The sequence below is a fragment of the Cynocephalus volans genome, chromosome 10, assembly GCF_027409185.1.
Source record: "Cynocephalus volans isolate mCynVol1 chromosome 10, mCynVol1.pri, whole genome shotgun sequence".
In the NCBI taxonomy this organism is placed as follows: Eukaryota; Metazoa; Chordata; class Mammalia; order Dermoptera; family Cynocephalidae; genus Cynocephalus; species Cynocephalus volans.
In genome coordinates this window covers 73,777,922-73,890,746 of record NC_084469.1, presented here as the reverse complement: position 1 = coordinate 73,890,746, position 112,825 = coordinate 73,777,922, and the positions used below count along the sequence as shown (strand labels likewise).

Below are 112,825 nucleotides of genomic sequence, written 5' to 3'. Positions count from 1 at the left end.
TGTGTGTATCAAATTATGATACATCCAATAATGGATTATTATAGAACCATTAAAAAGAAAGAAGCAAATCTATTTGAACTAACACAATATTTACATGCTCTGGAGTTGTCATGAGCCGATCAGTTAAGCTCTCTGTGACTCAGTTTGCTTGTCTGTAAAATGGGGATATTGATAGTACCTACCTCATGGGTTGACTGTGAGGATTAAATGAGTTGAAAAGGGCAACATACTCAGAACAGTGACTGGCACATGCTGAGGACTTAATAAATGTTGGCTATCACTATTATGTGGTGTCAAGTGGAAAACTAATTAAAGAATATTATGTACTACATAATTCTATTATTACAAATTTTAAAATATACATTACGAGTAACATATCAATGGAAAATCTGTTTTACTCAAGATAAAATTAACCTACATTTATGACTTTTTAATTTTTTAGATAAAATGCCAATGAAGTGATATTTCAATCCTATCTTATACAGGTTCAGTTTCTAGCTCATTTATCATTGGGGAATGAGGAGCCCCAGCCCCTGTGACAATCCCTGCAGGATGGCCTGGCCCAGAAGGCACCTTACAGGTCAGTGTGTACAAAATCCCAACCCTGACCGGGCCCTTCTGAGGCAATGTCCAACACAGGTGTGCCCCACCTGTCCCCAGACATGGGCAACCAAGGCGCTGATGTCTCTATGCCCCTCCCTGCCAGGGACCCTGGCCCCAGGCTCTAAAGGGCAGGCCCAGGGCCCAAGATCCCTTCCCAGCTCCCCAGAGCCCTGGCTATCCTGCCTGCCCTTCTACTCACAGCCCTGACCTCTGTCTCTGCTCTGGCCTCAGCTGCGCAGCTCCTCCCATGAGAGGCTGTGGTGGGGGCAGAGCTCAGGCCGGGAGTCAGATTCCCAACTCAGCCTCCAAAAAAGTGAACTTGGGCTAGACATGACCCCTCTAGTCTTCCATTTCCTGGGGGAGGAACGGGGTAGACATCGTGACTGTACATGTTGAGACAGCCCAAGTTCATATGTGTGAGATGGCAGATTCCACTGACCCCAGCCAGTCACAGGTAGCCCCGAGAGCCAGCACTGAGCTTAGTGTCCTCCACCCACGATCACACTCGATCTCCTCACCACCATGCCATCCCCCCAACCCCCGCCCCAGTAAAATAAGCATTTTCATCATGGAGCACAGAAAGGTCAACAGACTTGCCCAAGGTGACACAGCCAGCAAGTGGCCCTGCTGAGTTTACACTCAGGGCTGCCCAATTCCAGCTGCGCTGCATCCACCCGTGGGTGGTACTGATATTGGCTGAGTACTGGCCTCTTCTCAGGCCAGACCTATAGACCCTTTTCCAGCGGGCAGCAATTCTGGCTTGCTGAACCTTCTGGAAATGACTAGGGAAACCTCCCCCACCCCCAATTTCCTTCTTCCTTCAGACTCAGGCATTTGCTCCTGGATGAGAATTTATGTAGGTCCCTCCCATCTTTCTACCATGTCTCTGCTGACTTGTCTTTGATAAAGGAGGGTCAGGTGGGAAGTGGACCTGGGAGTGTCAGCCCAGGGAACTTTGGTGTTGAACCCCCAGCATTTTCAGAATCTTATACAGATTCCTAGGCCCCCAAGCCCTCTGGGGTAACTGGAACCTGCATTTCACAAGCTGCCCTGAGGATTCTGATGCATAATAAAGTTTGAGACCCACAGGGGGAAAGGGAAGCTGCAGGTGCTCCGCCTTGTCTGTTTCGTCAGTTTCGCCCTGCTCAAGGGAGAACATGGGGATCCCACCAGGGATCCCATCCAACCCCCACCTCATCCTGAGTTACCTGCTCAGATGCCAACCACCAGCCAGGAACTGCCTTCTCACTGCCACTCGCAGCTGGACTCTCAGGCACAGGGGAGATTAATTGGCAGCAGCCAGGCCGTGTGCAAAGGATTAGCAGGTGCCAAATGGGGGCAGGGGAGAAAAGAGGCGGGCAATGCCCAGGGAACCAGCAGCAGCCTCCCAGTGGCCAGCAGGGACCTGGGCCCTGGGGAAGAGGCTTCACGTGGGGCACCATGGGTTGCAGGGGATCCTGCCCATGTACCAATATCCCGGCTCCCCACACACCTTGGTCATACCACAGAATGCGCGGTGGGAGAATAACAGCTTGGAGTCCCCATGTCATTCTGGGAGATTCCTCAAGGTGGCAGAGGCTTGTCAGCTGTCAGTCAGCAGTGGCAGGAGATACACCTCAGCTCTCCAGACCCAATGCCAGGACTCAGGCAGGTTTTCTCTGGACCAGTCTTCTGTAGCTTGGGCAGGGCCTTAGCACTACTGCCTTGAGCTCTGCCAGAGTGGGCATGGTCCCAGGGCTGAGCCTTTAGGATGGATCCAAGGACTGACAGATGACTGACTCCATCTGACCTGCCCCATGAACTGAGGTTGGAACCTGGAAGGGAGACAGAGATCTAAGAGGAGGGGGTACAAGGGACAAAAGCCTAGAGAAGAGGGGTTCAGTGGTGACAGAACCCAGGTTGGGGTGGGATACAGGGAGGCTCTGCAAAGGGGCAGTGACTTGACTTGATCATCTGCAACATTTCCAGAGCTTTTCCTACATGCCCAGCAGCATGCCAGCCTTGGCACATTGGACAAGACAGACATAGAACCTGCCCTCAGAGAGCTGACATTCCAATGGAGGTGACAAGAACAAAAAATTAATGACAAATAAAGAAATAGTACAAATTATGCTAAATTCCATGAAAGAAACAAACAGGGCAGACACACACATGTTGTTGTGGGAGATGGGTAGACAGACCTCTATGACGAAGAAGGTATATATTTGAGTTGAGACATGAAAAGCAATAAATGTTCAGCTCTAAAAAGATCTGGGTGAACAGTGCTCCAGGCAGAAGACACCGCAAGGGTAAAGGTCCTGAGGCTGGAATGAGCCTTGAAGAACAGTAAGGGGGAATGGGGGGCCTGGAGCTTAGTGGATGTAGGGGAGAGTGGTGGGAGATGAGGTCGAGAGGTAGGCAGGGCCAGATCACCTCTAGGCCACAGTAAAGAGTTTGGATTTCAGTTGATGCACCATGAAAGCCCACTGTCTTGGTCTGTTTGGGCTGCTATAACAAAATACCTTAGACTGGGTAATTTACAAACAACAGAAATTTATTGCTCATAGTTCTGGAGGCTGGGGAGTCCAAGATCAAAGTGTCAACAGATTTATAAGGGCGCAGTCCTCATAGATGGTGCCTTCTATGTGTCCTCACATGATGGAAGGGACAAACAGGCTTCCTCGAGCCTCTTTTATAAGGGCACTAATCCCGTCCCAAAGACCCCACCTCTTAACACTACTGTATTGCACTGGAGATTGGGTTTCAACATAAGAATTTGAGGGAGATACAAGCATTCAGACTCTAGCACCCACGATAGTTTTGAACAGGGCTGGACGTGATCTGTGTGGCTGTTGTGTGGTGGGAAGGTGTGGAAGCAGGAAACTGGTCAGGAGGCTGGGAGGGACAAGCCACGCTGTAACTGGGTGTTCCCTCCAGTGCTGGTCTTCGGATCTCTGATATGCAGCCCCTGCCCCCAAGGCAAGTGGCATGGAAGAATGTTCTCTCTTCCAGCAAGGCCAAACCCCAATGGCAAAGCTCAAGGTGGTCCCAGCCCCTTCTCTGTAAGTATGCCAGACCATGGGTGGTCAGAGCTCCTCCCCATGGCACCTCTGGCCAGACCCCTGGGGGGAACAGTGGGATCTTCTGCTATGCCTAGGTCTGTAAGTGATTGTCTGTGTCATTGGTCATATTCACCCTGGCCTGACAGGGACAGATGAGAGGGCTTGGACTAGACTAGTGACAGTAGAGACAGGAGAAAGAGGAGGGAAAACAGAGGCCCTGAGGATGCTCCACTTGGGTAACTGGGTGGCAGGTGGTACATTTACTGAAAAGAGGAAGCCTGGGGCTAGAGGTTAGGAGGAAGAGTTTTGGGGGGAAAATTATAAACTCAACTTTGTTGAGATGTCTGAGCAACATCCAATTGGAAATGTGCAGTAGGTGGTGAGGGGTGTGCATGTGTGTGTGTGTGTGTGTAGCTTAGGGAGTGGTGAACTGTAGACAAATTTTGGAGGCATCAGCTTGTAGATGATGTTTAAAGCCACAGGACTGATTGAAATCACCTGGGGAATCCAGTGTAAACAAAGAGAACCAACATGGCGGCTGGACCACTCAGAGGCTGGGAAAAGGAGGAGGAGATAGGAAAGAAGACAGAAGAAGCTGTTGGGGAGAGGAGGAGAACCAGGAACGTGGGGTGTGGTGAAAGCCAAGAGTGACTGTGTCGTGAGGGGTAGTGATCAGAGGAGACCGCTGTCTGTGCTGAGCCTTGACATGTGCCCCTGGGTTGAGCAACCTGGAGGCAGTTGGAGCCCCTGTGGAGTTGGGGAGGAGGGCAAAGGTAGACAGGTGAAGAGTAATGGGCTCTAGGGAGAGGAAAATAGACAAACCACAGCCATGCACCACAGTTTGGATGAATGTCACGTGCACATATGCAGAGGGAAAGAAGCCAGATTCAAAAGACCCCAATAGTCCATGTATGTAAAGTTCCAAAAGGGCAAAATTAACCCGTCTTGTCTATGGCTGCAAATGGATAGTAAAACCAGAAAGGAAATCAGTTCATACTGTGAGGCAGGAGAGTCGTTACCTTCTGTGGGGTTGGGAATTGTGATTGGGAAGGGGTATGTGGAGGCTTCTAGGGACTGGCAGGACCCCATTTCTTGCTTTCTTTTATTAATTTAGCTGCCATCTATTTTTAAAAACAACTTTATTGAGGTTTAGTTTATATGCTGTAAAATTCACCCATTTTAAGTGTACAACTCAAGGATTTTCAGTAAATTGACTGAACTATGTATGTGTCTATCAGCACCATCTAGTTTTAGGACATTTCTATCTCCCCAGTAAGATCTCTCATGCTAAATTACAATTGCTCTCCATCCCAACCCCTCAGCTCCAGGCAACCACTAATCTGCTTTCTGTGTCTATGGACATGCCTTTTCTGGGCATTTTATATAAACAGGTCATACAATAGGTGGTTTTTTGGTGTATCTGGATTCTTTTATGTAGTACAATGTTTTTGAGATTCTTTTATGTAGTACAATGTTTTTGAGATTCATCCACCCTGTAGCATGTATCAGTACTTCATTTCTTATTACCGCAAAGTATTCCACAGCATAGACATACCATGGCTGTTTATCTCCACTCACTAGTCAATGCACACTTAGGTTGTTTCCAGTTTTGGGCTATAAATAATGTTGCTATGAACCTTTGCGTACAAGTCTTTGTGTGAACACGTGTTTTCATTTCTCTTGGGAGGATTTCTAGGGGTAGAATCTTTTATATGACCCAATCGAATGGTAAATTTATGTTTCACATTTTAAGAAACTGCTAAACTGTTTTGCAAAGTAGTACCCCATGTCTTGACCTGGGTGGTAGTTATACAGGGTCTTCCTTTACAAATTACTAGTGACATTATATGTTTATGCACTTTCTGTATTTTTTCCTATTTTATAACTTTAAAAGAGTTATAAAATAAATTGGGGGTAGGCGCAGTGAGTGAAGTCAACTCTGGGAAGGTTTTTGTGAGGGGTAAGACTTGGGGATGCTGCTCTGGGGGCTGCATGAAATGCTGGAAGAGCAACAATTGGGGAACCAAATCCTATACTGATTTCTCAATAGGGGACCCAGGCCGCAACAGGCTCAGCACCTGGGCAGGTGTTTGCAAAGCATATGCCAATATATGCAAGTAAGTTTGACCTTCTCAGGGTTTCCTCATCTTAGGGGTCCATCTCTAATGGTTGTGACCAGGGTATGGGCAGGCCCCAGAGCTTCAGGGTGCTGGGCTCAGGCATTCACAGCTTGGCTTTCGTGGGAGGGAAGAAGCCTGCAGTCCTGCAGGGGCTGGGGGTGGAGTATCACCTGCTAATCCCTGGCCTGCTGAGGCCACCACTCTCCCTGATCCCCTCACGCTAACCCTGGATATTGACCACAGCTAATCTCTACCCCTGGAGCCCCAAGGGCTGGCAGACAGCACAGTGCTCTCTTCTCTGAGGTTTGCAGGGAAGAGAGAGCCCTCCCAGCTCCCAGACACCGTAATGGCAGTACCTAGGGTCGTTGCCTGACACCGACCACAGTCTTGAGGCCCAGAGAGAAACCGTCACTAGTCCAGGGTCACACAAACTGGGGTGGGCTCAACAGCCAACCCTGGCCTGCCCTGATCTGGCCACTTCCAGGGAGCCTTAGCTCCCTACCTGACATTTTCCAAGATGCCTGGCCTGTTCTGAGGCCCAGGAGACTGCAGCCTTCAGGAAAGCTGAAAGGGAGTGGCCAGTGCACAGAAACTCTGGCAGCAGGCTCTTCTCCGAGCCTGCGGTTGCCAGGGTTGCCAAGGAGCAGGTGACCTCACAATCAGGTGCCCTCACAATCAGGCTGCAATGGGCATTGTCTCTACACAAAGTTCCTTTAGTCTCCTGCTGTCCATAGGGCACTGGGTTCCAGCCCACCTCCTGTCTTCTTCTGCCTATTGAGCAGTCAGAAGAGAAGAAAGTCCTTATAAGCCTGTGCCCTGTGGATGAGGTAGCCGCTGTCAGTGGGTCAGAAGCAGTAAACCCTCTCTTCCCTCCTTGCAGTACTCTATTCCCTACCCCTCCCCATGCAGTCCCATTCCGAGGCAGCTTCCCCATGCCTTGTCACTATGCCCTCTGCCTGCTCCTCCGTAGCCCAAGGTCCTCTCTCCTCCTGCCCACCTATCTCCCACCTCCATCTCTAACTCAGGGTCAGAAAGTAAGCAAGCTGAGTGAACAAATTCTCACTAAGGTGTAAATGACTGAAAGTCTCCTGGGAATGTCTGCTCTTTAAAGGGAGGCATTGGGTAACCAGCAAGGCTTTTCTAGTTCAAATCTATCATCTCTGTCTCTTTCTTTAAAACTTTTCTCTGTCTCTTTGTAAAATTTGGGATAAACGCCATATACCTTAGCTAAGGCAAGTCCATAATCAGTCACCCAGAGGCATACAGCACACTGAGCTACATTCTAAACCCACTTACTGCTGCCTTTTCCTGCTCATTATTTAAGAACAGACTCAAACGCCACCTCTTTTAGACTGTTCCTTGAATGCTCCAACCCATTCTCCCCAGACACTCATGCTGTACTGACCTTCCTCACAGCCCTTAATGCATTTTATGTGTGAGGAGGGTGGAGGTGATGGGTGTCTCTCCGTTGTCTGAGTGTTCCGGCTGCCATAAGCAGAGCTCCTGAAAAAACAGCCTGGCACAAAGTAGGTGCTCAGTAAATGTTTGACAAGTAGACAAACCAGCACTGGCCAAGACTGGGTTTCTGCGCAGAAGGGTGTCTGGCTGGCATGAGCCAGGCTGAGCCCCTTTGTACCTCTGCTCCCCAGCTATGGCCCGCATCATCGACCTGGTGCCCTTGGACGATGGCTCCACCCACGTGTACGCCTCTCCAGCCATCCTGCTCCCGATGGAGCGACAGTGCAACCAGTTGGCTGGAGTGAAGCGGCAGCTCTACCACCCGGCCCTGCCCACCCTGCGCCGCATGGACATGGACACTGTCAAGGCCTGCCTTTCCGACGAGCACTGCCGGTCCACCACCTACTGCCGCAAAGGTCAGACCACCTCGCCTCCGCCAGCACCGGATCCCCCTTGGGCCTCTGGGGAAGAGATGGGTGGTTTTGAAGAGAGAGAGCTTGGAGAGAAAAGCCATGAGTGAGTGGCAGATGATAGGATTAAAGGGGCTGGTCCCAATTCTGCTACTCCCTGCCCAGGAAACCTAGGCAACGTCTGAGCCTCTTTTTCCTTTTCAGTAAAATGGCATGATGACAGGGCCTGCTTCACTCGGCTATTGCGAGGGTAAATGAGATAAGGCATGAAAAGCACTTAGAGCAGTGCATGGCACGTAACATGTGCTCAACAAATGCTGCTGCCCGTGTTGTTGCTGTTGTTATTGCTATTGGTATTTTTAATAGGGAGAAAACTGTGCAGAGGTCAGTAGTTGCAGTAGTAGGAGGAGTAATAATAGCAGCAATAACAGCTTCTGCCCAACCATCTCTCCATCCAGAAAAGGGAGAGAAAGACCCTTTCTTATATCTCCCATGAATGAGGAAAACGTGAGCCTTTGGGGTAAAAGGCCCTCATGGACCTACAGAATAACCCTGCATGGATCAAGAAGCTTGGGTGCAGAGGTAGGATGGATTTGGAAGGCATTTAGGAGATAAAGTCAACAGGATTCTGTGGCAGGGTGGGTAGGGTGGTGCAGGGGAGTCCCAGCGATACCTAAGTTCCGGCTTGGGTGACAGGCAGGTGAAGATGGCAGGGCCACGATGGGAAACACAAATGAGGGGCGTGGGTGGGGAAGCAGTGTCAGGGAAGGGCCTGCAGTGAGGGGGGCACCCACACCTGCCCCGTCTAAAGAGGGGCAGCTACCGGCTCCCACTGACTGCTGAGTGGGAAGGGTCAGCGAGGTCGTCAGTTCTTCCAATTTTCTGCTCCCAAGAGAAGCCAAGAATTTATACATGTTTAGGTAAAGCTCTGATTTAGATGTGTATTTTATTGTAAGCATATGCTTTTAATAAAAGAAATAAAGTCATGTGGAGTATACTAACATTTATAAAGCAAATGTATTTCACAGGGCCTAGTTTCCAAATCCCTGTGGTTTTGTGTATAACTTAACTTTTTAAAATTACGTATGGAAATGTTAAGCTTGCAAAAGACGGGAAACTCTCCCCAGGCTAAAGTCTCTGTTGTGGATATAGAATTGTAACACAGCAAAATTGCTGACTCTCAAGGACAGACCTACCAATTGATATGTTAAGAAAGTTGCTTTATTGTTACGTAAAAAAGTACTCAGGAAAACACAGAGTTTGCTAAGAACAAGCTTTTGTTGGTGGATCGGCTTAACCTTTTGCAAATTGCATTATGAATGTCACTTTGTTATTTCACTGATGTTACCAGCTTCTATTGTTAAACTATACTTAGCTATAACTCCATTTATGTTCCTTTTATGTAACTTCCTGGTCTGGAGAACAAATACAGGGAGAGAACCCCAGTTTGTGGTTAATTTCCCAAGGAGGAATGCCTCTCTCTTGAGGGTTCTGGGAAGTTAACCCCTTCGTGGTATCTCACTGCTCAGAAGAGATGGGCTTTGAGTAATCCTTTTTGCATCTCCACCACCCTGTGTGAGGCAAAGCAACAAAGTCATGATTTCAAAACTCAAAATGCCATAACAATGACAAGTCTCACTCCCATCCCCATTACAGGTAACCATTCTTAGTTTCTAATGTATCTTTTTCTGTTGTTTACTAATGTAAATACAAACATATATTCTTATGCTCCCTGACTTTTTATGATGAACATTTTCAAATAGAAAAAAGTTGAAATAGTACTATGAGCACCCCTTACCTTCCACCTGCTCTGACTGATATTTTGCATATATTTGCACTCTCTCTCTCTCTCTCTCACACACACACACACACTTTAGCACCTATGAAAGTTAACAATAATTTCATAATATCTAATATCCAGTCCATATTAAAATTTCCCCAATGACCAAAATGTGTCTCTTATAGCTCTAAAAAAATTGGGGGGGGGGGGGTGGAGAGAAAACCAGGATTCAATCTAGGATTGTGCGTTGCAATTGGTTATGTCTTTAGTCTTAGTCTAAAACTGTCCATCCATTTTCCATTTTCCCCCCATAGTACCGACTTTTTAATGAGTCCTAAACAGTTGTGTTGTAGACAGTCCCACATGGTGAACTTTTCCTCGTGGCTTTCTTTACCTTGTTAGTCTAGTTTCCATAAACTAGAAACTAGGTGTAGAGGCTTGATTAGCCGGGTTAAACACTGCTGGCCAGAATCTTTCACAGGTAATAAATGCCATTATGCTGCAGCAGGAGGTACATAATATCATTATCCAGCTATTCCTGCTGCTAAGTTTGATGATTTGGTTAAGATAGTGACCTGAATGAATATTCTTCTCTGCCTCCAATAGTCTAAGTTTTAGGCTCTAAAACAAACGGTAGCATGTGGTATACACTCTTCTGCACCTTGGAGATCTTGTATAGGGAACTTCCTCAATTTATTTTTAATCGCTGCATAATGAGGATGCACTATAGTTTATGTAACGAGTCATTTAATGACAGATACTTGAGTTATTTCTAATCATTTGCTATTACAAACGACACTGAAATGGGTACCCTTCTACATGCATCATTACTTATGCAGATGCAAAGTGGGATGAATTCCCAGAATTAGGACTGTGGGGTCAAAAGGCATGCATATTTATAATTTTGATAGATAATGCCAATTGCTCTCCATAGGCTCCAGTCAATTTATACCCCTTCTGGCAGTGTAGGACAAAGGGCCTGTTTCTGATAACTGCACTAACTTTTGGATAGTTTCCAATCTGACAGGTAAAAATTGGTATCTTAATATACTGTGGTTTGAATATACACATTTATCTTATTATTAATGAGGTTGAGTATCTTTTTATATGTTTAGGGTCCATTTGTATTTCCTGTATTCTCTTGTATTTGTGTGTGAACTACCTATGCATGTTGTTTACCCACTTTTCTTTTTCCTCTTTCTCTTTTGGTTTTTTTGGGGGGTTTTTTTTGGTCTTGATTTTGTAGCAGCTCTTTCAATATTAGGAAAATTGCCTCTCATCTGTAAATAAGTGGAAACTTTTTTCCATTTGTCTTTTGACACATTTTTGCCATGCAGAAGTTTATTTTTATGTAGTCAAAGTTATCGATCTTTTCTTTAAAGCTTCTGGATTTTGAATCAGAGTTAGTAAGGGCTTCCTCACTCCAAGGTTACAAAGGAATTTGCCCATGTTTTCTTTTAGTACTTCTATGGTTTCCTTTTTTACATTGAAATCTTTGATCTATTTGGAGTTTATTTTGTTGTAAGAGGTAAGATATGGATATCATTTTATCTTAAATTTTTAAAAGTCATCAAATATACATATTTCAAAACAATTTTAAAGCACAGTGTGAGCCAAACCTTTCTTCTGTGGGCCTGTAACCACTACTGCAGGAGACACCTCTCTTTCCTTCTTTCAACAGATGAGTTTGACAATGCCCACTTCACACTCCTCGGGATCCCCAATAAACCCTTGCAGTGCTTGGTGAGTGTCCTTTCCCCTGGCCCTGGGTTTGCTCAACCAGCCCCAAGCTCCTCTGGTTCTGGGCTCTGCTCCCAGAGCTCCTCCTCAGCTGCCTGCTTGGGACCCTCCACCCCAACTCCACCCCAGTCTCCTGCTCCAGACATCCTCTCCGTCAGATGGGCCATATGTCAGCTCAGGCCTATGGAGTGTTCTGGGATGGCCTCTCAGGCTCCCGCACATACCGCCGCAACCCTGACCCCCATCTCCCTGGCAGGACATCACAGCCACCGGCCGGAAGCTCGGAGACAGGTACCGCGAGGGAAAGCTGGCGCCCATTGCACCAGGCATCAACCGGGTGGACTGGCCCTGCTTCACGCGCGCCATCGAAGACTGGTCCCACTTCGTGTCCTCGGCCGGGGAGTTCAAGCTGCCCTGCGCAAGCAAGAGGGGTCAGTCTACGGGCCGCGGAAAATGCCCTGGGACGGGGGAGTTTGCCGGGCTGCGGGGCTAGAGCAGGGAGTATGGACTGCTGACTGCGGGCGGGGGTTGGGGGCGGCGGCGGGATCTGGCACAGACAGGGCGGGTAGCTGGACATCAGCTGGGGCACCTACGGCAGGCGGGACTGACACCGACTGAGGGACTTGGGGCTCTTCTTGGGGGGAGGAGGGAACAAATCTGGCCAGTGGGAGCCAGCGGGGCGGGGTGGTGGGAGAGGCTAGTTCTGGGACTGAAGGAGCAGGGTCTGGAGGTGGGTCTCTGTCCTGGGCGGGGTCTAGGTGGGGAACGGGCGGGGCTTGTTCTAGGATCCGGGGCGGGGCTCGGTCTGGGGGCGGGGTCTAAGTGGGGCGGGGCGGGGCTTGTTCTGGGACTGGCTGAGCTCAGGAGATGGGCTCTCTCCGCAGTCGAGGGTTTTAGCGGCTACGCGGTGCGGTACTTGAAGCCGGATGTGACCCAGAGCTGGCGAGTAAGGAAGGCCGCTCGCTGACCGGTTCCCGGGGCCCTGGTGGGGAGTGGCTAGCACGGGGTGGGGTGGGGGGTGGCGGAGAGGAGACCGAGGGCTCCAGTGCCCAGTTGCCCAGTGCCCAGGACAAAGGTCTCCGGCAGGGAGTGCGGTGTGGGGCGTGGGCAGGGAGTCCGTGCTCCCCCGGCTCACCAGCCCCCATCCCTGTGGCCCGTCCCAGTTCTGCCTCAACCAGAACCCCAGCCTGGACCGCTACGGACAGAAGCCCTTGCCTTTCGACTCCCTGTAAGTGATGCCACATGTTCCGGGACCCCATGCCCGGAGGAGGGAGGGGTGAGTCTTGGCCTGCTTTCCTAGCGCGCACCTAACGGCCCTTGAAAATGAGAGACCTGAGAAAAATTGACTGGCTCCAATACACCACGAGAAAACTGCAATTTCAAAATGAATAAATGTTTAATTCCTACCAAACAAAGCACCTCGCCATCCAGTCCCCGGCAATTCCACCCTTTCTGGAGTGGCGGCGTTAAGGTGGGGCTAGGTGCAGTGCAATCCTGGTGGGATGGCGGCGAGTAGGGGCGGCTCCTGAGTGGGAGTGAGGCGCCGGGAGAGGGTCGCCTGTCCCCACCTCCGCCTCATCCTCCTCGTTCTTTCCCAGGAACGCTTTCCGACGCTTCGGCTCCCTCTACAGGTAGGAGAATGATTCTCAGACTCCTCCACCCGCGGGGCCTGGCGAGGGAGGAGGTACCCTAGAACTAGGTCGTGTCGCGGGGCGTGAGCTGCTTTGCTCCGGAGAGATCGGCACCTGGCAAGAGCGCGGCCCCAGTGGGTGTGGGGGCAGGAGTGGAAGGGGGTGCGTATCCCACCAGGTTTGGCCCAGAGGAGGCCAAAAGGGGGCGGGGGGCGTTACCTGGGAGAGTAAACAGACACTAAGAAACGTAATGGAAATAGCCAGGAATCTGCCTCCTAGGATGTGGACAGGTCTTAAGGAAGGGGTCTGGTGTTCCCACCACTGCCACTCCATAAGCGAAGGCTTGGAGATGGGAATGAGCATGGGGAGTGGTACACGATATTCAGACATCGCCCTAATTTAGCCATCTTCCACCTCTCCCCATTTTGTGCACTTAGCAACGTCAGACTCCTTGATACGACCCAAACCCACCAACACAACCAAGCACTCTTCCACACCTTTGCATGTGCTGTTTCAGTGCCTAAATGGCCCTTCCTCCTCTGCCTGGAAAACTCCTCCTCACCCTTTAAAGTCCAGCCCAGATGTCCCATCATCTTGACATCTTCCCCGACCCTCTGCCTCTCCACACCAGCGCACACTTCCTCCGATTGGTCACCTTCTGTGATCCCTACCTTACAGCAGCCAGACTATTGCATTCTCATTACTGGTGGAAAGTTGCCTCCCTCTCCCTGTGCACACAGGAAAAAGCTTTCTGATTTTTACTACTGTATGATGCCTGACAGAGTAGGTTTACTAAATAATTGAAAAATGGGTGAAGCAGTTCATGGTTGGGGATCAGTGGGAGATAAGGTTGAGGCAAACTGAAGGCGGGGCAGGTTGAAAACCAAGGAGAACAGGCCAAAATATACAAAAAGAAATAGGGAGCCAATGAAGGCTCTTGAACCTCACAGAGGCTGGATGGAAGCTGCATTTTCAGAGCCTTGAGGTCAGGAAGGGGGATCTTGGAGGAAGGCCTAAAGAAGGACAGAGTGATTTTTCCTCAGGACACCCTGGAGGCCCCCATCTCACCCCTATTTCTTTCTACAGTCGTGTCAACTACCTGACCCCCTGGCATTAATCCGTGAAAAGGAGGCCGCCCCCCAAGCTGCTGGACTGTGCCATCTCAGGTCCCCCAGCAGCACAGAGGGCATGTGGTAGTACCACCCATCTCCCCAGGAGTTAAGCATGACTAAAAGTAAACCTAATGCTCCCTCAGGAAGGCGTGTGTGTGGCGTGCATGTGTGCCTGTGTATGTGTGTGGTTGCAGAGGCTGGGAGAGGGTCAGGACCACGGGATGACCCTTGCCTGTCCGTGTCAACTCCTGGAGGACTGGTAGGAGGCTGGAAAAAAGATGTTTGGTGACCCTGGGGGGAGAGTCACAGGCTAAGCCCCAAGGCCCAGTCAGGGTTGAGGTGCAAGGGTATGCCCGGGAGGTAGGTGTTCCTTGTGCTCCTGTCCCCTGCTTGCAGCCCCAACCCCAAACCCCCTCCACCTCACATCCTGAACTTAAGCCCTAAGGAGAAAGGGAGGGGGTTAGAAAGGGATTTTTAGGTGCCTCTTTCTGAAGTCCTCACCATCTTAGTGTGCTCTAGGGGTTTTCCCTATGCCCGGGTCCCCCTGAAGGGGTAGAAGCAGGTTCTGGGGGGCTGGTCAGGCCTATGGCTTCTATGCCTGGCAAAGCAGCAGAATGCAGAACATAAACCTGGATGAGGTGCTTGAGAGCCACTCACAGAAGAAAGTTCCCTGCTTCCCAAGTCACCGCCAATAAACATATCATCTAAGCAAAAAATTGTCTGCTCTATCACATGACTTCAGGTCTAGCCCTCCTCTGCCCACCAACCTACCTAAGCCCTTCCTGTGAAAGGAAGGCATGATGTCCTGGGGACAGCCATGGGGACTCCAGAATAATCCCACTCAAAGGGGCTAAGGAAAAGTGTCTAAACATGGTTAGGAGTTAGGGCAGCTAGCATTTGTACTTAGCTCCAGGACCTTCCAGATACCCCACACTCACCCCACCTGTGGCCAGCCTGCAAGCACAGGCCCGGATCAGGATAAATAGCCACCAAGCTAAAGAACTGTCTGTACAGGATTTCTGGGATCCCTAGACCTCTTGAAATTGTGTGCAAAATCATGAGCCCACCTGCATGTGCATTTTCCATAGAAAGGCTCCTTGTTTTCATGATTCTCAGGAAAGTCAGTGCCCATAAAGGTTAGGAAATCCTGGTTTACACCCTCTCCATCCTCATCTGCTAACACTTACTGGGCACCTATTGCATGCAAGGCCAGGGTCTCAGGTAGGAGGAATTTAGAGAAAAATACCACCTGCTCACTTTTGGACCATGTTACTGTTCAGAACACATTATCATCTGATCTATTATTTCCTCTAGGCCTTACAAGCACTCTAGAAAGTGAGCAGAACCAATGCTACCCTATTTCACAGATGAGAAAACTGAGGCCCAGATCAGGGAAGTAGTTAGCCTTAGGCCAAACTCAGAACCCAGGACTCAAAGCAAGTCTCAGCACTTAGCATAGTATCCACATATAGTTTGTGTTCAATTTTTGTAGAATAAATTATTTCTCAGAAATCTGGTCTTTCTGCTCAACCTTGGGTAATAAACAAAAAGATGGGTTGCATTGTTTGATATGCAGACAGAGCCTGCCTTACCGACTTGGGGCTGGTTTTAATTTCTTTTAGGGGCAGAGATGACGATCATTGGCCTTATACCGAGGTGAGGGACAATGGTGTCTGTCTCTGTCCTCAAGTATAAGGCTCTGCTGAAAACAGAGCATGAGACAGGAGCCTGGGGAGGAGTAGATGGGAAGTAGTAAGCAGACCACAGAGTCCATTTCTCCTCAGGGGCCTGGTGAGGACATATCTAGCCTCTGCCATTTCATGCAGGAAGAATCCCTTTCCGCTAAGTCCAGCAGGCAGTCCAGGCTGCCTTGAACCTTGGGAAGCCATTAGCAGAGCTCCCCACGATATCAGAGCCACATTCCACAGCCCCAAGTGTCCCCTCCAAATGACAGCTCAGAGAAGAGATGGATTTGCCCAAGGCTCACAGTGAAGATGCCAGAGTCCTGGCCTGGGTGAGAAGGGACAGCCAGAGAGCTCCGGTGAGCGTGCTGAAGATGAAGCATGCAGGAGGGAATTAGTGACTGGGGTGCTTTCCTGGTCCTGCTTCTTTGACACTGTATGACTGGGCAAGTGCCTTCTGGAATGTGGCCCAGCAGACATTTGAGGCCTGTGCCTGGGCCATGCCCTGTGCTGAGTACTGGGGGGACACAGACAAGATGCCATCCCTGCATGTAAGGTGCTTCCATTCCAGTGGGAGAGAAAGGCAGGCCCAGACAATCCAAACCTCAAAGCAGAAGGTGACAGTGTGAGCTGCCTAGGCTCCTTGGGCTGTGTTGCTCCAGCCCAAGATGCTGCGAATGGAAACCTACACCAGCAATTTAATTAAAGGTTTTTGCCCACTGATTGTACATTTTATCCTAATTTCTTGTTATAAAAAAATGTGTGCCTAAGAATAAAGGAAACACAGAGTAGATAAGCCTAAACAAGCCTGATTTAGCATGGACTTTCTATTTTTCAGTGGAAGGCAATGCATTAAGCACTTTGCAGGCCCCATGAGGTAGATAATTTTAGACCCATTTTAGAGATGATGAGATAGACTTGGGGAGGTTAAGTGACTGGCCCAGGATCACACAGCTGATGGTTGGCAGAGATGGGGATTAGAGTCAGCCTGCCTGACTCCCCGCCTGTGGCTGCCACACTCCACCCCGCCTGTGGCTGCCTTCCTGCTATGAGAGAGATGCAAGCCAAGAGTAAGGAGGAAGCCAGAGAGGGCTTCCTGGGGATGGGGGTATCTGACCAGGGCTTAGAGGAAGGATAGGATATTCCATCAGAAAGCTCTTTTGGGGTTGCTTGGAGTGGCAGAGTCTGCAGGTTGAGAATCCCACCTGGAGGCCAGCGGCCAAGAGATGGAAAGAAGCCCCACCTGCAACCAGCCTGGGCCACTGTCACCTGTCACCTGTCGTGACCTCCTCTCGGCCTCCAGGGGCTCTTATTATAAGTAGATCACATCAGAAATCCTCCCTGCAACCATGGCCTTGGGGACAACCCAGCCTCTGTGGCCTCACCTCTAGGCCTTCCATGCCTGACCCCAATCCACTACCCTGGCCTTTTACCCCAACACAAACCGCAGTCTCCAAACCTTTGTGCAAAGCCTTCCTTCCACCAGAAATGCTTTCCCCACATCTTCCTATGCAAATCCCACTCATTCTTCCAGGCAGGCATCTCTCAAATCCTCCCTTCTCCCCCTACTCTTCCCTAAGACCACGAAGACAGGGACCACAGCTGTTTCAGGGGACCAATTCATGCCCTCTGGCCCACAGTGGGCTCACTTGCCATCTTCTCTTATTTCTCCAAATGGATCTGGGGCTCAGGAATGCGTCCTGGAGTCTCCCAGAACCAACATCCGGATCTGGACTAAATGACAAAACTACTACAAAGTAATTGTGGTGTTTATTACAAAGTAGCATGTAAAACACACATCCTAACCCAGGGCCTAGGGCTGACAGTAGGGAGGTGCAGGGATGGAGTGAGGGTCCAAGCCGAGGGCAGGGAGGGGTGGGGGCCAGGGAGGACTCTTGCATGTATTTTGTGCTAGATATCAGCAGTTTTGACATTTTTTGAACCTACCTTTTGATACACAAAAACCTGAAAACTCTCTCTGAAGACTTCTTCTGAAGTCTTTCTCTCAAAAACTTCATCTGAAGTTCTTGCTCCATGCCTTGTAGCATTAGTTCAGTGTCTGTAGACAGCGGGTGCTCAGTGATGCTTGCAGATGAACAAAGGCAGGAATGCAGACCCCAGATGGGGTTGGTCCCCTCCCACCCCATCCCTCTTCTTGACCTCCTTTTCAGGACCCCTAGGAGGACTGAGCATTCCTGCGGGATCTTTGTAGATTTCAGAAAATTAATAGCAGCCAAGGCTTTTGCTGGAAGCATGACCTTCAAGGAACAAGAAACCACCTGCTGGAGGATGGGATGTGGAGCTTGCCATGGAAGAGCCTGGCCCAGGCTGGGAGACCTTGGGCAAATTTTCTTGACCTGAGCAGCCCATGGTCCCATCTGAGGCCTGGTTTGGAGGTGGGAAGGAGGACTGGGGGGCTGTGGGGTCAGGATGGAGGACTGGAGACCAGGAGAAGATTCTCCACAGTGACACCCAGAGAAGCCTAGGCCCTTTATGGAGCTGCCTTTCCACATATGGGAAGATGGAGCACAATGGCTTGAATCCTTCAAGGAGCTGAGAGCAGGTGGAGGGGCTGCCCACCCTGCTGCCGGATGGTAAGGAGCTTTCCTGCTGTCCTGGCTAGACCCGACTCCGGGAGCATTCCTGGCCGTTGTTCCTGGTTTCCTGGCCAGCAAAGGGTGCGTTAGAGCCAGAGCCCCAGGCTGCAGTGGCTGGAGCTAGAAGCCTGCATGGTTCAGACCACAGGGCTGTCCTGGCCCTCCTGCCTGTCCTTTACCTGTGTGCAGGTACCAGGCTCACCTGGCGAGCCCCCATGATTCCAGGACACTTTCATCACTATCCATGTGGCTTTGGACAATGCTTGGATCTCTTACAAAGCTACACAAAGGGAACACTCATGTCCTCTCTGCCCACCCTCCAGGGACTGCCTAAGGCTCAAGCCGCCTGGTAGATGGGAAAGGTCTTGTGAATGGTGTGTGCTGGGGCGGAGGGAGCCCTGAATTTCAGATAAGAGGGCGGGTCTGGCTCCATCTTGCCTCTTACCTCCCAGTGCTCTGCTTTCCTGAGTGGCCACTATGTGCCAAACACGTCACACAGGTCATTTCACTGTGCCCTCACCCTAAGCCTCAGAAGACAGCATTACTGCCTCCATTTCACAGATGAAGAAACTGAGGCTCAGAGAGGTTCAACACCCTGCCCAAAGCCTTGAGCCAATGTGTAGCAGAGGCAGGACTCTAGCCAAGTCTGCCTGTGGTGCTCTGAACCAAGACCCTACGCCACTGCCACCAAGGTTCATGAGCACAGGCTCCACCCCCAGAGCAGGGTCCTCTCCCCGTGTCCCCCTGCAGAGCCAAGCACAGAGCCATCCACATGGTGGGACATTGAAAAAGCTGTCGAGATAATGGGCTCCCTAGGAACATCCCCAGCCTGCACTGGCACCGAAGTCTAGGACCCAGGAGAATATCCTCCCCATCCCCCACCTTGGTAGTGCCTCTTGTCAGGGGGAAGGAGTGAGTAACTCCCAAATGTGTGGCTTTTGTCGGTCTCTCCCTACTTCCTCCTCCTTCCTCCCAGCTCCAGCCCTCATCCAGGTGTCAACCCTCACCCCAAGGCACCACCCTCTTCCCATCCTATCAGTGGCTGGTAAAGGGAATTGTTACCCAGAGACTAAAGAATATAGTACTAGTTTATACTCCTAGTCACAATGTCTGAAGTTTCCCTCTTAAAATGCCATGCACTAAAAGAGAAAGACTTTCATCAGATATGGGACACTGGAACCTGTGGCTGTCCTGTAGATTGGGGTTCCTGGGTGGGTCAGTGGAAGAGATACCTGGTGTATGGCCAGATGCTGTGAGCAGCTACTTAAGCCAGTTTATGCTGTTTCTGTCACTTATAACTGAGAGAGACCAGGCTGGAACACTGAAGGCGAGCAGGCTGGAGGCCAGGAGGGGCAGGAAGGGAAAAGGGGGACACAGTTGATCCTGTCACCTTTCCAGAATCAGAGCAGTGGGTCTATAATGACCCTCAGAGACCCCTGTTTTAAATGGGGAACAAGGCCCCAAGAGGGCCAGAGACCGGCCTCAGCCACTTGTTACCAAAGGGCCAGGACTCAAACCAGAGCATCTGGGATTCTGGGCGAGGGCTCCTCTCACTGCCCTGGTTATAGTCTAGGCTGTAGCCCAGAGGCTAAGGGCCCATAGGGAGCTATAGGAACCCCACTGCTTTGTGAGAGGGGAGTGAGGGTGGAGACACAGGAGGAAAAAACCATCGCAGGCTCCATGTGAGCTTAGCCATGCCAGCCAGGGCTCCTTCTGCCCTGGCACACACAGATTGTCATCCATTCAAGAAGGACAACCTGAAACTATAGTTATAAAGTACCAAGCACATGCTGGTGCTTTCCAGGAGCCTCTAGGAGGTAGATGGGTTTTGCCCGAGGTCACACAGCTAGAAAGCAAGCCGGGACTTGAGCCTGCCACAGACACAAGGGGACCTGGGCATCCTCTTGTTAAGAGGTAGAAGACTGCAGGAAGGAACCACACGGCTACTCAAGGGTGGGGTCCTCCCGGGACTACACACAGAAGAAAACAGAGGAGCATGGGTCTGGGTTACATCTGGGGTTCCCCTGCCTTTCACTAAGCCTTCTGCACCCAGTTTTTGGGCCTCCTGCAGTGTTGACACCTCCTTGTCCTTTTAACTTTCTACCCTCACTCCTCTCCACTCTGGGCAGGGTGTCCCTGCTGACCACTCTCCACTGGCTCTCAGGCGCCCAGACCTGGGGGGCTGTTTCTCCCTCTCTCCCCTCCCCACCCTCACTTTTGAGCAATGGAAAGATCCTGAGTTGCAATTGGCCACTGGGATAGGGTGGGGTACGGGAGAAAAGGTGTGTAGGAGGGGCTGAGGTGGGAGGTGCTGGGCTGGGTATGCAGAAGGGCCACCGTGAGACAGGGTGAGTGGCAGTGGGGTGACAGAAGGACTGGCTGGGTTCCCTTCTGCTCCAGACAGGCCCCTTCCATGAGCTGCTAGTCCTTCATTCAGGGGCTGCTGTTAAACCCCAAAGAGGTCAAGAGGCTGTGGACCCATTCCGGACGGCCCCAGGTGGCCTGCGGTTGGTACTGCCAGGATCTTCACAGCTGGGACCCTGAGACTCTATTTAATTCTCACAACCAAGCAAGGCAAGGATTACTCTCCCCATTTTATAGATGAAGCGACTTAGTCCCAAAGAGGTTAAGCGACTTGCCCAAGGCCACACAACCAGAACTTTCAAAGCTCAGGACTCAAATCCAGCCCCAAGTTCCAGTCCCCAACCTGCCACCCTGGCCTGCATACATCTCTCTGCCTCTCCACGTCCCATCATTCCCCTGGGGAAGAAGGACCAGAACAAGCCATGGTTGGGTCTGTGATGGTCAATGTCTTTACTTCTAAAGCATACATTGGACTCACTATATATTAACATCAAAAGTGGCTACCTAAAATGAAGTCATTCTTTTTAAAAATCCAAATTCTCACATTTTTATATAAGATCCAAAATGACATGAAATTAAACTATACAGTGTTATGAATAGTATAACAAACTGCTTTTAGAAAGCAAAATGAAAAGAAAAAATTAGCAGTCAAGACTGTTATAAGCCTGGGTTCCATGTCTTTTGAGGCATCGTGACTGAGAGCCAGCACCGAGGGGAAGGACCAGTCCCTCTCTGCAGGCACAGGAGGGAACCCAGTCAGTAGAGGCTGACGTGGCTGTTCAGACTTAAGGTGAGAGAGAGGCAAGGTAGCATCCCCCTGCCTCTCTGGGCCCCTGGTGTGTGCACTGGTTCATCTTCTTTTAAGACACACAACCAGGGACTCAGTCTGGCTAGAAGAGGTCAGGGGGCTGAGCTGGGTTCAAAATGATTATTTTGATAATAAAGTCTTTCTCAGCTTCCCAAGGAGAGCCCTGGCTGTCCAGCGATGTTGACCGACTCCTTTCACCTGCCAGGCATGCTGCCTGCTGTTTTCCTTAACCCACTTCCTCTTCCCATTCCCTAAGCCCTGGATACCCTCTGTTCCACGAGCCCCATGGGCAGCCTGAGACCTAGGGGGACTCCAGGAGGACCCAAAGGAGAACGCTCTTCCCTTTGAAGTATCTGGATGTTGTCCAGGACATCTTGGTGGCATGAGACTCCTGGGGTACAGACCAGCAGCCAGACTGATGGGAAGCGGAGGGTATTCCCATGGGCTGGGAGGGCACTGTGGGGTCAGAGACCATTCTCCCACCTTGGGTAGCCAGGCCTGGTCTTGGCCCTGAGGCAGGGCTCGGGTGAGCTGATTGGGGTCTTGCCCCTGACACTTTGGTTCACGCAATTCGGGGGGAGGACACTTGTTTGCATCTGCTAGGGAGATCACAGGCTTGGCTCTGCTCCCTCCCAGCCATGTGTGGTCTAACACCAACAGTTCTGTCTGGCTGAGAGTACATTCCCCACCACAGGTCAGAACCACACTGCAAAGGTGGGAGGGATGCTTCCAAAGCATGGGATTAACCATCAGCACAAACAGGCTGCCTTTCTTCCTTTGTCCAAGGACAGCACTGTCCCTGGCTGGGGGTGTCACAAAGACTTCTCTGATTCACCCCTTCTGGCTGGGTCGACTGGTCTGCAGGCAGACTCAGCCCTAAGACTCCCATCCTATACATTTCACCTGTCAGAAACCTGGGGGACACATGGCCCCTGGCTGGAGCACACAGAGAGGACTGCGGCTAACCATCTGCCTCTCTGGTTCTTAGGGCTACATCACAAAGCTGCCTTCTTCCCCAAACAGCAACTTGAGGGGGATGTCCTATGCCCAGCCCACCTCCGGGGTCCAGGCCTTTCTCCCAGGCTCTACCATGACCATCCTCTTTCCTAACCTACTAGTTTCTAATTAGGTTGAAAGATTGGGAAGATTGGGCTGGCAGCCCCCATCCTTGTGGCAGGCTATTTGATTTCCAGCCTGGTTCCAGTTCCCCAAGGGTGAGGGAGGCTGATGGCTCTCAAGAAAGTGAATCCTGTGATAGCAAAGGTTTATGGAATCATGACCGGCCACAGCAATCTAGTTCCCCCCACTGCTGAGCGCCCACACCACCACCTGCCCAGTACCCCTTTTATCCTCACTCTCAGGGCCTCAGAACACTGAGCTGGGCGGGGAGCTTGGCACAATGCAGCTGTGTGGAGGCTAGGCTGGCCTGGGCCTGCTGGGGGCCATGGTGTGGACACAGGGAAGGGTGGTAGGGACCGTGGCGTGGACTCAGGGCAGGCAGGCAGCTACCTGGTAGGCGCCCTCTGCCGCAGCGGCGGCGGCACTATGCTGTGCACTGTGTTCCTGCAGCAGGGCCACGTCCAGGAAGCGCTCACCACACCACACGCACTTGAACTGCTGCTCGCGGGCATGCACGCCCTGGTGCTTGTTGAGATGCTCACGCTGCTTGAAGGCCTTGTCGCAGTTGGGGCACTTGTAGGGCTTCTCGCCCGTGTGCACCCGCCGGTGCCGCTGCAGGTCCGATGCGTACTTGAAGCGCTTCTCGCAGTCCGGGCACTTGAGTGGTTTCTCACGGGCCGGGTCGCAGCGGTGCTGCACAAACTCCGAGGAGGAGAAGAAGCGGCGCTCGCACAGTGTGCAGCGCAGGGGCTTCTCGGCCGCTGCGCAGTGGGCCAGCTGGTGCTTTTGCAGGGCCGAGGCCCGCTTGTAGGCCTTGTTGCACACAGGGCATTTGAAGGGCCGCTCAGCCGTGCCCGGCAGGCACTTGTGCCGCAGCAACTCAGCCGACTGGTCGAAGCCCTTCTGGCACACAGGGCACTTAAAGAGAGTCTCGAGGGTGTGCACGTGCTGGTGGTAGAGCAGGTGGCTGGGCTGCCCGAAGCCCTTCTCGCACAGGCCGCACTTGAAGGGCTCCTCAGTCTTGTGCGTACGCCGGTGCCGCATCAGTGCATACTGCTGCTTAAAGCCCATGGGGCACAGGTCACACTTGAAGGGTCGCTCGGCGCTGTGTGTGCGCTCATGCTGCCGCAGGTCTGACGGCCGCTTGAAGGCCTTCTGGCACTCCCCACAGCGGAAGGGCCGCTCACCGCTTGGCGTGCATGGGTGCTGCAGCAGCTCCGACGACTCCTTGAAGTGCAACTCGCACACATTGCAGCGGAACAGGTGGTGCTCACCTGAGTGCGCATACATGTGGCGCACCAGGTGGGAGCGGTGCTTGAAGGTCTTCTCACAGACTGCGCATTTGTAGGGCCGCTCCGAGCTGTGCGTGCGCTTGTGATGCACCAGGTGGGACGACTGGCTGAAGCTCTTGTCACACAGCGTGCACTTGTAGGGCTTTTCACCTGTGTGGATCCGCTCATGCCGAGAGAGCTCTGACAGGTGCTTGAAGGGTTTCTGGCAGATGGGGCAGCTATAGGGCTTGTCAGCCTGTTCAGCAGGGGTGACAGCAGCTGGTGGAGGGGCTGAGGGTAGTGATGGGGCAGCCGTGGTGGCCGGCTCAGCTGCCTCAGCTGGCTTATAGGTCTTCTCACAGATGGAGCATTTCACAAGGCCACTGTGCGCACTGTGGTGCTGCGCCAGTGAGGTAAGAAGTGAGAAGCCCATTTTGCAGACGCCGCAGACAAAGGGCTTCTGTTCAGCCTGTACACACTGGTGCTCCAGCAGGTCAGTAGCCTGATGGAAGATCTTGAGACACTGTGTGCACTGGAACGAGCGGTCATGGCCCGCCAGGCACTGGTGCTCATGTGGGCTGGACAGGTGTGTCAGGTCATGACCACACACACCGCATTTAGGGCCCGGCTCACCTGCTGCCTGTAGAGGTGCATGTTGTGGGGGCTGCAGGCCTGGGTCGGGCTGCAGGAGGATGCCATAGACAGCACAGCCCAGGGGGTTCTCAGCTGTGCCCGGGGGTAGCGTGTGCTCGGCCAGGGCCGGTGGTGGCTCTGCATGGTGCTGAGGTTGTGGTGGCTGTGGCTGCTGCGGCTGCGTCTGTGGTGGCTGCTGCCAGCTTTCCGACATGCTTGGGAAGATGAAACAGGGTTTGGAGAGTAATGGCTTCAGTTTCCCGCTTAAGGTAACCCAACCCAGAGAGAGAAGCTGCCCAATCTCAGGGATGGACAAGGACCTCAGACAAGGCACAGAAGAGGGACTGGTCAGACAGCCCAAGTCATTGACCAAGAAGACAGACTACAGGGCTCTGTCTACTGGACAGGGGGGCTCTTCAAGGCAGGGTCCCAGCAATGCCAGGGAGGCTCTGCCTTCCCCAATGATCGATTCTGTAGGGAAGAGAGAAATCATGAGCTTCAGGCAGGAACAAGCAGCCATTCCCTGGGCCCTGTCCCCTGTTCTGCCTGCACTCACCACATAGACCTAAACCACACCAGGGAAGGGAGAGATGCTCAGCAGTGGGAGACCTGCTCCCTTCATACATGACAAAGAAGTGTGCTGGCAGCTCAGCTCCTCCAGGCAAAGGAGATGATGGCTGTCTCCACTCCCGCCCACCTCAGTTCCCCATCCTTGGGCTAGGGCATCCCAGCTTCCATGAGTCCCTTCCAGCTCTTTAATCAGGTGTCTCATAGGTGAGAGTCTGGGTGATTGTCCATAATACAGAGGCCTCTCTGAGGCCTGCCAGCACCTCTCCCATTGCCACCTTGAGTCTCAACCCAGGACAACACGGCTCAGAGAAACAGCCTGCTGGGCTGAAGAGGCCAGACCTCCCAGTCTGAGAACCCATGGGCAAACGGCCTCTGGCAGTCAATATTTAGGACAAGTACATGGAACCAAGGACCATCTCAAAACCCTCTCCTGTGAGGGCTGGCCCTCAGCTATCCCCCAGGGCCCTCTACCCTGGCCACATGCTTGTTCTCTTTCCACATGACAGGACAGATGGCTGTACAGGGACCTGAGCCAATGGATGATGGGAGTTAGGGTCCATAGACCCACCCAGCCTCGATGTCCACACCACAGAACTTCCTCTCTCTAAGTCATCTCCCAGAGGCCCCCCCCAAAAAAAAACCCACACAAAAAAGTCCTAAATCCTCTGAATCTCTAACAGTATGAAGGCCTGCAGGAAAATGTACGAAATTGCACTGGTCTGCCTCAGCAATGCAGGATGTGGCATGCTAACCACAGAACATTTCTCTTCATCACCTTTGTGGAGACAACCCCGGTCCCTTGCTCCAAGTCTATAATATTCTCGGTAATCAATGGAAAGTAAAGCCCATCCAACAGGCAAATCTCTAACTCACCACTTTGTGGCAGCATAAGGTAATGCCAGGAAGAGGGAGAAACTTTGAGTCAAATGCAACCCACTTCCAGGTTCCCAGCTCATCTCCCTCTTACATATAAAAGTTTATAAGTTGTCTCCTGAGCAGAGGAAGAAGGAAGGGGATGCCTTTACAAGCCAGCCTGGCCTCTAACTGTTCCACCAAAGAAACTTAAGAGTCAGGCTAAAGGCTGTCACCCTCAGCATCTTCTGGGAAGAAAAGGAAAGGAACCGCTGCTCTGGGTGGAGGCAGCAGGTTGCTTGAGAAAGCAGGTGCAGCTTGGTAATCTAAGTCTTCCCAGGACAGGGAGGGAGAAGGTGGGCTGCTCTAAGCATCGCCTAGGTCCCACTGTGCAAAACCAACTGGTTTTTTTTTTTTTTTTTCTTCTTCTTCTTCTTCTTTTCTGGCTTGAATGGCTGCCAGACCCAGGGTCCCCAAACCTTAGCCCACAACCCCACTCCTACCCCGGCCCTCCACCAGGAAGGTGCAGCCAGATAGCCTCTCTGATCACCCCGCAAAGGGGAGGAGAGGTGAGGGAAGGGGAGGTAAAGGGGAGCCCCCCCCACCCCGCGCTCCACCCCAGCCCTTCCTCCTCCCTGGGAAACCGAATGAAAGCCGATCACCTTCGCCCAGCCCTGCCCGCCGGCCCAGCTGGGCTGCGTCCTGTCAGCCCTCGCCCGGGATGGCCGGCCGCTGCGACCCGAGCGCGGGCCCCGCGGGCGGCCGGACCCGCGTAAGGCCCCAGGGCCGCAGGCCGGGCCCGGGAAGACGCTGCGCGTCGAGGCCTGGCCTGGGCCGCCCAGAAGCTCAGGAGGCCGCCGGGTCGGGCGGGAGAGGAGGGGGGCGGCCGAGCCGGCTGCGGATGGGGTGCGGCGGGCGCGGGAGTGGCCCCGAGACGCGGCCCCGGGCGCCCCGCCGCTCACCTGCTCCAGGCCTCCCGCCGGGCCAGGCGCGGGGCGAGCGGCGACCGGCTGCTCTCTCGGCCGCCCCTTTATTCCGGCTCCATCAGCAGCGGCGCGGCCTACGCGCGGTGCCAATCCCCGGCCTTGCGTAGCGGCTGCGGCCGGCCCGGGGGCGGGGAATGGGCTAGCGGCGGCCGAAACGGAGGAAGCGACGCGCGCGGCCGGGGTAGCGGGGCCGGGGCGGAGGAGCGCCGGGAGGGCGGGCGAGCGGACCGACGGACGGACGGCCTTGCTGAGACGGGCGGACTGGCGGGCGGCGCGGGGCCAGGGAGGCGGGGCCGGGGGGAGGAGCAGCAGCCCGGGCGGCAGTGGCGACGGCCGCTGCGGTAGGAGCCGGCGGCGCGGAGCGAGTCCGCCCCCTGCCGGGGACCCCGCGGCCAGCCGGATCGGACACGCAGGGTGCACGGGGCGGGTCTCGAGTCGCCAGGCCGGCGAGCCTCGGCCGACAGAGGGAGGGCGCTCCGTTCGTGACCACCCAGCTCGGCCCTAGGGGAGGGGCTCTGGGGCCCGCCCCCGGCCCGACTCTGCACCAGAGAGGAGGGGTCTCCTATATCCTCTGGTCCTCTGGAATTGATCTGCCTTTAACCGCTCAGGTTGGCTCTTACGGGGGCGGCCCCGGGGATCGAACTCTGGGCCAGTTTCAGGAGAGAGATCTGGGACCTCTGATCCTGGCCGGGCGGAGAGGGCAGGGATCTCCACTAGATCTACTGCGCTGACCCAAGGACCGTGGTGTCTGGGATGTCTGGTCCCTGGTGGCTGCAGACAGAGCAGCGGACAGAGGTGAAGGCCCAGAGCGACCTGTAAAATGGGCACACGAAAGCTGGGGGGATTCCAGAAGGCTCCAGGCAGCCCTCCACGCGCAGCGAGCCGGCCGGCAGCATGGAGCAGGTGGGCAGAGTCTGCTACGCCCTGCCGGGTACCGCCATCCGGGCCCCGCCCTTCAGGCCCCGCCCCAAGGCGGTGCTACCTCGTGTTCCGCCCCCTAGAGGGTACTTCCGGCTCCGCGGAACTCAGGGAGCAGGGTGCGGTTGCCAGCCGACTGTCCGGTCTTGTAGTCTTGGACGAGGCTCCATGAGTGCGGATCCTCTGGTGGGCTACAGCAGCAGCGGTTCCGAGGATGAGGCCGAGGCCGGGGCGCGGACCAAGCCGGGGTCTGGGGGCCGCCGTCGGTGAGGAGCGAGGAAGTCTCTCTGGAGCGCGCGGAATTGCACGAGACCACTACCAGACCCGAGCGTCGCGGGAGAGGGTGGCGGGCGGCGGGGAGGAGGATCCAGAGGACACCCCTGGACAAAGCCCCAGATAGTCCCCACTGGGCTAGGGCAGAGTTGAGAGGCAGGAAGCGGGTTCGGGTCCAGCTTCCGCCGCTGGCCCCCGCTATCTTCTGGCGTGCTTCACTGTACCATCCTAGGGCCGTTTCCACATTTGAACACAGTTGCAGTAATAATAACTAACATTTATGGAGAGCTTTTTCATTCATCCAGTAAATATTTATTGATCACTCACTCCACGCCAGGCTCGGGACTGGGAACTCAATACTGAACAAAACCACTGAAGTCTCTTACTTCGTGGGGCTTAGGTTCTTAAAAGCCAGGCCTTATGCATGATGAGTGCTTTACAAGAAATATCTCTATTGATCTCACAGTAGCTCTATCAGGTAGAAGTATTCTTTACAGATGAGGAAACTGAGGCCCAGAAAGGGGACATGACTTGACCCCCTTCCTGATTGTAGAGCCAGGAAATGCTAGTCCAGCTAAGGCCTGTCCAGCTAGGGAATGTGCCTCAGAACCACACATCGCTGCTTGCCCAGCTGTTTCCCGTGAGGACCAGGTGCCTTGCGAAGATCTGCCTCCCAGAGTTGTTAGGAGATCCCCATTGAGGCAATACTGGGGATAGACCTTTGTGGCTGTCCAGAGCTGCTTCCAGCACCTGCCTGAAAATACACACTCAGAGTCACCGTGTATAAGGGGTTATAACTTTTGTTGTATGTACAAAGGTAGGGAATGCTAGGAAGATAGATGTGCTTATTTTCTGTTTTCTCTTGCAGTGGCCAGAGCCCCCTTCCCAGTCAGAGGTTTCCAGTACCTGACAGTGTGCTGAACATGTTTCCAGGCTCAGACGATCGCCCTGAGGAAGATAGTGCAAAACATGGGGGACGGATGCGTACTTTCCCCCATGAGCGGGGCAACTGGGCCACCCACGTGTATGTACCATGTAAGTAATGTGTGAAAGGCAAGTGACTGAGACCAGTGGATACCTCTTGAAGGGAAGAATCTGGCCCCAGCTAGGAGGAAGAAATCAGAAACATTTAACATTGTGGTGGGAAAGAAATTGACTCATAAAGGAGAGAACAAATTTCAAGAACTAGGGAATTTTTCTGTAAACTTGACTTCAATTTTTAATTTATTGCTTGAAATAGTTTTTTATTAGGCCTGGGTATAATGTTCTCCCTGTTTATGCAAATGTGACCAAAGGAGGTTCTGGGGCAGGGTGTCAAGGCCATCCCAGGATACAGCTGGCACTTTATTTCAAAAGGGCCTTGAGTGTGCTGGGTGTGCTGGGCTCAAGTCCCACCGCAGTCCTGATGAGCAAGTGGAGGCAGAAATGCCCAGGCTTCAAAGTCAGACCTTACTCCACTACCCACTACTTTGGGTGCCCTTTAATAAGTTAATGGATTCTCAAAATCTCAGTTTCCTCCCCTCTGAAATGGGGATAATAGTCATCCCCTATCTCCTAGGAAGATTAAATCAGGTAATCTGTGTCAAGTTCTTAGCACAGTACATAGAGTAAATGGTGGCTTTTATTACTTTGTGTTAGGTCAGCCAAACTCTTGGAACCTTCATTTCCACATCTGCAGAGTTTAAGATGGTTCTCTATACTGCCTATTCACTAGGGCATTTGGGCAAATTGAATAAGATACTGGACATGAGAAGACTCTGTTAACCATGCAGCTTTAGTCACATGTTTAGTAAAAAACAAATATGCAAACATACAAGGGTGGTCATTGTAGTGTTCTTTGTCTTTGTGAAAAGTTGGAATCATGCTAAGTTTATCAGTGGGAGACTGATTAAAGATATGTGTTTCTGACTACTGGATTATATGGAGCTGTAATAATGAGCTTGACCTCTCTTTACTGAGAGGAAGGATGTCCAACATGTGGTGTTATTTATGGAAAACTAGTTGCAGAACAGTTTGAATGGTGTACCTCTCATGTTTCTGAACAAATAAAATATGTACACTAGTATATGCACTGAGAAGAAACTGGGGAAATAGGCACCAAAGTTTATCAGTCTTACCTCTTGGGTAATGGTCTTGAAAGTGGAGTATATGTCCCATGGGAAAGGAGATAAGATGATACGTCACAGTGTCAGAAGAAAAGCTTTAGAACTCTTTTATGTATTTCTTAATATCTCATCTTTCAAAATTTTTGTTTTTGAGAGTGCACATTTTATAAGGCACATAATTTTACAGAGTAGCACTCATTTGTAATTTATAAGTAAATATACATTTATTGGAGGTATGTGGGCAAACTCATTTTACTAATGGGCTATGGGATCGCAATAGTTTGGAGACCACTGCTGTAGGTGATAGGATTTCAGGGACCCCTCTTTCTCCTTTGCATTTTTTTTTTTTTTTTTTTTTTTTAAAGATGACTGGTAAGAGGATCTTAACCCTTGACTTGGTGTTGTCAGCACCATCTTCTCCCAAGGGAGCTAACTGGCCATCCATATATAGGGATCCAAACCCGTGGCCTTGGTGTTATCAGCATTACACTCTCCCAAGTGAGACACAGGCCGGCCCTTTTGCATATTTTTTAATGTTTTTTTGTTTTAATAGACTTTATTTTTTAAAGCAGTTTTAGGATCACAGCAAAATTGAGCAGAAGATAAAGAGGTTTTCTATACACTCCCTGCTTCCACACATGTATAGCTTCTCCCATTATCAACATCCCCCACCAGAATGGTACATTTGTCAGAATTGATGAGCCTACATTGACACATCATCATCGTTCAGAACCCATACTTTACATTAGGATTCACTCTTGGTATTGTACTTTTTATGGATTTGGACAAATTTATAAAGATATGATACCATTACAGTAACATACAGGGTAGATTAGTTGCCCTAAGAATCCTCTGTGCTCTGCCTATTTGTTCCTCCCTCTTCCCAATTCTTGGCAACCACTGATTTTTTTAACAAATCCATAGAGGTTTGCCTTTTCCAGAAGATCATACAGTTGGAACCATACATGATGTAATATCTTCAGATTGGCCTCTTTCACTTAGTAATATGCATTTAAGTTTCCTCCATGTTTTATTATGGTTTGATAGCTCATTTCTCTTTAGCACTAAATAACATTCCACTGTCTGCATGTGCCACAGTTTATTTACCCATTCACCTACTAAAGGACATCTTGGTTGCTTCCAAGTTTTGGCAATTATGAGTGGAGCTGCTATAGACACCCACGTGCAGGTTATTGTGTGGACGTAAGTTTTCGCCTCCTTTGGGTAAATATCAAGGGGTTCAATTGCTGGATTGTATGGTAACAGTATGTTTAGTTTTATAAGAAACTGCCAGACTTTCACAGTGTACCATTTTGCATTCCCACCAGCAATGAGTGAGAGTTCCTATTGCTCCACTTCCTTGTCAGCATTTGGTGTTGTCAGTGTTCTGGAGTTTAGCCATTCTAATAGGTGTAGTAGTATCTCATTGTTGTCTCTTAATTTGCATTTCCCTGATAACATGATGTGGAACATCTCTTCATATGCTTTTTGCCATCTGTATATCTTTGATAAGGTGTCTTTTAAAGTCTTCAGCCCATTTTTAAATCGAGTTGTTTGTTTTCTTATTGTTTAGTTTTTAAGAGTCCTTTGTATATTTTGAAAAACAGTTCTTTATCAGGTATGTCTTTTGCAAAAATATTTTCTTCTATTGTGTGACTTGTCTTTTCATTCTTTTGACAGTATCTTTCACAGAGCAGAGGTTTTTAATTTTAACGAAGTCCACCTTACCAATTCTTTCTTTCATGGGTTGTGCCTTTGGTGTTGTATCTAAAAAGTCACTGCCAAACCCAAGGTCATCTAGGTTTTTCTCCTGTGTTATCTTCTAGGAGTTTTATAGTTTTGCATTTTGCATTTAAGTCTGTGATCCGTTTTGAGTTAGTTTTTGTGAAGGGTATAAGGTCTGTGTCTAGATTCATTTTCTTGTGTGTGGATGTCTACTTGTTCCAACACCATTTGTTGAAAAGACTGTCTTTTTCACATTGTATTATTACCTTTGCTTCTTTGTCAAAGATCAGTTGACTGTATTTTTATAGGTCTATTTCTGGGCTTTCTGTTCTGTTCCACTGATCTATTTGTTTATTCTTTGGCCAATACCACATTGTCTTTACTGCTGTAGCTTTATAATAATTCTTAAAGTTAGGTAGCATTAGTCTTCTGACTTTTTTCTTCTGCTTCAATATTGTGCTGGCCTTTCTGAGTTTTTTCCCTCTCTGTGTAAACCTTAGAATCAGTTTGTTGATATCACAAAATAACTTACTGAGACTTTGATTGGGATTGCATTGAATCTACAGATCAAGTTGGGAAGAACTGGTATCTTGACAATATTGAGTCTTCCTATTCATTAACATGGAATATCTCTTCATTTATTTAATTCTTTGATATCTTTCATCAGAATTTTGTAGTTTTCCTCATATCCATATTGTACACATTTTTTTAGATTTACACCTAAGTATTTCATTTTGGGGGATGCTAGCGTAAATGGTGTTATGTTTTAATTTCAAATTCCACTTGTTCATTGCTGGTACATAGAAAAACAATTGACTTTTGTATATTAACCTTGTATCCTGCAATCTTGCTATATCATTTATTGGCCCAAGAATTTTTTTGTTGCTTCTTTTGGATTTTCTACATAGACAGTGTAGAAAACAATCTGCAAACAATCTTATTTCTTCCTTCCCAATCTGTATATCTTTTATTTCCTTTTCTTGACTTATCGCATTAGGTAGGACTTCCAGTATGAGTTGAAAAAGTAGTGGTGAGAGGGGACATTCTTGCTTGTTCCTGATCTCAAGTGGGAAAGTTTTGAGTTTCTCACTGTTAAGTATGATGTTATCTGGAGGTTTTTTGTAGACATTTGTTATCAAGTTGATGAAGTGCCTTGATATTCTGATATTCTAATTTATTGAGAGTTTTTATCATGAATGGGTATTCGATTTTGTCAAGTGCTTTTTCTGCATCTATTGATATGATCATGTGATTTTTCTTCTTTAGCCTATTGTTGTGATGGATTATATTAATTGATTTTTTAATGTTAAACCAACCTTGTATGCCTGGGATAGATTCTACTTGGTCACGGTGTACATTGTTGGATTCGATTTGCAAATATTTTGTTGAGGATTGTGCATCTATGTCCATGGGAAATATTGTTCTGTAGTTTTCTTTTCTTGTAATGTCTTTTGTCTGGGAATAAGGGTAATAGTGCTGGCCTCATAGAATGAGTCAGAAAGTATTCTGTCCACTTCTGTCTTCTGAAAGAGATCGTAGCGAATTGGTTTAATTTCTTAAATGTTTGGTGGCATTCCCAAGTGAACACACCTGGGCCTAATGCTTTCTGTTTGGGAAGATAATTAATTAGTTCAATTTCTTCAGTAGATATAGGTCTGTATTAGTCTATTTTCTGTTGCTTATAATGGAATACCTGAAACTGGGTAATTTATAAAGAAATGAAATGTATTTCTTGTAGTTTCAGAGGCTGGGAAGTCCAGGGGGCACATCTGGTGAGGGTCTTCTGGGCAGGAACTCTCTACAGGGTCCCATGGCGATGCAGGCAGTTATATGGTGAGCATGGCATGAGCAAGAGCTCTTTCATATGCTCTTCTTATAAAGCCACCAGTCCATGTCCATAACAACCCATTAAACCATCAACCCATTACTCCATGAACGATCAGTCCATTCGCAAGGACACAGTCCTCACAATCTGACTCTTAAAGACCTCACCTTCCACCACCATATTGGAGGTTAAGTTCTAACATGAGTTTGGGGGAAACATTCAAACCACAGCAAGGTCTATTTAGATTGTCTGTGTCTTTTGTGAGTTTTGGCAGATTGTCTTTGAAGGAATTAGTCCAATTCATCTAGGTTATCAAATCTGAGTACATAAGAATTGTTCATAATATTTTTGATTAACCTGTTAAACTGTCCATGGAATCTGTGGTGATGTTCCCTCTTTCATTTCTGATATTAGTAATTTGTGTCTTCTCTTTTTTTTTTAGTTAACCTGGCTAGAGGCTTATTGATTTTTTCAAAGAACCAGCTTTTGATTTTGTTGATTTTTCTCTATTGATTTCCTATTTTCAATTTCTTTGGTTTCTGCTGTAATTTTTATTATTTCTTTTCTTCTGCTTACTTTGGATTGAATTTGCTCTTTTTCCAGTTTCCTAAGGTGGAAGCTTAGATGATTGATTTTAGATCTTCTTTTCCAATACTCACAGCCACATATACCCTTAGAAGCACCTCTTTTGCTGCATCCTACAAGTTTTGATAAGTTGTGTTTTCATTTTCAAATTTTTCTTGAGATTTCTTCTTTGATACATTGTTATTTAGAAGTATGTTGTTTAATCTCCAAGTATTTTGGGATTTCCTGAATATCTTTCTGTTATAGATTTTCTAGTTTATTTAATTCCATTGTGGCCTGAGATCATACATTGTATAATTTCTAGTTTTTTAAAGTTAAGAGGCTCTCGTGCTGGCTCTTTCTCTTCTAACTGGGTTTTTTTTCTTTAGAATGCCTTGTAATTTTTTCCTGATGGCTGGGCATGATGTACAGGGTAGAAGGAACTGCTGTAAATAGGCTTTTTGAAATACAGTAGTGAGGTGTGGGGAGAGAAGCCTACTATAGTTCTGTGATTAGTTTTTGGTCTTTTGGTGAACCTGTGTCCCTGGACTCTGAACTTCATTCACATGTGCTTTTCAGTTTTTTCACCCCTTAGATGGGACAGGATGGCTAGAGTGGGCTGGAGTTGGGTATTTCACTTTCTCGAGATCAGTTGGGCCCTGATAAAACCCCAGCAAGTTAGGCTGTGGTTAACTAGTTTCTTCTGAGGGCAGACCTTGTTTAGAAAAACAGAGTGCTCTGGTGTATTTCAAAATGGTTTTCCCCTGCCAGAGGCATGAGGGGATTTTTCTGCAATATTCTGTGAGAATCTAGCAAAGCTTTAGGAGGTGAACCTACCAGAAGTGTGAGACCCCTCATGATTGGGTCCCCTTGGAGTTTTTAACTATCAGATTTGTACACACAGTCTCCTGCAATATGTCCATTACATGCAGGTTTCCCTATCCTGGCCCTGGTTCCCTCAGAGGTTTGAGCCCATGCGTTTCCAGTCTGGTAATCTGTGAGTCTCTGTATCTGCCTGTTGGTCTTGCCAATTTGAGAGCAGCAGTTTGCCCTTGACTCACTTCTCTTACAGAGCTAATAAGAGGTGTTGCTTTTTTCAGATAGTTCAGGATTTCACTTGTTGTTAGGAAGGGGTGGCAGTTTCCAAGCTTCTTACATGCTGGGCCGGAAACCAGAAGTCCCCTGCATATTTCTTGTTTACTTGAATTCATTACAGTCAGCTTGTGTTACTTCAATAACCAGAAATACGTACTGAAATATTATTACAATACATAGATATAAGCTGCTGTCAAAGTAATTTTCTCCCAAAACCCAGAGGAATAAGGTTCTCTCTCAGCTTTCTAGGCTTCTCCATTCAGTCATGATATCTTGGCTAAGAAAACAGCCCACCCTGTCCCCCGTTCTTCTCCAGATGAAGCCAGGGAGGAGTTCCTGGATCTGCTTGACATGTTGCTGCCCCATGCCCAGACATACGTCCCCCGGCTGGTAAGGATGGAGGCGTTCCACCTCAGCCTGTCCCAGAGCGTGGTTCTGCGCCACCACTGGATCCTGCCCTTCGTGCAGGCTCTGAAAGACCGTGTGGCCTCCTTCCAGAGGTGAGTGCTTTCTTCTGCCTCTCAGCTACCTCCCCACAAGGCTCTTCCTCCTTTCCTGAGCTACTGTGGGTATGTATACATAGGGTGTATTGCCCTAGTGTCGGACTAGGGCCCACAGACCCTTCATACCTGTTGTACAGACTGGGTCACAGATCCCTCACATGTCAGGCTGGGTCACCAGACCCCTCACATGCAGGTCATGAGCTAGGTAATTGGGAAAGAACTGAGGAGCCATTGGCAGAGTTGACAGGTTTATTCTAAAGTGAGCTCAGTCCCCAGCTTCCTTAGCAGCAGCAGCAGCAGTGATGGCCTCCGGGGGCACTGGCAGCAACAGCTTGTAGCAACAGCCTCCAGCAGCAGTAGCAGCCTCCCTGTGGCCCACCCCCCAAGGCATCCCAGGGGTGGGGGGCCCTATGTATCAGAGCCATTAGTCCTTTATACTCAAGTTCGATAACCCAGGACACCTGGATGCAAGTCAGACGACCAAAAAACACCTGGGTGCATGTGCACAGTTATGTTTACATCAAATGCTTCACAAGATTCTGAACATCTGAGGGACTCTGACCATTTACTTTCACTTTCCCTATACCCATCAAGCAAGCCAAACCTAAAGGATAGAACACGGAGCATCTCCTGGAGCTGCCTGATGTACATATCCTGTGTGACCTTGGGTACACCGAGTAAGCTCTTGACACCTTTGATTCCTTATCTGCTATTGAGGAAACACCTGCTGTTTTTCTGTATACTCTCACTCACTATTTCCAACACTTCTGTGACCAGATGTGTGGGGTTTTTCTCATACCAGCCAATTCTCTAACTCTCCGAACACCAACTGGGTGTCCGACAATTTAATTTGATTCTGACACTAATGACTCAGAGTTAGCACAGACCTCACAGGTTAAGGGATCAGTCCCACAAGACTGTCCTCCACTCCAGACGCCAACTGCAAGTGTTGGGCTTCAGGTTACCCATAACTTCTGTCTGATTTCACTACAAATAGGAGATTCCTATTAACCCCCTCTTTAGGTTCAATCATTTGCTGGAATGGCTCACATAACTCAAGAAAACAGTTCACTTATTCAGTTACAGATTTATTACAAAGGATTTATTAAAGGATACGGATGAACAGCCAGATGAAGAGACACACAGGGCGGAGCTTCTGTCCTCGTGGAGTTTTGGGCATACCACCCTCCTAGCACATGTTCCTGTTCACTGACAGAAGCTCTTCAAACCCTCTACTTAGGGATTTTATGGCAGCTTCATTGTGCAGGCGTGATGTATTAACTGAATCTCTAGCCCCTCTCCCCGCTCAGAGGATGGGGGTTGGGGCTGAAAGTTCTGGGCTTCTAATCATGGCTTGCTCTTTCTGGTGATCAGCACCCATCCAGGAGCCTCCCAAGAGTTGCCTTGTTAGAACAAAAGATGCTTCTGTCACCCAGAAAATTCCAAAAGATTTAGGTGTTCTGTGTCAGGAACCAGGGTCAAAGACCAAATATTAGAACAAAAGATTCTCCTAAGCACCCTTATGGCTTAGGAAATTTTAGGGCAGAAACCAACATAGATATTTCTTATTATTTCACATCTGCATAGAGGTCACGGTAATGGTGGTGACTTTCTCAGAGGGGTCATGTGGGGGTGAAACAAGATCGTGTGTGCCCTCCACATGGAACTTGGTGAAGGCTCAGAATTTTTTATTTTTTCTGCCAGGCTTTTTTTCCCACTTAACTATTTTATACCTCTTCTCCTGCCAGAAATGTCTTTCCTGCTAGACTTGACCAGATCAAAACTCTGCTCTTTCACTGAGGCTCTCCCAATTGGCATCTCCGCCAGAATCCCTCAGTGCTAGGGATCATCCAGTCCTGCAGTTTACTCCCCTAGTGCTCAGTTCAGTCATCCTTATATCCTGTCCTTCCCATGTTTAGCTCCCCTTCTGGAGCCCAAGTTCCTCCAAGCCAGAACTGTAGCTTCTCTCTGAATTACCCCACAGCTTTTTTCCAGGATCTCTCTTACTGTAGGCATTAAATAGATGCTTGTTGAGTGATTGAGCAGGAATGAAGGAGGCCAGACAACATCTCTCTTAGAGTCCTCTAGATCCTCTGCATGTTCATACTAGAAGGGGCCTAAGAAGCCATCCAGGTGATGGTTTTCTCTTTTTTTTTTGGTGGCTGGCTGGGAATCTGAACTCTTGACCTTGGTGTTACAACACTGTGCTCTAACCAACTAGGTTAACTGGCCAGCCGCAGGTGGTGGTTTTCTGAGTCTGCTTTTATCTGCAGAGCCTTTCTTCTAATGAGGTGTTACACAGAAGCCTGATGTGTAGATGTATAAGACAGATAAAAACAGAAGTCTTCTAGCCAGACCTCCACCCCTGCAGTTCACGAGGCCTTAGGCCCAGGAATTCCAGAGAACATCTCTGCCCAACTGGAAAACTGCCCCTTTCTGAGGGCCAAAGAAGGAAAGGATTTGTTCCAATACAGTCAGTTAGCCGGAGAATCAGGACTAAAACTCATCTCTCTGCCTAATCCAGTCCTCCCCCTTTTTTTGATTGCCACTATCAAATTTATTGAGCCATATGTATATTTTCAGGACTCTCTTGATCACAGATGCCAGAAACTCAAACCAAAGTGACTTAAACCTAAGGGGAATTTATAGGCTGGTATAACTAAAAAGTTCAGAGGTAGCATAGGATGCATTAATGAGTGGATCAGGGTGACCAGAAGATGTCAGATGGTACCTGGCTTTTACCAGCACAGCTCTGTCCCCCTCTGAGATGACTTCATTCTTACAATGACAAGGGAGGCCACCAGCATCTCCAGGCTGATGGTCTTCTGGTATGAAAAGACAGCCCAGCTTCAGCAGAAGTCCCAGGAATGACTTTGTTCTGGCGAGATTTACATGCTCTCCCTTTGTAAGAGTTAACAAAACACTTTCCCTTTCTACATAAGAATGCTTCCCTTATCCTGCTCAAGATCTGTTCCCTGGATAAAGTTGGAACACCGGCTGTATTAGCAGCAACGTCACTTATGGTGGAAATGACTGACTGGCACATTGCATCTGGGTTGGGAAGACTATGAGTGAACCAGGCCCCTGTGAGGAGGACTCGGCTTTGGGCTTCCCTTCACGTAGTGGTTCTTTAACTGGGAAGTACCTTGCTGGGACCTCTGGAAACTTTGCCCAAGGGCCATTACAAGAGATTCTGATCCCCTTGGGGTATGTACGTGGCTTGTTCTCTTGCTCACTTGGAGACCATAGAACATTACTTGGCCCATTGGTTGGCTTCCTCTGAGGAAATGGATCTGATGCTGTCCTGCTGGTATATAGTGTTTCCTGCCTGGTGTCTGAGTAAAGCCAGGCCAGGTATGGCCTTTTGAGTTTGATTGCCTGGTTGAACATAAGTGCCTGAGTGGGCAGCGCACCCCTGATTCTATTGCTGCAACTGAGGAAATACTATTCTGTGACTGGTCAGGCCTGGGCCAGGTGTGTGCTTCTAGAGTGGACAGCAGTTCTCGAACACAAGGTTAGCAGGAAAAGGGGTGTTGGTTGGGCACATACATTCAATATTCCCTCCAGGATGATTGTCAGACACCTTGCAGAACTCTTTCTAAAATATCTACACTTAACCATGCTGCTGGTGGTTCTGTCATCCTTTACCTTTTCCCAAAAGGGACGTATGAGGAGGTCGAAGCCTGGATGGGGAAGCAGAAAGTTGACTAACTGATTTTGTGCCCTTGGACAAGTTGTGAGACTCTATCGAGCATGCTGGTGTAGCGTGTTTCTTCAGGTGGGGGTGAGACCCCTGGCCTGGAGGCTATAAAGTGATCTTTTCCTATGGTAAGACTTGCCAGGTTGGTCCATGAGCAGCAGGAAGCCATTGACCCTTCTGAGACCTTTCCAGAGAACACAGACAGCACCTACTGACAGAACCTGACTGGTGCCCAAGAACTGATCTGAGGGGTGAGTGAGTGGGTGTTTCTGCACTTATTTCACAGCAACAGAGACCCACTTACCATCACTAAAGCGTCATAGGTGAGAGCAAGGGCTTTGGAATCAGGCAGATGGAGGTTCAAATCCCGGCTCACCAGGCTTCAGTTGCTTTGTCTGTAAAACGGACATAAGCATAATGCCTGCCTCACAGGGTAGTGTGGGGATCCACATGCTGATGTGCACAAAGCCCTTAACTCAACCCTCAGCTCATGAGAAATGTTCTTCTTGTTGCTTAGACTAAATCAGAGTTGTCTTATTTTAAGCTGCAAGGAACAAATTGGCCCCTTAACTAATCTGTTATCACCCATTTGGTGAATAAGACTTTCTCAGTTCCCATCAGTATAGTTGAGATAGTTTCAAGTTGTTTATTGCAATGAACTGCTATTAACAAAATAAAATTTTTGCTAGCATCTTAACGACACTGTGTGTTATTCGAACAGGGTGATTTTAAGGTCTTGTCCAGCTCTAATTGAGGGTTTAACTTACCACCTGTATAATGGGGTGACAATATTAAGTGTAAAATGAGTTAACTATATTTTCAAAGTGCCATTATTTAACATAAACTATTTTTTTCTGATTATTTTTCCTGAAATATGGTCTGTCTTCTTCTAAATTTCAGATTCTTCTTTACTGCCAACCGGGTAAAAATTTACACCAATCAAGAGAAAACCAGGTAGGTCCCCACTCCCTCAGTTACTGCCAGAAGAAGATACTTTGGTGCAAAGATTGAGGGGGTGCTTTTCTTCTGGACTTGTTTTTCCCCAGTTTTTTATTTGTTTTTAACCAACTTTGTGTCCCCAAATCTGAATGTTTCATTAAGAAAAATAGTGGGAGGAGCATGGGGGTGGGGGACCAGAGGTAGAGAAAGCCATCTTGATATGGGCAAAAAGCCTTGGAAAGTCAGAAATCCTGGGCCAGCCCGTGGCTCACTTGGGAGAGTGTGGTGCTGATAACACCACGGCCACGGGTTCAGATCCCTATATAGGGATGGCTGGTTAGCTCACTTACCGGTCTTCTTTTAAAAAAAACAAAGTCAGAAATCCTGTTCCTACTCAGCTCCATCCCCAGTTGTAACATTTGGCTCATATCTCACCTCTGTGACCTTATGTTTCCACACCATTATCACATGCCTTCCCTTGATTCATCCATTGTTGGGTACTTGTGAGGCTTAAATGAGCCCAGTGGGTTTTGAAAAGTTGAAAGTATTGAAGTGTTAGATGAACATAAGAAGAAATTATTACTATCAAGGCTTCAAAGTGAGCCTCTCTGTCTGATCTGCTCACTGAGCTACTGTCTTCTCTCAGCAGCTTTGAAAGGAAGTCTCATTCATTCATTCATTCATTCATTCATTCATTCATTCATTCATTCTGTGCTGCACGAATTTGTCAGGCACCTGCTTGTGCCCAACACTTGCTGGATGGTAGAGATTCAGCAGTGAAAAAGTGGACACAGCCCCTGCTCTTCGAGATGTTACCTTTTGCAGGGGAGACAGACAGTAAACAAATATATTAGAGTGTTAATTATAGTGTGCTGTGATGGAGAGTCAGGAGTGGGTGGCTGAGGAAGGTACCAGGAAAGTGGCCAAGGAAACAGCATTTTGTGGCGCCCTGAGGATGAGCAGGAGCCAGCCTTGGGAAGAGGTGCTTCAAGAGCCTTCAAGTGGAGGACACGGCAAACAAAGGGACTCCAAGGCAGGAGAGTTGGGCGTATTTTTGAGGCCACTGAGGTGGAACCCGGAGGACATGAGGGAGAGCAGTGGGAGATGAGTTGGGTGGGGCTAGCTTATGCAGGGCCTTCGAGGTCAAGTAAGGAGTTTGGATTCTCAGTGTAATGGAAGCCGTTGAGGGGATTTGAACAGAGGAAGAAGCATGATCTGATGTTTGTAAATGTCATCCTGGCTATATTATGTCTGTGTCTGTAGCTACTGAGTCTTGAGAAAAATTATAAGGGAGCAAGGGTGTATGCAGGGAGACCAGAGAGGAGGCAAGTGTCATTGTCCAGCTGAGGGACATTGGTGGCCTAGATTGGGGTAATGGAAGTGGACACATTTGAGATACACTGGAGGCAGAATCAACCAGAATTACCAGTGGGTTGGATTTGTGCAAAGTAAGGGTAAGAAACAAAGTTGATTCCTGGGCTTGGGGTGTGGACAGCTGGCCCCATTTTCTGTGATGGGAAACACCAGTGGGATAAAAATCAAAAGTTCTGCTTTGTACCTGTTTATTCCTGTTAGGTTTTGTTGCTATTAGACCCCCAGATGGAAATGTCACATATGCTCTTGGGTGTACAGGACAGATGCCAGCTGGACATAGAAAATTGGGTGTCATTGGCTTGTGAGGTAACAGCTGGGTGAGATGAGCTTGCTGGGGAGTGCAGATGGTGAACATAAGAGGGCTGAGGATTGAGCTCTGCAGCCCTTCGCCATTTAGAAGTTGGATAGAAGAGAGAATGGCAAAGGAGACTGAACCAGGAGAACAGAGATAGGATCAAACCAAGACTCTGCAGCATATGGTGCCTTGGAAACCAAGAAAGAAAAGGGTTTCAAGGAGGGAAGAGTTAACTGTGTCAGATATGCTGAGCAGTTAAGATGAGGATAGAGAAGTGTCCACTGGATTTGGCGACATGGAGGTCATTGGCAACTTTGTCAAGAGCACTTCCAGAGAAGAGGGTGAAAGATGGAAGGTGAGGAAGTAGAGACAGTGAAGGGAGACAAATTATCTTCTTAAGTTTTACTGAGAACAGGATGGGGCTGGCTGAAGATGTGGGTTCAGGGGAGGGCTTTTAAAGATAAGGGAGAGCACGTCTGAGTGCCGGGGGGGGGGGGGGTAGTGAATGCCAGAGAGCAAAGCCCTTGAGAAGGCTCCACAGTCCAGGAGTCACTTGCAAGAGGAGTGATGATGGAGAACAGGGGTGCAGAAACTTTTGGGTTTACAGACTTGATGGGCATATGAAGGCGTTCCTGCTAGGGTTATTAGAGCCAGGGGAGAGAGGAGAAACGTGTGGGTTAGAACAGGGGAAGGAAGGTTTAAGACAGAGGAGGACTGAGCGAGTCAGCTTACAGCGCAGGGATGTGAATGTACAAGGGAGATGGGAGGACTCATGGCCTGGGCCTCTAGGCTTTCTGTCTGGTGCATCCTCTGCCCCTGCTCGGATGATTTGTGTTCTCAGCGGCCGTGTCTCCTGTCCATTTTGTCTCCACTTCTGCCTCTCCCCAGGACCTTTGTTGGGCTTGAGGTCACCTCAGGGCATGCCCAGCTCCTGGACCTGGTTTCAGAAGTGGACAGAGTCATGGAGGAATTTGACCTCACCACTTTCTACCAGGTAATGAACAGGGCTTATTCTCCTTTGTCCCATCTATAACCAGAATAAAACCGTCCTTAAAGAAGCCCCCATGAAGGCCGGCCCGTGGCTCACTCGGTAGAGTGCGGTGCTGATAACACCAAGGCCACAGGTTCGGATCCTATATAGGGATGGCCGGTTTGCTCACTGGCTGAGCGTGGTGCTGACAACACCAAGCCAAGGGTTGAGATCCCCTTACCGGTCATCTTTTTAAAAAAGAAAAAATAAAAAGAAGCCCCCATGAGAAATAAAGCAAAGAGCCCTCTAGAACTTTCTGTGTGGACTGTCCTGAATGCCAGACTTAAGAGGACACACACTCATGGGAGGTAAGAGGTCAGATGCAGTTCCTCCAGAGTCCAATATTTCTTAGAAATCTTGTGTTATATCTTAAATATGCTCGATTTGTGCCTTCTACTTTGCCGGAGACCAGCTCCAGTCGAGTTGTGGGTACCCGAAAAGGGAGAGGGAGGGTCGGCGAAAATAACAAACACAGACGGAGACCTCAATGCATCAGTATGCTTGTTCTCTCTCTGCGGGCTGTCAGCCTGTTGCAGCTGGAGCACAGTAGAGCATGAGACAATGCCTTTTATTTAGATTTTTCTCTGCAGGGGGGTTTTGGGTATTATTTTTATTATATCAGCAAGCTTAAATCAATAGTCCAAAAAGCAGGGAGGAAACTTTTTTAGAGGTCAGCACGTCTTAGGTGATAAACTCATGCTTCTATTTCCTGGAATCAGGTTGTCAGATCGGCCATCCCTTCATTATCTTGAAGTTATCTTGTGACCTTTTACTGTTAGGAAGCTGTGGTTAATATCCACCCTGTTAACAGGGCGGGAGCCAAATGTAAAAAGAACAGTGGATTTTTGAACAGCATTACCATGTACATTTTAAGATTATGCATTTGCTGTGGCCCTGTAATCTTGATCTAAATGTTAAAGTGTCCTTGTGCACAGCACCATCCCTCACAAAACCAGTTACACTCTCTTATTTTTCTAAGATCTAATTTTGCAGGTTTAATAATTTTACAGCATATATTTTTATCCCAACACCTGATTCTTAATGATTTATTTAAAACTGGACACCACCAAGTAAAGGGGGTTCTACAGTTTCGTTCTCATATACTTAATTTGTTCCAATCATATAATTTCCCATTAATACCAACCATTCTCTTGCCATTAATATAATCTCCAGTAAATGATGTTTGCCAACTTACATTAGGCTACAGCTCATATTTAGTCATGAGCGGTGCTTTTGGAACATATATTGGTGTGGTCAATTTATCATAAAGGGATAATTTTAAATTGTCCAATTTACTCTGTGGGAATGTTTAGTTCAATGACCGCATAATTATTTGTGTTATTTTTATAATCTTTTGGGAATTCAGAGAACTGCCACGCTAACCAAAATATCAAAAGAGAAGGCAAAAGCCACGAAGCCGAGGCAGGAACCCTTATGGTTGTAGCAAGTGCTCATAGCTGTGGCCTTGCCAGCAGCTCTCCCTCCAGCGGCCTTGCCAACTCGGAGAGGGCAGCCCATGCTGACTCCTTTAGGATCCTGCCATGGCGTGGACCGTGCCACTACTTCATAATGTGTCCATGTTTGCCTTTAAAATTTTTAAGAAGTAGTTGTCTGCAGTAGTTTTAGTAAAATTGACACTCCAGGAAGAGGTGTAGCTTCATATACTGCACCTTGCCCAGTGCCCTCCGGGGTACTGGGACTCCAAGCTGAGTGTCAAGACTTTAAAGGGCCATTGGTTTTATTTGATGTATTATTTAAAACTATGCTGAGGTAAATAAGTATGAATTTGAATGCAGATAATTATTGTTCAGATTTTAGACATTTTGGGTTTTGTTGATTTCATCCTGAAAAGTATGGCATCTGCTGGAACATTCTAGATCAGAAAATAGAAGCAGAGCCTGGGTTCTCTTCCACATCCCCAGATTTAATGACTCTCTCTGATATATAAAGGAAAACCTCTGAGAACAGGATTATCTTAGTCACTCAGGCTGCCATAACAAAATACCATAAAGTGGGTGGCTTAAACAGAAATTTATTTTCACACAGTACTGGAGGCTTAAAAGTCCAAGATCCAGGTGCCAGCAAGGTTGGTTTCTAGTGAGGGCTCTTCCTGGCTTGTCAATAGCTGCCTTCTTGCTGTAGCTTCACATGGCAGAGGGGGAGAGGGGAAGAGAGAGAGAGAGAGAGAGAGCAAGAGAGAAGGGGAGAAGGGGAGGGAAGGGAAAAGAGGGAGAGTGGGGGAGAGAGAGAAAGAGAAGCACAAAAGCTCTCCACTGTCTCTTTTCATAAGGACACTAATGCCATCATGGAGGCCCCACCCTCATTACGTCCTCTAACCCCAATTACCTCCCAAAGGCCCCATCTCCAAATACCATCCCACTGGGGGCAGGGGGAGATAGGGCTTCAATATATAAATTTAGGGGAGGGAGCACGATTCAGTCCATAGCAAGGACCAACCTCGGGCTATTTTGTCTGTCCATGGAGGGTGCTTGGGATCAACAGTGAGGATCTAGTCTCCCACAGGGCAGCCAGGGATTCAGCAGGGATACCATGAGAGCTCTGTTGCAGACCTGCTGTGATGGTTGGGCCTGCTGTGGCTGCTGTGACATCCAGGTAACCGCCTACTTCACTGCTTTTCCTCTCCAGGACCCTTCATTCCACATCAGTCTGGCCTGGTGTGTGGGTGATGCACGTCTCCAGCTGGAAGGACAGTGCCTGAGGGAACTACAGGTGAATTCCCAGGGCAGGAGCACAGAGGGCACTGAACTGCAGAATGATGGGGTGGGGGGAGATTAGGCATCCAAACCTGAATTCCTGGGAAGCAAATGACATGAAGCTAGTGCCTTACCCTGTGTATTAGTCCATTTCTGCTGCTTATGGCAGAAGTACCTGAAACTGTAATTTGTAAACAAACAATATTTATTGCTTACAATTTCAGAGACTGGGAAGTCCAAATTCCAGGGAACACATCTGGTGAGGGCCTTGTTGGTGGGTGGTGACTCTTCACAGCAATGTAGGATGTCACATGGCAGATGCCTTGAGAGAGAGAAAGAGAGAGAGAGAGCTTCTCACGTGCTCTCCTTTTAAAGACATCAGAACCATGCCCATGACAACTATTAAACCATCAGTGGATGAATCCATTCACTAGGGCATTGCATCATAATCTAATCACCTCTTCAAGGCTCCACCTTTTAATTACCGTAATAGGACTTCTCACTTCTTAACACTGTCACAGTGGGGGTTAAGTTTATAATGCATGGAACTTTAGGGGACACAGTTCAGTACATAGCACCTTGCTACTCAAAAGTGTAGTCCCCAGACAAGCAGCATCAGCATCACCTGGGAACTTATCAGCAAAAGACTCTTTGGTCCCACATCAGATCTAAGTAATCAGAATTGCATTTTAATAAGATCTTTAGGGATGTGTGTGCACATTAAAATTTGAGAAGCACTGCCCTAGGTCACTGAGGGGGCTGTGGCTTCCCCTAAAGTCTGAGCTTCTCACCCAAAGGTCAAAGGCTGGGGCCTGGCAGGTATTGAAAATGAGTGGAATGTGCCACACATAAGGAACATGCAGCCTTTGGAGGCTGTTGTATTTTGATAAGCAGGTGAAATAATTCACCTTCCCGTCAGTGCCCTTGGAGGAGAATCAACAGGGTACATGCGGTAGTGAGTGGCAGCCGATGCTCCACCTCTGGTAGAGGACACAGTGGGGAGTGTGGCTGTGCAGAAATGTGGGCCTCGTGTTGCTAGCACTTCTGATTTTCAAAAGAAGCCAGAAATCCAGATTTTTGTGGGTAATCTCCCAATTTTCAAATATTGGCAACTAATTTAGATTTTTAAAAACATTTTGTAAGCCTAACTAAATGTGTGCAGGCTGGATATAGCCCCTGACCTATCCTCAGGTAGCTACCTTGCCCTTGGCCTGATCATGCTGGAGATGGAGAGCTCTGGTTTCCAACTCCAGCAGACCTGAGTCCCAATCCTGGTTTTATTGGTTTCTGTAACCCAGGGCTCTGAGCACCTGTGTCCTTACCTGTGAAGCTGAGGTGATAGGACCGACCTCACATGATTGAAGAGGTGAATAGACAAGAGAAGTTATGCAGAACCTGCATGGCCCTTGGTCTCCCTTAGCGTTTACCCAGCCTCTGAAGGAGTTTGGTAGACTGGTTTTGTTTGCGGTGCCCTCAGGGTCCCAGATTCCCCTAATGTGACTGTCTTCTCCCGGCTGCTGGCTTAGGAAATGGTGGAGGAGTTTGAAGACTCAGAGATGCTGCTGCGTGTGCACGCTGAGCAGGTCCGCTGCAAGTCTGGGAACAAGTTCTTCTCGATGCCTTTGAACTGAGCACCAGAGGCCTCCTTGTCCTAGGCCTGGCTCTGCAGCCATGCAGAGATGAAGGAGCCTGCTAAAATCAACAGGGGTGCTCCCAGCTTCCTGCCAGGAGGCCGCAGTCATGCATTCAGTCTGGCAGGAGGTGTGTCTAGTCCTTTTCATTCCTGGGGGCTGGTGGTCTCTCTCCAGGAGTTTTTTGAGTTGCAGGTTCAGTGCTGTTGTGTGTGTGGTCATTCCCAGAAATTGCCAGTAGAGGGCAACCTGGGGGTGTCCTAATTCTTGCTCTGTGGATGTTAGGCAGAAAAAAAAATATTGGAGTCACCTGGTGATCCCACCCACACTCAGCTAAAATCCCCACTGTAGTCCCTCTGACAAGTAGCCCCTCCCTACCTCCCCCACTTTCCCACCTCAGCAGTTTACTTCGATGCCACTGTCCATAGTCCAGTGTCTCAAAGTCATCATGCCCTGCTTCATCCCTCTTCATGCCAGGACATGGGGTGCTTCAGTGGGTCTGTCACGCTCCCTCCTTGAAGCGTGTCACTTTTATTTATTCACTCTTAATCTCACCCCCTCCTGTGTCAGCAGAGGCCATTTCAGGGCCAAGGTACAGGGTGCTAATTCATGGTCAGCATGGGTTTTCTCCATTCCTTCCTCCTACTCGCCCCAGCCAGGTGCCTGGGGAGACTTGAGCAGATGTTTCATATTGGCCTGGCTGGTGGCTGAAAGCCAGGCCTCCAACGCTCTGTGACCTCTGGCCTCCCCATCAGCTTTCCCAAAGAAGCAGGCGCCTTCTCCGCTCACAGTTCTCCTGCTGCTGCCTCCTCCTGCCTGCTGTGGCCTGCAGGCATTCTGAGGACAAACATGGAGGGAGGGCCGGCTGCACAGGATTTGTATTTTTCATCAAGCTCTCAGGAGGGTGAAGGACCAGCCCTCTCTAGTTGTCATCTGGATTTCTGGTAATGGATGAAGAAAAAAATTTTTTTTGATGGCTGGCTGGTGCAGGTGCGGGGATCCAAACCCTTGACTTTAGTGTTATGTAACATCTTGCTCGAACCAACTGAACTAACCAGCCAACCTGAGAAATATTTTTATGTCATAATTTTAAATTATGTTCAGCAAATAAAAATTGCATTTTCTATCTTGTTTTGGACTGCTTCCATTCAACAAGGTAAAAAGATGACTTTCCTCTGCCCCCACCCTCTCCAGCTGTGTTTCACAGTTTAGGGGGACTCTTGGGCATCTCTGCTGTGACTTCTAAGGTGGCCTTGAGAGGCACTAATGATGCCTCAGTAAAATGAGGGTGAGTTCACCTGGCCTGCCAGGCCTGCACACAGAGAGGTAGCACATATCACATCTAGCCCAGGGCTTGGCAAGTGGTAGTACAAGCACAGACATTTAGACCTTATACTGCTGTAACACTCAACCAAGTACTTTTTAGGACCTTCTCATCTATTCCTCCCAGTAACCTCCCTGAAAAGTAAATAGGATAGGGATGATCATTCTGCTTTTAGGGAAGAATGGGTTAAGTGACTTGCCTGTGGTAGCAAAAAATCAGAGGTAAGGCCCTGACTCAGCCTTCACCTCAACTCCTGCTCTGATGCGGCCCTGGAGCAGCTCTGCATACCACCTCCTGGTCAGGCCTGGTCTCTAGTCTCACCAGGGCCTGAGGAGAAGGTGTGAAGAGAAGGGGCCTGTCACTCTGGCTTCCACTGTGCCCCTTGCAAGTCTGCCTTTCCTGGACAGGCTCCTAGCCACTGCACTGAAAGACGCAGGAAATCATTCTGCTCCTTGTTCCCCACCCCCACCACATTGATCTGCTGCTTCCTGGCTTGCAGAATGACATGGTAGCTCTGGCTGTGCAGCCCACACATAACTGCCACCTGCTCTGTGCCAGGCCCTGAACTGGGCACTTGGGTGAATCAGGCTAGGTCTGGCCTTCTGGATGCTCACAATGGGGGAGGGGAGCAGTAGGCAGAGTGTACAGAGAAGAATCCTCATCCTCAACTTTGCACTTCCCAAAACTTGGGCGCTTGCTCTTGGAAGAGGGACCAGGTGTGATGGAGGACCTGCATTAAGCCCAGGAAGACAGACTGGGCCATTCCCCTAGGAGAGGATGTGGCTAGGGGAGTCCGTCTGTGCTGGATGGAATTGGAGTGCAATAACTTTGAGAAATGGGCCAAGATCAATAACTGGCTCTTCAATGGAGAATGGAAGGTGGTGGAGGAGGAAGGAAGTAGATTCACTGAGCGGGGAGAGTCGACAGGCTGGGCCTATAGAGACTGAGCGAGCAGCAGGGGCTTGGCGGGCACCCAGACATGGAGAGCGCCTCTGGAGCAGGGCGCGTTCAGCAAGCACTCCCGCTGACAGTGCAGAAGCAGCTGGGGCTCTTCCATAAGAGGAGATGTGCTCCAGAGACAGAAGGGAAGACCAGAGCAGGCTGAGGTCCTCCCCTAGGCAGGCTGGTGTGCAAGGAAGAAATGCTCTTGGTGGGGATTTTATCACACCAGGGAGAGAGTATAAAATCAACACATCTGGCCTCGGTGTTCTCAGATGTTCCCTGTAGGGCAGGGAAATGATCATCTCACGGCCTGTTTGGCCAATTTCCACCTGGCACTTTCAGCTCTCTCCAACGCCTCTCCAGACCACCCTAGCTTTGTTTCCAAGGGAGAGAGAAATTACCTTAGCTTGTTTGTTTATTTCTTGTCTTGACACCAGGAGTCCCAAGGACTGCCACACCTTTGATGGTATGTTTGTTGTACCCCCTGAGGGGTCCCGGGGTTGGGGGAATAGGGGGAGGAGGTGTTCTGGCCTGGTTCCAGCAACTTTCCTTCACTGACCAAGGAACCTCAGCTGCTACCTGAGTCAGAAGCCTCCTTTTACAAATGAGGAGACAAACCCAAAGAGGAGAATAACTTGCTTAAGATTGCCCAGTAAATTAGTGTGGGGACAGGAACCCAGTGACCTAGCTTCTCATTCAGAGCTTTTTGTACAATCCCTCACACCACATCAGGGTCTCATAATGAAACTGCTATGAAACAGCATGTCTGGGCTTTAATTCAAAAGACTCCAAGACAAAAAGATGGAGTGGGAGTGGGGGTGTCAGGGTATAGATGAAAGGGAATAGGCAAAATGTGAATAATGTTTAAAGCCAGTTGATAGAAGGGCTGGAGTTCACACATCTGAGTCTGACTCTTCCGACCAGGGAGAAACTGTTAGATACCTTCTGATGGATGGATATACAAACCCACCCTGGAACCCCAAGGCACCTGTAAGAGCTGGAACTAATAACAGGGAGCTTTCGGATCTGGTCACAGGAGATGCCATTTCCTTATGGCAGGATTGACCCCAAGAGAGAGGAAGCTCCAAAAGAGAGAAAACAATCACCAGACTTGTCTGACCACAGGCCTCTAAGGACAGTGCTCACGTTCCTGGGCTCTACTCTTTACTGGGTAGCCCCATAAACTCAACTTTTAAAAAATGGATGAAGGAGAATAAGTATTGTGAAAGAGTGCAATGTCTTCAGTTAATCAGGGACAACCTGTGTCCATTTCTGAAGACCACAGTACATTTCCCAAAAGCAAATTTCAAAGAAGAGAATTTAGAAACCCGCTTCCCAGATTGAGCACCTCCACAGAAAAGTTAGATTATAGAAATGCATGAAATTGCCCAGATCTTTTCTCCAGACTCTGACTTTTTTTCTCAGACAAAGCTTTCCCAACCACCAGGTAATGTCCACTTTTGGAGCTCTTTTTCATCACCTGGCAGGTTGGTTCAAACAGGCCATCTATAAGGTGCTCTGCCAGATCTCCGATTTCTGGGAGGTGAGGCCTGCAGGTGGAGGCCCTTGAGGGACTACTCTAAAGAAAACGCCCTCAGGTAAGGAAAGCTTGCATTTCTGGGTTGGAAGAGGAGGTAAGGTCTCTGTCGTCCTTGTTAGGTTTAGCGAGATGGAGAAAAGGGAGAGAGACTCAAGCCAGGCACGATTTCAGCCAAGCAGCTTTATTTCCACCAATGTGGAGGGGAGACTGAGTCAGATCAGTTCCCCAGAGCAAAGGAAAGCAGGGGTTTATAGCCTTTTAGGGTTCTGGCAGAGTAATGGGCAATTTCGAAATCAGTGGTATGCCAGGTGACACAGCCTTTGTAGTTGCTGACACCTGGTTGGTTAGGGCATAGGCTTCTAACTAGTGTCGCTACTACATCAGTGCAGAGTGCTCCAGCCCAAGGCTGGCTACTGCAGCCCACAAGACGTTCCTTTGATGATAAGGGTCATGTTTACCCCTTCCCAGGGGAGAGGAATTTCACTGCTCAGTTCCCAGGGCAGGAAAGGGGAGGGGGAGAAGGGGGGAAAGCTGCTTAACCTGGCTATGCTGATGTTAAGCTAGCCATGAGGCCTAATATTCCTCCTTTTATATGTATATAAGAAGGAAGGGAGGGGGAGTTCAGATGGAGGTCTCTTTCTTCTATATTTTTTTTTTAGCAGATTAAGGATGCTGAACATTAGGGGGCTTTGAGGGCCTGATGGTAATTGTTGGTATTGGATGGCTTGAAGTGTGAGGACTATCTTGACCTGCTGGGCAGTGAAGGATTCGATGGTCTGTTTGATGAACGTGATGAACTTTTGGAATAAAAAATCCAATTGTTAAGCCTAGAACTAGAAGCACAAGAGGAGTTAGAAAAGGGGTTAGAAAGGAGGCCCACTAGGGCCATCGGGACCAGGGTATGTCTGTTGTTTGTTGAATTTGAGATGTCCTGTCACATAGTTTTTTTGCTGCATCTCAGACTCTTCCGGACTGGTTAACATAACAAACAACATTCTTCCTCTAGGAAGAGATAGGTACCTCCTTTTTTCAGCAGTTAGGATATTCAAAGCCCATCTATTTTGAAGAATCATTTCTATCAATGAATTTATTTGATTTTGAATAGTGGTAATGGTAGAGGACATTTCATCTAGAGTGTCAGAGAGGGCTTTTGACAGTTGGAAATAGGTTGTGGCAGTGCTAACACCAGCTACTCCTGTCCCTAGAGCTGTGGAAATTCCCAGGGTAGCCAGTAAGGGAATGAGGAGTGGAGCAGCCTGGTTATGACAGGTCGTAGAAGAGAGAACTATAGCAGGAAGGGGAACCTGAATAGTTTGATTGTTTGGCAGTAGGGAAATACTGAGGAGCTGGAACACTAAGGGGCAGGTGCCAGGCCAGTGAGAGGGAAGGCAGAGGTAGGAGGAGGAGCTGCAGAGGAAGAAGACGTTGGGGTAGTCAGACAGAAGCTATAGGAGAAAGTGCCAGCCATGGGACTTGTTAATTTTCTAGGTCCCACACTGAGTAGGATCTGGAGAGGGTGGCACCAGTTAGGGGCTGGCAGGGAATGCTGGTGGGGGAAGAGACAAAACCTTTTTGGTTTGTGAGTGAGAGGAAGAAGTGGGTGCTGTCTGTGATGAGCTGTAGTTGGGAAGATGTGTTGAGAGAGAAAAAAGCAAGGCAGGAAGACTGGTCGGAGCATTTCTGCCAAGGCATTCCTTTCTGTAAGACACGTGGTGACCTCAGTCTGCAGAGAGGGTGTGTGGTTGTTAGTTTGGAGGTGGTGGTAGGAGGAGGTTTATTCTAGGAGATGAATGGGGGGCCTGAGAAGCAGATGTTTTCTCAAACTAGGGTGGATCCTATTCTGTGAGTGAGTTTGTTGAGTCTGGTTAGAAAGACAGATCCAGCAATTAGTTGACAGGGGAGAATGACTGGATTAGGAGTTTTTGTGTAAGTTTTATGAAAGGGATCCAGCTATTGATTTGACAGCTGGACTGAGGAGTGGAAATATTTGTGGTGAGGCTAAGTAGAAAAGGAGTGGCCCGAGCATTATGGAATATATTTAGCAAATAGGAGGATGCAGGTAATAAAAGTAAACCACTGTAACTGATCTAAATCTAAGTTGCTGAAATCTCCCTGGAAGTATATATAACTCAATTATGGCTGCCCAAAGTCCATCTTCTGAGGTGGGAGGGTGTTGAAAAGGGTACCAAGAGAGACTGAGGTGTAGGATATGAAGGAAGGTTTCTAGATCCTTTAGCATAGAATCAATGGGAAGTAAGGATGTCTGGAGTAGTAATCGGGTTCGTAATCAGGTTTAAAAGACATATCAGTTATAGCTGAGTAGTATTCCATTCCTTGAGAGAATTATATTAAGTGAAACAAGTCAGGCATAGAAAGAGAAATACCACATGTTCTCACTTATTGGTGGGAGCTAAAAATTAATATATAAATTCACACACACACACACACACACACACACCAAAAAAAAAAAAAAAAAAAAACCGGGGGGGGGGGGAAGAAGATATAACAACCACAATTACTTGAAGTTGATACGACAAGCAAACAGAAAGGACATTGTTGGGGTTGTTGGGGGGGAGGGGGGGAGGGAGGGAGGTTTTGGTGATGGGGAAACAATAAGCAATCACAATGTATATCGACAAAATAAAATTTTTTTAAAAAAAGACATATCAGTTAGAGCAATACAGGGTATGTAAGGTGGGCAGCGGGACAGAGGTAAGAAGAGAGTCAGCAGGCCCAGCAGCAAGAGGAGGCTGAGGACTGAGGCATCTGTGCTGTTACTTATCTGTAGTAGCCTGTTCCTCTGGTATCCGAGAGAACCAGATAGTGGTTGGGCCAGTGTTGGTTACTCTGTAACGAGAAGGGAATGACAGATTTGGGGAAGATGAGGTTTTTTGTTTGCTTGTTTGTTTTTTAGACTGGCCTGGAATGGTTGTTGAATAACTGGCTTAAGTGTCTCGAGTCCATCATTACTGACTGGCTATTGGGCTTGGTGAGGGAACGTGAAAAGGTTTTTAACTTGTATTTGTGTTGGGGTGGTGGGGTTTAGCAATAGAAAGAATAATGGTATTCCAGACCTTGGGGTCAACTATATCAGAGGGTAGGGGGTTAGAGGGGAGAAGCAAGACTGGGTGGCATAACAGTAGAAGAGGTTCAGGAGGGTTTGGAGTAATGTATATGGAGGCCTGGAACTTGGTGAGGATGTCCCTTTAGAAAATAGGAGTAGGACAATGTGGAATGACTATAAACTGGTATGTGAAAAGTACTTCAAAAAGAATACAAGGTAGAGGGGAGGTGACCTTTGGTTTGCATGGAATTCTTCCCACCCCTACAGCAGAAATGGAGGAATCAAAAAGTTGGCCTGAATATTCTGGAAGCATCGAGAGTGTGCGGTCCCCATATCTAGTAAGAAAGAAAAGAGCTTACCTGTTACTGTTACTGCTACCTGGGGTTCAGAGGTGGTAATAGGTGTGGCAGCAGGGATTGTAAGCCCCGGGGCCCATCAGTCACAGTCTCCAGTGGCTTGTCCCAGCATGTCAGACAGCTCCAAACTGGGCTCAGTAGAGGTTTTTGGAGGGACTGGAATGTATCCACAGACCCTTTTACTACAGTCAACTCTCCAATGCCCCTTCTCACCACACAGGGGACAGGGCCCTGGTGGGGTCTTGGGTTTGGGCAGACACTTGTCTAGTGCTCTGGTTTATGGCACTTGAAGCATTTACCGGGGAGCAATGGGAGATTTACCCTGAGCTTTGCCTGAGGTGTTCACAGTCTCTGATTTTCCTGGATAGCAGCAGCAAGCAACTGGCATTTGATTTGGTCATGTTTTAGTTTTTGAGTTTTAGATTCCTCCTCTCTGTTTCATGGTCAAGGTTGGTATATTATATTACAGCCTCAGTGAGGCAAGACATACAAAGTACAGGGCTTTCATTAGGTTCCTGAGCAACTTCCTTGATTTTGTTGTAATTGACTGCTTTTAAAGAAGCCTTTTTCATCCCTTCTATGAGACATGTGAGCCATGTGACCTCTCTTTCTTCTATCTGGAGATTTTAGTTGATAGTTCCAATTTGGATTGGTTTGTGGGATAGCCATGGGACCCAGAGAATACTGAATCAGGTCCTGAGTGTGCGTGGTGTCTGCATGGGCTTGGGCTGCAGTCCAGACTTGCTGCTACTCCTCTGGGTTTAAAGTGGAAGAGAGGATAACATAAATTTCATGTCAAGTGAGATCATAGGATTGAATGAGATATTGGAATTCCTCTATATATTGAGTAGCATCTGTAGTATATAATCCCAATCGCTTCACTAATTGAGCCATATCATTGAAGGAAAAGGGAACATGGGCCCTCGCGATGTCCTCCGTTCCTGCTACCTCTCAAAGGGGAAGAATAGAAGTGGGGAGGGGAGGCGCAGTGACAGGAGCAGACAGTGGCAGAGCAGTTTGGTCATATCTGAAAACCTGACATTCCAATCAAAGCCTTGGTAAAATAACCAGTGTCTCCAATTGTGTCCTGTTACAAGAAGAACAGACCCTTATTGAACTTATGTAAATAACTGTACTGTCATAAAATAACACTACTCATGAATAGTTTTAAAATCCTAGAGGGATCAACTAGGGAGAGAAGGAAATGTTTTAACTGTTGAAAAGAACCATCAATGTTTTAAAATTGTAGAAACCCCATTTTTTATCAGTTAATTCAGTTTTAGGTAATTAACTTTTGTTGTTTTGACCTTGGTTAGTAATTTTATAAACTCATTAATTTTTTTTTGATTAGAATAATGGTACGAATTCAAAGTTGTCAGGAACTTGTATCTGTTAGTTTAGGACATAAACACTCTAAAATTATAATTGAACCAAGGTTATGGACTGATAGCATTTATATTGAGATGGATTTCTAAGAACCTTATACAATTTTGGAACACACATTAATAACATCTCAGTATAACACAAAGAGGATCAAACATTATTTTTTGCTTTGACAATGCTTTCCATATAGTCTAATTTATCAAATGAGCCATTTCATTTTGATACATCTCTTATATATATATATCCTTTGAGAAGCTCCAGGACCCTTGGAACCTCTCAAAGTTAGTTTGAATCAAAAGTTTTTATTTTTATTTTATTTTTTAAAGATGACTGGTAAGGAGATCTTAACCCTTGACTTGGTGGTGTCAGCACCACGCTCTCCCAAGTGAGCTAACCGGCCATCCCTATATAGGGATCCGAACCCGTGGCCTTGGTGTTATCAGCACCACACTCTCCCAAGTGAGCCACAGGCCAGCCCCAAAAGTTTGAGTTTTTAGAATTTTGTTTTGGAAAGTTTGTCAAATAACAAAGCCTCAAAATACTTAGTTAAATAAGATTACAAATCACTATAAAAGTAAAATCAGAGTGACAAGGATTTCAAAGGCAGAGAGCACAAGAAATTGTCTTGATAAAACACAGAATAAGTTTTCTAGGCCAGTTATTTAAAAGATAAAAAATCTCTTACAATTTTCTATTAAGAACAGTTAAGTGTTTTCAGGAAATCTGGTTGTTATATGTAGGAGAGCAAACTGTAACCTTGCATCAGATTGCCTTTAATATTAATGTTTAATTTTTTAAAAAGCTTATACATAATTTGATTTAAAATAATCTTTTTGTTTTGGGCTGGGTTCACAACTTTAACCTTAAGAGCCTTTAGCAAAGTCAAATGTAATTCGTTTGATTAGAAAACCCAAGCAAAGACATAAGCTGATAATTCTGAAAACATTTTTCATAGCAATATGATTTTAAACCTTTAACTCCCCCTTTTTTCTTTAGAAGTCTTTTGTTTTAACACTTGCAGAACTCTGTGTACAGATACATTTCATCCAGAGATGTATCCAATTGTAATTCTGTAGATCAACTTCTGTTTCTCAAACTTGTCTAGAGAAACTCAGTGAGAAAACTTTTTGGTCACCAGATTTTGAAAGAACAAAAGGCACAAACTTAGTTACTCAAACCCAAGCATACAGACCTTTCCCAAACATACAAAATGTTGGCTTTTTTATCCTTGAGTCATTTCTCACACCCAAATGGTATCTTTTAAACAAACAAATAGCATAAAGAGTGTTACAGAGAGATGCTTGAAAAGGACACAACCGAAAAGCAACAAAATGCAAAGCACACGATGTTCAGCATAACTAGGGAGCAAAGCATACAGCAAAGGAACACAGAAAGGAGAGGGTCGACTGTTATGCCCCCACTAATTTGGCTGTTGTAGTTACTCCTTTTCAACCATTAGCCTATGTGTTAACTTTCCACTGGAGGCTATAAGTTGAAATTGTTTCAGTCATTGCAGGAAATATTCCATATTCCACCTTTAGCTCAGAATGTTACACATACAATGTTGTTAAATGAGCCCTGAGGTTTCTGAACAAACCCTGCCAGAGACTGGCTCCTTTTACTTTTTTTTGTTCTTTGCCTATAAGACTGTGTGATGGGAGCATGTGGCCTAATTTGCTGTATATTCTTTGTCTATCCTTGTAGCCTGATGTAAAGTGGTGAGGTTTGTGATCCAGTGACAGAGTGGTCAGTTTTGCCATGGACCATGTAGAGTTACTCCAAGACAGAGAGCATGTTACCCATGTAGTGTTACCCAAGGTGGGGAGTTCGGTTTAGTTTGTAAAAGAAGTATCTGGAAAGTAGTGCAGGAGTGACAGAGAGAGGGTCGAGAACAAAGGTAAACAAAGGCTTGGACCTAGGGGACTTCAGAACACTTTCCATTGCACCTGAGGAAGTTTCTTAAGTTTCAGAGAATTTGGAAATCAAGAGCACCATCTTCCAGCCACTGGCTTTCATTATCCAGTTTGTATTGTGGCCAGGCAGTGTTGCAGAAGAAAATAAGTCATTCTGGGGGGATATCAGGTGAGAGGAGTATGAGAGGCCTGATTGCCCATGAGATGAAATGTTAATTTGGAACGGGGGTGGGGGGAGAAGAAGACATAACAATTACAATTCCTTGAAGTTGATATGACAAGCGAACAGAAAGGACATTGTTGGGTGGGAGGGGGGAGAGGGAGGAGGGAGGGAGGTTTCGGTAATGGGCCACAATAATCAACCACATTGTATATCGACAAAATAAAATTTAAAAAAAGAAAAGAAAAGAAATGTTAATTTGGGTGATGAAATTCAGGTCCCTGAGATCCTTCAGCAAAGACCAGGCATCCCCAGAAATCACTGAGGATCTGAGAGAGTGAGAGGCAAACCAACAACACTAGGCGTCCCTAAGTGTGGAGGTGTCTAGCCACCAATGTGGCTGAGAGGAGAACAGCCACCCTGACACCGGGGTTTTGAGGACAGTCCTGGACTGTCTGTGAACAGGGTCCTGTAGTGAGAGGGAAACAAGAATTCACTCACGTAAGCAGAGATCAGTAGCCAGTGTTGGATATAGGAATCAGCAATGGAATGTGGTAGCAAAAAGCAGCTGGCTCGAGACTTGGGACAAGATAGATGAAGGGAAGAAGAGAAAAAGAGGAATCTCCAGGGCCTTCAGTTGCCATCATTTATGCTGCCTTTTAGTGGGAGATCTCAGAGAGAGAGAGGGTGCCTCACCGGGTTCATGGCCAGGGTGACTGGAAGCCAAACTACCTGGCCCCATGTTGGGCGCCAATAAATGTTGGGTCTGGCAAGATGGAGAAAAGGGAGAGAGACCTGAGCTAGGCACCATGTCAGCCAAGCAGCCTTATTTCCACCAATGTGTAGGGGAGACTGAGTCAAATCAGTTCCCCTAAACAAAGGAAAGCAGGGGATTATAAGCCTTTGAGGATTCTGGCAGAGTACTGGGCAATTTCAAAATCAGTGGTATGTTGTCTGCTAACCTGGTTGGTTAGGTCATAGGCTTCTAATTAGTGTTGTTACTATATCAGTGCAAAGCGCTCCAGCCCAGAGCTGGCTACTGTAGCCCACATTCCTCTGATGTTAAGCGTCAGGAGAGGAATTTCGCTGCTCAGTTCCCAGAGCAGAAAAGGGAAATGGGAGCAGGAGAAGGGGGTAATTTGTTTAATCTGGCTGTGCTGATGTTAAGCTAGTCATGAGGCCTAATTCTCCCATCCTCCAGCCCAGCCGCCCTTACCTCCTGACCCCACCACTCAGTCCGCTGAGCCAGGGCTGCCCTTGTTCTGGGCATGCAGTCTTGGCAGACCTTCAACCCAGGCTTCCAGCTCTGGCCTCCTGCATCCACATCGACCGGGTCTCAAGCTGCTGCAGGAACAGAATTAAATCTAGTACATAAAGCCTCATGAGAAAATTTGCCTGCCCACCCAGCACCTTGTCTGGCCACTCTGTCACACTTCACTTACACAAAACAGTGGCCAAAGTGCTTGGACATCTAATGTGTGCCAGGCCAGGAACCTGAAGCCTTATCTAATCCTCACCCCAACTCTTTGCCCCACATTCCAGATAAGAATATAGAGGCTCAGAAAGATTAAATAACTTGCCCTCGTCCAAGCTGCAGCTAAGTGGTGGACAAAGAATTCGAAATTTGTCCTTTCTAAACCTGTGCACTGCATCTAAACCTGTCTGCTGCACCATGCACACTCAAGGTGCCTAATCCTCACTTTGTGACCCAGGAAAGTTACTGAAGGGCCAAAGACACCCTGGGGCTTTTGAAAAGAGGCCCGAGCCAACAAATTTCCAGAATTTTTCTTAGCCTAAAACAGGACACTTAAGTCCCTCCACTCAACCCTCCTTCTCACCCACCTCTACCTAAGTATCCCTTCACCCGCCAGGTGAGAGAAGGAGGGGTCTTCATTCATCCCCTGCAGAAAGACCACGCCTTCCTTGCGCCCTCGCTCAGCCGGGGGTCGCGCTGGAGGTCATCCCCGCTCCCCAGAAGCAGGGGTGCGAGTGGCGCTGGGAGGTCTGGGGAGGTGTCCTGACTTCCGAGAATTATAAAAGGGCCATCCACCTGCCGGGGCTCCAGTGCAGGCACCTGCTTCTAGGACACCTCAGGCTGGGATTCCGACCCTGCCCCCCGCCCAGGTCTGCGCGCAGGGAGCGCACAGACCCTGCCCCCCGCCCGGGTCTGCGCGCAGGGAGCGCACTGGCCCTTTAAGAGCGGAGATGGTTGCCCCGCGCGGGGAGGCGGGCTGCGAGCGCCCGCAGCCGCGCCGAACTCGCCGGGGACATCGGGCGCTGGCTCCCTGGCTCGCTCGCTCTCTCCAGCCGGCTCCCTGCGCCTCCTCCCGGGACTGCGTGGGGACCCGGGCCCGGTTGGGTGCAGAGGCGAGCAGAGTCCCCAGGCGGGAGGCGCCCGCTCCGGGCAGCGGCCAGCCCCGGGCATGGACAGAGGGAGCTGGGCGCGCAGGGGGCGCCGCGGGACCGGGCGGCCGGAGCGCTGAGCCAGACAAAGGCTCAGGAGTTGCGCTTGCTCTCGGGAGCCGGGCCTGGGCGCTGGGCGCCGAGGCTGCGGAACCCCGTGGCGGGCAGCTTCGGCTGGCCCCTTCTCCCGGGATCCCTCCCGGACCTGCCTGCTTCTCCTCGGACTTGGGAATTGCCGAGGGAACCTGAGCGGCACCGGTCGGGACCGGGAGCCCGAGGTCCGCCGCGCGCCCGCAGGGCCGGGAACCAGGGAGCCTCGCAAGTTCCCGAGCCGCGCGCGAGGACCCGGCGCCCGCCAACGAGCCCCGCGTGCAGCGCTGCGGACCCGGCTGGGCGGCGAGAGCATGGGTAGCGACCACGGCGCACCCGGACGGCCGGGCTGGGCGGGCAGCGTCCTTGGCGGCCGGGAGGTGGCGGCGCGGCCGCGACTGCTGCCGCTGCTCCTGGTGCTTCTGGGCTGCCTGGGCCGCGGCGCAGCTGCCGAGGACGCACAAGTCCACGCCGAGGTAAGGATCCCCACCCCGGCCCTTTGCCGGGGGTTTGGAGGTGGGGAGCTACGCCTGCAGCCTGGGGCGTGGAGGTGGAGGGAACGGAGACGCGCCCCCACTTCAGGGGGATGGTGGGGTGGGGGCGGGGACGGGAGAAAGGGGCCCTGGCAGGCTGCCCCTCCCCAGAGACGCACCTCTTACCAAACCCTGGAGGGCACAGAGGTAGCGCCCGCCCTCTTCCCCTACGACCCTGCCCCGGGCGCCGACCCGCCCCAGCCGGGGTACCGGCAGCCGCTTCCGCCGCCCCCAGCCCTTGACTCTCCTCATTCCTTCCTCCCGGGCAACTGATTCCTCGAGTGCCCGGCTGGCGCTCCGTGGCGCTTTCTGCGAGTGGGGAGGGGGCTGCTCTGGGGGACACGGGCGGAGCAGGAGCTGAGTAGCGTTCCCACCTAGGTAGCCCGTGGTCTGGGTGCGAGCGGCGGGCCTGGAGGGGGGAGGGGGAGGTGCGGGGCAGCAGACTCGAGTCGCTGGGTGTTTGGGTGACTTTCTTGCTTGCTTCCGCGGAAGCTTCGCCACGCCCGGGTGGGGTCCCAGGTAGAGACCCTGTTTCCCCCCGCGCTTCCTCCCACCAGCACCCCTACGCCGAGGCCTGGGTCAGAGAGGGCGGACCGCGCGCCTCTTTTCGCTGGAAGCCCGTCTGACGTCCCTAGGGGGGCCCCCTCTCTGGATTGGTCCCGCGTGTCACCAGGCGCGGCCTCCCGGCGCATAGCCTGATTCAGCCAGCGCCCCCGGCTCCATGGAGTCGCCCAACACTGTCCTCCAGAGCGGGGGCACTGAAGGCGCCAGCTCCGTTGTCCCAGAGCAAAAGCAGAGTCCGTTCTTCCCCGACTTCCAAGACCCTGTTTCCTGCCCCATATAGGAGAGCAGAGCATTGGGCTGTGAGTGGGAAGAGAGAACTACCCTGGAGCTACTTCTGCGCCGGGGCGGGTAGGCGCGGGCCTCGGCTCCCCTTGGGCAGCCCGTGCTGCGGGCCTGAGCTACGTTTCTATTTGCAGCCGGGCCGGTGCTCCCTCCCAGTCCACAGCAGCTTCCCCACCTCCCCCAGCTGCCTGGGAGATTTTTCCGATGGAAGCCTGCCTTTCCCGGCCCTGCTTTAATAAAAGCATGGAGGAAGGGCAAGGAATTCCTCCTGGGCTCGAGTTACACCTCCTAGCCAGTTCCCCACCTGCTCTTCCCTCCCTCCTTGGCCTTGCCAGGGAAAGCTGTAGGGAGCCAGGCCCGAGCAGGAAGTGGGTGGAAGCCCAGCCCATGCCGGCACCCCCCTCTTACCATTCACACAAGTAGGCAGGGATTTATAGGGGCACCTGCCACTCTGGAGTGGAGTACCAAAGAATTTCAAGTCACAGACCCACTCTTGAGTTTATCATCTACTTAGGAATGGTATCTACACCATTCCATAATTTTTAATAATTCCATAATTCCTTAGGAAGCAATTATGGACCATGCTGGAATTTGGTGGCCATGCATTGTGAATGGGCATCCTAGATGGCCAGGAGCTGGGGCATGGTACCTGTGGTTTGAGGGGCTTCACCCTCTTTTTCCTTTGCTTCTGTAATTCCGTCACCGTGCCCCCACCGCCTCCCAGCTGAGGGAGTACTCACAGCCCAGCTCCTTCAGGGAAGAGAGCCCTGGTTGTACTGAGACCACAGACCATGGCCTTAAGCCTGTGGTGTACTAGCTAGGGATTCTGTGACTGGCCTGCAGCTCTACTTTTAGGGGAAAGCTTGGGCCTGGGCTGTGGCTGGAAGAGACTGGAAGGTTTAGGGAGCCTTGGATGTTGGAAGCCAAGGGATAGAAGAATAGAGGTAGGTGGACTGTCCCAGCTCCTAGAATTGGCTTTGGGGTGCAGGCTGCTCCTGGAGTCCTGTCAGGTCTAGCCAGATCTGGGCCCAAAGAGTTGAATGGCCTCAGCAGCCAGCCTATCAGCCAGGAGTGCACTAGCCTCAGAGACTCCTAGGCCTGGCCTGTACCCTGTGCCAGAGCTCTGGCTCCCTCCGTTGGAGAAGGGCTCTGATCCTCAGCTCAGAATCCTCACAGCTCTAAGCCCCAGGTCAGGTCATGGCTGCACCTTCCCCGAGCAGCTTGGCAGCTGAGCCAAAGCCAGCCACTCTCTCCTCCCTTTCTCCCTCCCAGGGCAGAAACCACAGGAGTTTCACCATGATAAGGAATCAGAGATCTTGGTATGTGCTAGGAGCTAGAAGACTGGCAACCTGTCAGGCCCCAACCTAGGGGAAGCCATTACTAAGCTACCCTAGTCTGCCCATTTCCTCCTTTGGATGTCAGGTCCCAGTCTCCAGCCATTCTAGGCTAGAGCCCCACCTGGCTAAGGTGCCAGCTGTAGCTCCTGGCCTACAGGGCTGAGAATCCAGGCCCAGCTTCAGGTCTCTGGCCTGATCTTTCTGGCTACAGTACAGCATCAGGTCAACTTAAGTGCCTTTGGTTTTCACCAGAGAAGGTCTTGTTTCTACCCCCAACTCCCCCTCCCTCTTCCCCAGATACAACTTCAGTCCCTCAGCCCACTCTGTGGAGGTGACTCAGGCTGCCAGAGTCTACAGGTGTGGTACCACCGCCGTGCCTGTGAACTAAAGCACAGACATACCCACCTTCCCTGAACAGACCCAAAAGTATCTTCCTTACCCCTGCCTGGCAACTGATGGCATGAGTGAAAGGAGGGCTGGGGGTCGGCTTGAATTCTCATTTTGACCTTCAGGTCTGACTGATGAGCCACAGCCCCAGGCTTCCTGTGCTTCAGTCTGTACTTCCATGCTGGCCCCTCAGGGCCCCTCTGGTCCCCTCTTATTAATGCTCTTTCTTAAATATAGAGCAAAAACTGCAGAGGCCCTCTGTGCCCATGCTCAAGAAAAAAGGGATTAAGGTCGGGGCCTTGTCATTGGGAACCTATAGAAGCTGTTTCTTCTCGCCTCATTTCCATCTCTGCTTTTTACTGTGTTCTCTTGCTGCTCACAAACATCTCCTCTCCATGTTCTCTATCTAGTTCAAGACCCAGAGAGAACTGGTCTGATTGGCATAGCCAGGGACCTGGGATCCGATTCGGCCATGCCCTTCACAACCTTCCCTGTGCCCTGCCTCTGTCTGGGCTTCCCTTGGACCCAGCCAGCTGCCTCCTTTCAGAGAACAGCCCAGTGTGTGTTCCTTATCTGAGCAGTGTTTTGGCCTAACCTGTGACCATTGTGACTCCCAGACACAAACACCTTCCTTTGCTCCACCACAAGGAGGGTGAAAATTTTTAAAAGACATCCTGAATGTGGAGAAGAAACAATGCGGAAATATACCCAGACCTCTCCAAAGAAGACTTCCTCCAAAAGCCCAGCACCCACTGCCCATATCTCTGATGCCAACTCAGAATGGCAATGCTATGGGCATGGAAAAGCCCCTCTGTGCCAGGCGCTTTGTTCTGGCTGCCCCTCCATGCCCCTTTTGTTGCTCCATCCGGATGTTCCCTGCTGTCATCACCTCTGCCTACCTGAGAGTTTGGCTTCTGCCCAAGGCCAGCTGTGGTGGTCGCTGTGGAGGTGCCACTGCTCCCCAGCTAAGATCAAAGTTAGCATCCTCACTATCATCCCAAGACCTATGTGGCTTGCACAATTGGAGACCCCGGTGGGCCAGCTCTACTTTGGACATGGAGGTGTGTTCTGAGTCAGCAGAAAAAGAGAAGGGTTTGGATCCATCTCTGTTACAAAGAGGGTCCTGGGAGAGCCCCAGAGATGAGTGTGAGGACCTGGGACCCTAAAGGTGGCTGAATACTCCAGACCTGAGACACACAGTAGGCACCTTCTGGCTGGACAAGACCCCCTGAGTTAGGGATTGCATGCGGCTATTCCTCTGAAGGACATTGGTTTCGGGGAATGCCTGGACACCAGTGGCCATTGGCCTGGTTCCTTCAGGGAGGTGGCACAGATTTTGGAGACCCGGGTAAGAATAGCAGAGTTGTGCGAGGTGGGCCTGGATTAGAGAGACAAAGGAATGCCTCCTAGTAGATCCCAATCCCCTTGTGGGAATGGAAGGAAATGATCAGGAAGACCCAACTCAACCTCCAGTATCAGGATAGATGGATGAGCACGTGGGTACCAGCCATTAGCCAGCCCCTGGAGATGCCCCACGTGAGCTGTGGAACCTGGAGGCTGGGGTCTAGATCAGCTTTCTGGGGCTGACCCTTAGCCCTGGGCACTGCCTTGTCCTTCCCCTAGGAATAACTGCCACCCTGGAGGGGTGAAAGCCCAGCTCCATGCCCAGCGATTATCAGCATAGCATCTAGTACATAGGAAGTGCTTGTAAAATAGTGGCAAAACATAGTGACAGTGACAAGCAAGTGGCATTTGCTGTTGAGCAAGTCATTGAACCTCTCAGAGCCTCAGTTTCCTTACCTGTAAAACGAGAATAGCGATAGTATCTACTTGATGGAGTTACTGGGGAGATTCAGTGCATTTATGTGCAAAACGCCAAATGCTATGCACAGAGGCCAGCACATGGGGCCCAAAAAGACTCAGGTGTTATTTACTTTATTTTATTTTTTTGTGGCTGGCCGGTATGGGGGTCTGAACCCTTGACCTTGATATTACAAGGCTGCCAGCTTTTGGGTGTTATTTTTGAGCACCTTTAACATATTTAGTTCCTTTCTAGGCACAGCCTAGGGATGTTTTGTAAGCATTTTCACATTTAATCCTTGCATTAACTCTTCAAATGTAGGTGCTATTGTTACTGTTACCACATTGTATAGAAGAGGAAACTAAGACTGTGAGGTGAGAGAAATTACCCCAAATTCCACAGCCATGGGATAGCAGAACTGGGATTTGAACCCAGATCAGTCTGGCTTAGAACCTGAGCTCCCAAACCCGATGCTGGGTTAAAGGCTGCAGGTGAGAGCATGGCGTGCTGTCCTGTGGAAGTTCTACCAGGCAGGAGCCTGCTGAGCCTGAGCCAAGTGGGAAAAAGGTTTCAGAGGTGGGGCCAGAACTGCCCTAAGCTGTGTGAGCCTGGAGCCCTCCCTAGACCCATCCAGCCTTAACCCCATCTAAACCACCTAGGCTCTGCTCTGTGGGCAGCCCTATCCAGGAGTCTTCACCTGTAGAGGGTTTCCAGGTAGGGCCCCAAGACCTGACCCCCAGCCAACCCCGAAACTCCTGGCAAACAGAGGCCGCTTTTCACCCTGCGCCTGCCTGCCCACTGGCCAAAGGACCTGTTTGTTTTTTCCTCCAGGTTAAGAAGTGCGGGGGCGGGCTGAGAGGGTGCAGGGTAAAGAAGTTGCAGGGACTCAGGAGGACCGTCTGTCTGCTTCCTGCTTCCCTGGCTGGGCCTCCCCCACCACCCAGAGTCCCAGCCCCCACCTGTAACTTTCTTTAAGACCTATAGTAGAGGGCAGATTTAAGTCCACATTAGCACATGTGTCCTTCTAGAACTGCTTAATACAGACCGTACCACCTCTAAAGGTAGTGAGCAATGCACTGAGGACTGGATGGTCCAGCTCGGTCCCCCCTTTCTTTACCGGCCTTGGGGCTAGTCATGCCATTTGTGCCCTCAACGCTGTGCAGCAGGTGGGGAGCGATCATTTTGACCCTATTTTGCAGAGGAGGGAACTGAGGCTCAGAGAAGTTGTCTTAGCCATCTTCGACTAGTCAAAGACCTGTTATGTGGACAAGCAGTCAGGACCAAGGGGCAGAGATGTCACTGGGAGGCCAATTTCCTCTCAACCTGAGGAAGAGCTTTCTAATAGTCATTGCTGCCCTAAGACCAAATGGACTACCTTGGGTGGCAGTGAGCACCCCATCTCTGCAGGGTACGGGCTGGGTGAGTCCTTAGCCCAGCTGTAGTCCAGGAAGGCCTCGGGAAGCTTGTTGGGCTTGATGACATTGAGGTCTCTTCCAGCATGAGACAGGACGTGTCTGGGGCTTGCTTGGGGTCACTCAGCTGGTGTGGCCTCCTGGCTTGGATCGCCTGGACGGGGTGGGCCCATAGGCCTGGAGTGCATGCCCTGCCTCTTGCAGTTTTCTGGCTCCCCCAGGGCTCATCCCATTCAGCACCAGCTCTGTGCCCAGCCCTGCTGGCAGCGCAGAGCCAGGCCAAGCCTTGGCCTGCCCCCAAGAGCCCTCAGTAAGGGACTGCAGGGTAGGGGAGACAAGCACAGTGAGGACCTCACAAGGCCCTGAAAGGCCTGGGGACCGGATCCATCGCTGGCAGCCCTGACAGGACTGCTTTTTTGCCTGGCTGGGCAACCCTGTCTGGGTCTGCTCTGAGTAGAGAGAAAGCCTGGGTGACAGAGGTAAAGCAGGACCCAGTAGGGATTGTCCTTATCACCCAGGGTCTGATAAGGGCTTGGTGGGAGGGGGTGGGAGGGGGCTGAGCCCTGGAGGAGCTGGCTGTGGTGGCAGCAGCAGGCACTCTTGCTCCCCCCACCCCCACAGCTGCTTACTGCACAGTATTGATCTGGAGGCTCCTTCTCAGACGAACCCTCTCGACAGTGCACAGGGAGGGCTGATGTGGCCCAGTGCCCAGACCCAGCCAGAGATGTCGGGTGTGGGGAGGATTAGACGCCGTCCCCCAGTGTTGTGCTAGGCACTGTTCCTGAGGAGGGCAAGAGCCCAGTGTCCCCAGCCTCAGGCCAAGAGGAGCTAGTGATACTATAGAAACAGCCTGGTCCTATAGCACTGCTTATGAGCCCCAGTTCTAGCCCAAATCAGCTGTGTGATCCTGGGTAGGCCACTCACCCTCTCTGAACCTCACTGTCTGTATAATGGGGATGGTAATGCATCCACCTTTCAGGGGTGGTTGTGAGCATTAAATGGGATGATGAGAAAGGATGGCCTGGCCCATGACAGGTTCTCAGGTGCTGCATTTATGGCCTCTACTGGAGACCAGGGGCCAGGAATTCTCCTTCTGGTGGCCCCACATTTCCTTGCCTGGGGCCAACCACTCACCTGAATCATCAACAAAAACATGAGCTCAAGAAAGAAATGGCCGAAAGAACCAGAGTGGCTGGAGTCTCCTGCAGCAGCCCCCAACCCTGGGCTGTGGTGGGAGGGGGCCTTATGGCCCCTGAGCCCTCTTCAGAGCCCTCTTTCCCTCCTATTGGACAGTGGCCCTTGTGGAGGAAGAAAACAAGCCCTAGTTCAAATCCCGTGCCTACTCTGCCACTTACTGACCTCCCTGAGCCTCAGTTTCCCCACCTGAGAAACAAAGCTCTACCTACTTGGCTCACCCCACCTGTGAGACCCTAGGTGGGGTCAGGGAGGAAAAGGAGATACCTTGTATAAAGGACAGTTTTTACAGTCACCAGTAGGAGCAGCAGGGGCTTGAACACAGCCCCTTCCCCCACCTTGTGACCAGAAAGCTGTGACCTTGGGAATTGTTCCCACTTTTTGCCCCATGGCAGCAGAGCACCTCAGCAAGCTGGGGCTTAGGGACACAAGCTGCCCCCCTCCCCTGGAGGCAGCAGCACCTGCCGTGCACCCCCACCCCCATGCTATCTCTTCCCTCCAACGTGTCCACACCGCCTGAACTTGTCACAGCGCAGCACTAGGGTAGTGTGTAACTTCCTCCTGGACACTGGGGAAAGTAAAAAGCCCACAGCCCTATGGGTGGCATTGCCGCTGCCTGGGCAGATTTACTGGCACTTGGTGTTCAGCCACACTGAGCACGTGTTAGCCAGAGTCAGGCAGGCCCTGTCAGCTTTGCCTTGTCATGCAGAGGCTCGGCTGGTCTGTGCCAAGGCGCGTTTCTGTTTACCCCACCCCACTCTCTTCCCAAGGGATGCCGCTGGGCTCAAGCCTCTGGCTCTTCACCCTGGAGCATTTGTCACCAGGAGGCTGAGGGTTTGAGGCTTGGCTGACAGTGAGATGGAAGCCATTCTCCTCCCTGGGACTCAAAGGGTGTTTGTCTGTATGAGGGAGTCCATAGCGCCCATGGGAGCTTACCAACAGCCCCTGAGCTGGCTCCTCTGCCCTATCCCCCTGCTGGGTCTCTGGAGCTCTTCACTGCATGCAGGCCAGCTCCCCTCCCCTCCCCAGGGCCCCAGCCTGAGCTTCCCCCGCCCTCCCCTCCTGTCACTCTGCAGACACTGCTAATCAGCCCCTTGGCGGCCTGTGATTGCGCTCCCCAAGATATTTTTACCTTATGCAAATAGGTGATGTAGAGGTGCCCTCATCTGTCAGCAGCCGGCCCCCCACCCCTCCTCCTCCTCCTCCCTCCAGCTGGATTCCTGTTGCCTTAGGGCTGGCACTGTGGCCTCGCCTTCTGGATCTCTCCAAACATCTTCAGGAGAACTGTGCTGTGAAGAGTGGTGGATTACCCCACCTACCTCCACAGGAGCTCCAGGAGAGGTTTCCCATGCTTGGGCAGAGGGCGAGGAGGGTCGGTAGAGGGGCTGGGGGTGCCCCTGCCTCCCCCAGTTGCCCTACACTCAGGCCCTGCTGGAGCCTGGCCCTTCTCTAGTTCTGTGAAGCCTAGACCCTTTGGCCCTGTTGGTTGAGGCAAAAGGCTGCCTGCCCCAGGGCTGCCCAGACAGGCCCCTGGTCTGTGTCATTATATATTTACCGAGCACCCTCTGCTGCCTAGCACAGTGCCAAGCTCCAGTGCACTTCCTATCCAATCCTCGTGGAAACCTGCAAGATGAAGCAGGTCCTGATGCAGCCCCCCTTTTGCTGATGGGCGACTGAGGCACAAGGTGGCCTGGCATCACACCTTGGAAATGGCAAGGCCAGGATGGGCCCCAGCGGTCTGTCACAAGAGCTGATGGGTGTCTCTCAGCTCTGTGTCTCCACCTCACTGCTCTGTAGCTATTTCCCAGGATCCTGAGAGGCCTCAGGCTGTGGGCTGTGGCTGGGCATCCAGTCTGCGACTCAGAGGCTGTTCTGTCTATCAGCAGCCTGGGTACTGCCAAGCTGGGCTGTGTGGGCAGCCCATCCACACCAGAGGCCAGTCCGGCTGCCAGGGCGGGGCTGGCATATGGCACTGAGTTGGATGTGATGGTGGTGGCAGACACATTTGTGGGGGTAGTCCTGGCCAGCCGACACATGGCTGTCAGTCCAGAGCAGCCACCATGGCCGGCCACCTTCCCTGCCTCATGGACCCTCAGTATGCAACCCTCACCTCCCAGAGCTGTTCAGGGAGCAGGACTTCAGGTGTCTGCTCTCTACAGAGACCCCCAGTGACCAAGGGTGGTCAAGGAAAGATAGGAAGGATGTGCTCACATGCGGCCAAAGCCCACAGCAGTCCCTGGCCTCTGCTCATCACCTCCCACGGTGATGACCGTGCTTTTGTGGCCTTGAGGGCCTGCAGTGGGCAGAGCAGAGTCCCCTTTCTTACTATAACTCAGGTTGGCTCTGCCCTCCAGCTGTGATTGCAATAGTCTTGTCTGCTCACAAACTTGCGCAGTGGGAATTCCTTGCTCTGTGGGTGTGCCGGATCTGCCATGGAGATCAGAAGCCCCAGCCTTGCTTCCCCATGGTCCCCAGTAGGTACAGTACCTGGCACAGAGAGGATGCTTAGAAACCTTTGGTAGGATGGATGGATGGGTGGCTAGATGGACAGACAAAGTGATGGATGAGATGACTTGCCCAGCAAGTTCTGGAAGGGGACAGGCACACCATTGTGTACCAGACGCTTTTCCCAGGGCTGTTTCCCTCCAACCTCACCCCCCCAACAACCCTGTTGTTCCCATTTTGCAGAGGAGGAAACAGACCCAGAGAGAATAGAGAATTTGTGGCAGAGCAGAGACTGGGCTTCAGGCTTCTGTCCCACCCTCTCAAGACTGGGTGGGCTGCCTGAATCTGCCTTCTCTCGTTGCAGAAGGTTTAGGGTCTTTGTGGGAGCAGCAACAAGGGGCTGGCATTCCTACTTGGTGAGGCCTCAAGAGATTCTGAACCCTTTAGGGTCCCCAGCAGTCTGCCTGAAGTAGTAGGGGCCCACCTTGGAGGGGCCAACGCAGTGATAAGGACAGCTACCATGGACTGTCCTCCTGGACACAGCTTCCGCCCTAATGGGGGAAGACAAACATCTAAGTGAAATACATAGTATGTCAATGGTGATAAGGGCAGGAGTCGGGGGTGGGGGTGTGTGCTGGGTATGGCCAGCGGGGCCTTTTTGAAATAGTGTCAGAGAACACCTCTCATGTAGGTGGTGTTGAAGCAGAGACCAGAAGAAAATGACAATGTAAGCCATACCAGTGGGGGGGAAGCACACCAGGCAGCAGGAACAGCAGATGCAAAGGCCCTGAGGCAAGAGCATGCCCAGATGGGGTGGAAGGTGGGAGTGAGGTCAGACAGCCAAGGTGGGGTCAGGTAATGAGGGCCTTGTTGCTCCTGTAAGCATTGGCTTTTCTTCTGAGATAGGAAGTCCTTGGAGGGGTCTAAGCAGAAGGTTGACCAGAGGTGACTTGGAAAGGTCTTTTGTTCTAGCTTTTGTGTGAGAATAGACTGTAGGATAGGTGGAAGCAGGGAGAAGGGTACAGAGGCCCACATAGTCACCCTGGCAGGAGTGGATGGCAGCTCAGATGGGGCAATGGTGGTGGAGGTGGTGAGAAGTGGTCGGGTGCAGGCTGCGCATGTTTAGAGGTAGTGGTGCCAGCACCTGCTGACCGGGTTGCGGCTTCTTTGCAGAACTGGCTGCGGCTCTATGGCTACCTGCCCCCACCCAGCCGCCACATGTCCACCATGCGCTCCGCCCAGATCCTGGCCTCAGCCCTTGCTGAGATGCAACGCTTCTACGGGATCCCCGTCACTGGTGTGCTCGACGAAGAGACCAAGGCGTGAGTCTTTCTGTCTGGCCCCTACCCAGACCCCACGGGCACCTGCTCTTTTTCTGGCCTGCAGAGTTTCCAGAAAAGAGTGGCCCAGATAAGAGATGACAAATGGTTTGTTCCTCTGTGCCAATTCTGGTTGGTTGGAATGGCTGCCTGAAGCCTTGTGTTGAGAAATCTCCTGAGGCAGAATCCAGGCTTGGCAGCAAGGAGTGCAGTGATTGATTAGTGCTGTCTGCCATGGGCATGGGAATGGGAGGTGTGGTGCACAAGCCTGGATGTGACATCCTAGCTAGGCCTTGCTCTGAATCTAACAGACCTGAAGCTGTGTCCTTGAGACGAATGCACAGAGCATAAAATGTCAAGGACAGGAGGCCCTATGAGTAGCCCTCCTGTTCTTGGGTGATACTGCTCAGAAGGGGCTCGCTTTTATTGACCCACAGCTGGGCACTCAGTCTTCCAATACAGGTTCATTCTGCCCATTTTACTGGAAATCAGAGCAGAAGGTCTTCCCACCCCCACCACATCCATACGAGGGGCAACTGGGAGGCTGGGGGAAGGGGGGTGAGGGAGGTGGAGGTGGAAGGAGGAGGTGGACTGCCTGGAAGAGGCAGAGCCAAAGCAGGTAGGTGTGTTCAGGGGAGGCTCTGCACTCCCCTCCCTGCCCACGGCCCAGGTGGATGAAGCGGCCCCGCTGTGGGGTGCCGGACCAGTTCGGGGTGCGCGTGAAAGCCAATCTGCGGCGGCGGAAGCGCTACGCCCTCACCGGGAAGAAGTGGAACAACCACCATCTGACTTTCAGGTAGGGGCCCAGCTGCCTAGGGAGGCTGAGCCTGAGGCTTCTTTTCCCAGCAGCCCACCCCAGGGTGCCCAGCCCGGATAGCCAGTGGCTCCCATGCTGTTGAGATCAGCGGTATACTCCAGGCAGTCTCCCTCCAGAGAAGGCGGGACCTTCTGAGCTGCTTCCGCTCTGTCCTTCTCTGCTCCCACCATCCTGGCCCAGATGGGCTCCTGTACCACTGCAAACCGTGGTGAAGGGCACAGGAGGGCCAGGGTTTGGGAATCTAGGCATCTGTCAAGTAGGCGAGCAGCAAGTCATCCACAAAAACCCTGGTTTGGGTACCCTATCTTTCTTCTGAGTCCTTGAGCAGAGAACATCCCTGAGCCGAGTATGCCTTGAGCCTTATGGCAGTCCCCAAGGGCCCCCTTCCTGTTCCTGTCCCTACAGCCCCACCTAGAGCTCCATCTCCAGAGAAAAGCAGCTCCCGTGGTCACTTAGACCTCAGGCCCCCAGAGTGTGTTCATGGTCCAACCAGCCAGAACGCTGCCTTCACATTTGATGGAAGTGTGTCCAGCACACAGAAGCTTAATCTGATCTATGTGGATAATAGCAGGCCTCATGACACTTTATCACATGCAGCCTCTGGGCCATGTGTTCTTCATGGGTTATTTCATTTAATCCTCACAGGGGCCCCATGAAGTACTACCCCTCTTACCCATTTTATAGATGAAGAAACTGAAATTCAGAGAGACTAAGTCACTTGCCCAACATCACGCAGGTAATGTTAGAGCCAGGCCTTAAACTCAAGTCTGCCTGACCCTGGAGCTCAACGTTCAAAATTGAATTGGCCTGTGTTTCCCAAACCTCTCATTTGCACCCCTTTTTTCTTCCCCCCAGCCACACAGCACCTGCACTTTTATTTACTTAATGTCTTTCTTACTTAAAATCAGCTTATCTGCCACAGTGCAACCTTATTTAGCAATATCTTAATGAACTCCCAGGTCTGGCAAGTTCAAACTCTAGCACACATCAAAGTAAACTACCAGTTGACGTTGACGGGTATGTCTGTGCGCCACCTCAGATCTTATGTGCGTTCCTTGGGAACACACGAGCAATGGACAGTAGCCCCCTAGCCCCACATCCACTCACATGTCTCCCTGCCCACCTGCAGCATCCAGAACTACACGGAGAAGCTGGGCTGGTACCACTCTCTGGAGGCGGTACGCAGAGCCTTCCGTGTGTGGGAGCAGGCCACGCCCCTGGCCTTCGAGGAGGTGCCCTATGAGGACATTCGGCTGCGGCGGCAGAAGGAGGCTGACATCATGGTACTCTTTGCCTCTGGCTTCCACGGCGACAGCTCGCCATTTGATGGCACGGGTGGCTTTCTGGCCCACGCCTATTTCCCCGGCCCTGGCCTGGGTGGGGACACCCATTTCGACGCAGATGAGCCCTGGACCTACTCCAGCACTGACCTGCAGGGTGAGAACAGCTGGCCAGGGTAGCAGGGCAAGCAGAGCCGGAGCTGGATATGGCCTGCTCTGAGCAGATTCAGCAGCTGCAGGGTCGGGAGGGGAGAGTTCCCCTGTGCAGGTTTCCAGGCCAGTGTACTTGCTCCCAGTCTGTTGTCCCATCATCTCCAAGGGGAGGTAGGAAGGGAAGGGATCGTTGTACGCATTTCTCAGATTGGGACTTCGGAGGCCAAAAGACAGAGCAGCTCAGCCTCTTCCAAGAGTGAAGCAAGGCAGACTCTCTGGCACCCCAGAGGGCCCAGGGTGGCCAGGTCCTAGGACACCAAAGCTGACAGCTGTTCTCCCCCATTGCAGGGAACAGCCTCTTCTTGGTGGCAGTGCATGAGCTGGGCCACGCACTAGGGCTGGAACACTCGAGCAACCCCAGTGCCATCATGGCACCCTTCTACCAGTGGATGGACACTGACAACTTCCAGCTCCCTGAGGATGACCTCCGGGGCATCCAGCAGCTCTATGGTGAGTGGCTTTTGACCAGTGGACCCTACATGCCTGCTGTCAACCCCCAGCCCTACGAGGCATAGGTGTTAGTGCTGTCCCCATTATGTAGATGGGGAAACTGAGGCCCAGTGACGATTAGTGCCTGGCCCACAACATTCAGTGAGTTAATGGTGGTGCCAGAAATAAAACCCAAGGCTGGCCGACTCCAGGACTGAAAGATGGGGTCCTTGAAGGGACACAGGTGGCCCCAGGGCCTCTTATGACCTTCCTTTCCTCCTCAGCCTCAGCAGTATTTGTATGAGACCAAGGGTGCCCCAGTGGTCCCAGGACCCATCTCCTCCCCTGTTGCTCCCAGCTGAGGCTGTTGAAGCCTCTCCCTTAAGTGTTGCTGGTTTATCACTTCCCAGTGGCTTTGGGGCAGGTCCACACACCCCCCCCCGGACCCACCCAAGAAAGCCTCCAGTGATGAGGTCCCCTGAGGGCCAGTTTGGTGTGTCAGGCCCTGTGTTCTGTGCCCACCTCAAGCCTCCTCAGGACTGGCAGCGCCTGCCCTGCTGGGCACTTGGCAAACACCACTAGCTGCATTCTAATCTTCTCAGTAATGAGATGGGCACTCGGCGGAGCTCAAGATGTCTGATGCCAGAGCCAGAGCCGTCTCTCACCCCTGCAGGTGTCCTCTTCTTCCTAGAGCCTCTGCTGGGGCAGGCTGGCATCCTGAGGGGAATGGCCCCATGGGGAAGTAGAGCCAGGCAGCCTCGGGGGTGCAGGACCCAAGCCCAGTGTGAGGAGGTCCAGGAGGGCGCTGTATGGAGGAGGATGAAGGTCCCCCTGAGGATGATGGCAGGTGTGGGGGAGGGCTCTGCTGTGGACAGAATGGACCTTTCACCTGGGTGGGCCTGCTCTGGGACACAGGTCTCTCCAGGCTAGGGCTCTGGGGTCCCAGGGTTCTAAGTAGGAGAACCTTGCATCTTGGCTGAGTTCTGGGGCTGCCCCTCACTTCCTGTTCCCCGCCTCTCTCTGCAGGCACCCCAGATGGTCAGCCACATCCCACCCGGCCTCTTCCCACTTTGACGCCCCGGCGTCCAGGCCGGCCAGACCACCGGCCCCCCCGGCCCCCACAACCACCACCCCCAGGCAGGAAGCCAGAGCGGCCTCCAAAGCCGGGCCCCCCAGCCCAGCCCCGAGCCACAGAGCGGCCTGACCAGTATGGCCCCAACATCTGTGACGGGGACTTTGACACAGTGGCCATGCTTCGTGGGGAGATGTTCGTGTTCAAGGTCTGGCCCCACCTTCCCTGTGCCTCCCCGAGCCCCTTGTCTCAGGCTCACAGCAGAGAGCTCCCAACTTTCCCAGAGCCTTGCCCTGCCTGGCTGCTCAGGCACCCCAACTCCTCCCTCACTAAGCAGCCCCTGGGATCCATAAATCCTAGACCCCAGAATTTGAAGAAACCCTAGACCCCAGCCAAAGAGGATGAGGCACTTGTCCAGGGTCACACAGCAAGCCCAGGTGCTGCTTCCCAGCCCAGAGCTCTCTCCTTGGTGCTGTCCTGGCTTTCCAAGTACTGCCCCCTCAGTATCTCAGTGACCTCCCCCTGGATGCCTGGGAGGGGGCAGCTGGAGAACAGGGCTACTCCCAGCCAAGGGAGCACACATGTGCTGCCCTCTCATGCCCATGCCCCTCCCCAGGGCCGCTGGTTCTGGCGAGTCCGGCACAACCGTGTCCTGGACAACTATCCCATGCCCATCGGGCACTTCTGGCGTGGACTGCCTGGTGACATCAGTGCTGCCTATGAGCGTCAGGATGGTCGTTTTGTCTTTTTCAAAGGTGAGCTGAGGTATGTGGGAAGTGGGGGGCTGGGCAGTCTTCCTTCCCTGACCTCTGACCTGGCTGGGTGAGGGAAGAGGAGAGGTGAAGGGCTGCATTGCATGTCTGGTCTGGTGCTCCCACTGTGGACTCACTCTGGGAGGATGGGGACATCTCGGGGGACAAATGCATGTGGCAGCTAGGCAAGAGTGGGGAAGTAGAGAAAGGCTGGGGGCTGGATGGACCTGGGACACTGGAGGCCAGAGGCTGCTCTGATTGGGCAAGCATTGGCCCATCTTCTGCAGCACAGGGGCTCAGCTTATTTCCCTCCATCCTTGCCTCTTGTGCCTCCTGCAGCCCCATCCTCATAAGAACAGGATCCCCCCCACTCTGGGGCAGCATTTCTGTGTTCTGTCTGCAGAGACAAAGGCCTTGAGGGACAGCACCCCCTGATGCATGGGCTGTGTCTCCAGCCTCATTGGTCTGAGCCTCAACGAGGACAGGGCTGGGCCCACACTATAAGCTGGGAGCCCTGGGCCATGCACCATGAGGGACACAGCCCCCAGACCCAGAGGCCAGGGAGGGTTTCCCCCTCCTCTGTATGAGAATGTATGTGTGTGGGGGTGTTCACATGGGAATGAAAGCCCATATATAGTGTGTGCAGTGTATACAGGTGTGAGCAGGTGACTTGTGCATGTGGAAACAAGTGTGTCGCGGGTGTTTGTGCGTGCTTAGTGTGTGATGTGTGGATGAGTTGCATCGTGTATTGTTGTGTGTGAATGCCTGCCATGTATGTAGGGCAGGAGTGTGATTTTATGGGTGTGTGTGTTGGGGGGATGGCAGAGGATGTGAATGGATTTGTGAACCCAATATAGCATTCCCTGGGCCCTCCACCTACACACACCCCTCAGCCCAGCCTGTGCTCACGCTGCCTCCCACTCCTCCTGCAGGTGACCGATACTGGCTCTTCCGAGAAGCAAACCTGGAGCCTGGCTACCCACAGCCGCTGACCAGCTATGGCCTGGGCATCCCCTATGACCACATCGACACGGCCATCTGGTGGGAGCCCACGGGGCACACCTTCTTCTTCCAAGAGGACAGGTGAGCAGTACGCCCCCACCCCTAAAGGGAGAAGACCCCAACCAGGCCCTCTTACCCTCAGGCCTACCCAAAAAGAGCCCACTGCCTCTGGGGAATGGCCCCAGCCCAAGCAGGGGTGTCTAGGTTCACAGCCTGGTGCTTTTGGTCACAGGTACTGGCGCTTCAATGAGGAGACACAGCGTGGAGACCCTGGCTACCCCAAGCCCATCAGCATCTGGCAGGGAATCCCTGCCTCCCCCAAGGGGGCCTTTCTGAGCAATGATGCAGGTACCAGGCCAGCTCTTTCCAGTTTGCCCAGCACTTATCATACCCCCTGCTACATACATGGGACAGGGCTTGCCTGGGGTCACCCAACCTTGCAATGACGTGCGTGGCGAACACAGCTGTGTCACACCCTGGGCTGGGGGCTTCGCCAGCATGACCTCCTGGTCCTCCCTGAGTCTTTACTATCCCTTTCATAAACAGGTGAACTAATAAACCAGACAACTTTAGCAAAGTGCCCCAAATCCCACAGCTAGTGAGCTGTGGAGTCAGCATTCCAATCCAGGCCTGCTGGTGCTCAGAGCTGCCCTGCTGCCTGCTGAGTCCAGCTGCCCCCCAGGCAGCCCTCAGGGACCCCTGAGCCTGGGGGGTGGGCTTGGTTCAGAGTGTTTGGGGGCAGGGGTCCTCCCAGGGCATCACTTACCCACCTGGAAGGGAAGCCTCATCTCTCCATCATTATAACCAAGCAACAGGGAGCTGTGGTTCTTTTATTTCTCCAGCAGGGTTTCTGGTGGGTTTAAGGAAAACCACTAGCCCTGGTTCTCAGGTTCAGGGTTCCCAGGCTCAGGGGAGACCTTGCTTACTTTGCTGATGCTCATGCTGATCACTTGGTTTCTGTGAGCATGTCACTGTGCAGCTGCTGTGATCCCACTGTGCTCAGTAGAGCACAGACTCACCCCTTAGTTCAAATGTGGCCCTTCCCAGTGTTGATAGGATGCAGGCAAGGTGCCCAAGGCCAGAGAGCCATCCCAAGGTGGCAACAGATTCTGCTCAAGGTCCACTGCAGGTTGGCTGTGTGGCCTTAAGCAAGACACTGACCTGTCTGGTGTGGGTGAAGCCAATCCCGGGATGGAGCAGCAGGGTTCCTTGACTGCAGCCCCCAACCCAGCAGACTGTAGGACCCTGCTGTACCCCATCTCAGTCAATGTCAGCCTGGTGAGTAAGCCTGGGATTCTAGTGGTGCTCGTGGCCCCAATCCCCTCTGAGCCTCAGTCTGGCTCTTGCAAGTTGGAAAGGGGCAGATTGGAAGACGCTCAGGTAAGCAAATGAGAAGGAGGGCAATTTAAAAACAGGAACCCTTCAGCATATCCGGGTCCTCTTCGAGGGTTTCTGGTTTGTGGTTGATGGTGGGGCCCAGCCTGAAGCCACTGTGGCCTGCTTGCTCCTGCAGCCTACACCTACTTCTACAAGGGCACCAAATACTGGAAATTCGACAACGAGCGCCTGCGGATGGAGCCCGGCTACCCAAAGTCCATCCTGCGGGACTTCATGGGCTGCCAAGAGCATGTGGAGGCGGGACCCCGATGGCCTGACTTGGCCCGTCCGCCCTTCAACCCTGACGGGGGTGCAGAGCCTGGGACAGATGGAGACCAGGCAGAGGGCGATGTGGGCGACGGGGAGGGGGACTTCGGGACTGGGGCAGACAGGGACGGGGACGGGGACGGGGGAAGCCGTGTGGTGGTGCAGATGGAGGAGGTGGCGCAGCCGGTGAATGTGGTGATGGTGCTAGTGCCGCTGCTGCTGCTGCTGTGCGTCCTGGGCCTGGCCTATGCCCTGGTGCAGATGCAGCGCAAGGGTGCACCCCGCATGCTGCTCTACTGCAAGCGCTCGCTGCAGGAGTGGGTCTGACCCCACCCAGCCCTCCTGCTCCTCACGGTGCTCAGGGGGCCGGGACACAGCACTGTGCTTCTGAGATGGCTCCTCGGGGTACCCTGCCAAGAGCATCTGGAGGCTCCCTTAGCCCCTGATTGGGGGTCCCTCCCGGCCTCAAACATACCTTGTCTGTCCTGCCCTCCTTGTTTATTTATGCCCAGGTATCTTTTTTTTTTTTTTTTTTTGGCACCTTAATTGAACATTTGTTTCTGCTTTCCTGACCAGGGCAGGGTGTTTAGAGTTTTCTAAATGTAGTTCTGCTCCAGACAGGGAATTAGGCTCCCGTCTACCTCTGGCTTGGCCACAGCCAGGGGAGCGGGGAGACAGAAGCCCACATTGGAAGAGTGGTCAAAGGGCCATTGAGGTTCATCCAGCCCTGGCCCTTCTTTCCCCTGAGCCCCAGGGCCTTACTGTGGGCTGTTTGCAGGATCTCCACCCTCCTAAGTCTCTCTTTGCCTTAGGAAGAGCTTATCACCCTGGGACAGCCAAAGCTGGAGGGGCAGTGAGGAAAGCTGGCCCATTGGCCTCTGAGTCCATGTGAAGCTTGGTTCCTTCACAACCCACTGAGCAGCTCCAGCAACCCTGGCTCCTTGTGCCTAAGAACCCCACCCCACTCTTGGCCAGCCAGCAGCTCCCAGCTCCCTCCTACCCCTTGGGCCCACCCTTCCTTCCCTACCTGGAGAAGGGGCTCTGGGCCTGCCTTACCAAGGACCAAAGGGAGTCAGCTGAGGCTCCTCCCCCAAGGGAAGCACTGGCTGAGACTTTCCTTCTCTGAGCTATGGCCCACCTGCTCCTTCCCTGGGCCTCTCCCTTCCTCTCCCTCTCACACCACCGTTTGTGGGGGTCTCGGAGTTCCAGCAGCCTTAGGTTTCAGCTGCCAGCATCCCCATCCTTGGGGAGAGAAGGGGCTGGTTGGAGCCCAGGCTGGGGCAGTGGATGTCCACAGACCTGGGTCCACCTGTATGGATGTCCACAGTGCCACGCACCAGGCTTGGGTGCTTCCTCCCCTCCAGCGCCCTGTCCCCCCAGGAGGAGAGACACTGGTGGGACAGGCCAGCAACTTATCCCCCCACATGGACTGTGGAACCCCCAAAGGAGCCCATTGTGGCCGTGGAGGCTCCCCTCCTCCTGGGCTCAGCCTGAGGGCAGAGATGCTTCCTTCCTCTTTTCCTTCCCAAAGGAAGCAGGAGGCTGAGGCTGTTGTGGGAAATGGTACTGTACAGCTGGCTCTATCCCCTCTGTGTCCCTGAAGCCCTGAGCAAGTGGGGTCTGCCACCCAAGATCCCCAAGGCCCCTGGGGTGTGGGGGTGGGTTCTGCCAGCCTCTCCAAGTGGCAGCTTCTCATGGGCTGGCACCAAGTGCGGGTCCAGAAGCTCAAACATCCCACCTCCCCCATGCCACCTCTGTGGAACTGGAGAGCCAGCTGAGGGGTGGGGGTGGGGGTTCCAGTGTCCACCTCCCTATATCATTTCTGTAAATAGTCTGCACTGATTAAATTGTACAGCCAGCGAGTGTGGCCTCGTTTGTAAGAGGCTTTGAGCTGGAGCTTACAGCTGGGAGGGCCTGTAGGTGGCAGGGGTCTAGTCCCAACTAGGATTAGGGGACTTGCCCTCAACGCCAAGGAGACCTTGCTCCCAGTGCTGTGGGACTCCTTCCCAAAGGCCTTTGGAAACAAGGCCCTGGGAGGGGCAGAGCTTGGGGAAGGGCAGGAGGTGGCTGCCCTCGACAGACTAGAGAAGGGAGAGGTGGGGGCCCTGGGGATAGCCTGCTGGGGTGGGGCAGGGAAGGAGTGCAGAATTTGTTTCCCATTCATTGGTGATGAGAAAGGACAACTGGCTTCACACATGACCTCCATGTCTAGGAGGAGTAGGAAGAAGCAGGCCAGACCACCCAGCCCTCCCACCAACCCAGACTGAGTTCTGGGCAGCCTGAAGACCCATTCTGGTCAGGAGCCCAGAGAGGGATGAGAAACAGTGCCACTTGGGTTCCAAAATTTTCCTTGCCACACTCCCTGCTCAGAGGGTGAGGGGGCACCCAAGACTTGGCCTCTCATTTTTGAAGAAGCAGAAAATCCCACCTCGGGCCTCCACAAGGTACAGCTGATGCCTCAGGAAAGCAGGAGACTGAGGCATTGCTGTCCCTTGGATCTGGGTGTGGCTGGTGAGCCGGGAGGTCTGCCTTAGACCCCATGTCCATGATCTCAGCCAGGCCTATCAGGTACTAGCCTGGGCCCCCAGGAGTGCAATGATCAGCCGTAGTAGGGATCCCACCCCCATCACGGAGCAGGCCAGACCTCCACATGTCTTAGAGCAGCGGCCCTCAACCTGTTCCAGGCCCCACCTCTCCTCAGCCCCCCTGGATCCCACCCCTTCCTCTCTTTGTGTTGAAACTGGCTGAAGAGAGTAGGAAGTGCTAAAGGCCTAAAGGCCTCCCAGGCTCATCTAGGAAACAGCTCATGAGCTGCCCCCACCACAGGGCGTTGGGGGTCAGCATGAGGGTCCAGGGCTGGTGCCATCTTGCCAGCTTTCCTGTTGCAGAAGCCACAGAGCCCCACCCAGCTCTGCTGCCTGAAGCCCAAGGGTCATCCAGAAGCCCAAAGGTCAACAGGCAGGTGGAGGGCAGTGTGAGGGCCCCGGGATGAGAAAGAAGATGAAAAGCCCCTCCTCCAGCTCGTCCTCAGAGCCAAGGCCAGAGGAGAGACTTGGCAGAAGCCCCAGCTCCTCAGGAAACTGCCCGAGGAGCCTTTCACCCCCAAGCTGTATCCTAGAATCTCAGAGAAACCCAGTGGCTAAGGCACAGCCCGTCACAAGAGCCTTCTCTATCTTCACTCAGGGGCTGTGGGGCTCCAGTGGGGGCCCAGCGCGTGTGGAGATCTCTGAGCAGGGGTGGAGGGAGCAGTTGGGCTCGCCTCCTGCATGCGCAGAGAGCCCAGGCCTGCCCGGGGCCTTCACACCCGCCCCTCCCTAGGGTTAAACAGGAGCCTGCATCTTTAAATGTGTGTTTTGTTTTGTTTTGTTTTTTTATGTGACTGTAACCTAAATTCACCTTGGGCCCCTCACCACCCCCATTCCCTCAGCATCTTTTTTCCCTTTATATTTTGCTAATTCCCAAGTAAGAAAATGAAGACACTAAACATAAACAAAAAGAAGAATATGTGTCGCCATAATTCCCCCAGCCAATGTTAACAGTTTGCCCTCTTTCCTTCCAGCCTTTTTTCTCTTCATCAGCACAGCTTGGAGTTTTAGAGTCTAAGACACTCCAGGCTTGAGCCCTGATGCTGCCAGCACTTAAGTCTCAATGGAGGAGCTCATGCTACTTAACTCACAGGCTGTGACGCATAGAGGCTGATGGCTGTGCGGGGCTGGTGACAGTGTCTGGCTCCTGCAAGTGCTCCCCACTTACGTTTTACTCAGAAAAAAAGTAGGGCCCAGAAAGGTAAAGTGACTTGGCCAAAGTCACACAGCTAGGAAATGGCCATGCTAGGATTAGGACCCAGGCACAGCAGCCCAGCCCCACCCCACTTTGGTGCTACTGGAAAATCGGGACAGGAACAAGGAGACCCCTGCCCACCCGGCCTTCTTTCCCTACCCATTCTACGTATTGGAGACCCCCAAGGCCACCAACAGAGCCTTCTTTCAGGCCAGGGCGGGGGCTGAGCTGGCTGCTTCCTCCCCCTCGACTTGGCAGAAAAGGCTTTTTGTTGTGGCTCACACAGAGGCCATTCTCCTCCTGCTCACGGGAAGGAATGGCCAGCTTCCTGTCCATCCACAGCCGCCCGGCCGCAGTGGGATCCTCCGTGCAGGTCCAAGAGAAGTGGGGCTTCCTGCCCCTCCACGTCCTCCAGGCCTGCCTCAGGGGTCCTAGGCTGCCAGGCTTTGCCCCCATCTTCGCAATCCAAGACACCCACTCAAGGGGTTAGGGGGACGGCCACCCTTGGCTACCCCTGCAAGTACTGGGGGCTGGGCCTCAAGGCACTTGCAGGGACAGCAGTGCCACCCTCAGCCTACTGCTCAAGTGGCCTCATGACCCACAAAGTGTTGGCAGATGCCCCTGCAGGGCTACTTGCCCTGTCTCAAATGTCCCCTGCTCTTGCCTACCTCTCTGCCTTTGCTTATGCTGTTTCCTCCTCCTAGAAAACCCTTCCATGCACATTTCCTGTGTCCAAATTGCACAGATCCTTCAAGGCCCAGATTACAGCTTGCCATTTCCAGGTTCCCGCCCTCCCTCCTCACAGTGGTTGTTTCCTTCCACCTCTGGCTCACCCAGCACTTGTGTCTTGATCATTCCTCAGCCCTGAGCCCAGGCTGCCCTTTGTTACAGGCACCTGGATGCTGACCAGAGCTCCAGTGCTCACAGGCTGTGCGTCCTCAGGCAAGTCAGTTCACCTATCTGGGCTCAGATTCCCAATCTGAAGAATGGGGCTAATAGCCATGCCTACTTCATACAGTTGTGAGGCTTGATAGAGCTGATACTTATAAACACTTGTGGGATGCTCTTAATAGTTAATTACTAATATCCCTATTTTAAGTGCTGATACCTGGTGGGCATGGGGGCGGTGTCTTTTTCCTTGCTTCCTCTCTGTGAGTGTTTGTGGGGTGGAGCCAAAGGTCGACAAGCTTGAAGACAGGTGCCTGGGAGGAGGGACATTCCTGTTCCACCCATCCCCTTCCAGCTGCTAAGGTCTTGCCCAGCCCGACCCTGGATGGGGCTGCCCTGCCCCAATCTCCCCTCACCTGCGCACACTAGCCCTTCTTCCCAGACCCCGGGCTCCAGGCCCCAGGCTGTTTTCCTCTCCAAGTGCCCCTGACACCTCCCACCCCCACATTTTTTACCCACCTCAGTCTTTGTGAGAAATAGCCCCCAAACTCCCCTTCACTTACAGCCAAGCTAACAGGCCCCTCCTGGACAAACAATACCATTTCCCTCCCAGCACGGATCGCAGCACAGTTTCTTCATGGGATAAACTGGATTCCATGAAGAAATCACTCTCGGGGGAAAGAGAGGGGCGGCTGTACCCCAACAATTTCATCTCCCCCAAAAGAATATTCAGCACAATCCTAAACCCTGTAGACTCCAGTCAAATCAACCTCTCTTTACAGAGGGGGATACTGAGTCCTGGGGGGCGTGATTTGACTGCTCACTGAGTCTTTGAACTCTGTCTTCTGATCCCCAGGCAGGATCTCCTCCATGCTCCTGTGTCCTACCCCTCACTCCCCACCCCTACATAGAGCTTCTCTCCTCTCTTTGGAAGAGCTGAGGGCGGGGTGCTGTGATTAATCCAGCCTTCCTGATAAAGGGCAGTTCTGTGCTTCATGGAGCAGTTTTCAAGCCAGCTGTTAGAGAGTTCTGCTTGGCAGACACTTCCCTTGCTAATAGGCACCCCTCCCCTCCCCCTCCATCTTGTAAGAACAAACCCTCCTTCCCTCCCTGGGATTCTGGTAGAGCTGACCATCTAACCCCCAACCCCCACCCCCCTTGGTGGCTGGATGGGCTTGTGACCCAGGACCAGCCAATCAGCACCTCAGTGCATGGTTCAGAGATGGGCAGGAAACCCAATCAGGGCCTCTCTGTGACTTTTTCTGGAGCCCATAGATTATCTTGCTACCACACAGAGGAAGCCTGCCTCACAGCAAGGCCAACACACAGGAAAATAGAACCTTGAAGAGATGAAGAGATTCTGGAAGGCATCGTTTGAGTACCCAGATCCAGCCATGCCTGAAGCTTGGAGGCACTAGGTTTTCCAGTTATATGTACCCATAAACTCCCTTCATTTCTTAAACCAGTGTTAAATTGCTGTTGGGTTTGGGATTCGTCTTGTTTTTATATTTTTGTCATGACTGATGTCCTAGGGTTGAGTTCTAAACTTGTACCTAGCTTAATGCATTCTTGTTGGCCATCAAGGACTCCTTGGGATCTCGCCAAACCTCAGGACCCCAAGGCGCCCATCTCCTCAACCCTCAAATGTTTACTGAGAAGCAGGGCTCACTCTGGGGTCCCTGGCACAACCCCCCAGCCTCGATAGTGCTGCCTAAGACAGCAGAGGACACCTGGGTCTTTACAAGAGCCCCTGTGAATCAAGTAGCCAGATGGTGGCAGGGGGTGGGAGGAGAAGGCAAGGGGCACCGAGTTAGCTGTTACACGGGCTTTTTCAGATAGCACCAAGTGATGCATGGTCAGCCATCGCAGACAATAAGGAAACCACAGAAAAGCCAAAAAGACTATGAAAAATGCCAGCAATCTCTACTCTCCCACCAAACATTCCTGACATTTTAACATAAATCCTCCAGGCTTTTCCTTATGAATATATATTAATATATTTTATTTTTTAAAAGTGACTTTATAGTAGGCATTTTTCTTTCTTTCTTTCTTTCTTTTGCCTGCCTTTTTCACTTAATATAGCATGAAATTTAGATGAGAGACTGTTGGATAAAGGGGACTTTCACTTTTTACTTTATTTGTTGCTTGAATTTTTATTTTTTTGGCTGCTGCCTCATTCAGGGATCAAACCCTTGACCTTGGTGTTATCAGCACCACACTCAAACCAACTGAGCTAACCCGCCTACCCTGTTGCTTGATTTTTATGAGAGTGCATTATATGCCTCTAATAATGAGATAAGTGATTAACAGTATACTTTGACCCCTTTCTGTGTCCACAGATCATTTTCTACAACATCCTTTTGGTGGGTGCATTTTATGAATGCCCTGGCGTTCCCTCAATCCATGGCAGGACAATTACAGATAATATGTATAAATGTCCATCATTGTCACAAATAGTTTTTGAGGGCTCCCACTGCACCAGACTCTATATGCCTTACTTCCATAAAGGAGTTCTTCTGTTTGCACTTCACAGCAGAGGAGCCCACGTCTCAGAGAGGTAAAGGAACTTGTTCAAGGTCACACAGCAGATCAGTGGTGGAGCTTGGACTCAAGCCCACACCTGCTTCTCATCCCAATGCTCATGCTCTTAATCTTTGATTTATCCAATGAACTGATGACTACGGTCAGACCAGGGGTCTAGCAGTGAATGACACAGAGACCATCATGGAGTCACATTCTAGGGAGGTGAACTTTCCAGGCAGAGGCAGGAGCAAGCACAGAGATCCTTAGGCTGCACCAGACCTGGCATGTTTGAGGAAAAGAAAGAAGCCAAGCAAATGGTGAAGAGGATGGGGCAGAGGAGAGAGGGAGGGAGCGGGGCTAGGCCACATGGTGAGGATTTGCATTTGTTCCAAGCCTAACAAGAAACCTTTGGAGTATTTTGAGGGGTAGGGAGGAAGGTGACATGATCTGATTTATGATTTCAAGAATGTTCCTCTGGCTACTATATGTTTTGCTAAACTACCTTTGCAAACATCCATGATTCTTGCCTTTAGAGAGGGTCCTAGAAGTGGAATTGCCAGCCCACAATGTTCTAAGGCTTAGATTACGTACTGGCAGATTACTCTCCAGAAAGAAAGTAGCACCGTTTTCTGCTCCTCCCTGAAGTGGCTGAGTGCCCATCCCCACCCCCACCCCCACCACAAGGCATGAGATCATCTTTATCAACATGATTGGTGAGCATAATTATGCAATGTTGGTTTTTTTTTAAAATTTAATTTTATTAATATTATTTTTTTACATTCTATAATGTATGCTATGTTGGTTTTATTTGCAGTTCTTTGATTATCACTGAGTTTGAACATTTTTTTAATATGCTAGTTGTTAAGCCTTTGGGGTTTTTTTTGGTTTTGTTTTTTTGAAGGGATGGGATGATGGCTCACTCATCCCCATTGCCCACTTTCTTTTGGGGTGTTTATTATTGATTTGTAGAAACTCTTTATAGTGTGAGGAAGTTGGCTTTTTGTTAATCAATGAATTTTAGAGCTCAAAAGTTTTTAGCCCCAGCCCCTTATGTACAGATGAGTAAATTGAGGCACAGACAAGCATGGGTACCGGCCCTGGTCAGTTCTTTCAGTTCTCTGGAGCCATGCTGGTTCCAGAAGGAAGTCTCTGCCGACTTCATTTATTACCTAGAGAAATCCCTCCAGCTCCAGGGCTGCCTCTCCCCCCAGCTTTAGGGATAATCCTTTATCCCTACCAGGGATGGGCAGTAATTCAAGTCATCTCTGGCCTTTGTCCACACATGGGAACAGTCTATCTTAAAATGAACATCACACAAGGGGACAGAGCCACAAGACAGAAGGATGACATTGTTCGAGCACCTGGATGTAGCCAGACCTGAAGTCAATGCCCCTTACTCTTTCGCAAGAGCCAATAAATACTCTCTTTGGTCAATCCAGTTTGAGTTGGAATTTCTGTGATCTGTAACTGAAAAAAATACAACCAGACATGACTGTCACTTAATCAGGTCCTTTCATTTCATCAAGAAAATCTGCGGCCCAAGGAAGGGAACAGACCTGTCCCAGATCACACAACAAGTTAGCACCAGAAAAAAATGGGCAAAGGAGATGAATAGACATTTTTTAGCGGAGATGTACAGATGGCCAACAGGTACATGAAAAAATGCTCAGCATCACTAATCATCAGAGAAATGCAAATTAAAACCACATTGTCACCTCACCCCAGTTAGACTGGCCATTATTAAAAAGACCAAGAATAACAAATGCTGACAAGGATGTGGGGAAAGGGGAACACTTCTACACTGTTGGTGGGACTATAAGTTAGCACAGCCGTTATGGAAAACAGTACGGACGTTTCTCAAACAACTACAAATAGATCTTCCATATGATCCAGCAATCCCACTTCTGGGTATATACCCAGAAGAATGGAAATCATAATGTCGAAGGGATACCTGCACTCCCATGTTCATTGCAGCTCTATTTACAATAGCTAAAATATGGAACCAACCTAAATGTCCATCAACGGATGATTGGGTAAGGAAATTGTGGTATATATACATGATGGAATACTACTCAGCCATAAAAAAGAATGAAATTCTGCTTTTTGCAGCAACATGGGTGAGCCTGGAGAAAATTATTTTAAGTGCAATAAGGCAGACACAGAAAGAGAAATACTGCATGTCTTCACTCGTAAGTGGGTGCTAAGAAAGAAGGAAAGAAAGGAAGGAAAGAAGGAAGAAGGAAAAGACCACAATAATATGTTGAACTTTCAGAAGGAGAGAACAAACCTAAGGATACTAGAGATAAGGGGGAGGGAGAAAGGGGGCCTGAGGAGTGATAGGTCAGGTGGAGGGCATGGGGAAGGATTACGATTTGTAATGATGAATATGCTTATAATAAAATTTTTTTAAAAATATTTAAAAATATGTATATACAAGTTCCAGAGCTAAGGCTCTGGGAGCCCAGACACGCCCATCCCCAGACACTGCCCTGCTCCCTGGGGCTGCTGGATCGCAGGATGTGCAATCCCAGTCACTCCCTTGCATCCGGGTGATCTTGCAGGTAAACAGACAGCTTTGTAAACACCTGATCTCGTTTGGTTTCATAAACAAACCAAGCAGAGTTCAGAAATCAATACTAAAGAAGTATATTCCAAAACATGGGAAAACTCTGCACAAAACTGCTCATTCAGCTTTATTTGCAATGGGAGTGACTGGAAACAACCAGTCCAATAATAAGACACTGGTTAAATAACTTGTGGTATGTTCTTTGATGAAGTATCATGCAACAACTTTTAGATGGTGCTTCTGGAAATAGTTCATGCAGCAATGTGGAAATGGATTTGATACAATTTTAAGTGAAAAAGAATAGAAATTGAACAATGACGATTTTTAAAGTGCAAATGAGCAGGAGGAAAATTGGGAAGAAAAGGTGTTGGCAGTGTTAGATTTTGTACTGGGGTAGCGGGATAAGGGGTGGCTTTTCTTTTCTCTTTGATCCTCTCCAAACTCTCAGTGATGTGCTTTTTGCTGCTTTTACTATGGAAAGCATCTGCTTGGTTTTTCTTAGGCCTTTTAGACAGACATATAAGAAAAAAGATACTTTAATTCTTTCATGCAACAAGACAGCATAAATACTTTGACATATGAATCAAAATAAAATAAAAAGAGGAACAATACATACAAATGTAATTGAGGACCAAAGTTCTTGGAGCGGCCAACCTGTGCTTCAGGTGGTCAAGTACAAGAGGTTTTTGGGGGGGTCAGAGGAGGGATTAGAGAAGGGCTACATGGCCTGAATCCTGAAGGATGGAAGGATCTGGAAAGATAAGGAAAAAGGCAGATCCTTCCACCCTTCAGGATTCAGGCCATGTAGCCCTTCTCTAATCCCTCCATGCATGAATACGCATGGGGAAACTGAGGTCCAAAAGGAGCCCATGACTTGCCCAGGCTCACACAGAAAATCAGTGGCAGAGTTAGACTCAGACATGGTCTCAGGCCCCTAGAGGAGGGTGCGAGTGACAGCTGTCACTCTTCACTACTCAATATCTGAGCATTTTCTGTGTGTAAAGTGATAACATTGCAGACCCCTCTTGCTCCTCAGAAGTAACTGCTCTTTCAGCTTGGTATCCACCATTCTAGACTCTGTCTATGCATTTATATACTATATGTCTATATACTCATTACGTATACAGCATTTGTTTTGTGACTGATCTGTCTGTTAACATAAATGCCATCACACTGTGTGCAGAGTTCTGCAACTTGTCTTTTACCCAATATTATATTCTGGACATCTTTCCACGTCAGCACCTAAGATTGACCTCATTTTTTTTTTTTTAACTGCTACCCATTTTGTGCAGTAAAGATTACTGGGAATAAAGGTAGCAAGTTCTTCTCTCCTCCCCAAGTAGACAGGAAGGTGTCCTCACCTCCTTTGTTACTTAGGTGGGGACCCAGTGACTGACTAGGTCTGACCAGGAGGCTGTGAGCAACAGTGACAAATGTCACTTCTAGTGAGAAGCAGTTGAAAGAAAGGTGAGTTTCAACCCTCTTTCTCTTCCCCTGTCCGCTGATCCCTGAAGCCACTTGTTGAGATGGTGGGGCATTATGATGTGGAAGAGACTGCCCCAGCCTCAATCCCTGCATGGCTGTATGGAGCAGAGGACCCCTACATTGGATACATAGCCTGAGAAAATAAAACTTTGTGTGTTGTGTCATGGAGATTCCAGAGTTAAGTCATTCCTGCTGCTTAACATTGCTTATCCTGACTGACACTATATGGGCGTAATAGCTTTTTTCAAACAGTTCCCTCCCGTGGCTGGTTGCTCCTGTTAACATTACAGATGATGGTGCAATGACCCGTGCATGCCTCCTTGAGCATTTTCAAGAGCATTTCTCTAGATTTTTCTCCATTTGCCTTCCTACATGCATCTTGACTCTGCTATACCTCCCAGGGGGCCTGGTCCCTGTGGCTTGCATTTCCCAGCAGGCTCTCTGGTCCTCTGGCTTGTGGTTGAGTTCCAGCAGAAGGAGGCGCTGGCAGGAGACTGGAAGGCTGGAGGAGGCAGAGGTCCAGGTACTTTTCCTGCTTCATCCTGCTTCGGTGTGGATGGAGTCCGGCAGCAACCATGCCTTCCACAAATACAGGTCCAAGTAGGCAGACCCTGGCCCATGGCTGTCTGCAGCTCCCACTGGGAAAACTCTTCCCTCCCCTCACCCTCTAGGCAGCATCACCACCCCACTGTGCTGGTCTGGTACCTCGACATTCCTTGTAGAGTCTGATGACCCTGACCACACCTCTGTAAGTCAGGAAAACTCTCCTTTTTGTTTGGCCGTTCTGGAGGGAATTCTGTGCCCTGCCAAGGCTCTGACCGATACAGCTGGAGAGAGGGTGAAATTCCCAGATCCCTGGAAACATATGTTGTCTATGTTAACGCATGCTTCCAGATTGCCCTTCTGGGTCAGTAGAGCTTGCTCGACCAGGCGACTGGGCGGCCCTGCAGGGAGATAGGGATGTGAGGCTTCCTCCATGGGCCTGGGGTTCTGGCCCCTGAGAAGCAATTCCCAGCTGGGAGAGAGTGTCCTGACAAATTAACAATCTGCACACTGGGGCCTCCAGGGCCACCCCTGGCTGGACACATGTCCAGGAGCATGTTGCGAGGCCCAGGTCACTGCCAGTCACTACCAGCTACCTCCAACTGAGACCAGCCCAGGGCACCTTCCCCTGACCTGCTCAGAGGCAGAACAGAAACTTGACAAGCGTGTTTTCACTAACCTGAGAGTTTCAGTCCCTCTCTGGGGACTGTTTGTGTTTCGGGTCAAGCTGTTTGCTGCTCCCGCCCCTTTCTTTCCTTTGCCAAATTGACAGTCCCCAGGCTGCCAGGCCTCCAGGAAGCTGGCAGTTTCTGCTGGAACTGCCTAGTGGGAATCGCCTTTTCCTATTCCAGGCACTTCCGCATCCTGCATTACATTTCATCCTCTCCACATAGTCCAATAAATGGGAGGTAGTGCCTCCACCTTACAGACAAGGAGCTGAGGCCCAGCAAGGGGTAGCAGCTTGCCCAAGGTCACACAGCACATTAGGGGCTGGGGTAACATGAAAATTGACCCCCAGTCCAATATCTACCCCTCCTACCCTCCCCCAAACTCCACCACCAGACACAGATCAAGCCTGGTTAGCAAGCCCCTCTCCAGCTCATTTATTCATTCAGCAAATACTGGCATTTACTGAGTATCACCTGCAGGGGTTCAAACTAAGGCCACTCCCGACCATTTGTGTTTTGTCTTTAGCTGCTTTTTGCCACAAGGGCAGAGTTCAGTCTCAACAGAGGCCATCTGACCCCCAAGCCTGAAAAATTTACTATCTGGCTCTTTACAGAAAAAATGTGCTCAGGAATCATTATACTTTCTAGGCACTTTTGTCTTTTGAGCCTCTTCCTTGTAAAAAAAAAAAAAAAATATATATATATATATATATATATTTATATAAAATTTTTATAATTTTAAAATTACAAATATGTAAAAAATATATAATTTTTGTATATATATGTACAAATTATATTTTGTGACTATGTTGATATAAGAAAAAATATAATCCAGGCTGAATTGTATTTTTTTTCTATTGATTAAAAAAAGAAAACATTTCTGTGGGTCTCTAAAAATATTGCAGGCTCTAGGCGCTGGCTCTGAGTTTGCCACACTTGGGTCCTTCTATTGCTGAGAGTAGAGCATAAAGGAGACACCTTTATGATTAGTCCCTCACCTTGGTTCCTACCCCAGTATTAGGGGGCGGGGAAAAGTTTTGATGGCTTCAAAGGGTACCATTAAGGTAAGGGCTCAGACAAAATGATTGCATACATTTCTTTCTTTTTTGTTGTTTATTTATTTTTTACATTCTATGATGTTGTTGCAGAGCAGTTGGAGGGGAGGGGGAGAAGGGAAGGGGAAAGAAAATGGGATGGGAGAAGTAGGAAGGAGGAGGGGTGGGGCTGAGGCCTGTGGCACCCCCCTCATTCCTGCAGGGGAGACCAGACAGCTTCCAGCGGTGGTTTGTTTGGTCATTGTTGGACTGAGTGCAGATGTCAGGGAGGTGTGGCTGAAGCTCTCATCCTCCACCCTGGGGCACTTCCTGCAGCAGTTCAGTGGTCCTCTCTGGGCTGGTTGTGGGTGTGGGGGGATGTGGCTGATGCCCTTGGCCCCTCAAGAGAGCCCAGGCACTTCCTGCGGTGGTGTGGTGGTTGTTGCTGGGCTGGTTGCGGGTGTCGGGGGGCATGGCTGAGGCCCCCAGCCCTCCCCGTTTCCCTGGTTTGGTAGCCTAGGGGACTTCCAGTCCTTCTAGGTGTTTTTTTCCCTGGTTTGGTAGCCTAGGGGACTTCCAGTCCTTCTAGGTGTTATAGGTGTTCTTTGGTGATGTGAGACCTTTACTAGTTAATATCAAACTTTGTCTCTGGTCTGTGGGTATTTTGTTTTTTCTTTCAGTTCTGTGTTGGATTATTTACTGTTCCTACTACTTAAACTCTTCACTGGAACTAATTTGTTGTCCTTTGCTAACTTCTAGAATGGGGGAACCTCCTGTGGGGATCAGCACTTGAGCTCTGTGGTTGAGCTAAATTGCTGCTTTGCTGTTGATTCCCTGGGGAAGGCTTTTTGTGCAGCTCAGGTTTTAATGGTTGACTTTGTAGGTACTTCTGGGTCTCATGAGATCCAGTGCACCTGGGTTGTATAGAAACTCCAGTCTAGGCCTGAGTCTTTTCAGCGAACTGCACCCCTGCAGTTCTGTATTCCTGACTAGTCTCCACTGAGTGGTCTTGCACTGATAGAGGGGCAGATCAGCTGTCCTTGCTGTGCCCCAGTGTTCCCCCGATGGGCCCATCTCCCCTTCCGCCTGCACTCCAAACACTTCCCATTGGATGGGCCATGCACTGGTCTCTTGTGATGAGTCACTGGCCTCTTTTTTTCAGTTGTTTTGGCTCCTCACTCCTACATGGGTCCCCGGGAACCCTGTTAGTAGTCTTGCTGGCCTGGGAGCCACCAAGGCCCTCTTCTCCCCTGCAGCCTCTAAGCAACTTCATCTGAAGGGCACAGCTGTGGCTTTTGCCAACTCCTGCTCCATATGCCCACCAAGGCCAGCCATGAAGTGGCCAGGGTTCAAAATTCTATTTTTTCTTTCATCGTGGCTTCTCCTGCTTTCATGCACTCCATAGGTCTCTCCTCTTCCCCTGAGCTCTAGCAGCTCCAGTTTGGCTGTCATTGCTTTTTAATAGTTGTAATTGGTTGATTTGTGGGAGAGAGTGTCACTGGGGACCATCTACTCTGCCATCTTGACCAGAACCCCCCATACATTTCTTAGAATGAAAAATTTTGTTCCTTTTCAAACTCTGATATTTCATAATTTTCAAATTTTAAATTAGTTTTTTGGAATAAATAATAAATTATGTGGGTTAAAAAATGTTTTGATGCCTCAAATAGTTTGCAAAGAAATGGAACTCTCCCTTCTACTTCTGCACCCCCCAACTCCCTTCCACCACTGGCTGTGATTTCTTCCAAATAGATTGTACATATACAAGAGATGTACGCACATGGTTTACCACACATGCTGTTCCACTCCTGGCTTTTTTCCCTTCTTAAGTCTATACTCTTATGGATAAATTTACGTTTTTTTGTAGAATGGCTCTTTAGTATTCCGTTGAATGAATATATCCCAGTCAGGACATTTGGGCATTTCCAATCTTTTTTCTATGACAACAGTGGAACAATGAACACTTCTGCACAGACTGGCTCTGCCTGAATATTAGGCAAGCTTTTTTCCCCTCCCAAAAAATTCCTCAGAAAAGAGGGAGTCCCTGTATACACAAGTTCTCAAAAAGTCTCTCCCATTACCTGATGCTTTCTGATTCCTTTATTTTAAACAAGAAAGTATTATTTGGAGAAGATACAATAGCCTGAAATGACCTCAGTGAATTCTAATTTTGGATGTTTATGGCAGTCACCCAACAGAGTTGGTTGGGGGAAAAAAGGAGGCAAACACATTTAACACAGATTTAGCAATTTTTCCTGGGGATATGACTTCACAATTGCAAGTGTTAAATAACACTGTAAACAAACCTTTTAAAGATTACTTTAGAGAGTGATGCTTTAAAATTAGGAACTTCCATTCACCGGACACCATTAAGAGAAGGCAAAGGAAGCCACAGAGTGGGAGAAGATACTTGCAATGCATATGTCCAACAAATGCCTCACATCCAAAATATAGAAAGAACTCCTACAAAACAATAAGGGAAAAAACCCAGATGATACAAGGAAAAAATAGATAAAAGACTTGACCAGTACTTCATTTAAAAAGGATATCACAATGAGCAATAAACATACGAAAACATGCTCAGTTTCATTAGCTTTCAAGGAAAGGCAAATTAAAACAACAATGCAATACACAACCTGCCTCTAGAATGGCTACAGTGAAAAGGAAAGACAATTCCAAGCATTGACAAGGATATAGAGCAACCACGCTACACTGTTTACGGGAATAGAAACTGTACAACTTCAGAACACCAGTTGGCATCGTATGTGAAAGCTACACACACGCATACTCTGACCCAGCAACTTCATTCCTGGATGCATACTCAATAAAAATGCATACACACATTCATGAAAGGGCACATGAGCGAGTGTATGGGAAAAACACAAACGAAGTGTTTTTTCTACACTCTTACTCAGCAACAGCAAGCAACACAGAAGATGGACTTCTGACTTCTGTGACCGGATGGGTGTGGGGTTTCTGCCTGCTAGCAAGCAGGCCAGCAATTCTACAGCAGACACCCAGCTGGGTGCCCTTCAATTCACTTCTGGCACTACCTGGAGATAGTGTCAGACCCCACAGGTTGAGGGCTCAGTCCTCAAGACTGCCCCCCACTTCAGATGCCAGTTGCAAGTCCAGGCCTCTGGAACTTCTGACTGACCAGCTATAAATCAGTAGCTCGTTGGGTTTGATTAGTTTGCTTGAGTGGCTCACAGAACTCAGGGAAACATGAACTTACATTTACCAATTTATTATAAAAGATATCACAAAGGATACAGATAAAGAGATGCATGGGGCGAGGTGTGGGGGAAGGGGTGCGGAGCTTCCATGCCCGCCCTAGGCTCACCACCCTCCAGGAACCTCCACGTGTTCAGCTATACGGAGGCTCTCTGAACCCTGTGCCCTTGGGTTTTTATGGAAGCTTCATTACTTAGGCGTGACTGAAGCATGGATAGCTGTGTGAAACACAATTGGACATAAAAGGTGTGAACTAACACTAACGGCCTGGGTGGGGAAACCCAGCAAGGCCTGTCTGTTCAAGTTCTTCTTGGCCTCTCTGTGCAGCATTCCTTCCTCCCCTGGCATGGGGCAGGGCCTCTCTGAAATGGAGAGTCTTATGACCTACAATCAGCTAAGGTAGGTCAGAGAATTTCCTGCCTCGGTGTATTAGTCTGTTTCTGTTGCTTATAATAGAAATACCTGAAACTGGGGCTGGCCAGTTACTTCATCTGGTTAGAGCTTGGTGCTGATAACACCAAGGTCCAGGGTTCAATCCATGGTACTGGGTAATTTATAAAGAAACAATGTTTATTGCTCACCATTTAGGAGACTAGGAAGTCCAAAATCCAGGGAACACGTTTGGTGAGGGCCTTCTTTGGTGGTGATGTCAGCAATGCAGGGTATCACGTTGTGAGATGGTGGATGGCTTGAGCAGAAAGAGAGAGAGAGAGAGAGGTTCTCATGTGCTCTCCTTTTAAAGCCATGAGAACCACACCCATGACCACCATTAAACTGTCAATGGATTAATCCATTCACCAGGTCATGGTCCTCAAAATCTAATCACCTCTCTAGGGTCTCACCTTTCAACGATAGGTTTTCCCACCCTCTTACACTGTCACAGTGGGGACCAAGCCTCCAGCATTAAACTTTGGGGAGATGCAATTCAACTCATAGCACTCAGGGAGAAAATGGAGCAGGTGAAGGAAGGCAGGAGAAACTAAGAAAGCAGCATGAGCCAGGAACCATGGATGAAAACCAAAATATGTAGATATATTGTCACAACATTTACAAGAATATTCATAATAGTACTATTTGTAGTAGCCAAAGATGATAAACAAACCAGTTTACATCAATAGCAAAATGTATAGATAAATTGTGGTATATGCATACAACGAAATACTAAACAGCATTGAAAATGAACAAATTGGCCTGGCTGCTTAGCTCAGTTGGTAAGAGTGCAGTGTTTTAACACCAAGGTCAAGGGTTTGTATCCCCATACCAGCCAGTTGCCCAAAAACAAGAAAAGAAAGAAAATGAACAAACTGTAATTACAGGTAATGGTGCAGAAGAATCTCAAAATCATGAGCAAGAGAAGTCAGGCATAAGGGAGTACAGGCTGTATGATTCCATTTATGTAAAGTTCAAAAACAGGCCAAACTAGCCAAAAGGTGGGAACAACCCAAGTGTCCATCAAGAGCTGAACAAATAAACAAAGCGTGATCTATCCATACAGTGGAATATTATTAGCCATAAAAGGGATGAAGTTCAGATACATGCTACAGCATGGATGACCCTTGAAAACATTATGCTAAGTGAAATAAGCCAGACACAAAAGGACAGGTATTGCACGAACTATCTAGAATAGGCAAATTCATAGAGACAGAAAGTAGATTAGAAGATACCAGGGGCTGGGGTGATGGGGAAACAAGGAGTTATTGCTTTATGGTTAAAGAGCCTCTGGGGTGATTAAAAAAAAGAAAAAAGCTTTGGAAATAGGTAGTGGTGATGATTGCACAACATTGTGAATGAAATTAATGCCACTAAACTTACATCTAAAAATGGTTAAAATGATAACTTTTAGGCCGGCCCGTGGCTCACTCGGTAGAGTGCGGTGCTGATAACACCAAGGCCACAGGTTCGGATCCTATATAGGGATGGCTGGTTTGCTCACTGGCTGAGCGTGGTGCTGACAAAACCAAGCCAAGGGTTGAGATCCCCTTACCAGTCATCTTTTAAAAAAAAAAAAAAAAAAGATAACTTTTACATATATCAAACCACAATAAAAAAAAATGTAAAAATAGACTCCTATATCACAGATAAAGAAATAAAGTCAAGATAAAAAAAAAAAAAAAGAAAGAAAAACAGGCCAAACCAACCTCTGACATTAGAAGTCCAGATATTGGTTCCCCTTGGGGTGGGGGTTAGTGACCAGGAAGGGCACAAGGGCAATTCTGTGGTCTGGCATGTTCTGTTTCTTGATCTGGGTGCTGGTTACATGGACTGGTTCTGTTTATAAAAATTCATCACAAGATTTGTTTTTCTGTATGTTCATCTGTATAGAGATGAAATGTACCTACGGGACTTAATATTTTGCAAATGGATAATTGTGATCTGGGTTCAATTTCCAGGGATAGCACCTTTGGTGCCCATTGCAACACCTGGATGGCAATAACACTAGAAAGCTGGGGAGACACACTGGGAGTGATCATGGTGACAATGACAAAGACACCACAGCGATTCATGTGCAAAAGAGTAACGCAAGAAGTAGGACATAATTGTTTAATGGAATACAACAGGGGACAAAGCTATACTTCTAAAGTGATGTATCGTTTTTACCTAATATGTGATTTTGAAATGTTTACGTGTCCCCAAATTAATACATTAAATATTTTAGATATTTTACTAGTTAACCCTACATACCTAAAAGTTATAGATCTAAACGAGCTCACAAGTGTGTTGTTGGTTTGTTTTTGTTTTCTTATTGTTTTAAATTGTGGTAAAATACATGTAAGATAAAATTTACCACCTTAACCATTTTTAAGTGTACAGTTCAGTGGCATTAAGAACATTCACCTTGTTGTGCAAACACCACGACCATCCATCCCCAGAACACTTTTATCTTGCAAAACTGAAACTCTGTACTCATTAATTAGTAACTTCCCATTCTGCTCACCCAGCCCCTGGCAATCACCATCCTGCTTTCTGTCTCTATGAATGTAACTAGATACTTCACATAAGTGGAATCACATAGTTTTTATGACTAGATTATTTCACTTAGCATAATGTCCTCAAGATTCATTCACGTTATAGCTTGTGTTAGAATTTCCTTCCTTTTTTTTTTTGATGGCTGGCCAGTATGGGCGTTATTGGGCACAGGTCTGGCTCCCTGCCCCTTTCAAAAGCAAACCACTCAAAAGTCAAATTTTGGTGAAAACGGAAGTCAGTTTTAATTCACGAACACTGATGACCTGAGGAGAGATGTTAGACTAACCCATGTCTCCAGTAAACCTGAAGGACAATGGCCAGACTAAAGCCATCTCCAAGACTCAGATTCACTGAGGGGTTTTTAAAGTGGGGGTTGGGGGAATGGAACGTGGGAAATGAAAAGCAGGAGGGAGGGCATGTGAACCGTGGGGGCTCCGTGCAAGGCTCCAGGTGCAAGGTCTCGCCAATGCTCATTCTGGTTTCTGTTCCCATCTTTGCTGTTATCTCAGGGTCTGGGTAATACATCCTTGTTGCAAGTTTGCAGCTTCAGGCTGGCTGGAAAATAGTTTTACATTTATGCAAATAATGTCATCTTGCCCTATAACCAAGGTTCAAATATCAAATAACCATGGGAAAAGCAGGAACTCAGAGAAATGCATGCCAAGAAAAAAAAACTGTGTCCTCTTAAAATCCTTTAGAGCCCATGCAGTTTTAGGACCCAACAAGGCCTTGGTTCTGCTCACTCCAACACAGTGATCTGAACCCTTGACCTTGGTATTATAACACCACACTCTAACCAGCCAGCCAGAATTTCCTTCCTTTTTAAGGCTGAAGAATATTCCATTGTGTGGATATACCACATGTTGTCTTTCCATTCATTCATCAATGGACACTTGAGTTGCTTCCACCTATTGGCTATTGTAAATAATACTGCTATAAACGGTGGTGCAAACATGTCCGAGTCCCTGCTTTCAATTTTTTTGAGTATATACCCAAATTGCAGGATCACATGTAATTCTATGTTTAATATTTGAGGAACTGCCATATTGTTTTCCACAGCAGCTGCACCAGTTTGCATGCCCACTAACGATGCACAAGGGTTTCAATTTCTTCACACCTTCACCAATGCTGGTTATTTTCTGTTCTGTTTTTCATTTTTGTTTTTGTTTTTAATAGTAGCCATCCTAATAGATATGACGTTGTTTTGAGCTTCTCTTTGGGAAATCCAAGATTGTCACATATTTGGGCAGTGTGGTACTTCTTAGCATTCATGTGGAACTATGAATATCTGTAGGATAAATTCCTAAAGGTAAAATTCTGGATCAAAGGATGTGTGCATGTGTAAATCACCAAATTGTTCCCATAGCAGTGACCTCATTTTACACTGCCACCAACAGTGTGTCAGAGTGCCTGTTTCCCACATGTGCACCATCCCAGTATGTGACCAAATGCTTCATCAGCTAATGTGCCCTTCTAGTGTCCCAGGTCTCCGTGTGGAAGGTGAGGCACGCTCTGCTCTTCCTTCTGGGCCACAGAAGACACCCCCTGTCACCAGCCCTGTTTCAGGCCCCTGCTGAAACTCTCCTCTCCTCATCTCCTCCATACCACCCTTCAAAGAGACAGCCAACGTGTTTTCTCAGTCGCTCCCCAAGCTTGGAATGTTTTTTGCTCCCCATCACACACAGTTGCGGTTGCGGTTGTGTCTCAACAGGAGTTTGTCGGTGATTCACTTTTTGAAAGTCTATTAAAGCAGCTGCCAAGTTACTCCCGTGTCTCAGTTTGGATTCCCCCAGAAGGAGACCCTGAGACAAAGATTCCAGTGAAAGTCCTGTAGTTTACTGCCGGTGATCCAGGAGAGGGAAAGTGATAAGGGAAGAGAAAACAGAAAATAAAGAGCATGCTATCAAGTTAGTTACCACGGCGGGTAACCAGAGCTTTACCCCACTGCAGAAACCTGGGGGAGATGAGACAGGGTAGAACACGTTCTTCAGAGGCATCCCGTCAGAGAGGTGAGGACCTCCATCTCTCAACAGTCACTGGTTGAGGGCGCTCTGAGGGGGTTCATTCTCTGGCATCACCTGCCTGCTATGGCAGGGGCAGTGCCTAATACTGTGGCTAGAAAAAGTCCTTGGTAAAGAAAGGCAGGAGCTGGCAGCTTGGAGTTGGGCCAGCATGCCTAGACCGGTAAAGACAGGAGCCTGACAGCATCTGTCACACCCTATGATCACGTCTCCCCTGTGCGTCTTTCTGAAGGAATAAGAGAGTCGAGGTGACACAGCTGGTGCAAGGGAAATCTGTGTCCCAGCAGCTCTTCTCAAGTTAGCCACAGTCCCAGTGGGAGGGCTGTTTTTGGCCCATGCCTTTCCAGAACCCACCCTTCCTTCTTCTTATACCAGCATCTAGATTTTCCTTGGGAGAATTACAGCCAGTAGTGCCCAGTTCTCAGTCCCAGTGGCTGGGGTGGGGTTGGCTCCACCCCTCAGATAGGGACTGGCCACATGATCCAGGTCTGGCCAGTCAGCAGATTCCTGTTGGCATTGTGATTGGTTCAGAAGTAATCACATGATCCAACGTAGCCCTATCAAAGGTAACCTCAAGAGTTTTGCTGCAGCTATTGGGAAGAGGGGGCTGTTTTGTGATGGGCTTGTGGGTCTGGAGCTGCTGGGTGCTCTCTTGTCATCTCAAAGTGTATGCGTATTGGGGCAGGGTGGGAGAGGGCTGCCTGAGAGCGACTGCAGGGGAAAGCCAGAAGAGAAGTGAGACTGACTACGGGTGACACTGTTGGAGCCCTGGAGGCTCTCATGCCTAAAGTAAGATCTACCCGGGCACTTTCCAGGTACCAGGACCAATAGTGTCCTCTTTAACTTAAGCTAGTTTGAGTTGGGCTTCTGTTGCTTGCAACCAATAGAGTGCTGACCAGTGCACCACGTGGGATCATTGAGAATAATTGTGGGGCTTTCTTTGCTTACACATTGGGGAGGAGGAGAGATCATCAAACTGGTTCTCCTAGTGGGAGTGGCCCAGACATGGGACGTTCTTCCCTAATGTGGGGAATCACAGTAGCAAAGGTGGGAGACTGCCAACCCACAGGCTGGAGAGGCCCCTGCCTCACCTGCACAATGCCTTCCCTTTTCTCTTCTTCCTTCCTACAAGCACTGCCCTGCCCCAGCAGGCTGCTGCTGACACCTTGGTTTAGGACTTTTGGGCTCCAAACTGAGAGAATGAATTTCTGTTTTTAAATCACCAAGTTTGTGATAATTTGTTATGGCAACCCTAAGAAACTAATACAGATCTTGGTACTAGGAGTGGGTTACCACTGTAACAGATACCTAAAAATAAGGAATTGGCTTTGGAATTGGGTAATTGGTAGAGGCTGGAACAATTTGGAGGTGCATAATAGAAAAAGCCTGTATTGCCTTGAAAACACAGTGGTAGAAATACAGATGTTAATGATACTAATGTTGAGGGATCAGAAGGAAGTTAGGAGTGTGGAAGAGAAAGCTTCTATTATATTAGAGAATGTATATATAATGTATGAACAGAATGTAAGTAGAAATATGAATATTAAAGATATTTCTGGTGAGGTATCAGAAGGAAATGAGGGACATGTTAATGGAAACTGGAGGAAAAGGGATCCTTGTTATATAGTGGCAGAAAACTTGGCCAAAGTGTGTTCTACTGTGTGTGAAGAGCAAAACTTGTAAGCAATGAACTTAAATATTTAGTGAGGAGAATTTCAAGCGAAATGTTAATGTTGTAGCCTGATTTCCTCCTTGCTGCTTATAGTAAAATGCAAAATGAAAGAAATAAATTGAGGAAGAGAAAAAAAAAATAAGCAAAAAGGAACTAGCACTTGTGGATTTGGGAGGTTCTTGTCCTGTCCAGACTGCAAAGGATGCTGAAATGAGGAAATTCACTGTTGGAAAAACATGCTCAACAGGGAGGGCCAAGGGTGTGGCTAGACAACCTCTTGATAAGGAGATTAAGTTTGTGACTCACAGGCCCACTCAACCATCTCAGCAGAAGCCAGGGATGAAATAAAGTTGGATTAACCAGGAAATATCTATGAAGAAGCCTCTTGTCTAATGACATAAACTGCTGTGACATACATGGGAGACCCATAAGGTTTTTAAGAATGTTATATCAGCAGACACACTGCCAGATTGGACTGAAAGGGACGGAGACAAGACAAAATGAGAGAAGGCTGTTGGACTTCCATAATTCTACAGACAAGAACTGGGCTGATGGAGCTGCTGAGGGTGGATCATTGAGCCAAAGAGAATTATTCTCAGGCCTTGGAACCTAATAGAATTTGCCCTGCTGGATTTTGGACTTGCTTGGGACTAGTGACCCACTTATTCCTTCTATTTTCTCCCTTTTGGAGATTCTGTCTTACGCCTGTCCCACTATAGTATTTTGGAAGCAGATAACCTGTTTCTAATTTCACATGTCCATAGATGGAGTGAAATTTTGCCTCAGGACAGTTTATACTTAGATTCTCACTCATACCTGACTTAGAAAATGAGATTTGGGACTTTTTTGAGATGATGTTCTTTAGGTGAAATTTTGGATTGAGAGTTGATGCTGTTATAGACTGAGACCTTTGGGGATTTGGGGATGGAGTGAATGTATTTCACTCATGAATTTTGGGAGCCAGAAAGTAGACTGTAGTGGGTTAAATTGTGGCCCCCCTAAAAGATATGTCCACGTCTTAGATCCCAGAACCTGTGAATGTAACCTTATTTTAAAAAGGGGTTCTTAGGCCGGCCCGTGGCTCACTCGGTAGAGTGCGGTGCTGATAACACCAAGGCCACGGGTTCGGATCCTGTATAGGGATGGCCGGTTTGCTCACTGGCTGAGCGTGGTGCTGACAACACCAAGCCAAGGGTTGAGATCCCCTTACCGGTCATCTTTTTTTTTTTTTAAAAAAAAAAAAGGGGGTTCTTGTAGATGTAATCAAGTTAAGGATCTCAAGATGATATCATCCTGGCTTAGCCTGGTGTGCCTTAAATCCAATGACAAGATAAGAAACACACAAAGGAGAGACAAATAGAAAGGAGAAGGCCATGAGAAGGCAGAAGCAGCCACAACCAAGGAACACCTGAAGCCACCAGAAGCTGGAAGAGGCTGGAATCTTCCCTTGAGCCTTTGGAGGGGGTACAATTATGTCAACACCTTGAATTTGGACTTCTGGCCTCCAGAATTGTGAGAGAGTAAATTTATTTTATTTAAGCTATCAAATTTGTGGTAATTTGTTATGGCAGCCCTGGGAAACTAATATAGGAAGAAAATTATGTGAAAATCTGGGGAAGAATGTTCCAGAAAGAGGGACACTCAAAGAAAAACACATTGAGGCAAGGATAATTCTTGGCAGGTTATGGAAGAGCAAAAAGCCAGAGCAGCTGGGGCAAATTGAACAGAGTGATAGGAGGTAAGATCAGAGAGGCTGCAGGGGATCAGATTATGTGAGATGCTGTAGAATCTTGCTGGTTTTTACCCCAAATGAGGTGGAGCCATGAGAGGGTTTTGTACAGAGGAATGGCACGATCAGACTCACAGTTTATTTTATTTTATTTTTTAAAAGATGACCGGTAAGGGGATCTTAACCCTTGACTTGGTGTTGTCAGCACCACGCTTTCCCAAGTGAGCCACAGGCCGGCCCCAGACTCACAGTTTAAATAAACAAAGGAATAAATGAATGCATAGCAGCCACCATATCACATCCCAGTTGTGTTTGTGTCTGTCTACCCTGCTAAAACACTGAGTGATCTGAGGGCAGGGACTATGGCATAATTTTTTTTTGTATCCCTAGGGTCTAACACTGATAATCAAAGAGCTCGTACAAATCAATAAGAAAAAGACCAAAAAATAGACAAAAGAAAAAGGAATTTAACTGTCTAACATACATGAAAGGAGGCTGGCTCAATTGCATTCCTAGAGACATTGCATTCCAAGAGAAACGAAAACATGTGTTCACAGAAGATTTGTATGTGAGTGTTTATAGCAGCTTTATTAATAATAAGAAAAAACTTAAGCAGCCCAGGTGTCTCTCAACAAGAGAATGGATAAACAATTTGTATATCCAAAGTATCCAACAATAAAAAGTAGTTAACTATTGCAGCAACAGGGCTAAATCTCACAGATATGTTGGATGAAAGAAGCCAGACACAAACATGTACAAACTGTATGATCCCGTTTACAGGACGTTCCAGATGAGGCAAAACTAATCTATAATGAAAACACAAGAACAGTGATTGACTCCAGGGGGGACAGAGATTGACTGAATAGGGGCTTGAGGGAGTTTTTTGGGGGTCATGTTCTATATCATGGTAGGGGACTGGGTTACATAGTGTGTGCATTTATCATAACTGATCAAATGACACTTGAGACTGTTACATCACCATATGTAAATTTTACCTCGGGGTGGGGGGGAAGAACCATAAACAAATATTGAACTCTAGTTAATGATATGTACGCTCAAGTGGTTAGGGGTGAAGTGTACCAATACCTGTAATTTTGAAATGTATAAAAAAATAAGTAGCAAAGGACAGATAGATAGATAGATGCTAAAGCAAGTCTAATAAAATGTTAATTGAAGAGCTTGCGTGGTAGGTAGATGAGTGTTCATTGTACAATTCATTTTACTTTTCTGTATGTTGAAAATGTTCAAAATAAAGTATCAGGGGGTGTAAAGAGAGGCTCAGTGATCAGGGATGCATGAAATATAATGAGACTCTATCTTCCATGCACGGGATTGCCAAAACTGTTAAAGACTAGTGCTACCCAGAGTAGGCAAGAATGTGGGGATTGTCCTATACTGTAGATGAAGGGGACTGTGGTGAGGGTCCTGCTCAAAGCCATCGGCCCTAACACGCCGCCTGCTTCCTTCCTGTCCCCTCCCACCCTGAGCTTCTCATCCTTTATATACGATGTATATAATATTGTATCCTGTTTTTCTCTCCGCATTACAGTATCAACATTTCCCCACTTCTATAAAAACTCTTTGTAAATATTGCACTTAAAAGAAAACAGGTATTGCAGGATTTGGGTGTTGTTTTTATTGTTTTATGATTAAAAATTCACTGTAGAAAAATTAGAAAGTTCAGAAGAGCATAAAGAATAATATAAAAATCCCCACAACCCTACCACCCTGACATTTAGTCAGTCCTCCTTCCCGTCTTTTCTGTGCGCATGCACGTCCCACACGCACATATGCATTCAGATTTTTATGTTTGTGTGTATTCTAACAACATTGGGATCCTAGAGGACATCAAGTTTTGTTACTTGCTTTTCTTATTTAATAAAATTCTCCTGGGATGTGGTTTTGCAGGCTGCCTGGTTCTTTAATGAGGCACCACATATGTCGCCATTTTGGGGGTCCAGGTGGGTTCAGCCTGGCGCTAGCTGTGCCCCTTGGGGAGCCCACAGAGGCAGACATTAGAGATGTGCAGGCTCCTGGGGTCGGAGGGCCTGGTAAAAGTACCCAGTGATCCTGGAGGGGGGGTCACCTTGTTCCCTGACCGTTGCCTGGCTGCCCCAGCAGCCCCCACCACCGCCTGGTGCCCAGACTCAGCAGCTAGCCGGCCCCATAATCGCTTTCCCCTCTGCGTTCCACTGCCTGTCCTGGCTTGTCCTGGCCTGTCCTGAGCTGCCCTCACTGGACCAGGTCGGGTGAGGCTGGGCCCTGAGTCCCCCTGAGGGCTTGGGAAGAGCGGGTGTCTGCGGCCAGTAATCAGGGAGTCTTGCTTCGGCAAGGCTTTTGGCCCAAGAAGCATCCTCAGTCCAGCCCTCAGCCTGGAGGAAACCCCTGCACATCAGCCTTCATTGTGTTTCAGGATTTCCCGTTTCCTGACCGCCTAACCTATTTATGGGCCACAATGGCTGCTTCCCCAGGGAGGCCCCTACTGTACACAGGCCTATTCTCTGGAGGCCTTTGGACTCGGCCCATATATTACGGATCCAGCCTGGCCTTGGCCCATGGCTGGGACAGTAAATGAGTGTCATCTCACGTGCTAACTTCAATAGATTGATAGGGCTGTCCGGTTAGCTCACTTGGTTAGAGCGTGGTGCCAACAATACCAAGGTCACAGGTTTGATCCCCTTACTGGCCAGCAACCAAAAAAAAAAAAAAAAAAAAATCAATAGAACCTTCTAGAGGGGCAGAATTGAGAATACTGAGGCTCTGTCTGTGCTGAGCAAGAAAGAGTACAACAGTCCATCAACCACAACCTTGTGTGTGCAAGACAGAGCGGTGGGAAACGGCATGAAGTCACAGCTGCTGGCTTGCAGCTTCGTGACAGGCACTCTCTTCTCTGTCCCCAATTTCCCTTCTAATCCCATCTCCTGCCTGCCTCCCATACCCCTCCCCTCCAGCCACAGGTCCTTTTCTTTGGACATGAGCTGTCCTCTTCTGCCTCAGGGCCTTTGCTCATGTTGCAAACATGAGCACTTTCTGCCCACTGTGTCCTTCCCCTCCTCCCTATTCCTCAGCAATTAGGCAAGATTTATCAAATGTGGCAGACGCTGTGCAGCTGAACAATTTTTTTTTTTTTTTTAAAGATGACCGGTAAGGGGATCTTAACCCTTGACTTGGTGTTGTCAGCACCACGCTCACCCAATGAGCAACCGGCCATCCCTATATGGGATCCGAACCCATGGCCTTGGTGTTATCAGCACCACACTCTTCCGAGTGAGCCACGGGCCGGCCCAGCTGAACAGTTTTTATTCAACCTTCAAGACCCCAATTTAAATGCTACCTCTTCTGGGAGGCTTTTCTGTGCCCCCAAGACTGGGTCACACTCACACCCAGTCATAAGGTCATTCTATAGGAGATGCCACAAGGTTTGTGGGCGTTTTAGGCCAAGTACCCCAGAAGCAGCGCCTGAGATGGGGAATTCTTGTGCAACTGGCTAACTGAGAATCTACAAACCTGTAAGAAAGTGAGGGAAGCAGAATGGGGCAGGGAAGAAGCTGAGTACGTGGTTTCCGGGCTGGATGGTTAGCTCAGCTGGTTAGAGCGCAGCCTTATAACCCCAAGGTTATGATTTTGGATCCCCATACCAGCCCTCCATTCACGCCACAAAAAAAAAAAAATGTGGTTTCAGGAGAAATTTTGCCTCAGCGTGATCCCCAGGTAGCTCCAGAGCCTGAACAGCATCAAGGACGCTGTGGTCCAGAGGCAAGGGCACCGGGCTGCTCCCCACGTCCTCTGCTCTATTGCTTATAACCTCTGAGGCTGGTCCAGGTCCAGGTAATGCTGTCCCATCGGCCTCGGGCAGTCCTCTGCAGAGGTGGGGGTGTACCCCCAAGTGTGAGCTCCCCAGGGCAGGCGCCATGAGGTGTCCGAGGCATCAAAGAGCTCAGACTGGGCACCAGAGGAGCACTTAGCATCTGACAGACTAAGCCGAGTTCAGGGAAGGTAGCAGCTTCAGGGCTGGTACCAGATGAGTCCAAGGTTCTTCCTAGCAGGCCCCTGGGCCTCCCCTCCTGCATCTGTCCCATCCTCCCTCCCCTTGGTTGTGTTGGCTGACCTGTGTGTCAAAGGCCACAGGCTTCTGTGCAGGAGATGTTCTGGACTTTTCCCTGGCCCTGTCCGCCTTCCACTCCCCTCTCAGCCTTGGGCATCATCCCTACACAAGTCACCTCAAGACTGGCAAGAAGCTCTCCCAACCCCCCCTTCTCCTGAAAGCATCCCCAGACTGGCCTGACCAAGGGGCCTCTCGGCTCCATTCCCCACCCCAAAGACAGCTTCAGGATTTGCATGAGAGGAGAAGGTTTATACAGGAGCCTAAATATTAGAAGCTTCAAAATAGTCTTTCTGAAAGTAGTTTTTTAGGCCACCCATTTTTATAACCACACACCCCAAAGGTAGATAGATGTGCTGTGGGTGACAGGCAGTGAGGCTGGCCTGCCCAGGTCATGGTAGCCATGCTGGCTCTTGATGGCCTGTGTCAGGAGGTGGCAACATGTCCCAACAGTTCTCTGATACCCTCAGTGTGGCTCTGGTCAGTTGTCATGAGCTTGGATGGGTTACCACTATTGAGAGGTTGTATGCCACTGGGTGAATATATATTTTCAAATGGTGCTCATTTGAATTCATCTCTAAAATTCAGAAATATGGTTAACCACGGAAATAGGGTCTAAATGATAACAGATCTAACCTTCATGAGTCCCATTTAACCTCCCAGGACTTGTGTCAGGCCCTAGCACTTAGTACATATCAGTGGATGAATGGAGAAGTGAACGTGTGAATGGATAGATGAATGGGTGGAAATGAATGAATGGATAAGTGCCTGTTTGATGAATGAAGAAACTGAGGTTCCTGGTTAGAGTGTGGTATTGATACCACCAAGGTCAAGGGTTCAGATCCCTGTACCTACCAGCCACAAAAAAAAAAAAAAAGAAACTGAGGTTCCAAGAGGCAGTGTCACTTGCTCTCAGTCACAGGTAACTGGCAGAACCAGGATTTCAATTTAGCTCTATTAACTCCAGAGCTGAAATGAATAAACACAATGAAACATGAATTCAGGTCCTTCCTTATTCTCATGGCACCCTAACCCCACAATAAAATTCATAACTCATGGGGTGTACCAGTATGGAGAGAGGAGGAGAAAAGGCCTCTGGAAAAGGGGAGTGATGAATTGGACTCAGGAAAAAGTTGATACTGGGGAGGGGCCACTGTTCTTGCCGATTCCTGCCCCCTGGTGGTAGTGCTGTGGTGGTCTCCAGCCAGACCAACCAAGGGGTTGGTTTCAGGGACCTGGGTCATCCAGCCAGCAGGCCATGGTATTTACACCAGGAGGAGGGGAACAGAGTGCAGAGATGTGAGCTGGGAGAGGGTTGGGTCCCCTTGGCCAGGTCCGCTGGAGATAGGACGCACGCCCAGGAGGGTGGGGGTAGGGGAGTGCCCAGAAGCCTCAGCATTCAACCCCAGCTGAGGTCCCCATCTGAGGAAGGCATTGAAATTGTGCTGGGGTTTGGGGCCAGTGGAAGAGAGAGAGGAAGTGGGGGCATGTCTGTGCTGATGGCCCTCCAGGAACCAAGTCTGCTTGGAGGAAGAGAGAAAACAGCCCCTTCCCTGGCCCCCCAGGCAGGAAGCTGGAATCCCAGTTCTGTCCAGATGCACTTTGCAACCTTAAATACTAGGCCCTGGGCCTGAGGCTTCCCAAAAGACTGACAGCGGTCAGATGGTGGCCTGCGGGGATTCTCTGGGCAGAACCTGTGTGAGAGTCAGAAGGGCCTCAAGTCCCACAGGCAGGGGAGGGCAGCACTGCAGGGGTGGGAACTGAGCCTCAGAGCCCAGGGGAGGAAGAGGTGGCCAGCTCCCTCCCCAGCCTGGGCAGCAGCAGGGTTAGGGGGACACCCTGGGCCTTGTCAGTAACTCTGAAGTCAGTAACATCCCTGAGTCCCTGAGCCGCAGGCTACTAACCTGTCTCAGTACCTGCCTCAAGGGTTTGTCAAGAACAGCCAGAACCCAGGGGCTCGGGGACATGTCCCTGCGCTTTCCACCTTGGCTTCTCAGTGGCACTCATGTCAGCTCTAGGGAAGCACGGCCACATTTCAGCTGACAGAGCTGAGGCTCCAGGTGGTCACGTCAGGCTTATTTCCTGCCCCCTGGAGGCACCCTGCCTCCCCCACCCCCACAACTCCAGCCAAGCATGGTGGCTCCCTCTGTTTCTAAACCACTCCTGGGATCCGTCAGCTGCAGTGGTGCATGTGCACACACACTCTCACAGCTCTCTCAGACACTCACACAACACCATCACACTCTCTCACAGTCACACTCACACACACACACCGGCACACATACACACAGTCACACTCGCACACACCCATGGTCACACACACAACTCTCACACACATGCACACAGTCACACTCACACAGTCACACAATTCACACACACACACACAAGCACACACACACAGTCACACTCACACAGTCACACAATTCACACACACGCACGCAAGCACACACACACAGTCACACTCACACAGTCACACAACTCACACACACTCTTTCACACACACTCAACCTCACACACATGCAAGCACACACAATCACACAACTGTCAATCACACTCTCACACTCACACACACTCTCACGCACACACGCACACTTGCCTGCACACACGTGCTCACGAACACATACTTGCCCCTCACAGTCACACCTGCCCCCGCTGCTGGCGCCCTGGGGGCAGCAGTGCTAGGGTGGGAGTTGGGAGCAGAGCATGGATTTTCCAGCTGCTGGGCTCCTTCTGCCAGGAAGAGAGAGGAAGAAATGGAGGCGGTGGGAGAGGGTAGGATGGGGAGCCAGGGGGAGAGGAGGAGGCATTGGCTGCCTGTCCTGGGGAAGGATCAGTTTTTCCCTGGAAACACTCAGCAGGGCTCCCGCCCTCCACCCCCTCCACCCCCACTGCCGCCTCCCACTTTTCCAGGAACAAAGGCTGGAGGTGGGGAGGAGGAGGCCCCGATGCCCACCTGGACATGGACACACAGTGATGACACCAGCGCAGCTTGGGCTACAGAGTCCCCACCCCACCCTGTCATTGAACCCAGGCTATTGACCACAACTCTGCCTTACAGAAGGAAACTGAAGCAGAGAGCAGGAAAACCACCTTTCTCCACATTGGGTCCTGTCAAGCCAGAGAAACACAATGTGGTCCACACCCTTTGAGGGGTCCTGGTGGCCAGTCCCCTGCCTCGGGAAGGCCGGGGCTCCTCTGTGAGCTCCCTTCTCCCCTAGAGCTCCCTCCCGCGGTGCACATCAGGGCCCTGGTGAGGGCCCACTGCTTTCCCCATGAAGTCCTGCTCTGTGCAACCCTCGCTGGCCCCCCCCCCCTTACCGTCACCTTCCCAACCCCCTGCCAGTCCATCTCTGCTGCAGGCTCATCCCTCCACTGGGTTTTTGCACATGCTGCCCCCTCCACCTGGAAAGCCATGTGTATCTCCACCACCACCACATACACACACTCCCAGGCAACTTGGCTCCTGTGTCACTTCCTGACCTGGATCCCCCAACACACAGCCTCTGGGTGGTCCCCTCGTGCTCCCCATTTCCTGTCTGCCTCGCTCTATATACAGGTCTCTGTCCAGCACAGAATGTTGAAGCTGTAGTCAGGGACTTGAGTTAGAGCTAAGAAACCTGGGTAGACTAGCCAGGAGGAATCCCTAGCAGAGTCAAGAAGAGGCCCGCTGATGTGGAAACCCAGATGGCAGAGCCAGGGAGGTGTCTGAAATTACAAGCTTAACCCCTTCACTCCAGCCACATTGGTGATTGTGGCTCTCACCCTGGGATCCCAGGCAGGCACCGCCAGACCCACTGGTGCCAGCTCTTTGCTCGCAGGGATCTTTGAGCTGAGGGGCTGCTGGCTGGTCAGTGCCACCCCAGCAGGCAGTCCCGGGCCTAGCGGAATGTAAATCACCACCACTGTCTGGCCTGGCCCCAGTCTCGCCCATGCTTTAAAAGAGGAGGAGAATCTCCCTGCACCCAGCCCTTTCCCACTCCAGTTGAGAAAGCGGGTGCAGCAGAGGAGAAAGGGGGTCTTTATGCCCACAGGCAGGAGGGCACCATGTCCCCTCCCAATCCCCCCACCATGCCCTCTGGTGAAAGGGCCCTTTGTGATGCTCCCAAGACTGGCCAGGGCAGACACAGGGCCCTACCCAAGTAGGAGGCGGCGGCAGCCAGCTGGCGGGAGCTCTGCCTGGGTGGGGTCACAGGTCACAATGAGGGAGGCCTTTGGGTCCAAGGACCAGCGGAAGAGGCCATCTGACCGCAGGAAGAGAGAAAGGACATTCTCAAATTGCAGCCTGTGGAGCGGAGTGACACTCGCTGTGTCCCGTGTCCACCAGGCCCTCTCACAGCTGCTGCAGGGCGGCTCCTTGGGGAATCGGTCATGGAGCAGGGGCAATCCCACCCCCACCTCTCCGATCTCTTCCTCACTATGTCCTCTTCACCCACACTGCTTTCGCTATTCTTCAATCACTTGGCACATGTCCACCCCAGGGACTTTGC

General features: G+C 49.9%; 4 protein-coding genes across 4 annotated transcripts; 3 read left to right on the top strand and 1 right to left on the bottom strand.

The window, feature by feature from the left end:
• Window positions 1-6,449: 6,449 nt before the first annotated feature.
• On the top strand, window positions 6,450-13,900 carry SPMIP8 (sperm microtubule inner protein 8). The gene is given in 9 exon segments (XM_063112982.1): window positions 6,450-6,594; window positions 7,390-7,638; window positions 11,094-11,155; window positions 11,409-11,583; window positions 12,037-12,098; window positions 12,221-12,287; window positions 12,290-12,380; window positions 12,751-12,783; window positions 13,870-13,900. Coding segments are annotated over 8 exon segments (744 nt in total). The 5' UTR covers window positions 6,450-6,594; window positions 7,390-7,415.
• Window positions 13,901-21,021: 7,121 nt separating this feature from the next.
• On the bottom strand, window positions 21,022-27,027 carry ZNF319 (zinc finger protein 319). The gene is made up of 2 exons (XM_063110955.1): window positions 26,754-27,027; window positions 21,022-24,840 (listed from the first exon to the last, which is right to left on the bottom strand). Exon 2 carries the CDS (start codon window positions 24,581-24,583, stop codon window positions 22,835-22,837), a length of 1,749 nt encoding a protein of 582 aa, XP_062967025.1. The 5' UTR covers window positions 24,584-24,840; window positions 26,754-27,027; the 3' UTR covers window positions 21,022-22,834.
• A 781-nt stretch (window positions 27,028-27,808) lies between these two features.
• On the top strand, window positions 27,809-48,592 carry USB1 (U6 snRNA biogenesis phosphodiesterase 1). Its single transcript, XM_063111782.1, has 7 exons — window positions 27,809-27,961; window positions 28,837-29,003; window positions 35,599-35,782; window positions 40,386-40,439; window positions 42,982-43,087; window positions 45,770-45,853; window positions 47,364-48,592. Exons 1-7 carry the CDS (start codon window positions 27,864-27,866, stop codon window positions 47,466-47,468), a joined length of 798 nt encoding a protein of 265 aa, XP_062967852.1. The 5' UTR covers window positions 27,809-27,863; the 3' UTR covers window positions 47,469-48,592.
• An 11,800-nt stretch (window positions 48,593-60,392) lies between these two features.
• On the top strand, window positions 60,393-81,001 carry MMP15 (matrix metallopeptidase 15). The gene is made up of 10 exons (XM_063111729.1): window positions 60,393-61,119; window positions 71,772-71,920; window positions 72,588-72,713; window positions 73,864-74,171; window positions 74,516-74,677; window positions 75,683-75,936; window positions 76,345-76,483; window positions 77,413-77,563; window positions 77,715-77,830; window positions 78,996-81,001. The coding sequence occupies exons 1-10, from the start codon at window positions 60,958-60,960 to the stop codon at window positions 79,451-79,453; spliced, it is 2,025 nt and encodes a 674-aa protein (XP_062967799.1). The 5' UTR covers window positions 60,393-60,957; the 3' UTR covers window positions 79,454-81,001.
• Window positions 81,002-112,825: the final 31,824 nt, after the last annotated feature.

Excerpts from the sequence above, each read along its gene's own strand:
- USB1 (XM_063111782.1), top strand. The coding sequence starts at position 27,864 with ATGAGTGCGGATCCTCTGGTGGGCTACAGCAGCAGCGGTTCCGAGGAT. Across the intron at positions 27,962-28,836 it reads GGGTCTGGGGGCCGCCGTCG|TGGCCAGAGCCCCCTTCCCA; the intron begins GTGAGGAGCGAG and ends TTTCTCTTGCAG. Across the intron at positions 43,088-45,769 it reads ACCTCACCACTTTCTACCAG|GACCCTTCATTCCACATCAG; the intron begins GTAATGAACAGG and ends TTTCCTCTCCAG.
- ZNF319 (XM_063110955.1), bottom strand. The coding sequence starts at position 24,583 with ATGTCGGAAAGCTGGCAGCAGCCACCACAGACGCAGCCGCAGCAGCCA.
- MMP15 (XM_063111729.1), top strand. The coding sequence starts at position 60,958 with ATGGGTAGCGACCACGGCGCACCCGGACGGCCGGGCTGGGCGGGCAGC. Across the intron at positions 71,921-72,587 it reads CTCGACGAAGAGACCAAGGC|GTGGATGAAGCGGCCCCGCT; the intron begins GTGAGTCTTTCT and ends CCCACGGCCCAG. Across the intron at positions 74,172-74,515 it reads CTCCAGCACTGACCTGCAGG|GGAACAGCCTCTTCTTGGTG; the intron begins GTGAGAACAGCT and ends CCCCCATTGCAG.